Below are 144,179 nucleotides of genomic sequence, written 5' to 3'. Positions count from 1 at the left end.
AGAGCACTTAAGGAAGTAGCTCTAGGAATAATGAATGCATCGGTGGTTATCTTCCAGGATTCTAAAGAGTCTGGAATAGTCCCTGCAGAGTGGAGAGTAGCTAATGTCCCCATAATATTCAAAAAAGGTAGTAGAGAGAAATCAGGGAATTAGAGACTGGTGAGCTTAACATTATAGTGGGGAAAATTTTCGAATCCATTGCTAACGATTTTGTAGCAGAGCATTTAGAAGGCAGTGGCAAGATTAGAGAGTCAGCATGCATTTATGAAGGGGAAATCATGCTTGCCGAATCTGTTGGATTTGATGAAGATGGAGCTAGTAGAGTTGACAAGGTAGAGCCTGTTGACATAGTATATTTGGGCTTTCAGTAAGTATTTGACAAAGTTACACGTAAGAGATTAAAGTACAAGATTAAAGCGCATAGGTCTGAAGAGTATTGAGATGGATAGAAAACTGGTTGGTAGAGAAGGAGCAAAAAGTGGGAAATAATAGGTCCTTTTCAAATTGGCAGGCAGTAATTATTCGGGTGCCACAGGGATCGGTGCTGGGACCCCAGCTGTTCACAATATATATTAATAATTTGGATGAGGGAATAAAAAGTAACATCACCAAGTTTGCAGATGATACCAAATGGGTGAGAGGGTGAACTATGACAAGGATGCAGAGATCTTTCAGCATGATGTTGCCTGGTCTGGAGCGAAGGTCTTATGAGGAAAGGCTGAGGGGCTTGTATCTGTTTTCACTGGCGAGAAGAAGGCTAAGAGGTGATTTAACAGAGACATACAAGATGATCAGAGGATTAGGTAGGGTGGACAGTGAGAGTCTTTTTCATGGGATGATGACGTCAGCTTGTACGAGGGGGCATAGCTGCAAATTGAGCGGTGATAGATTTAAGACAGATGTCAGAGTCAGGTTCTTTACTCAGAGAGTGGTAAGGGTGTGGAATGCCCTGCCTACCAATGTAGTTAACTCAGCCACATGAGGGGCATTTAAACAGTCCTTGGATAAGCATATGGATGATGATGGGATAGTGTATGGTGATGGGCTTAGATTAGTTCACAGGTTGGCTCAACATTGAGGGCCGAAAGGCCTGTTCTGCACTCTACTGTTCTATGTTCTATGATCTGGACAGTTTGGCTGAGTAGGCAGATCAGTGGCCGATGTAGTATAGTTTATATAATTGTGAGGTTTCTCACTTCAGAAGCAAAAACAAGAAAGCAGATTACTACCTGAATGGCTGTAAATTGGGAAAGGGGAGTGTGCAGCAGGACCTGGGTGTCCTTGTGCACCAGTCGCTGAAGGTAAGCATGCAGATGCAGCAGGTGGTCAAGAAAGCAAATGGTATGTGGCCTTCATTGTGAGGAATTTCGACTACAGCAGCAAGGATGTGTTGTTGCAGTTGTACAGGGCCTTGGTGAGGCCATGCCATTGTGTGCAATTTTAGTCTTCTTTTCTGAGGAAAGGTGCTCATGTTCTCAAGTGAATGCAGCAAAAGTTTACCAGACTGATACCAGGGATGGCAGGTCTGACATATCAGGAAGAATTGACTAGGTTGGGATTGTTTTCGCTCGTGTTCAGATGAATGAGAGGGGCATCTCATAGAGACTCATAAAATTCTAACTGGACACGACAGATGCAGGAAGGATGTTCCCGATGGTAGGTCTATCCAGAACCAGGGGTCACAGTTTGAGGATTCAGGGTCGACAATTTAGGATGGAAGTAAGGAGACATTTCATCACCCAAAGAGTGGTGAGTCTGTGGAATTCATTACCATAGAAAATAGTTGATGTCAAAACATTGAATGAGGCCACTAGATATAGCACTTGGGGTGTATGAGATCCAAAGTCATGGGGAGAAAGCTGGATTAGGCTGTTGAGTTGGATGATCAGCCGTGATCGTGATGAATAGCAGAGCAGGCTTGAATCGCCAAAAGGCTTCCTCCTGCTCCTGTCTTCTATGTTTCTACATGCAAGTATTTAACAGTCTTTGCCCTGTTTTCACTGCACTGCTTCATTCATTCATTCCCATCCAAACTGTTTAAATTCACTCATTATTTTATAATGCAGAAGGAAATTTAAATTCTAGCTGTCTTGCCATATGATAATTAATGTCTAGAACTGACAAGATAAAAAATCATTGGTGTTTAACCTTCATTAAAATCGACAGAGGCACTACACATTAAAACCTCAAATGGTACCAGTGCCAGTGAAAGCCTGTTAGATCTGCAAAAAGCAATTGTTTTTGCTGCTGTTGTTTTTTCCATGCATTTATTTTGATAATGTCAGTTCACAACATGAAGTTTTAAGCGAAAAATTCAACCTTAGTGTGTTATATTAAATGGGAGAAAAATTGCTTGTACAAGTAACATGATTATGGAAATTAAGTGGCTGCAATAAAAGCATTCAAATGAAAAACAAAAATTGTCTTGGGTCTAAACCTGTCATGGAATAATGTGAAAGAAGTAGCCAATGCTTCGAGAAAAGTAAATGTGCTCTTAAAGTCATATGCTCAATTATATCCATAAACAGTAAGAAAGCCTATTTTATGTTGATTGATAGCATAATTAACACCTTGTACATTACATGCAGTAATACATGCATTATCTAAAATTTATTAAACATGAATACCGTTCAGCTACATTTAAACTGTTTATTTTGTTCCCTATGACTGTAAACAAAATTGCTTCTGAAATGTATTCTATATTAATTTCCACTCTGGCCAATAATTTGGATAAGAATACAGGGAGCATGGTTAGTAAATTGTGGATGGCATCACAATTGGTGGGATAGCACTATATAACTCTACAGAGGCCAGTCACCAAGTCATCCTTTATTTACTCATGGAAAATCCTTGACACTGGTCCAGCTTCCTCAGAGCCAGTTCTTAGAGTGAACAGAACTTCTAAAACTCCTCTTTTTATCTGCCAGCCAGGGCTCCTGAATTGGACCAGATTAACTGCTCCAATCAGGGAACTCATATTTTATGAGGTCCACCAGGCTCATCTTGATACATTCATAACAGAATAAGGTTATCTAGTGTTACAAAGGGATCTTGGTCAATTGGACCAATGGGCTGTGGAATGGCAGGTAGAGTTTAATTTGGATAAATGCAAAGTGTTGCATTTTTGTAAATGAACAAGTGCAGGACTGACATTCCCTGGTGAGTAGTGAAATCTAGGAGTTCAGGTACTTGGTTCCTTGGAAGTGGCATCACAGGTAGACATGCAAGTCACCCCAGTATAGGAAGGATATTATTAAGTTGGAGAGCATGCAGACAAAAAATTACCAGGTTGTTACTGGGACTGGAGCATTTGTGTTATGAGGAAAGGCTGGATAGGCTGGGACATTTTTCACTGGAGCATAAGAGGTTGTGGGGTGACCTTATAGAGGTTTATAAAATCATGAGGGGCAGAGATAGGGTGAATAGCCAAGGTGTTTTCCCTAGGATATGGGATTTCAAAACTAAAGGGCATAGGTTTAACGTGACAGGTGAAAGATTTAAAAGGGCCCTGAAGGGCAACTTTTTCACACAGAGCGTAGTTTGTACGTGGAATGAACTGCCAGAAGAAGGGGTGTATACCGGTCTAGTTACAATGTTTAAAAGACAGTTAGACAGATACATGAAAAGGCAAGGTTGAGAGAAATGTGGGCCAAATGCAAATAAATTGAACTAGCTTGGTTTAGGAAACCTGTTTGGCATTGATGTGTTCAACCAAAGGGTCTATTTCTGTACTGTATAACTCTATGACTCAACATGCCTTTACAAACAGGTGCACAGACAGAAACATTTCTCCCGAGGAGATCCACACAGTTATCTTCAAATTCTAATTATATTTTAATGTTAATATTATGAATTGTGTGGCATTGTTCACTGGATATTTGATAACAATATCATCTGAGCAGATAATTAGACTTTCCACGTATTTAGTGCTTTCCAAAGGGAGGCTGTACAAACACTTGGTTGGCTGAATCCTCACATTCATTTGCCGTTTTTCAATGAAAGGGAGCAGGCAGGGTAGAAGTCAGGATTGGAATCACTCTTATTTTTAAACAGTGCAGTATTGTCAATTGTCAGACTGCACTAGTAAAGTAGCTCGTTTAAGCATAAGTGGTGTTCTTTGAAATCAAGACAGTTCCCAGGTGATATACCTGTCAATTATGGTTTTCAAACCAAATTAACCCTCTGTAAAAGACTTGGTGTTATGCTATTTTAAGATTGGTGTTCTGGGGCACTCTTGATTATTACCCACTCATCGAATAACACAGCATTTACCTCGCAATGCAGGAATGGAACTCATTTCGACCTAAATTCCTCATATCGTGAAGTCAATGGCCAGTTGTGAGGAGGTGTTCAGGCTGACGAAAAGGCAGAAATGTATGACTAATCAGTGCTGGCAGACTTGAAGTAGCTTTAACTCATATAACTTCAGCAGACCAATTTTTAGCTCTCCCAACCTCCATCTAAATCCTAATGATTTTAGTGTGGTGTTGCAATGTGAAGAAGCATGCATTCCATCTTTGTAAAGCAGCAACTTCCAGATTCCTCAGCACTTTGTGTTACTCATATGATAGATTTCTGTAATTGTTAGCTACCTGGCTGACTGAAACAAAATTATGCAAAATTTTTTTTTTCTTTTTGCAAAGTTTTGATAGTATTATATCAAACAATGACAATGAATGAAAATCACAACCAGTGTATACGGTTAACTAATATTTCATTATAAAAGAGATACAGGCCATTAAAAGCCTTAAACTGCAATTTGGGATTGTATCTGCTCGTGAACTTTTGGTCTGGAGCAGGGTCAATGAGAACTGACCGAACTTCTGTCAGGTAGTAGCTATTGCTGACTGTATTAAACTTCAGAAATCCTAAAAAATAACATCGCTATCCAAGTTTCATCTAGACATTTTCTGTATTCTGATCTGAGATCGCAAAACATAAGGCTGCAGCAGTATGTCTGGTCAGCTGTTCAGAGACAATGATTAAATTAAAAGCAATGACACTACATAAGCTTTCCACTTTCTCCTAGCTACAGATTTCGGTTAGGGACTAATTCCTCACTGTTTCTTCTCGTGAATACAGATTGTTCCACCAAATGCTTCACTCTTGGTAACTCCAAGCATGCTTACTCCACATGAGGGTGGCCTTCATCACTTTGAAAGAATTAATGAGAACAGTAAGAGGAGGTACTGTGATCATGCTCATCTGGGATCTATGATTCTGTTTACTGCTCATTGGCAGTCAGTGGAGAACCACTGCAACATGGAATGAATTAAGTTTGGACCAGCTGTTTGCACTGAGCTTATAAGAAAGCTAGTGACTGGTGGATCAATTTCCTGTCTTATGCCCCATTTCATAGTTGACCTCCCAATCCTTTCTTTAGCTTCAACCTCTGATCTTTGCTCATCTTTCAAAAAATACTTACCAACTGCTTCCTTTCCTGATTCATTCATTATTTTAAATTGTGGGGCAACTTTTAGTAATTAGCATGAAATTGAATGAATGATTACAAATTTTGGCAGGTTCCAAAACAAGCAAGTAATCCACATCATCAGGGAGCATCAAGTTCAGGAAGATAGCAATTTTGCCTTCTGTAGGTGAAATGATTTTAACATTGAGTACTCAGAGGTATGAGTGTTAACAAGGGGGCGAAACTGGCAGTCCTTCCATTAATGGTGTATCTTCAAACTGGACAGATTTTAAACACACTTGCAGATTTAGTTATGTTGTTGCTGTGGAAAAGTTAACTGACTTTGTTTGAAGCCTATTAGAGTATACAGTCATACAGCACAGAGAGAGGCTCTCTAGCGTGTTGTGCCAGCCATCAAGCTTCTTTCTGCTCTAGTCTCATCTCCCGGCACTTGGCTTATAACCTTACTGAGGCACTTCCTAACATTCTTAAATATTGTAATGGTTCCTGCCTTTACCATCCTTTCAAACAGTGTGCAGATGCTCACTACCCTCCAATGAAAAAAAAAACTTCATGAGCTCTCCTTTAACCCTCCCTGCCCCTTATGTTAATTCTATATGTCTCCTATTGACCCCCCTACTAATGGACAATGTTTCTTCCTGGCTAACTTATCTATACACCTTAAAAATTTCAAGTATTTCAAACAAGTTCCTCTCTGCTCCTTCTCTGCTGTAAGGGAAATAAAAACCCAGCATGTCAGCCTCAGGAGGCATGCAGTTAGAAACATAATACATTGTAAACTAGATGTCTTCTATTTTTCAACTTAAAGTTTTTGCAAATCTTCTGTAGTTCTCATTGATGTTTTACACGTTAGTTCCTGAGAGAGGGTCTGACCTGCTGGGTTTCTTCATCCACAACGATTTTGATTATATGAAGCTACTTCCAAACTTTCTGAATACATTATAAGAATGAACAACAATCTAAACCAAATTATTCTCAGTGCCTAAATATTCAGGGATGAAACTGGAGGAGAGCACATTTGGTCTTCCATGGACTCAACAATCTGGGGGCGGGGGGATGTAATCCGAGCTGCCAATTATCTACCAATCACTTTGCACTACTGATGTGAACCAATTTCCCTTTGATTCCTTTAATGGGAATTGGCATCTTTTGTCACTTTGTTGCCGAAAAGACTCTCAGAAATGTTGGCTTTAACCCGGGGCTCAATTGGAAACTTGCATGAGCGAACAATTGGATGTTTCTGAACCAGAAAGAATGCACAACATGAAAGGCATAAAAAGTTGTTTTCTTAAAATGAAAGAAACAATGGGTTAGGAACTCTTCTGAACACAAGTCTTTGTGGGATAATGAGCCTGGAGACACCAAAGGATGGTTAGATGATGTCAAATCTGATGAGAAATGCAAAGGTGAAACATCAAATGAGCAGAAGCAAAAATAATTTGTTACACCTATATGTTGATGAACATACAGAATTAGCTATGAATACAGCACTATAGCCAGTTGAACTAATCAATGAAAGGAGAAAATTGTGAAACAATTAATATAGTTAAGAGTTGCTTTCAGATGAGGTTAAATTGGTCTCACTGTAATTGTTAAATCACATGGTTCATGATCTGAGTCCCACTCTAGGACTGAAGTGCAAGATTAAAGGCTGATAATCGCCTTGTTCTGCACTGTTGGAAATGCATCTTATCGAGGAGATATTAAAATAAGGTGCCATTTGCCTGTTTGGATGGGAGTCAAGCTCCCATAGTACTATTTCAAAGAAGAGTTGGGTGTTTATCCCTGGTGTCCTGACTAATATTTATCCCACAATGAACATTAAAAAATTGGTTATCTGTTCATTATCATGCTGCCATTTGTGAGAATTTGCTGCATGCAAAATAAAACTGCTGTGTTTCTTATAGTACAAAAGTGACTATCCTTCAAAACTGTTTCACATTTGTGTAGTGCTTTGAGACTTCCAGTTGTCATGAAAAGTGCTAATAAAAAGGCAAGATGTCTTAGAGCAGCTGGTTCTGAAGCAGCTAGAATGACGCATTTAAGGAAGTTAAAAGCTTACTGTAATTATGCACCAAGTTAATGATCACAATACATTCAATTTGCTCTCAAATATTCTCACCACCATCATGACTGCAACATCTATAACACTCAGATAAGGTAGACATAAGTTTTAAGTCTGTGCACGTAAATAAAGTACACTTTCAAGAAATCTGCTCATTTATCCATATTTTAACCTTGACCTTCTTTGCCACTGATAATGCATGACAGTTGCCTGACCATCCCTGCTGATCATTGTGATTTGAGAGACCACATCTGTTACCCCGATCAGTTTGAGATTCCACATACACAGGATCAGTTTGCTCTCTAAACAGACTTCAACCTTGAATTAATGGTAACACTTTCACCTCTGAGTTAGAAGGTTTTGGGTGCACATTCCATATTAGAGACATGATCACATAATATAGGCTGATGTTACAGCTCCAAGACAATACTGCACTTTTGGATGTGCAAACTTTTGAGAGAGAAATTAAACCAGTACTTTCAGATGAACATAGCATGACCCTGTTCAAAGATGAGTAAGAGAGCTCTCTTGATGACGTGGCAAATATTTATTCCACAATCAAATTGGTTATCTAGTCATTACCTTCTTGTTGTATGTAGAGCTTTGATGCATCTGTGTTTTTTCGTTCCAAAATTGTTTGTTTCATATTATACACACAAACCTTTCTCTTTTTTTCTCATCTCCACAACACAACCCACTCCAGCCCACTTTGTGGAATAGTGGGAAGATATCGGAAGGATTAGTAGGCTGATTATCAACCTGGTGAACAGCGCCATAAGCTTTCCTCCTGGGGCTGACAAGTTCTGAAGTGGGACCTTAACATGTATCTGCTGGCTCAAAGGCTGGTCCATAACTCATTCACTCACAAGGATGAAGGGTCTAGGCCCGAAACATCAGCTTTTGTGCTCCTGAGATGCTGCTTGGCCTGCTGTGTTCATCCAGCCTCACATTTTATTATCTTGGATTCTCCAGCATCTGCAGTTCCCATTGTCACTCACAAGGCCTCCTAGATTGCAAAGGTGCAATTGAAAAGTACTTTCCTGGCAATAAAGTCCTGTGGGGTATTTGAAGAATGTTGTATGTTTATTTCTTCTTGTTGATTTTGTTGGCCATCCAAATGTGGGGATTTGCACATGCTGTGAATTTATACCTCCCATTCCCCCACACCCCCTGAGTTTCCCTCTTTTCTTTCACGAGATTACACATTGAACAATTGTTGCTTCCCAATAGAAAAGTCCAAATACCATTTATTTTGTCAACTGCTGCAAATAATAGTTCACTAAAATCAATATCCAGAGTGGGAAATATTCAGCATTAATTGCTTTAATGAATCATTATTTTTCTCACTTCCCATCAACATCCATTAATTATATTTTACGTAGGTAGGAATCCTTAAAACAAGTCAAAGTATGAAGATAAAGTCTATTTAAGCTTTTCAATCTTACATTCCATTCTTTAGCCATATCTACTTTATTAGCTAAAATTAGTAACAACAGAAAAAATGAATCTAATGTGCACAGATTTTTAGATAATATAATAAAGCACTGGTTTATTTGTGAGAAAGAATTAGAAAATTTTGCATATAGAAACCTTTTATGCGTCTTAGCACTTATTTGACCTTTAAACCATCAAGTACGATGATTCTTTATTGTCAGAAAAATCATCAAATCTCTTCAATATGCCCTGCTTCTGATGTGTAGTTATCTTCAATCTGTCTTGGCATACCGAGCTACTTGCTGTGATCTGACATACTTAATCAATATCATAACTAACAGAATGAATAGATTCAAAGTGTTGCTGTCACTTCTAGGTCAGTCATCTGCGCTATCTGTTACCCAGTTATGAAGGACCTAATGAAAGAACTGTAAGTTATGGATGAAAAAGACAATATCCACTTGTGAAAGCATTTAATTTGTCACCTATATCTTAATTTTACTTCTTTATTTTACTTTGTTTAATTATGTATGACTTCTGTCATTGACATCGGCACCGTGGCGGGACATTTTATTAAAATTATTACTGTAATTTTCATGTGGAAGCACGCAAGACAATAAATTTCAATTCAATTCTATTCAATATCTTGTCATTAGCAGTTAGAAATTTGTCTTCTTTCACCATGAACATTATAACTGGAATCTTGTAATATAATTGCTCGTACAGAGTGAATCTTGTTTGGCTGTGATAGGGTTCCATGATATTTCAGTCCAAGCTTTCACTGCAAAACAGTGGGGCTAAGATCTAGTTGACCAACAATACAGTGTAAGGCTATTTGAGCATTTGCTATCCTTTCAAATTTGTATTGATACTGGTATTTAATATCCATTCCTGCAAAGAATATTACTTTCTCAATAAAATTGTTTCTATACTTCTATCCATTTAACATCACCAGTTGACAACCCACTACTACTATGTGATTATGTGCATTCCAGGTGCCACATATTTCCTTATTTACCAAATTAACAAAACCATTGAAATAAATTAGAGTAAAATGAGCTTAAATAGTATATGACCCTTGTTCCTCTTGTAAAACTGAAAATTGCTTGGCTGTTTTTCTAACCTCATTAAAGTTCATTCAAATTTTCTAGAACTACGATGCAATAAGAGCAACAGAAAGTTGTTTTAAGCTATCTTATAATCAGCCAGAAGACAGATTTTGTTACTAAGTGCTTTGATGAAGTCAGTCCCTTGGATTCTTTTCCGCCCAACAGTCAAAGGAAAAAGGCTGCTGTGAAACTGTGCTCAGGAGATAGGTAGACAGGTGTCAAAAAAGACAGATATAGACTGCAGAAATCATTGAACAAGACAAGAGGAACAGAACCAATATACCCAGTGATGTGTATCAGGAAAATTCTTCACTGTTTCTGGCTTGATGCCAGCTGATAACTTCACCAACAAAACAGCCAAAGTCAAAACAGGTCAGCCAGTAACTGTGGAGGGAATAAAGAAGATAATGTTTCAGTTGTTTATCTTTTAGGATCAATTTTCCTACGCTATAGCTTTAGCACCATAGTGGGAAGTGAAATAAAATGGTTTACAGACCTCACACAAGTTTCTACCTTCAGCAGCAATGAGAATAATCTTTCTCTCCTACCTTAACAATAGAGAAAGTATTAATCTGATCAATGAAATAAGATGTTTCACTATCCTCCTGTCTGAAATAATATTCCTTCGAGGCCATATGGCTGTGCAGCATCTCAAAGGTTCCTGTCTAAGTCAAGTACATGTCAATCCTTTAAGTCTTCAAATGGATATGTTATTGCATTGTTGCTCATGGTGAAGGTTACAGTCACCAGCTTCTAAATGTAATGTGGTAGAGGAAAACCACTTGCTGGTCTGAAAGTCTCTTGTGGATAACTTCGTATGGATTATTGCACGTCAACAGCTAGTTACAGGTTACATTGATATGATAGGCATTGTTATGGAAATTTTGATGGACACCAGATGTTAGGTCCCACTCCTCAGAGATCCTAAGGTATTCAGTCTGTAAGTCTATGTGACATCTTCATAGTAGATGGTGCAAATGGTGATCCTCAGTATTAATCATCTCAGATCCTTAGCAGCATCTCTCCCCAGGGCTTTTTCTCATTATTAAGCATGTATGTATATGCACATAATTACTTTTATCATTACCACATGCCCATTCCATTTCCTGACTTTGAAAATGAAGGTTTCACCATTCTCCAGCATGCGGTCTTTTTGAACTTAATGGATTGGGAGCTAATGAGTGGATTCTCAGATCCCATCAAATTGGAAGACCTTAATCTCTTTTCTCTTCACTTTTTTTTGCTTACGCCCTGCCATAAATTGAGTGAGCTGTTTGAAATCACATCCTGGATATCCTTTCAATAGTTGTTCCTCAACTTTATTCAGTTCAAGTCCTTGGAGAAGATTGAGGTAAAGATTGTCTTCTTACCTATGACTCTCCTGAAACGTGAGAATTGTGATTATGTAGTACTTATAGACGTTCTATGATTTGGCACCAGCGCTACTGGACAGTTACTTGCAGCATACTTTTGATCTTAAATGCAATGCCCCCATCTAGATCACATACTTGACTGTCAGCTACAAACAGTGTTTTCTTAACATGGAACATTTCTGATGATATATTGACTTTTGGCCCAAGGCTAACTTGAATTTTGTTTGAATGTCATTCAAATAAATATCAATTGACAAAACCGAAGGTCCATATCACTTTATTGCCCATGGAAGAAATTAGATTTTTCTTCTATTGTGGACTGTGTTATCTCAATTACTTCTTTGTATGGATTGCCACTTTATTTTTATTTTTAAAAAAAAACTGTGTTACATTCCTGTGCATTTTCTAAGAAAGAACTGTTATGTGACAAGGCTTTCTCTTTTAGGATCCTGTGAGACTTGCTTGTCCCAAAAGTGTTGACAATGACTTTCTGTGGCTGATTGCTTTCTTAATCACTGTGCCAGCTTATCACAATATGTTGTTTGTGGCTTACGAACTTAAGAAATGAATTAAGCTGTTGACTGCCTGTGCCAAATTTCATCTTCTTCTCTTAGCTTGCTTCTGGACTGGTGCTTCATTCAGCACCTGAAAGATATCCTGTAGAGTCAGGTGTTCCTTCAATTGCAATAAATCTGACAATGGTTCACCAAAAATTCCTATAGCTAGGCTGCCCTGACAAATCATGGCAGGAGTCACGATAGTCGCATTTTCCCAACAATCTGTAGAGAACATGAATTAAATCATCTATGGATTCCCCTGAATACTGAACTTTTAATTAAAGTCTTATTCCTTTGATAACTTTATTCGTTCTCGGGTGGAAGTAAATGTAAAAGGCTTTCAATGCTTTTTCAAAAGTATCTGATTCTATTTTTACCTCTTGGCAACATCTAACATCATCATCTGTGCTCTTAATTGTTTTTAAATGCATATTTACTTGTTCAACTTCTGATTTATTATCTAATTCAGAGCCTATCCTGTATCTCATAAATTATTTTCTCCAGGATGTACAATCTGTATTCTATTTGTCTCATCTCTGAAACAATGCTTTCTTGGCAATATGGTTGGATATTTGACTTGCTAAAAAGGTTTTGATTTTACAGTAAATAGTTGCTACTGATTGTGGTTGTACTGAAGGAAGGGGGTTCTGGGTTTTGTGTCTAAAGTTGAGTTCTCATGCTTGTTGCAGCTAAATTTGAGGATTCTAACACTGTAGCTAAAATGAAAGATTCCACCCGTCAAGGATAGAATATAGGACTCCTGTTATTGTCAGGAAAAATGTTTTATTTGCGTCTCTCTGTATAAAGACTGCTATTTGCAGCATTAATAAATCTTTCTGCTTCTATCCTATTCCTCACTTCAAATGAACTATTCCTTCAGCTACCTCATGATACCATCATTGTCTGCTTAGGAGTTACTAATTGTCCTCCACGGAATTGGCAACTCTTACAAGGCCTGAAATGCATTTAATGTTCACTGAAATGATCCTGAGGATAGCCACAAGGCTTTCTACCATAGGGTTCATAAATTTTCAGCTCCTGCTTGCTGTCGACTCCACCCAATGAGCCAGTGACCTCAGAACCTCACTGTCCAAATGTCGTGTCAACTAAAATCCATGCCTATCTCTACCAAGTTGTAAGGACACGCCAGCTCAGGAAACTGTTTGAGTAACTGCTCATGATGAAGATTGCTGGAACATCCTCTTTAATTGTAAGAAACTACAAGTCCTGCTTTGTATAATGTGGGAGAGGAAAACCATTTTCTGGACTAACTAGAAAAAAGATAACAAGATATAACTTATTACATGGTGACAATTAGTTACAGACTACATAGATATGGTGGCCATTGTTAAAGGGATTTGAGGGGCACCATGGAATTATAGAACCCCTACAGTGCAGAAGAGGCCATTCATCCCATCAAATCTGTGCTGACCTTATGAAGAGCATCCCACCTGGACCCACCCTATCCCCATAACCCCTCATTTACCATCTCAAACCCTCCTAGTGTGCACAACCCTGGATGCTATGGGGCAATTTAGCATGGCCAATTCACCGAACCTGCACTTCTTTGGATTGTGGGAGGGAACCAGAGCACCTGGAGGAAACCCACACAAACATGGGACAAAGTGTAAACTTTACATAGTTACGCAAGGCTGGAATGGAACCTACCCTCCCCCCACCCCAGTACTGTGAGGCAGCAGATGTTGGATTTCTTCTATGAGATTCAAGCTGATTTGCTAATATGTCCATGCAACATGATTACAGGAAGTGTCATTTATGGCACAACTCAATATGAACCTTTTCAGACCCATCCAGACTCATTGATAACTTAAGTTACCATGGCCATGCAATGAAATGTTTAAGGCCATGCACATAAATTATTAAGCTCGGCACAAGAGCAGAAGATAATTAGAGTGACTACTGATTTGAGGAGCTAATAATTCCTGAGCCAGGGTGACAGTACACTCAGAAATATCAGCCAGACACCATTAGTGGCGTTGTTAGTGGCGAAGCAGCTACAGATGGGTGTATTTCTCCAACTGTTTAGGCCTCTTCTTCCATTGTGAGAGGCTTTGAATCATGATCATCTTCTTTGAACTAACCCTGTGACAATGCTGTGGCTTTTAGAGGTGTGTTTTCTCCTCTTTTTTAAGAGATCGCTGATAGGTAGCAAGCAGTCTATGACAAGATAAACATCTTGTGAGGCCTTGGGTTTCTTTTCTAAGTTGGAACAATACAAGCAGCCTGAATGGGTGTGTAGCCACGCTCTCGCAGATCCAGGATTTTTAGTCAGCTTTCAGTAGTTATTGATGGGATCTTAGCAGGTTTGGAAGGCAGGGAATCTCTCCTGGCTGCTACACCCTCTCCCTCCCTTCTGCTCTCAGCCCCTTACTGCCTAGTCCTTGCCCACAAAATATCCCATGCAGCATTGAAATATTTCTCCTAGCAACAATGAAGGGTTCCCACTTAGTGTTGGGGATTCCATCAGGAACACATCCTGCATAACTAAGAGATTGTTCAAACTGCAGATGATGGAGTCAGAGATAACACAGTGCAGAGCTGGAGGAGTACAGCAGGCCCGGCATCAACTAGTGAACCCTGGCCCAGAGAAATGGATCAGTATATCACTGATGGTTGGCGTGACAGACGCGAGCTTCCCCTTGAGGTGTGGTGCCACATCAACATCCAATTTGTCATGGTTTGGATTAAATGAGACTGAACGCTAACATTGCATATAAGACACCTGATAACTCAACAAACAACTAAAAAAAAACTCTCAATGAGGTTTGTGGTGATGGGAAAAACATTTAATTCCTCCTCTTTCAGGTACACGCAATATTTGAGTTACCCACTATTTGAAGCACAAATCCCAGTGTTTGGCTTGACATTATTGATCAGCCTCCTAGGGTGATAATTTTCACTGTCACTTTATCTGTAAAGTTGTTCTGTTTACCAATAGCCCTTGAAATTTTGATGCAACTATCCTAATTGGATGTACTTTGCACAATGCTTTGTAACTACATCGGGCAATTCATTACTGTTGCAATTTTGGTTTTTTTTTATGATTGCTCTGGACTACCCTCAGCTACTTAACTCAAGGCGATGGGGTAGCTTGCCATCCCGATAAATTCCTTTGTTTCGAACATAGATGTCAAACCATCACAACTCATGGAGTAGCCGTGGTTGAGTTACTGAAATCTTCCTGTCGGATGTTCTGGGAGAACTTTTGCTTTAAACATCTGCTTTGCTGTTGCTTGACTTTTTTCTTCTCAGTAATAACACAGTTGGTTTCTACAGAAATTCCTCATAAATTAATAACACATAGAAAACTCCAGATAAATATTGGTGATTGTACATGCAGGTAAACATGATTTCTTACAAGTTAAAAAAAAGGCCAGCAGTTTTGGATCTCTACCCAGTTAGGGCCTTTAAGTTATTGACATGTCTAAAAGTCAACATCTGTGTCACACAATTCCATTCAAATGATTTTTGAAATAACATATCTGTTCAGGGAGATTAAAAAAGTAGTTTTGCCAAGTTTAAGAAAATGAATGAAGATCATATGCAATGAAGGTTTTATCTATGTATCTATGTATATAATATATATTTAATAATGCTAAATATGATTATTAAATGAGAAATCTGTGACTTAATGAAGAATATATGCAAAAAAATCACTGAGCAAATCCTTGAATTCCCAAAATTTCTTAGCAGTTGACTAATTTTTAAAAGTATTGGATTGCTGAATCCCCTGTAAGATTTTAATGACAGAATCTTGCCAGTAATTTCTGCAGATTTTACTCATTTTGGTTTGCAGACTAATTTTTGTTGCTAATTTATGATTTCACAAACACAAGCAGTTTGCAGGTGCTGCACACTTTTAGTACATGACCCTGTTACTGAGACAAAAGCAAAACAAAACTGTTGATGCTGGAAATCTAAAAGAAAAACAGAAAACCCTGAAGAAACTCAGTAGATTTTGCAACACCTGTTCTCAGAGACGCAGAAATAAAGTCCGGAGTCATGTATGATTCAACTTCAGAATTTTATTTCTGAACATTGGGCTACAATTCTGGAGAAGAGTGGTATCAGACTTGAAATTTTAACTCTGTTTCTCTCTCTATAGATGCTGTCAGACCTACTGAGTTTCTCCAGCATTCTATAATCTTGCTACTGATTCCTGGAAAATATTAACTGTCGTCCGAGCAATTAGGGAGGGACAGTAAACATTAATCTAGCCAGTGATGCCCTTCTCCTACTAATGATATATTTTTTAATTTACAAAACTACCTCACAAGGTTGAAAAGTTTGATTGTAATATAAAACTGTAAATTGAAATTACAACCAGACATGCACTGTGGGATTCTATTCACGGGCATCACAAATTCAAGGCAATTTGTAAGAGGGGAACTGAGAGTCTGGAGTAAAAATAATGCAGCAAGTTAAAGGATTTTAGAAGAGAATTTTATGAGGGCAGGAAAGTGGAGCTCAGTTTTCAATCTGGGATCAAGAATTCATTGTCCAGAAAATTTCTGGGCCCATATGCACGCTACATCATTAACAAGATATAACTTTCAATAGAAAGTGCTCCAATGGATCTGTGGATTAGGCTGGTGGCTAATTACTAGTGTGGAGAGTGCTCTCACAGTGGGACTTGATAATCGAGCGTGACTTGAAGCAGAAATAGACAGCCATAACTGGGGACTTTCCTCTGCTTATAAACAGGGAGCAATAATGCGTTCAGAGGGCCAGGGCTGGCTTGGACAGGCAGATAGCATGGATGACCCTCTACTTCCTGAGCCTTTAACATATGCTTGCTCTGGCAGAAGAGGTGAACTTTTCCCTCCACCCAGAAGAAGAAATTTACTAAGGGAGCCTGAGAGGACATGGTTAGAAGTGGCCATGGACAACAGCAGCTGGGTAGTCATCAGGGTAGTGCACTACTGTTGATAAATAAATTACTACAATCTGGACTCATAAGTGGCAAGCAACACCTAGGTGACAGATCTTCAGCCCTGTTAACATCTACACACACATGAGCTGAGCAGACTGCGTCCCAGTTGGTTTCCATTATGTTACTAGAACAAGGGTCCAGTTGCATCACTGAAATGTCAGTAACTTTCAAAGATGAGGTGAAATTGATCAGAGTGTTTCTCTGCAGAATGGGGCTTTAAAAAAAATCCATTAAGAGGATGTGGTCATGTCTAGCTGGACCAGCATATCCTGGCCATTCCTAAGTGCCCTGGGGTGGGCTGCCCTTCTTAATCCTCTGCAGTCATTGATGATTGGTTAGCCACAGTGCTGAAAGGAAGGGAACATTTCATGAGGAAGTTAAGCTGGAACAGGAGATGAGGAAGGTTAATCTCATATATCTGTCTTGCTTCACCTTTTGGAGGTGGATACAAAAGTACGGTAAGTGGTAGATTTGCAGCACCTGTTCCAGTGGCCTTTTCTTTTAGAGGTGTTGTTCGACTGTAAGAACTGCAGGCTCATTCTCTGGTGCTCATTTTTAATGATGTTGCGTCTGGACCCAATGGGAGCAATAACAAACAGGTCACAAACGATAATCATGTTGTTAGTGTGCTTCTGCAATAGAAGTAATAGCTTCGCTTAGTTAAGCACTGTGATCACTTGCCTGTTTTTGGGAGCCATCAAGTTTCATGAACTCTCTGATTAGTTGGACCAGTGATCTTATCAGCCAAATGGCCATAACTTCTTAAGTTCATAAAAAAGGAAACAACTCTTATGACCTCCTAAAGTCTCAAAAGACATTAAAACTGATGAAGTGGGTTTTTTTCAAAACTTAATTGACTGCTGGAACGTAGGAAAGATGACTGCTAAACAAACTCTCACAAATCGAGATAAGCTGACAACCAAATAATATGTTCTTGACGAATTGATCAAGTGAATCAAACAAGCAGTTTAAAACATATTTTTCACACCTTATTTGAACATGATAGTTAGTGACTATTTTGTCCTCTCAAACTAAACTGTAAAAACACTGTAAAATACTACAGATTTAAATGTTAAGAGTATAGTTTCTTTAACACATTACAGACAACAATAGATAAGTAATGAAATTGGAAATACTGGCAATATTTGATGGGCCTGGCAACATTTACATAAGAACATAAGAACTAGGAGCAGGAGTAGGCCATTGGCCCCTCAAGCCTGCCCCACCATTTAATTAGATCATGGTTGATCTTTCTGAAACTCAGCTCCACTACCCCCCCACTCACCATAACCCTTAATTCTTTTACTGTTCAAAAATTTATCTAGCCTTGCCTTAAACACACTCAGTGAGGTAGGTTCAACCGCTTCACTGGGCAGGGAATTACACAGATTCACCACCCTTTGGGTGAAGAAGTTCCTCTTGACCTCAGTCCTACATCTGCTTCCCTTTATTTTGAGGTGATGCCCTCGAGTCCTAGTTTCACCTGCTAGCGGAAACAACCTCCCTGCCTCCACCTTATATATTCCTTTCATAATCTTATATGTTTCTATGAGATCTCCCCTCATTCTTTTGAATTCCAGTGAGTATAATCCCAATCTACTCAGTCTCTCCTTACAATCCAACCGTCTCAACTCTGGAATCAACTGAGTGAATCTCCTCTGCACCCCCTCCAGTGCTAGTAAAGCTCTTCTCAAGTAAGGAGACCAAAATTGCACATAGTACTCCAGGTGTGGCCTCACCAGGACCCTATACAGCTGCAACATGTTTTTAAACTCCATCCCTCTAGCAATGGCAGGCAAAATTCAATTTGCCTTTTTAATTACCTGCTGTACCTGTAATCCTGCTTTTAGTGATTCATGCACAAGGACATCCGAGTCCCTCTGCACAACAGTGTGCTGCAATTTTTTACCATTTAAAACATTGTCCATTTTGCTGTTATTCGTAACAAAATGGATGACCTCACACTTATCAACAGTGTACTCCATCTGTCAGACCTATGCCCACTCACTTAGGACTATCTATATCCCTCTTCAGACTGTCAGCGTCTTCTGCACACTTTGCTCTACCGCTCATCTTAGTGTCATCTATGAATTTTGACACACCACACTTAGTCCCCAACTCCAAATCATCTATGTAAATTGTAAACAATTGTGGTCCCAATACTGATCCCTGAGGCACACCACTAGCCACTGATCGCCAACCAGACAAAAAACACCCATTTACCCCTAGTCTTTGCTTTTTACTGGCCAACCAATCCTCTACCCATGCCAATATATTACTTGTAATACTGAGCAACTTTATCTTATGTAGCAGCCTTTGGTGTGGCACCTTGTCAAATGCCTTCTGGAAATCCAGATGCATCACATCCACAGGTTCCCCATCGCCCACCATGTAAATAATGTCCTCAAAGAATTCCGCCAAATTAGTTAAACATGCCCTACCCTTCATGAACCCATGCTGGGTGTTCCCAATGGGACAATTTATATCCAGATGTCTTGCTATTTCTTTCTTAATGATAAATTCAAGCATTTTCCCCACTACTGAAGTTAAGCTAACTGGCCCATAGTTACTTGCTTTTAGTTTACTTCCTTTTTTAAACAGTGGTGTCACGTTGGCTGTTTTCCAATCTGTGGGAACTGCCCCAGAGCCCAGTGAATTTTGGTGACTAATTACTCGTGCATTTGCTCTTTTCCCCATCACCTCTTTTAGTACCCTGGAATGCATTTCATTTGTAGAGAAAGAAACAGAATTCGTGTTCCAGGCCAATGGTCTTTCATGGATGTGGATTAGGAAAATTGCAGTGTCTTGTGTGCATTTGATAGTATGGGGTCTGTATTGATCTGTTAACGTTTGCTGTGGATTTGTGCCTAACGTTAGGTCATTTACTCTGTATCCACCAAAGCACGGTACAAATTTTATTTTAATTCAGTCTGTGATAACTGACAAAAGTACTGAAACCTGGAAATCAAAAAAAAACAAAGTGACCTCTGTGCAGATTCTGCTCAACTTGCTAAGTATTTCTAGCACTTTTTGTTTTTAGTTTCCTTGTTACATAAATAAAAAAAAGGCCTCTTCGCCAACAGGTCACAAAGAGATGAAGCCCATTCCACGCCTGAGGAAACAATCTCGTTTGACTCTTTAGCTTGAGGGAGAGCTGCATTATCCATAATGTAGCCAGTATTATTTCCCATCTAAGTGCACAGAGAATTGGGCAGAATCTATTGTGAGGGTACAAAATTCTCTACCAAATGTTCCCATGTTCACTCTTCTGGTTTTTCCTTTATGTGCAACGATAATTAAGGAAAATTTGCCCTACATTTCAAAAAAATTGCTTAGATAGCAAAAAACGCCTTGGTCTCTTGTTGGAATAGTGGGTTACACAGCCTCCATGACTTTATTATTTGTTCTCTGTAAAACAATTATCTCTGACACCCTTAAAATAATGGGTACATGGTAGTTCATTACTGCAGCTATTTTAAGCAATATAGCTTTCACCCATATATGCTTCAAGAAAAAAAATATATACATTAGAAGCATAGAGTTTCTAATTCACCCAGATTATCAGGGAATTTCTACAGAAATGGAAAATTAATTTCTTAATCTTCTGGTACTCAATGCCTAACTTGAGATACTTAGTGCATGGACATTATAGCAGGGCTAAGAAATATTTTAAAAAGGTGCTGTGAACTACTATTTGTAGTGCTTGCAATAAGATCAGCCAGGTCGACCTCAAAGACTGACTTCCCTAATTAGGGTTGGTAATCTGGTTCAATCTTGCCTGACAGATATAAAAAACAATGTCAGAGGTTCTGTTCCCTCTGAGAGCTGGGTCTGAGGAAGCTGGATCAGTGCCAATGGAAAATGTGTATTCCTGGCACCCCAAGAGTCCAACTTGGGCTACACAGTTGACAAGACTGGATTATATTCATTGGAAGATAAAGTGAGGCTGATCAAAGGTGCCCCAGCTCCTACATCTGTCCTGGAGCTTAGGTCTTTCCTTGGGCTAGTGAACTATTACTGACTGTTCATGCATAACGTTGCTGCCATCCTGGCACCTTTGTATCAACTTTTAAAAGACATGGACAGCCTTAGAAATGTTCATGTAGCCAAGCTATATCTTTCGCGGAAGTGAAGAAACAGCTACAAACTTCTAAGATGTTGGCACACTATGATCTCAAATGAGGCCTGGTGTTGACATGTGATGCCTCCGTGTGCAACATCAGGGCATGTTAGCTTATAGGTAGACAACTAGAGAGGAAAATCCAAAAGTGCATGTATTCAGAGCTTTGGATAATGCCTATATTCACAGAATCAGAGTGGAAGAGATGTGATGATTATAACAAGGTCGGCCAGGCAATCCTCAGAGAATATGAATTCCCTGATTGGGGCTGTTAATCTGGTCTGATCAATCAGATAATAACAGAAGTTTCAGAGATTCCACTCACTCTGAGGAAGTTGGATCAGTGTCAATGACTCTGCATGTGTAAATAAAGGGTGACTTGGTGATGGGACACCAGCCTCTTTGGAGCTGTTTCACTGTTGAAATCCAGCCTTATAGTGATAACATATTCAAGTGAGTAATGTGCACACAGCTAGGTAGAGGGCACAGTTAGCTCAGTTGGCTGACTGCTTCCAGTGCAAAATTACACTAACAGTGCCATTTCAATTCCCACCCTGGCTGAATTCATCATGAAGGCCCTGCAACATTCGCCCTGCCTTCTCAACTTCACCCCTCACCTGGGACATGGTGACCCTCAGGTTCAACTCACCCGTGAGCCATTTCTCTCCATGGGAGGTTAGATCTGTGGTCCATTGGGACTGTGGTGACTTGACTTTTAACTTACAAATTACTATATCTGGGAAGCCTTTGCAAGAGCCTTTTGCTAAGATCAAAAGTAAAATGAGGGCAGTTTATTCTAGATATGGAATTGGATTCTATAAGACTTGAAAGAAAGTAGCTAACAATTGGGTTCCTGAAATAACTCCAAAAGACCATGAATCCGTCACCAACTCATCCTTTATTTGCACATGTTTAATACATGACACTTACCCAGCACTTCCACATCTATTTGAGGTTGTGTATAATAGTGTTCAAGAGATATAACTTTCACTGGGAACTTCTAGTCAATCCAGGAGATTCAGCAACTTGATACTCCAAGGATATCAAGTGTATCTTGAGAGTTTGGCCCCACACTGTCTGATCTACCAGTCAGTACCACTTTAACAGAGATTGCACACTTAGTGGCAAAATACAACTTCGATTTATTTACATAATCCTTCCCCCACACATCTGCCATGCCTTTTGAACAACTTTGCAATCTAAAATTGGCATTTTATTTCCATCTTTTCTTTGAACCAAGTGTAACTTCAGTAATAAGCTGTATCTCTGACTAAGATAAGACTGTGATAACAAAGTGTAGAGCCGGATGAACACAGCAGGCCAAGCAGCATCATAGGAGCAGGAAGGCTGACGTTTCCGGCCAAGACCCTTTATCAGAAATGGGGAAGGGGAGGGGGGTTCTGAAATAAATAGGGAGAGGGGGAAGGTGGATAGAAGATGGATAGAGGAGAAGTTAGGTGGAGAGGAGACAAACAGGTCAAAGAGGCTGGGATGGAGCGAGTAAAGGTGAGTGTAGGTGGGGAGGTGGGGAGGAGACTGTCACAGGTTAAAAGTAAAACAGAGAAATGTGTATAATTTATGCTAGTACATTGAAAGGCTACAAAAGTAAAGTCTAAAAATATATTAAGAACTTTGTAGGTAAATCAATGATCCCCCTTATTTGCCAGTGCCCGTTGAGAATTTCACTACAACTGATTGTCTAAGGCATAAATTATGAATGAAATGTTCCCAACATTGAAATGGACTTCACCATGTTTTCCAATCAATTTCACCACTAATTTCAACATCATACACGTCGCTCAATGCCCTTTAAGGTTCTACCAATATAAAAGGAGATATTTGAGCCTATCATGTCCATGCCAATGCTCTCGACAAGCAACGCAGTTCAGAATACTGTCTTTTACCCACACCCACAAAAATCTCCTCAGGGTAATTCAGCTGTTTAATTCAGGCTCCCAACATGAGTATTGTTCAATATACCAAGAAAACAAATGAAACAAGCCCATCTAATGTGCTGACTGAATCGATTGTGGCATCAGTAATAGACCCAATCAAAGGAAGATGTGCATGAAATGTCGGTATTTAATTGTTTAAATCTTGAGTTCACACTAATGAAGCAGTGTTACATGCTTCACCCTGCCCCCAGTGGCAAACCTGGAAGCTTTCAGCCCATGAAACTAAGGAATCTGCTGTTGTAAATGAGGTCAGCCTCTTGGACTTCTGAGAATATGAATTCTTTGATTGGGCTTTTAAGCTGATCCAATGAGGCCAGCGCTGACAGATAAAAAGAGGAGTGTCAGAAATTTTGGCATTCTGAGAACTGACTCTTACAGGGCAGGACTAACGTCAAGGGCTCTTCCTGTGTAAATGTCACTAGGTGATAGGAGACCAACCTTCACAAAGTTATTTCATCTGTAGTGCAACAGTGATTCAGAAGTGTAGTTCATTCCAGTCTGGCTTGGCCCTGCTAGTGAGCTCACTACCCGCTTACAAGGCTTCTTCACAACTTTGAATCTTGCTCACAGTTACCAATCATACATTTTATAAACAATGAGTGGAATGGATTATGTTCCTCAGAAATAGGAATCTGTTTGAAGATAGAGTATCTCATCAACTTTGATTCATTTTAATGTGTTAAATTTCCCTTTTTCTTTTCCCAATGATAGGTTCAATGAGGGCTGAAGTGAACCATCTGCCTTTGAAACTCTGCCAGATTGTTTTCAGAAGCCACCAGGAGATCAATATTCTAAAGGCATTAGCAGCTCTCATTGAGGCTGAGCTACTATTTATAAGGGCTCATGTCATTGAATTACTGTTGCAAGCAATACTTTCTGATGTGATGATATCAATGGTGAGACATTTAGAAAAATATGGTGAGAATAAAAAATATCAGAACCTCATAGTTGAGAAAGAAGTTTGTAACTTCTTCCTCAAACCATAAGTGGCATCTTTTAAATCTTGTTGCTGAGCAGTGACTGCTTTATTTCTATGTTAATACATCTCATTATCATCCCAACTCATCTTATTTACACACCATTTCCAATTCTCCTCTTCTCCCCAGAGAGCCCAGAAAGTACAAATTCTCAACATCTGAACCAGAGCTAGTACACGGCGACGGGCAAAGAAGGACATGAATTCAACTGGGACAACACATCCATAACAGCACGAGCCATACAGAGACATGCCGGGGAATTCCTGGAGGCCTGGCATTCCAACTGGGACACCATCAACAAAAGCATTGAACTGGGCCCGATGTACAAACCGCTGAAAGACAGAGCCAGAAGTGATGCCAATAACCGCAGCAAACCGAGGCATATAAATAACAAGCGGGATAGTACACCGACACTTCACTGGAGGCACACTGACAGTATTACCAGGCAGGGTGATGAAACATCTGCAACCATACACACCGGCTCGGTGAGCAAGTCTACACCAAAAGGAGCTTGCTTATTAAATCCTGGTTTGTGCAGCGTTGCTTGGCATTTTGTATCAGATCATTCACCATCAGGTTTCACAAAACACCATCTGCATGTTGGAGGTCGAGCAAAGTGCTCAATTGGCAGAGCGACGAATCAATAACACAGCAGGAAGTAATTCCAGCAGAGGGTAAACAGAAGTCATTCAGTGGATGCCTGGTAGGTGGTAGATCTTTCACCGCAATGCAAAGGAGATATCAGAGGGGTGCAGTCTTTTTTCTTAATCCAGATTATTAGACCAAGGCATAGCGAGAGATATTAAATATTTAATTCAGTACATAGTTTCCTGCTTCCAGCACAGAATGTTCATTAGGATGGCATTAATCAAAGTTGAAGTTCACCCTGTGTTTTACTTGCAAGAACAACTTGAACCACAGTTGAGTTGAAACTTCTTATTATTCTTGTCCTATGTGTTAGAAGTGAATTTGTGCTTCAGCCTGTAGAGCTTTGACCTTGTTCGAAAGTTCACGCAGGCTTGGAAAGATGAGTGAACCAATTGTTAAAGGCTGAATGGAATCTCATGGGAAGGATGATGCGACCCTAGCTTTGCAGAAACACATCAGGTGGTTTAAATTGTTATCATAGCTCTCATAATATTATTGCTGCCATCTGAGATCTCAGAAATAATGCTCCAATCCGTGTCATCATTTTTTGGAGTACTTAAAAGAGCAACCTTTTGTGTAAAATATCAAATCAACAGAACTGCACTCGTAAAACCTGGCAAATCTGTTGTTATCACAAAAGTGGTGTTGAATTTAGAATTGCACTCTGCTACATTTGATGTGGACATGAATTGTGCACTGACTAAATCTTCAGAGTGACATTCAGGAACAAGAGGATATGAAAATGCTTTGATGCAGAGAGCTTCTCACAGACCCAACCCAGCAACTCCTGACCTTTAGTCTCTCAGCTCTGCGACAGAGTGCTGTAAAGCAATTAAAATGATGATTTTTGCTCCTGAGTAGGAAGTTAGGGAATAGAGAAACTGATCAATGAAGTTTATTTTTCATTGAATGCTTCCGCTTTTATGTCCTGCTTCATGTGTATTTATGGGCATATTTCTTCATATCCTTGCTCAGATGCCATTTAAGTATGGCTGGAACAATGCAACAATATGTGTTGGGATAATGAAAATAATCAATGCAGATGGAGGATACAGATTTTAGTTCAATAACAAGAGGTGGATAATTCAGTAACTCGATCTTATACATGTTTGTAATTTGTGATTAAATTTGCTGGCAACTTCGTTGTGTTGAAATACAGAGGGAATGACTATAAGTAGTGACATGTGCAGTTGAACAAAATAGAGGTGCAGCTGCTCAGAGCAGCAACCATGATGCCCCTAATCGCTACTATGCTGAAAAGATCCCCAGACTCGATGCTGTTGCATATTTCTTCCTTCGTCTTCAGATCCTAGCTTTCACGGAAATGTACAGTACCCTCTAGGGACTGCTGTTGGTGAGGAATAGAGTTGAGGGAGAAAACACCCTTTTTATGGCACTAACTGCTGCATGATAAGCTTACAGTCTCGGGGAAAGCTACAGAGCATGTGTAAAAAACGCTGTACAACATTGATGTCAGATCTCTTGGAACTCAAAGGTATGTCTATACGGCAATAAAAGTACGCTTAAAAAGAGCTGCTGCTTTTCACTCACAAGAGAGTAGATCTCATGCTGTTGCATAAAGATTGGCATTAGTCAGTCAATGAATGAGTGAATGGTTATTTCTATTGGGAGTGTAAGAAGGCTGAGTGGCTCCTGCAGGTGGATGGATGTATATTAGTGAATAGGTGAGTATAGGTAAATGGGAAGGCGGATGAAGTTAATGGATGGGTAAATAGATAAATAAGTGAGGTAGGCGGACGAGCAGGGCAAGTGGACAAGATAGGCCGGTGGATGTCATAACTCAAGGTGCCTAATTGGAAAGAAATATCATTTATTGTAGAACACCAAAATAGAGCCACTACTCATGGCATACATAGGACAGGCCCAGCTCGGCCAGACAGTTCTGCAGCTCCATCTCTGTGACTACTTTATTTTCTTCTTAAGGCCTAAATTGCTTCACTTGCTATTAGTTATTTCTAAACATCTGCCTAGAACAGGTAAGACTTTATCTGGGCCTTCTGGAGGAGCTGCTTTTTCTTTTATATACTGAAGTGCTATCGCACAACTTATTTGTGTAGCCTGTTAATTGGCTTTGCTCATTACCAAATCACTGTAAGCTTTTTTTTGTTTTTTGACCAATTACTGTCACCAACAAACAACCCAATTGACAGATCTGCTTTCTTCTTTGTTTTTCCCTATAGACCGAGAAGCCCTATTGTGCACAACTAAGTGACTTATCCACCAACAAGATCACTGTGACTTTTTTTTTAGATTAGATTCCGTACAGTGTTGAAACAGGCCCTTCGGCCCAACAAGTCCACACCGCCCCTTGAAGCATCTCACCCAGACCCATCCCCCTATAACCCACACACCCCTAAACACTGCAGGCAATTTAGCATAGCCAATCCACCCAGCTTGCACGTCTTTGGACTGTGGGAGGAAACCGGAGCAACCGAAGAAAATCGATGCAGACATGGGGAGAATGTGCAAACTCCACACAGACAGTTGCCCGAGGCTGGAATCGAACCTGGGTCCCTGGTGCTGTGAGGCTGCAGTGCTAACCACTGAGCCACCGTGCTGCCCAAAAACCTTTTTTCAACTATGAAGTACCATTAACAATCACCCACGTGGCAAATTAAACATTTATAAGCAAAGTTCATTATGGGATCAGATCTGCTTTATCTTAAACATAGAACACAGAACATAGCACATAGAACAGTACAGCACAGAACAGGCCCTTCAGCCCACGATGTTGTGCCAACCATTTCACAACTCTGTGTGTAAAGAACCCGCCTCTGACATCCCCTCTATACTTTCCTCCAACCAGCTTAAAACTATGACCCCTCACGTTAGCCATTTCTGCCCTGGGAAATAGTCTCTGGCTATCAACTCTATCTAAGCCACTCATTATCTTGTATACCTCAATTAGGTCCCCTCTCCTCCTCCTTTTCTCCAATGAAAAAAGTCCGAGCTCAGTCAACCTCTCTTCATAAGATAAGCCCTCCAGTCCAGGCAGCATCCTGGTAAACCTCCTGTGAACCCTCTCCAAGGCATCCACATCTTTCCTATAATCGGGCGACCAGAACTGGATGCAGTATTCCAAGTGCGGTCGAACGAAAGTTTTATAGAGCTGCAACAAGATCTCACGACTCTTAAACTCAATCCCCCTGCTAACGAAAGCCAAAACACCATATGCTTTTTTAACAACCCTGTCCACTTGGGTGGCCATTTTAAGGGATCTATGTATCTGCACACCAAAATCCCTCTGTTCCTCCACACTGCCAAGAATCCTATCCTTAATCCTGTACTCAGCTTTCAAATTCGACCTTCCAAAATGCATCACCTCGCATTTATCCAGGTTGAACTCCATCTGCCACCTCTCAGCCCATCTCTGCATCCTGTCAATGTCCCGCTGCAGCCTACAACAGCTGTCTCTACTGTCAATGACACCTCCAACCTTCGTGTTGTCTGCAAACTTGCTGACCCATCCTTCAATCCCCTCATCCATGTCATTAATAAAAATTACAAACAGTAGAGGCCCAAGGACAGACCCCTGTGGAACACCACTCACCACTGACTTCCAGGCAGAATATTTTCCTTCACTAGCACTCGCTGTCTTCTGTTGGCCAGCCAATTCTGTATCCAGACAGCTAAGTTCCCCTGTAACCCATTCCTCCTGACCTTCTGAATGAGCCTACCATGGGGAACCTTATCAAATGCCTTACTGAAGTCCATATACACCACATCCACAGCTCGACCCTCATCAACTTTTCTAGTCACATCCTCAAAGAACTCGATAAGATTTGTGAGGCATGACCTGCCCCTCACAAAGTATGCTTTTTTCCCCCTACTCAGACATGTTATGACATAGCTCTGGAGCAGGAGGATTTCAACAAAGGCCTTCTGGCCCAGATCTGCTTTATGCATTTCCCTAATCAAGCTGTTCAAAAATGTTATTACATACCTCTGGAGCTGTTGGGACTTGAACCCAGTCTTCCCGGCCTGAAGGTAGGGATACACACACTGCACCACAAGGGCGATTATAAATCAGCAATTTTTCCCTTTCTTTTCCTACCCAAACGTATTATTACACATAACTGAATGATCTTCCCACCAGTAAAATCACCAAGACATTTTTTGTGATTTTTTTTTCTTACAGTACTAACCACCAGAAAAAAAATCTCCTAAAGTAATCAATTTGATATTTACATGCAATGCCCATTAAGGGCAATACAACAGTGGATTTGTTTTATAATTTTGAACCTTCTTTTTTATTTTACCTATTTAACTTATCAACCTGTTTTGAGATGTTATTAGCTCTCTGGACCAGATGGGACTTGAAGTCGGACCTATGGCTCCCTAGGGTAGGAACACTACCATTGAGCCACAAAAGGGCACTATAGATTTTATTTACTACTTAACCTATTTTTGTAATCAACCTGTTCTACTACATTATTACACACCTCTGAAGCAATGGGATCTGGCCTCAGGCTTCTCAGTCCAGTGGTTGGGGCACTACCACTGCTCTACACGTGGGACCAATGGATCTGCTGTATATAAGCCTCAGGTGGTGAGTTCTGGCTGTGCTGGCCATCGACGGTTTCCAAGCGAACTCCTACTCAATGAACTCCCTGTGATTAATTTGAGATTCTCCATGGACCTTGACAAGTTCATAAGTGGGCACAATGGTTGAGGTTGATGAGTGGGTAAGTGATTAGGTAGGTAAAGGTGGATGAGGTGAGGTTGGCCTGTGGGTGGTCAGATCAAGGGCTAGTTGGCTTGGCTTTAGAGGGGTACTCAGGCCTGTTTGGAGAATAGTCGGGAGGGGTAATCAAGTTGGTGAGATGGTCAGAATAGGGGAACTTCAGTTCGGGAAAGATAGTTGGAAGTCTCTGACCCTGCCTGAGTTGAAGATATTTGCAGATGGTCCCGAGGAAGCATAAAATTCCTGGATGATTTTCATATGCATCCTCACATCAGAAATTCCATAGTGTCATTGCACACCTTCAATCATAAGTCCAGTCTTTGACAATTTGGACGTTGAACGATTTGGACCATTACTAAATACAATAAATTCATCTCAAATTCTATAATTGCTCTGCACTGATCTGTGTTCACACACATTTGAATTGGTACACAAACACACGCAGGCACTAAACTGTGTGAAATATTCAATGAGATAAATTGTGGAATTTTTCAGAACTTTAGCAGGATAATGATAGGCATCTGGAGGATATAGACAGATTGATCGAGTAGGCATATATATGGCAGGTTAAATTTGGTGCAAATAAGAGTGGAAGTGATGCATTTTAGTAAGAAGAACAAAGGGAGGCATTACAAATTCAGCAGTAGAATTCTAAAGGGAGTGCAGCAACAGAAAGCCCTAGCAGTATATTGGACAAATTGCTGAAATTGACAGGGCCAGGTCAGTGAGCAGTTAATGAACCATTTAACAGTGTTTCCCAAAATAAAGTCCATCATGACATTTTAACATTTGAAAATTAATATGGCCACAAACAGCAGCAACATCAAAACAACAATAAAGCACACATTACCATTCAACACATAACTGTCAAATATTGAGCATTATCAATCATAGTAACATATCTATATGATGTTTTTGAAGGGTCTTTTTTTAGTTTTATGCATTCATGTAGCTTCAGTCAAGTTCTCTGTATTTCCCCAGTTCCTGAAGATTCAATGAAGCCACTGCACTCTCCTTACCTCACACTGAAACCAGTCTCCCTCCACACTCCTACACAGTAATGAGGCCCCCTACCTTACAAATATCAGTCCTCTTCCTCCCCCCATACAAAAACACCTACCACAACCCCGCTACACCCCATTTTCAGTTTTGTTGCCACCGCCTAAAGAGTCAGCAGCTCAGGGCGTTGAGTCTTAACAAGATAAACACAAGACACAATTAATTTTGAGGATGTGCAACCTCTCAGTTTTTCTCAGGCTAATGATGCTTTTCTGCGTCCGATTGCACTAAGTTAGTGCACAAGCACATGGAGCCTAATGGTTCTTGTACTTAAAGCTAAAGGAAGCTTTGGTCCCACCATTCATCAGTTGCTGGTTGTTGGAATTGATCTAATGAGTGCAGTCTTGTTCCTTCATTATCACCACTGCTGAAGCAGAGGACTGGGAGTTTGTGACCTCAACTGTTATCTATTGGGTACTATAGATATCTGGAGGAGGTTGTGGAACTGCTGCCACATGAGATGTAAATCGAGACATAGAACACAAAAGCAAGCAAAAAACAAAAGAACTGCGGATGCTGTAAATCAGGAACAAAAACAAAGTTGCTTGAAAAGCTCAGCAGGCCTGGCAGCATCTGTGACGGAAAAAAAAAGTTAAAATTTCGGGTCCGGCGACCCATTCTCAGAACTGAAACAAGAACAAAAGCAAGCAAGGTGTAGAGCTGAATGAACACAGCAGGCCAAGCAGCATCAGAGGAGCAGGAAAGCTAACATTTCAGGTCTGGACTCTTCTTCAGAACCAAAAGCAAGGAAGATGTGTTTATTTTTTACTATAAAGCACGCAGTTAGCTTGAGCATGAATATTGTGTCTTATTCTGGGTGTCACACTTAAAGATGACTTTTTCGGATGTTGAGGGATTTTAGTTACATGGATAGGTGGAGAAACTGGAGTTTCTTTACTTAGAAAATAAGAAGTTGAGAGGAAATTTGAAAGGTGTGTTCAAAATCTTGATGGGCTTGGAAAAGTTAGGTACAGAATTATCATTTTAATGGTGGCAGTGTTAAGAAACAGAAGAGGCTGTATCAATGCAATGGGCAAAAGAAAAATGGGCAAATTTTGTTTTGAGCAGAATGGGTAGAATGCAGAGTGCCGATGGGCTTGTCAGGAACATGTAAATGCAGGGCTACTTGTGTTCCAAACAGCAAAAGTAGCACAGTATAGACGACACTAAATGATTCCACAATCCTACAGTCTTGCCACATTCAGCTTGAATGGTGATAAACAATGAAACAACTCACTGAGAAGGAGTTTCCATTAAAATCCCCATTCCAAATGATTTGGCAACTCAATGTATCAACAGAAAAGACAAGTCTAAAGCATTTGCAACAAACATCAGCCATTAATGCTGAGTGGATGCTTCATTTTGGCCTTTTCCTGAGATCTCCAGAATTCCCAACTTCCCACATGTCAGTCTTCAACCAATTCAATTCACTCCATATGATGTCAAAAAATGGCAAAAGGAAGCAGATACCATAAACTTATGGGTCTCGGCAATATTCCAGCAATGGTACTAATGACTTGCACTCCACCCAAATGAAGCTATTCCAAAGTAGTCGCAATATTGACATCAACTTAGCAATGTCAAAAATTTCCCAAGCTTTTCCTGTGCACAAAAGACAGGACAAACCCAATCTGGCTAATCACTGCTTCTTAAGCTTGTTCTTGATGGCCAGCAAAGTGTTGAAAAATGTTCCTGACAGTGTTGACAAGCAGCACTTACTTCACAATAACTTTGTCACGGATGCTTAGTTTTGAACCTATCTAGGCCTTTCAGCTCCTGACCTCATTACAGCCTAAGTCCAAGCATGAATGTAAAAGTTGAACTCCGGAAGTGAGGGAAGAGTGACTGCCCTTGACATCAAGACAGCATTGACCGTGTGTGCCATCAAGGAGCCCTGGCCAAAATGGAGTCAATGGAAATCAGGGAAAAATATTCTACGAGTTGGAATTATCTCGAGTGCAAAGCAAAGTAGCTGTGATTGTTGAAAGTCAGTTATCTCAATCCCAGATTGAGTTCCTCAAACAGGAGTTGCTCAGAGTCGTGACCTAGACACAACCATCTTCAACTGCTTCATCATTAGCTTTGCATCCTTTATAACATCAGACTCAGAGTTGTGTGTTGATGATTGTACTATATTCAACCCCATCCATAACTCCTCAGACACCGAAATGCTCCAATGCTCCTATTCCACATGCAAGTATTCAGACTTGGGGTGATAAGTAGCAAATGGTGTTTGTGACAACCAAATGCCACAATATGTCCATCTCCATCAAGAGAGAATCAAATCATCGTGCCTCTCAATTGCATTGCCGTTACTGCATCCCCCGTTACCAACGGCCTGGGGGTTACCATTGAACAGAAACTGAGCTTGACCAGCCATATAAATATTGCAGCTATACGAGCAAATCAGAGTTTTGGAGTTTTGCTGTGGCTACCTCAACACCTGACTCTCAAAGTCTGCCCAGCATTAAAACATACAGTCAGAAGTGTGTTGGAGTATTCTCCTTTTGTCAGAATACATGCAACTCCAACAACACTCAAAAACTCAATTTTATCAAGGTCAAAACAACGACTTTACTGACACCCCCATCAGCCGTTTTAAACATTCACTCCCTCCACCAGTGGTGCATACCATCTAGCTAAAAAGTGCATTGGAGGAGCAATTCATGAGAAAAAAAACAGACTGTGCCTTCTAAATCTGCAACCTCTAGCAATTAGAAGGACAAGGGCAGCAATTGCATGAGAATGCCAGCAGTTGCAAGTTTCCCTCCAATACACACATCATTCTGACTTGGAATGAAGTTGCTGTTAACATTGGCAGCAGCTGTTCAAGATAGTAACATCTTGCCACCCTCTCGAGGGCAATTAGCAATGGTCAATAAATGCTGACCTAGCTAACAGTGCCCACATACAAGGAATAAGCAAATTAAAAATAAATTATTAGAACCTGGAATGCAATGAAGACAAATTTAATTGTCTGCCTCAAATAGGAATTGTGTTAGCACCGGAACAGATAAAGCTGATTCGGTCGTTGAGAAAAGGCGTGAGACCAGAAGAATTTCACTGGAAGAGAAAGCATTAAGTGTAACAACAAACCCCAACAAACAGCGACTTATGTGGGATAGATTAACAGATCTATTTTCTTCTCTGATTGATCTTCTAGCAGCAAGATTTAAAAAGTCTCAATATGTACACTGACAGAGCCAGTATAGTTTGTCCAAGATAATAAAGTATGGAGCTGGTTGAACACAGCAGGCCAAGCAGCATCTCAGGAGCACAAAAGCTGACGTTTCGGGCCTAGACCCTTCATCAGAGAGGGGGATGGGGAGAGGGTTCTGGAATAAATAGGGAGAGATGGGGAGGCAGACCGAAGATGGAGAGAAAAGAAGATAGGTGGAGAGGAGAGTATAGGTGGGGAGGTAGGGAGGGGGGACAGATCAGTCCAGGGAAGACGGACAGGTCAAGGAGGTGGGATGAGGTTAGTAGGTAGGAAATGGAGGTGCAGCTTGAGGTAGGAGGAAGGGATGGGTGAGAGGAAGAACAGGTTAGGGAGGCAGAGACAGGCTGGGCTGGCTTTGGGATGCAGTGGGTGGAGGGGAAGAGTTGGGCTGGTTTAGGGATGTAGTTGGGGGAGGGGATGAGCTGGGCTGGTTTTGGGATGCAGCAGGGGAAGTGGAGATTTTGAAGCTGGTGAAGTCCACATTGATACCATTGGGCTGCAGGGTTCCCAAGCGGAATATGAGTTGCTGTTCCTGCAACCTTCAGGTGGAATCATTGTGGCACTGCAGGAGGCCCATGATGGACATGTTGTCGAAAGAATGGGAGGGGGAGTTAAAATGGGTCGCGACTGGGAGGTGCAGTTGTTTATTGCGAACCGAGCGGAGGTGTTCTGCAAAGCGATTCTGCAAAACACCTCCACTCGGTTTGCAATAAACAACTGCACCTCCCAATAGCAAACCATTTTAACTCCCCCTCCCATTCCTCAGACAACATGTCCATCCTGGGCCTCCTGCAGTGCCACAATGATGCCACCCGAAGGTTGCAAGAACAGCAACTCATATTCCGCTTGGGAACCCTGCAGCCCAATGGTATCAATGTGGACTTCACAAGCTTCAAAATCTCCCCTTCCCCCACCACATCCCAAAACCAGCCCAGTTCTTCCCCTCCCCCCACTGCATCACGCAACCAGCCCAGCTCGTCCCATCCCCCCACAGCATCCCAAAACCAGCCCAGCCTGTCTCCGCTTCCCTAACCCGTTCTTCCTCTCACCCATCCCTTCCTTCCACCCCAAGCCGCACCTCCATTTCCTACATACTACCTCATCCCACCTCCTTGATCTGTCCGTCTTCCCTGGACTGATCTGTCCCCCCTCCCTACCTCCCCACCTATACTCTCCTCTCCACCTATCTTCTTCTCTCTCCATCTTTGGTCCGCCTCCCCCTCCCCTATTTATTCCAGAACCCTCTCCCCATACCCCCTCTCTGATGAAGGGTCTAGGCCCGAAACGTCAGCTTTTGTGCTCCTGAGATGCTGCTGGGCCTGCTGTGTTCATCCAGCTCCACACTTTGTTATCTTGGATTCTCCAGCATCTGCAGATCCCATTATCATTAATTCTCAACAAAGTTGTTTCTGCTTCTCATCAATGAAATTTAAGGATTGTCAGCTTGCGAAGAAACATTTCCATATGCCATGAGACAAATGTCAATCTACTTGGAAAACCATTGATTGGAACTATAAAAAAAGCAACAACCTTCTTTCTTTCACAAATGTTTGTGATAAAGTATATGAAAGTATAAACGAAGAAACCTGCTTCATAAAGACAGCAATTGCAAAGCAAAGTCATTTCAAGCGCAAAGTGTTCACTCTGTTACTCTGTCCACAGTTGCTGCTAGACCTTCTGAGTTGTTCCAGCACTTTCTATTTTTTTTTTCACATTCCAGTATCCGCAGTGATTTGCTTTAATGATAATGACGGCATCTTACCCAGTAGCAGCTGTTAGGGACTGAGAGAAAACTATTAAACGCAAGTGCAGATAGATAGGAGACAACACGGTGCAGAGCTGGATGAACACAGCAGGCCAAGCAGCATCAGAGGAGCAGGAAAGCTGATGTTTTGTGCCTAGGTCCTTCTTTAGAAAATTCTAGGCCCGAAACGTTCGCTTTCCTGCTCCTCTGATGCTGCTTGCCCTGCTGTGTTCATCCAGTTCTGCACCTTGTTATCTCAGATTCTCCAGCATCTGCAGTTCCTACTATCTCTGCAAATAGATAGGACCAAGTTTCAATGCGTATTGTTACAGTGATAGTTAATAGTTGCTTGTCTTCTTTCGTTACCACACCACAAGGTTAGCTTTGGAAAGGAACACATTTTGGTTTTGAACTGAAGTTATGGTTTCTGGAGAAACTCTACATGTCTGGGAGCATCTCGGGAGAGTAAGAAAAGTCAATGCTTTGGCATGGTGGGTCAACGGTTGGCACAGCTACCACACAGCACTAGCGGCCAGGGTTCGATTCCGCCCTTGGGCGACTGCCTATGTGGAGTTTGTACATTTTTCCCCGTGTCTTTGTTGGGTTTCCTTCTGCATTGTTCAAGTTTCCTCCCACAATCCAAAGATGTACAGATTAGGTAGATTGACCATGCTAAATTGCCCGCAGTGTCCAGGGATATGCAGATTAGCCATGGGAAATGCAGGGCTACAGGGATGGGATGCATATGGATGGCATGCTCTTTGGAGCATCAGCAAGGATACTCAGGGGCAATCGGCCTGCATTCACACAAATAGCAATTCTATGAAAAATTATATTTTATATGCATAAGTAATGGTATTGGTACCACGTGGTTAAAAATTGCTTGGAGTCTAGAAATGGGCATCAACTGAGGCACCTGAGACTGGCCAAAATTGGGCTCCATGATGATATTATACAGGTTAAGCCTCTGACTGACATGTCTGCTGGATGTAAAGCCTGCTTTATGTGACTGCCAGGCATCTGAAACATAACCCACCTCTGGGTCAGAATCTTTCAACTGTTCTTTGTGGCACAGAGCTTTCATCCTTGAAAGTGAGCATTCAAAGACAAGACTATTCGAGCACTTACTTTTTTGAAGACAATGTCATTTAAGGAAGCTAAATAAAAACATTTGATTAAATATTGAAGGCATTGTCATGTGTCTCATATATTGTGAAATATCCATTATAGAAATGTATAAATAAATCAGCTATTGTAATGTGTCATATTACTGAAAAAAATTGCTTTGTTACAAATGCTGATTTCACATTGTATATAATTTAGAGTTATGAAGAAATTCAACTGTGTTTAGTTTTATAGACCATTGTTAAATCATGTCATTATGTTCTATCACTGACCTGACGCATTGCTGTTATAAATTCTTGAATACATTTTCTGAATAAAGATTTTACAATGTACTAGGCATAAACAATTTGCATGCAATTATTGTGAATATGAGAAGAGTACTTTTGGATTGGGAGGCAGGAAGTTAAAATTTGGTGTTTGTAAAATGCTAGGGAGGAAGGCATTACACAGTCCCTTTAAAAGATGATGTGATTTTTCTTTACAAAGAGATTTAAAATGGATATCTATGAACAACAGCTTGAAAGTTTGCAAGTGCACAGACAGCACCAGAATTGAAACATTTATAAGAAAAAACCATACAGTTAGTAGGCCAAGCAGCAGTTTTGCAGAGATAACAGGCTTTTGAATGTGGTCAAGCAATTTGAACCAGACACTTAGATACTAAAAATCAATACATTTAAATCTGATGGTTTTGACAACATAGGACAAATCTTATTGTAAAAAAATATTGATTTTTCATCAAGGGTTTCAAAGCTGGAGGAATTTAGAAGAAGACCAGAGAGCTAATTGCCATCTGCTGGAGCTAAAAGGCCTTAGCACTGAAAAGAGAATCACTGGTTTTCACATTGTCCTCTATGTCTTAGAGAAAGTACTGTTTAAATATCAAATGGCACATTGTTAACATTCCTGACAGTAGAATTGACAGAGAAGGCACAGAACATGCCTGAAAAAACATAACATGGGTGTAATTTCAAGAGACTAAATTCAATTTTTTTATATATATAAGTGAGACTTATACTTTCTGAAACAGCGTACCATTAGAATCTTGCTTTATTCAGGAATAGTTAGTAGTTAGAAAGGACTTAATCAGTTTGTTAGAAGTTTAGTTAATTTGTTCACTGTTAGAGTTAGGGTCAATAAATTGTTACTTATTGATTTTAAAGTGACTGCCAGGGATTTATTTTATTTAACCACTAGAAGTTGCTGAAAGGCAGGTTACACCACTTTTCAAATTCATTTTACAAACTACAGTGCGAGGTGCTCCTCTTTGGGTGTTTCGGTATTAGTTCTCGGAGAACGAGGTGTCAATCTTCATTTGATAACAGATTGGTTGTTCATGCCTGGGACCTGGACAGATTTGAATAGATTTAGGGTATGAAAGGTCCCAACAGATTTAAACAGGCTTGGGAACAGTTGTCCTAGATCTTTAAATAAAACTTACACGAGAAAGTAGAAAATCTGTTTAATTTCAGTTGCTTCTTGCTGGTTAAATAGAAAGTGGAGAAATAGCTCTTAATATTGATAAAGATGCCCTGGGGGTAGAAAATACTTCCCAAATTTGCTTAGAAAGTTTAGAAAGGCAAAAAAAAATTGACACCTGCAGAACTAGCAACAGGCTAAAATTGAGTTTAATTAGAGATAATGAGAAAGCTGAAATTTAAATGATGTTAGCCAAGCATTTAGGTACATCAGTGGAGTTAGAAAAAAAACTGAATTGCAAATGAGGCAATTGGAGTAAGAAGGGAAAGAAAGGGAATGGACATTCTTAGTTGAAGAAAAAGAAAGGGAAAGAAAAGACCTAGCAGAACAAAAAAGAAAAGCACAGAATTCCCCTGGCAGAATAAAAATAGAAAGAAAGAGAGTTTAAATTATGGATAAAATCAGAGGAAAGAGAAAAAGAAAAGATAGTCATGGAGAAGAGAAAGAAAGAGAAAGAAGCTTCCTGGCTGAGAAAAAAGAAAACAAGAGAGAAGAAAAGGAGAAAGAGAAAGAGTTTGAACTTCAGAAGTTGACAACTAGACAGGAAAGCTAACTTAAAAGGATTGAGATGGCAATGGAGGATAGCCTGAGTGAGGACCTTAGAGGTATTGAGCAAACCCATCACAGCCAAAGGTCTGGTAGGGATATAAACTAATATGTCAAAACATTACCAAAATTCGATGAAAGAGATGTAAAAACTTTTTTTTCCATTTCCTTTGAGAAATTGGCGAAACAGATGAACTGGCCAGAATCTGTGCTCGTAATGTTAATTCAGACCAAATTGGCAGGCAGGGCTGGTGAGATGTTTGCTGTGCTTTCAGAGGAGGTGTCAGGAGAACGTGAAGAATTAAAACAGCCTACTTTGCGTACCTACGAATTGGGTCCAGAAACATACAGACAATGGTTCAGAAATGCCTGCAAGGAACCAGGCCAGACTTATTTTGAGATTGAAAGAATTTAACTAAGCACCTTCAATAGGTGGATGAGATCATTAAAGACAGAAAAGACATATGATGCTCTTAGAGATATTATTCTGCTGGAGGAGTTGAAAAAATCATTTCCAGAAGTGATAAGCACTCGTGTTAAGGGGCAGAAATTTAAGACAGCGAGAAGAGCTGCAGAGATGACAGATGATTACATGTTAGTACATAAATCAAAATTAAGTTTCCAATAGCTATTTCACCCTGTGAGGGATGGAAATTGGGAAAGAAGCAGATCCTTCAATAAAAAAACAGCAAAAAGGGATCATCGTGGGAACAGTTTGACACGTGAAAAAAGAAACCCACAAAATCTGTGCTGGTCGATGAAGTGAGGCATTAGGAAAAAGAATGTGGTTAAAGAGGCTAAACCATTGGGATTAGTTGAGGTAATGAAGGAAATTCCAAGAACAGTTGAGTTGCTGTAGGAGAATATATAGTTTAGACCTGGATGGTAAAATAGTGCGTGCTCTCCTCAAAGACTTCAACTGTATGGGTAAGATTTACACAGGTAGAACAGGGGGAGTAGGTAAAGAAGATAAAATATTGAGAGATGTGGGGAGCTAATCTGTCTCTGATAGTAAGAGATGAAAATGTTTGTGCAACTTTTGAAACATTGCCTGAGAGAATGGTAATCTGTGAAATAAATAAATAAAGGAGTAGTGATAAGGCGAGAAAGTCCAATCAAGACTCGTGAAGTGACAGTGGGCGTGATGGAAAAATTGGCTATTCCACGAATACAGTTTGTTTTTGGAAATGATTTAACTGGTTCACAGGTGGAACTGATGCCCATTGTAGTATAAAAGCCGAAATAAAACCACGGAACTGAGGAGTTATAAGAAAATACCCTGGAATTGTTCCAGACTGTGTCTCACAACCATAAGTTAAAACAAGAAGGAAAAACAAAAGATAAAGATGAAGAAGTTGAGGTCCAGTTCGCTGATGCTATGTTTGATTAAATAGTAAAGGAGAAACCTAAGCAGGTAAAGGATTAGTCAGAGGTGTGCAATTCTGAAAGAACAACAAAAAGATGAGATGATAAGGGGTTTATGTCATGAAGCTAACTTGGAAAATGACTCAGAGTATTTTCAAAGCTGCTATTACCTTCAGGATAAAATGCTTATGGAGACCCTGACAGGCTAGTGCAGATGAGAAGTGGGTGCAAGTTCACCAGATTGTGTTGCCAGTAGCATAGTCAGGATGTGTTATAGGTAACACACAAATTACCTGTGGGAGGTCATCTAGAAATGAGGAAGTTTCAGGTTAAGATACAGAAGCATTTCTATTGGCCTGAATTACATACAGATGTAGGAGAATGGTAGGAAAGCCATAGGCAGTAATAAAACCAGCGACTTCGATGCCAATTTCCACACTTGAAGAACCTTTCATGTGAGGTATGATTGATTGTGTATATCCCCTCCCTAAGACCAAAAGTGGGAACCAGTATTTGCTACCCATAATGGATGTGTCTAGCAGGCTTCCAGAGGCAATTCTATTATGAATAGCAAGACAAAAAAGCTTGTGGAAGAGTTGCTGGCTTTCCTTACACATTATGGACTACCCAGGGAGATTCGGTCAGACCAAGGGTCCAATTTTACTGCCAAATTATTTAAGGGAGTCCTGGATTGTTTCGGCATCAAACACTTTAAATCAAGTGCATGCCATCCTGAATCTCAGGGAACATTAAACAGGTGGCATCAGACCTGAAGCCAACGCTGAGGGATTATTGCCAGGATTACCCAAATGATTGGGATAAAGATATCCCTTTGAGATGATTTGCTGTTAGAGATGCTCCAAATGAATCAACTTAGTTGACACCATCTGAATTGATATTTGGATACCAAGTAAGATGGCCTTTAAGATTACTTAAGGAAAGATTGGTAGTCAGATTTCTCACAGTTAGATTATACATTTGAGGTGAGAGAAAGATTAAACAGAGCAAGTGAATTAGCTGGGCAACATTTGAAGGTGCCACAGCACCCAATGAAGCAAGAAGCAGATAAGAAATCTAAAACTTGCACATTTGTCCATGGGGATATTGGTGCTGTTACCACTGGTTGGAGATCCCTGCAAAGCAAGGGTTAGTGTTCCTTATCAGATTAAGAAGAATTTAAGTAAGGTGAATTATCTTGTAAAGGTGCCAGATGCAAAAAAAAATCAGCTATGTCATGTGTACATGCTAAAATCTTACTGTGACAGGGAAAGGGATAAGGACAAACATGTGTTAGTTACTGCCACTCAGAGTGAGGAGTCAAACCCAGAACATTTGGATTTTAATGTGCCTCAGAATAAATTGAATAATGAGGAAGTCCTTAAAGAATGTGGTAGGGTAGTGAGTTATCTGTCTTGGGCACGTGGATCTGAATTGAGAGACTTGTTACACTGCCATGAGCACCTATGTAGAAATTAAATGGGGAAGACTAATGCCACAGTACATGAGGTTGATGTAGGGATGCTATTCTGATAAAACAACATCCCTACATCGTCTCAAAGTAGTGCAGGTTCAGAAGAAGTGGAAGCAATGCTCCAAGAAGGCATCATAAGATGAGACAAGTGAGTAGGTTTCACTGATTGTGTTGGTTCCCAAACCTGATTATACTCCATGGTTGAATGTAGATTTTCAGAAAATCAACACTGTGACCAAATCTGACATACACAATTCCAAGGCTGGAGGATTGTGTTGAAAGGGTAGAACAAGCCACTTGCATCACAAAGTTGGACTAACTTCGTGGTTACTGCAAGTACCTTTGTCAGAGACAGCAAATGAAGTTTCTGCTTTTGTAACCCCAAACGGGCTGCATCAATTTAAAGTAATGGTCTTTGGAATGACAAAAACACATTAGCCACTTTTCAAAAGCTTATCAACAGAGTTGATGCTGGACTGACTAATTGTGCTGTTTACACAGATAACTTAATGATCTTTAGCCATTCATGGAAAGATCATATGAAGCCTTTGGCAAAGGTCTTTGAAAGACTAAGGACGGCAAAGTTAGTCATAAAATTGGCACAAACAGCATTTGCAAAGTCAGAAGTGACATTCTTAGGGCGTAACCTTGGATATGAACATATGACACCAAGGCACATGAAGGTGAAGCCCATTGAGGAATTTCCAAGACTATCCTCAATGAAGGAAGTGCTGCAATTTTTAGGATTGAGCAGATTCTACAGGAAATTTGTAACAAAACAGTTGTAGCGTAGTGGCACCGCTGGTGGATTTGTGAGAAAAGAACACAAAATTTTGATGGACTGAAAAACACCAGGATGCATTTGAGAAATTAAAAGCAGTATTAATTGCCCCACTCGTTTTAGCCATGCCAAATCTTTAGAAACACTTCAATGTAGTCATTGATGCAAGCGATGATGGAACGGCATTGTTCCTGGAGGATGATTGTGGCATTGAAAAGATAATCAGTTATTTTTCAAAAAAGCTCAATATCCACCAGAAAAAATAAATCAACAATTGGAAAAGAGTTATTGAGTTTGGCAATGGCCTTACACCATTTTCATATTTATGTTGCAAACAATGCATTGGAGATCGTTGTATATACTGATCACAATTCTTTTACATTTCTGGAAAGACTTAAGGATAAGAGCTCCATATTATTTTGTTGGAGTGTCCTGTTACAAGTTTTTAGTTTATAGATTGTACATGTTTTGGGACATGAAAATATTGTCACGGATGCTTTATTATGAATTTAAAAAGAAATGTTTATATAAGGTAGAAATGGTAGTGTTCAATGTTATATGTAAATAGAATATGTATAAAATGTGTAACTCTCGATTAATGAGTTATGGACCGAGTAATACAGTACAGTTAAGGTTTCAAAAGAATAAAACAAAGACATCATTTCATAATGATGGTTTTTTTTACAGGGGTGGTATTGTGAAGTTGGGTATAGTAGTCATGGATTGGAGGTAGGAAGTTAGAATTTTGTGCTTGTAAAATTCTAGGGAAGAAAGCATTGTGTGGTTCCTTTGAAAGATGATGTGCTTTTTCTATGCTTAGAGATATGAAATAGATGCCCGTGTGCAGCAGCTTGAAAGTTTACAAGTATACAGACAACACCCAAATTGAAACACTTGTACTGAAAGGCCATACAGTTAGCAGGCCAAGCAGCAGTTTTTACTAAGACAATAGGCTTTCAACTTTAGCCAATTAATTTGAACCAGGCAATTAGATACCTAAAACCAATTAAATTTAATTATGATGGCTTTGGCAACATAGGACCAATAATATTGTAAGAAACATTGATATGTCATCAAAGGTATAAAAGAAGTTGGCAGTTAGAAAAAGACAAGGCAGCCAACTGCCATCTGCCAGAGCTAACTGCCCTCAGCTCTCAAGAGAGAATTGTTGGCTCTTCTATGTCTTAGAGGTAGCACCATCCAAATATCAAAGGTATCAATGACACATCTAGGTAACATTCCTGACAGAAGAATCGACGGAAAACGCACAGAACATTCCAGAAGACACATAATATGGCTGTCACTTTGAGAGACTATTCTTTTTATATATAAGTGGGACTTATTTTATTGGTAAAGCATACCAATAGAATCTTGCCTTATTCAGGAGTAATTAGTAATTAAAAAGGATTTATTTGGTTTAGCAGTTTAGCTAATTTGTTCACTTGTTAGAGTTAGATAAATAAATTGTTATATGTTGACTTTAAAGTGAGTGTCAGGGATGCATTTTATTTAACCACTAGGAGTTACACCACTTTTCACACTCCTTTTAAAAGTTGTAGGGTGCAGTGCTCCTCTTTGGATGTTTCTATTTCAGGTCTCGGGGGGTGGAGTGATGAAGTAAACCTCCACTTTATAACACAATATTGAATGAAAAATAGCCATTATTTAATATTCTGCATTGATACTTGAGTAAAGCACGTCTGCATTGTTATGTCCTGACAGGCTGCTCTTAGCATTTATTAAAAAAAAGTAGTAATTGTTTTAATACTGTGAAATTTTACTCCTCCTACATATAATAATGCCCCATTTGAGTTCCAGAACTCCTACCCTGTTTTCACTTCCTTTATGGTTCCACCATATATTATCTTGCTTTCAGTTTTAATTCTTTCAACAGTTTTAAGGAAAGGAACAAGGTGAAAATTGCATTAGCAGAGACTGGTCAAATCTTGGAGCAGTATTGTTGGGAATAGTATGTAGGAATAGTATGTTAGATGTAATTTGTTCAGCTAATGTATCGTCATGTTGAGGTTGCACTGGATGTTGGTGAGACCTCTTCTGGACTACTGTGCCCAGTTCTGGTCAAAGTGTAATAAGAATGTTGATGTCAAGCTGGAGATGGCTCAGAAAAAAAAACAGGATGTTGCTGGGTGAGTGATAATGGGAACTGCAGATGCTGGAGAATCCAAGATAATGAAATGTGAGGCTGGATGAACACAGCAGGCCCAGCAAGCCCTCTGATGAAGGGTCTCGGCCCGAAACGTCAGCTTTTGTGCTCCTGAGATGCTGCTGGGCCTGCTGTGTTCATCCAGCCTCACATTTCATTATCCAGGATGTTGCTGGGAACGGAGGGCTTGAATTATAAGGAGACACTGCATAGGCTGCAACTCTTTTCACTGGAGCATAGCAGGTTAAGGGAGCGGGCTTGTAGAGGTATATAAAACTATGATGGTTATAGGTAGGGAATGGGAGATGTTGTTTCCCTCGCATAGAGGATTTCAAGACTAGGGGCATATTTTTAAGCTGAGAGGAGAAAGATTTTAAAAAGACATTTAAAAAAAACATTTTTATAGAGAGAGGTTCATGTGTGGAATGAATTTCCAGTGGTGGATATGGGTACTGTTACCACATTTAAATGACCTCTGGATATGTACATAAATGAGAAATTTTTGGAGGAATATAGTCAAAGCACAGGCAGGCAGGGCTAGTTTAGTTTGGGACTCTGTTCGGCATGGACTGGTTGAACTGAAGGGTCTGTTTCTGTCTTATATTGCTCTATGGCTCTCTGTGTTTGAACAACAATTAAATTGTGTGTTCGTAAGGCAGTTAGGTTGGTATTCTGGAATGATTTTGTCAAATGGGCTGAAGGGCTTCTTTTATCTGAATTTACTATTCAATATTACAAAGACATGAAATAATGAGAATAAGTCTGGCACTACAATCATTTCAGCTTTCCATTCATGCCTACTATTTTGGTAAAATCAGTGCACATAGTGAAACTTGGTCCTATATATTTCAATACACAAATGAAATGCTTGATAGTCAATTGGATTAATGTATTTTAATTTAGAGCTGCATGTCAGTTGGTTTGATTTTTATCATTAAATATTAAAGGAAGGTTCTCAATTAAATCTCTACTTGTTCAAACTATGTTTTAAAAATAATTCCACTGGGATGCAAAACACATGTACTGTTTAATTGAAAAGAAACTGCCTTGCACGTTCTGTGTGAAGAGACTGTATCTCCTAACTGACCCACATGATGTTGTAGTTATTGTTTACTAAATGCTGTGCATGCTGTATCCAAAAGCTAACCTGTCATCAGCAATGTACAGGTAGCCTATTTTTCACACTGTTGAAAATACTTACCAAATGGTGAATATTCAAATTAGTAATGATGCAGACATCGGAGAATATAAAATAGAGAGTAGGAAAATTTATATTTAATGCAAGACAAAAGAATATTTAATTCTTTTTATTGATATAGGATTAACAATTCTTAAAACAAAATGCAGTCTTAGTAATTGGTATAATGTGAAGCTTTTTATTCCTAAAATTCAATCAGTAAGTTATTAATTATGGTGAAGTTTACTGTATTTTATTTGAAGGAGAGACTTCATTTCCACAGAAATTCACATATAGCACATGAAAGAAGCAGACAGTGCAAAGATAAAACTGAGGAGGGCATCATACAGAAATGTAAGATATATGGCCACAACATTGTGGATCACCAGTGCGAATGCAGAAATGACATAGAGGATCAGGACAGTGCCCAACGTTCACAATATTTTTGACCTTCTAGTTACAACCAGAAGCTAGAAAATCAGGAGCTTCATGGACTAGTCGTATGATTTCTGGCTCCAAAGCTTTGCTTTAGCAGGTATTGTCAGACAACTATTATGTCTTAGTCTCAAAATTATGCATGGTTGAAAAAGTACAAGGCTATGCTGAAAGAATAAAGAGACCATTCAGGCCTTTGAACTTGCTGTCTTATTCAACACAATCATGACTGATCTGCTGCCTAAATTCTCCTCTCATTTCTACTCCCTATTTCCCTTGATTATCTGAGAGAACAAAAATTGATCTAACTCAACCTTAAGTATATACTATTACTGAACATTCACAATCATTTGCAGTTTGAAACTTAACTCTCTTTTTGAATGCCAGTGTTAATATTGCTACTGTCCAACTGGTTAGGCGGTGCGGTGGCTCAGTGGTTCGCACTGCAGCCTCACAGCGCCAGCGGCCCGGGTTTGATCCCAGCCTCGGGTAACTGTCTGTGCGGAGTTTGCACATTCTCCCTCTGTCTGTGTGGGTTTCCTCCCACAGTCCAAAGCTGTGCAGGCTGGGTGGATTGGCCATGCTAAATTGCCCGTAGTGTTCAGGGGTGTGTGGGTTATAGGGGGATAGGTCTGGGTGGGATGCTCCAAGGGGCAGCGTGGACTTGTTTGGCCGAAGGGGCTGTTTCCACACTGTAGGGAATCTAATCTAATCACTCTGAGATAACAAAATGTGGAGCTGGATGAACACAGCAGGCCAAGCAGCATCTCAGGAGCACAAAAGCTGATGTTTCGGGCCTAGACCCTTCATCAGAGAGGGGGATGGGGAGAGGGAACTGGAATCAATAGGGAGAGAGGGGGAGGCTGACCGAAGATGGGGAGAAAAGAAGATAGGTAGAGAGGAGAGTATAGGTGAGGAGGTAGGGAGGGGATAGGTCAGTCCAGGGAAGGCGGACAGGTCAAGGAGGCGGGATGATGTGGTAGGTAGGAAATGGAGGTGCGGCTTGAGGTGGGAGGAACGGATGGGTGAGAGGAAGAACAGGTTAGGGAGGCAGAGACAGGCTGGACTGGTTTTGGGATGCAGTGGGGGAAGGGGAGATTTTGAAGCTTGTGAAGTCCTTCCCCCACTGCATCACTCGCTGAACCTGTGTGAACTCATAAGGTTGCTGATGGTGGTCCAGAATTGGTTCTGCACCTTCATTGATGCAAATCAAGTAGCAGACTTCACTTCAAATTTGCCCCAGTTGAGATGTTCAGCTGGCATTCAGTTAGGGCATACAATGTATGGGGAGAGGTGAGGGACAAACGTGAGTGAGTAAAAGAAAGGGAAACAGCTCCCTGCTATGTGTAAACTAGAAACGTAAAAATCCAAAGAACTGCAGATGCTGGAAATGAGAAACAGAATCAGAAATTGCTGGAGAATTTCAGCAGGTTTAGCAGCATCTGTGGAGAGGAAGCAGATCTGACGTTTTGGGTCCAGTGACCCTTTCTCAGAGCTGTTCTGAAGAACCAAATACAAACCGAGAGAAAAGTGGTTGCTGTGAATCAGAAACAAAAGTAGAAATTGCTGCAAAAGCTCAGCAGGTCTGGCAGCATCTGAGAAGAGAAATCAGAGTCAATGTTTTGAGTTGAGTGAGGACCTGCTCTGAGGAAGAGTCACTTGACCTGAAATGTTAGGTCTGACTTCTCTCTGCTGATGCCACCAGGCCTGCTGAGTTTTTCCAGCAATTTCTATTTTTGTCCTGAAGAACTATTCTGCTTTAAACATTCACCTTGCTTTCTCACCACAGACACTGCAAGATCTGCTGAGTTTTTCTAAAAATTCCTGTTATTGTAAGTTGAAAAATAATCCTGCTTCATGACACAAAGATAGGTGGAAGTGTGTGCCATGAAGGAGATCCAAAGCAGCTTCAAGAGAATTAGGAAAGTTAGTATGATTCAGTGGATAGTCAAGAACATGGAAGATGGAATGAAATGTAGAAAATAAATGTGAGGTTACCCCTTTGGGTAGGAAAAATAAATGTGTAAACAGCCAGACCATACAGTGGCTCAATCATTGTAGAGGAGAGACAACTGGTGATGTTTAACCACATTTCAGACAAGGGGAGAGGTTGAGAAGGAAAGCCCTTCATGGTTACTTCAGCTGTTAGGGGGTTTGAATTCACACTGTTGGCATCTGTGTGCATCACAAAACAGCGATCTCGCCAACTAAGCTAACCAGGCCCAATAGATGTGTAGAGCACTTTTTAAATGGTAAGAATTTGGAAATTTTAAATGTACAGAGAATTGGGTGTTCATGGGCACCAAAGGTTAACATACAAGAGCAGCAGGCTATTTGGAAGATTAGTGGTGTGTTAGTCTTTATTGCAAAACAATTGGTGTACAGATGTAATGAAGTTGTGCTTCAATTGCATGGTTAGGCTGCATCTGGAGTGTGGTATGCAATTGTCATCCTCTTACTTTAGAAAGGGTATCATTGCCAATTGGTCAACAGTTCACCATACTTGTTCCTGGGATGGTCAGAATATCCTATGAGGAGAGATTGGGGAAACAGGTTCGCTATTTCCTCGACTTTCAAAGAATGAAAGGTGATCTAATTGAAACTTAAACTTGCAAAATATTTCAAGAGAAAAACAAATTAGTTGCAGGTAAGGTGTTCACCCTGACTGCAGAGTACAAACTCAGTATCACAACTGAAATATCAGGAGGTAGCCATTTAGGAACAAGATGAAATTTTTTTATTTACTCCGAGTGTTGTAAACCTTAATTGATTTTTTTTACCCTCAAAGGCTGTTTAAGGTAGAGGTTGACAGTTTTCTAAATACCAGTGACATAGAGGGGTAGTGAATGAAATAAGAATGACTTGAATGATCAGTTGTGATTGCAAAGAATGGACTGAATGGCCTGTTCCTGCCCCAGTGTTCTCCTGGCTCCATGGCAAGATATATGCTAAGATCTCCAAATTTTCCTTCAACGGGTTGTCATTTAAGGAGCAGTAAACTCTAAATTTTTGCAACAGAGGGTGACTAGTTTTAACGAATTTCTGGACTGAAGGCAGTTTGATGGTCATTTCAAACGTGTTCCGAAGCTGTCTACATATCAAACTTTTAATAACCGCTGCTGTAACTATTGTGACAGCCTTTAAGGGAAGGAAAAATACTTGACTGTTGTGTATATACTTCATATTTAATAAATTTTGCATGCTTAAGTTTGAAGGATCTGTCAATGGATTTTTTTTTGAAAAGGTCATTGAAAAGACACTTTGGATTTATTTTTAAATAAGGAATTTCTTGGAAAAGACGTGTTTTCAGATAATTGCTAGCTTTGGTTGTTTGGACTTATTTCAGACCTGATTTTTATGACAGGTTCTAGTGTTGTGCTTTTCTCTCAATTATATCTTTATTCCTTGCTTCTGCCTTTAGTTGTAACTTCAAGTTGTCCACCAATTCTAATCATCAAGCCTTGTTTATTTTTCAAATTACTGAGAGATAAATAAACGCAGAAGTGTTGCCAAAGACATTTTCATCTAAAACTGCACAAGAAACATAGTCTTACATTTTATCCTCTTTCAATCATTATTGTCTCATTTTTAATCAGACACTGACTGCATCAGGAATCATGCAGAAAGCTCCCAATTTTATGCAATTGGGTGGAAGAAATGCACTGACCAATGCACCACTAGTCAACGGTTGCAACATAAATTAAAAATATTCTATGCAATTTCCAATGTGGCCAGTTGTATGCCTTTTCTCTAGCAGTGTTCATGTTTGGGTTGGGCAGTTGAGGAAAGTCTGCTCAAGAACACAGAACTCAGCTTGATACTCCATTCTCTGAACCATCACTGTTATGTGTTAAGGATAAAATCCCACTAGTTTCCATAAGTGTGTGAAAAAGAACTTCATTGTCTATTTCCTGGACAGGTTTTGTCTCCTAGGGCCATAGATTGACAAACTTCATAACATTATATCTTATTTCTTTGCCTTCACAAATTACCACTGTTTGCCAGAAAGCGGTTTTTTTCCAAAGTGAATCTTTGCAGAGGGAAATCCATTATTTCCCTTTTCCTTGAAGTGTTTTGTATGTTTGTGCTTGTGTTTTGGCTTATTAAAAGGTAAGTTTTTATATTTTCATATCACAAATTGCGTTTGTTAGCCAATTCTGCATCTTGATTTAATGAGTTTTGTCTCATCATACATTAAAATTTTGTGCATGATAAAGGAAGTTAGTTGATGGATCTTTTCTTTCAAAGTCAAATACAGAGAAGGCTTTTGATTGACTAATGGAGAGACACTTATTACTTGACTCCTATTTTTCTCCTTTTTTTGAGGAACTGTAAGTCAGGGTTAGGGTTAATTGAATGTTGAACAGCCGTGTGTCTTAAAAGGCAAAGAACAATGCAGATATTTGCTATTGGTGACTGGCCTGGAAAACAATGCAACCTAATTACTCATGGAAGCAACACTGTGGACTGTGTGACGCTGAGTGTTGCCATGCCCTGGGCTATTAGCTGGTGAGTTAGTCAGTCAAAGGACAACCAGTTTTGACAGATAATGACAGAGAGTATTGATTATAATAAGAAAAATAGAGAGAAGAACTATTCTGACTGGATTGGGCAGGTGCAGGGCAATTTTGGAAGCTTTACTATCGAGGTTTGTATTCTGTTAAAGGATTGTTGAATGTTCTGAGAAAAGGATCCTAGTCTGTCAGAAATAGGTAAATTCTTCTGAAAGTCTACAAAGCAGTTCACATTGACCAGTAACAGACATGCAGATAGATGGCCCTATGCCTGTGAACAATTCATTATCCAAGGGTTGCATGAAAGGTAGGCATTCATCATTTGAAACTGTTTAATTAAACTGGAAAATTACAATTTTATTTCTTTTTAAGATAATAAAATGTGAGGCTGGATGAACACAGCAGGCCAAGCAGCATCTCAGGAGCACAAAAGCTGACGTTTCGGGCCTAGACCCTTCATCAGAGAGGGGGATGGGGAGAGGGAACTGGAATAAATAGGGAGAGAGGGGGAGGCGGACCGAAGATGGAGAGTAAAGAAGATAGGTGAGTTGCAATGGGAGAGAGATTTCTTTTTAATTTGTCCCTTAACTGTGTCTGTCTGTACCTAGGTAGGGGATATGATCAAAGAATGGATTTGAACCATGGCTTGTCATAAGATTACCCTGCTGTTTAGCTTTGTCCTGCTAAAGTTACAGTAGTAATAAAAATTGCAGATTTTCTTTCTTGTTTAAGTTACAAATTTGATGTCCAAGATCTGTTATTCCAAAGTCTGTTTAGGAATAATTGAACAATTTTGAGGGTCATTGAATTTTCACTCTGATGAAAACCTAGTGATAGTGAGGCTGATTTGTTATGACTTACTATCTCTGTGTCAAAGAATACAAAGAGTATAAAAAAAAGTACATCACAGCTCAGCTCACCAAGACTGTGCTGATACATGACACTCTCCTAAATACAAAACCTTTTTCCTTTTTCTGATCCCTATCTCTCTATTCCCTGCCTATGCTTATATCTGTATTCACGCCACTAAACATTGCCATTGTATCTACCTCCACTGCCTCCTCTAGCAATGCATTCAAGGTACTTTACTACGCTCTGAATAAAATAAAACTTACCTCTCACATTTCCTTTAAACTAACCCTCTTCTATCTTAAACCTAAGTATCCCAGTAAGTGACATACCCTGAGAAAAATGACTATGACTATCCATTCCACCTATGCCTCTCCTAGTTTTGTAGATTTCTAACAAATCGCCCCTCATCCTTCAATGTTCAAGTGAAAACAAGTCGAGCTTCTCCAACTTTTCCTCATAGCCAATTTCCTTTGTACAAGTCAAAATCCTGGTAAACCCTTTCTGTACCCTGTCCAAATCCTCTGCTTCCTTCTCTTAGTATGGTGACCAGAAGTGCAAGTGAAATTCCAAATGTGGCCTAACTAAAGTTCTTTATAACTGCAACATTTGTTGATTATGTTGTAACATAATATTAAGATTTTGATAGAATATTTTCATTTCCATTGATTAGTAAACAAGACCAGTAGTGCACAGCTCCCATTCCAGGTTTACTGTAAAATTAAGGGAATTGTTGCAGAATAACAAATGCAGATATGTCCTCAGAAGATAGGTGGTAAAGATTTGAATAAAAAAGACAAAACATGAGGCTTTTTTTGCATTCTTAGATCGAAACGTCTTTGGCAGCTGATAAGAAGCCGAAGAATGATCCTTAAGTGATTTGAAAATGAAATCAAGTCTACTCTGTTAATGTGGACAGACAAGTTGATGGTTAATGTTATGAACTGGCCTATAATTCAAACCTTTTCTCGAGTTGGCTTACTCTTATGACGCAATTTGGCAGGAGTGAAGAAATAGCTTCTTCAGTCATGACAGTTAAGCCAAGGTGAGAGCAAGAAGATAGAGTAGTTACACAGAAAGGATCCAGGACATTTTCTTTCAAGTGACCCAGATAATGGCTGAACAAAGTTCACTATTAAATGTTGAATTAGCATAATATTTTCAGATATTCAGTTAGTGGAAATTTTCTTTGGGAATTTGGATAATCCAGAGGAAGAGTTTGGCTAATATTCTTTGATCAAGGCACAGAAAGTTGACCCTAAAGTTAAGTAGCCCAATTGACTCAAACTGATACTGAAGCTGAGAATATTCAGAATATTGGAATGGTAAAGATGGGACTCTTACGGCAGAGTGGAGATCTCTTCACAGACATGTCGACAAAGATCAGTTAGTGGTACTGCCCAGATATCATTCAAAAATGTGAAGGATAGTCCATGAAATTCATATGGAAGACATATAGGAATACTGATGACATATCAGTCAACATTTTTACTGGACAGGTTCATGACGCAGTTCTGAAAAATGTTCCATACATGTCAGATGATGGGAAAACTACAATGTACAATCAAATTAGCACCTTTAGTTCCTGTAATGGTTTTTGAGAAACCATTTACCAGCATGTTACTAGACAGTGTTGGACACCTGCCAAAAATCAAAGCAGGGCTTTTTACTTTTATGGATATATGACTACTGGATTCTAAGAGGCTATTTCCTTGAGAACAATAACTGCTTAACTGATGGTAACAAATTTAACCCAGTCCTTGACGTGATATAGATTTCCATGAAGATCCAGTCTAATTAAGGTCAGGAAGGAAGATCCTGAGGAAGCAATATCCAAAAGTATAAATGTTTTCATCACAATCTGCTGGAAATTGTAGGGTAAATCCATAGGCGTCATTGGGATAGATAGGTCAGTGCAGGAAAAGGAAACCTGATTCTGAGTACAATAAACTAACTTACAGTTTTAATTTAAACTGTCTGAAACTTAAGGAAGTTATAAGTAGACTTTACATAACACAGTTAAACTGGTCAGCATATCACTCACAAATGCAAGGAGCTCTAGAAAGATACTATCAAACTCTCAAAACAATGATCAGAGCACACTGTCATGAATATCTTTGCTCTTGAGATAAAGGGGTGAAATTTCTTTTGCTTATTACACGAGGTTTACTGATGAGCCCACTTGTTTCAGTCCATTGGAATTAATTAGAGGGCTGAGAGGAGAGGCCTCCTGAAACTAAGGTTTTTACGAAAGTGAAAACGTCCTCTTTGTTAGGCAATGTATCTGTTTTCAGTGAGCAGCTCACAGGGGCCTCTAAATCAGATCAAGAGCACCTTAGGTCATCATAAATAATGATGACACAATGGAGAAACAAGCATGTCAAAGCTCCAAGATTTCAATAAGGGGACATGGTGTTAATATTACTTGTATAGTAATGCAGTTTTATAACATGGAAGGAAGTACTTTGGCCCATAGTGTCCACATCAATCACCAAACAACTATCTAATTTAACCCCATTTTCTCAGACTTGGCCTGTAGCTTTGTATGTAGTAGCACTTCAAATTATCATTTAAATAATTTTTCAAAGTTTGGCCATTGTCACCCAAATAACCCTTTCAAGCACTGAGTTTCAGATACCTACTACCTTGAAAACATTCTTCCTTGAATCCTATAAAATCTCTTGCTTTTTACCTTAAATCTGTACTCCCTGGTTATCGACCCTCTGCATATCAACCCAATCCATAATCTACTTAACTTTATACAATTAAAACAAGTTGCAAATGCCATAGCTGCTGTTAACATTACAGATATGCCTTGTTATGATGTTTTTGTTGCAAATCAAATGCATATTAATAAGAGTGTAATAGTCCTTGCAGTCAAGATATGTCTCCCTGTTAATGCATCGTCCTTTCAAGGCTGGGTGAGTGTAATTGTTGATTTGCTGAACTATTAAGAATTCATCCACAGACTTGTTTTTCTTTCTTCTCTCTAGATAGAGAGAATGCTGAAGTACCTCTTTGTTACAGGATGTCGAGGCCATAACTTCGTCTGTGATATGCCAATACATGGTGGACTCAGATACCGTGATGGTATTGCTTTCGAAGGTTTATTTTGTCCTGGCTTTATGATAAAAAGATGTTAAGACACAGGTATCATATGGCCTGCTTCAAGCCAATAAAATAAACAGCTTGTTGTTCCTTGCTATTTTTTAAAAGTTGCAACAATAGAAGCAGCCTGACTGGGTGAGATCAAGCTCCCACAGAACCAGGCTTTTAGGTTCAGAGGTAATGGGAACTGCAGATGCTGGAGAATCCGAGACAACAAAGTATGGAACTGGATGAACACAGCAGGCCAAGCAGCATCTTAGGAGCACAAAAGCTGATGCTTCGGGCCTGGACCCTTCATCAGAAAAGGTTTTAGGTTTGTTATCATTTGTTGTCCGAGTTTGGAACCTGCACTGCATTTCTTCCTACTACAGCAAAACATTTGAGTTTTCTCTGTCTTTTTGACTTTTCTCTTCATATTATTTCCTCCTGTACTGGAGAATTGCATTTGAGGAAGTCTATTTTATTAAATTTGCTTTTGCCAAGTGTGTGTTTGTGAGGTGTCACTATCTTGGGACAGTTGCTGTTTAGTGGTTAAATAATCTATCATTCTGTTAAATTTTCTAGGTGCTACATTATTCTAATCCTTCCTTCTTTTGTTTGTATTTTAACTAAAGTGTATGCATAAAAGTGTATTTTGCTTAAAATCTGGTATTTTGCCCAATAAAATTCCATTGGAAGATAAGGCCTTACAATTCCAATGTAAGAGTAAGAAAAAGGTTTGGGTCTAGGCTACCATTTTAATATATTTTGAGACGGTCCAATATGTTCCAATGTGCTGGTAGCCTCAGCTAGAAGGTTCTGCCTGTGTGAAATAGAAGGCAATAGTGATCTTCATGCCATCTAGCAGCACTGTCCTAACATTGCTGTGCTGGACTGGCAGATGAGGTGGAATGTTAATTCACAGCTGTCATTATGAAACATGGCCTCTTCAGGCACAGTTCCTGGGCTATGGTGAAGGAAAATGTTACTCCCTAAATAACATGGGTGGATAAGACTTTTATTTAGGGCTCTCTTCCTCCCATGAACTTGGTGCATTCTGTTCTATCTCTGCGTTCTAGTCCATGTGCCCCAATTGTACTCCTATTTAAGAGGGACTGCAGTGATAGCCCTCATGAGTGCTCAGAAACTGAGTGCTCATTAGCCCTCTGAACTCTGTAGAAAAGACCAGCACCACTCCCTTTATTTCAGGATTATAACAACAGCAGTAAACATATCCAACACCAAAATAAAGTTAAAAGTACCGCACCTTAAGTGGAGCTGGGGAAAAGTAGGGGCAGGGCTTTGAGTTTCCCTTGATGATGTGCCAAAGAAAGACTTGCATTTATATAGCACTTTTCACAACTATCAAATGCTTTAAAGCACTTTGTAAGCCAACTAAATATTTTTTGAGGCGTAGTCACTGTTGTAGTGTAGTACGCATTGAAACAATATCTGCTACTGGCTTGCAAAAACATGAATTTGATAATGGCCAGATAATTGATATTTTTTGTTGTGTTGCTGGATGAAGGATAAATACTGGCACAGGATGTCAGTGATATCTCCCCTGATTTTCTTTGGGATTTAGGATCTTTTATACTCCACAAACCAGACAGGCAGATCTCTGTTTGACTTCTCCTCCCTCTACTGCACTGGAGCTTCAAACCTTAATACTAGTTATCACCCAGGAGTGGATCTTTTATCTGGAGCCTTACAATTTCGAGTCAAATGTGGTACCACCTGAGCCACAATTAAATTGGCTTGTTGAAATTACAATATTTAAGATAGGACGTTAACTGAACCATCGAGAACCATAATGACAGACCTCCCAGCAAATTGTTGTTTGGTTGCTTGCACTCAACACCCTACTAACAAGATACACTGTGAAATGTTAATACTGAGAACATTTGACCTCCATTTTCATCTCTCCAGCTTTTTGTGGCACCAACACTATATGCCATGGAATTGACTTCTAGGTGTGAATCCCATAGGTTTGAGAATTTAAATTCAATGTTTAAATATCTGGCAATAAATAACTGCATCAGTAAAAGTGGTTTGAATTCAGCAATGGTATTTTATTTATGAAACATATTCACAGCTCAGATGCTGAGTTAGATTGCTGTAAAAACTTACCTCGTTCGGCAATACCCTTTAAGGAATGAAAGCTGCCAGTCTATCAAGTCTGGCCTACATGTGGTCCAGTCTCACAGCACTATGGCTGAATCCCAACAGCTCAGTGGCCTATCAAATAACTCAGCTGTGCCACTTGCTCAAGTGACTAGGGATTGGCATTAAATGCCAACCTTGCCAATGACACCAACATCCTGAGAATGAATTTAAAAACATGACATTGTTGAACTATCATAGACAAACAAAATGAAGCCTCCTACCAGGGTTTTAGCAAGTGCATTAAAAGTAGCTTACATAGGAATTTCTACTTCCAGAAAACCTTCTGACTTGCCACATGATTTATTGAATAAAAAGGTATACAATTGTCTGAAATATGGAGACCAGTGGCTTTTAAGCAAATGTTCGGAAATAATTTTTACTGAAACTTGCTTTACATCCTACAGACTAGGTGACTTCCTGCATCATTGTCATTTGACGTTTCCTTATAATCAAGGCCTCCTTAAGGTCTTTATAAAATTATAATGTAGCAATTTGTAGAAATGTACAGCTGCATTGATCAGGAACTTCTCACATAAACATTGCTAAATAGGAAAAGTTCAGTAGAAGGATAAATAAAAAAATGTCTTTGGAAATGTGAGAGCTTAAAATAAATGAGGGACCTTTAGTCTGATCTCTTCTTGATGGATGATAGAATTTAGTTCACCTTTTATTCCTCAACCTCAGACCTGCATGTTTTTGTTATAAATAGTAGACCATTGTATTTCAAGACTTGTCCTCAGCTTCAAAACAGGATATGTTTCAAGGCTGTTTGGCTGATATGTTAGACTTTCTCCAAAGCTAACTAAAATAAACTGACATTAACACTGACGCACTTAAACAAAATCAAACACTTGAGACCATCATTATTGTAATTTTGAAACATTTGCAGCATCCCGACATCATTCACACTATTTTATGTGCCTCAAGACTAGTGCTATTTCTGATTATGTATCAGTTACGTTAATTAGAAGAGAGACATATAGGCAATATTGAAAGGAGACGCATTTTGTGATTCAAATGATTTTGAGCAGAATTCGTTTGGTACATTGCTTACTAAAACAGAAAAAGAACAACCACAGAAAAGACCCATTTTTAGTGGCTTGCAGTGGGACTGCAGTTACAATGTATAAGCAGCACGATAGTTTCTGGCCTGACACTAGAGCAAAGTAAACTGAATATTTTCAGCTTAGCTGCACTGAATTCTGTCAGTTTAGATTTATTTAGATTTTTATATTTATTTAGAGGGATAATTTTAACTTCAGAACCATAAGAGGCAATCTTAGATCAGCTGTCCGTTACAACTCTCTCTTGATTTTAATCTTCATTAAAAATTGTAAAAAGCTAAAACCAAGTAAGATGGATAACAGGCAGATGAATCAATACCGTCCATTTTACATAACCGCACAATCGGATTCACTCTCTTCAAACCTGTGTGTTTAGAGTCATTGTGAGGGTGTACTGCTTCTTGTTGATGTTAAGCTTGTAGGACATAGATAGATATGAAAGTCCCATGCTGAGGGTCTAACCAAAGTAATAAGCAATCCTAAACTGAATAAGCTAATTAAGGTAGACAGATCATAACAAATTGCTTGACCATGATTATCACCTGGTTCATGTGACTTCTGATAAGATCCACACAGATAGTCACCTGAGGCTGGGATCAAACCCAGGTCCCTGGTGCTGTGAGTCAGTAATGCTCACCATTGAATCATCGTAATGCATAGCTGCCAAGATCAGAATGTTCTGTCTACTACACTTCTCTTTAAAATGTAGGGTTTCTCAGTGTTTGTTCCAGTTTTAATCTAGAAGATTCACACTGCTAATTGAGAACCAACTTCAGCTACGGCATTACTTACAAAGCAGGCTTTACAATATGATAGGGTGTCAGATTGGCATGGATAGACTAAGTTCAGACAGCCAAAAGCATTTCATGATAGCTATCCTCTTGGGGACATGATTCATTTGCACAACACTTGCTCAATTGCCCTGAATGTCCGACTCAACAGCATTGCGACAGTAACGTCAACATGTGTGCGGTTTGCAAGAATCCAATCAGGAAGTCAGCTCACTGAAACCTTTCTCCGATGCAGTTAGGGATGGCAAATAATGGCCTGCCTTGTCAGTGATTTCCATGATTTGAGAATGACCCAAAACATAGGAAGTTGACTCAAGCAAATCAGGGATGAAGAGAAGGTTTGGACATCAGCCATTTCAGAATGCAAGAAAAATGCCATAGGGCACGGTTTCAAAGCCAGATAAGCAAATTCAGGAGGTCTCTCACAGGAACAGGAGTAAGCCATTCAGCCCCTTGAGCCTACTTTAATATTCAATGAGATCATGGTGGATACCCCTCACTTTGGCCCATGTCTCTCATTACCTTTTCTTAATAAAGCTTTAACTAACTCAGATTTATAATTAATGACTAATCCAGCATCAACCACCCTTTGAATGTAAAAGTGTTACATAATGTCTCTCCTGAATGCTCTGGACCTCATTCTCCAACTATAGCTCCTCGTTCTCGACCCCCCCAGCATATGGAAAAACTTTATTTTTATCTACCCTGTTTTTTCCTGTTACTATTCCTCTTGACTCTCAAAGAATAATTCTAAAGGTGAAGCATTAAGCTGAAATGATTGCATATTTTAAGCAGAAGGCTGATGTCTGATTATTTCTTTAACAAAGGAGAGCAGGAAGGGAAGGTTTTGAAAGACCATTTGAGAAGCCAGTTGAAGTTATTTAATTAGATGAAAACGATCTTTACAATACTACCACTGTGATTCATTGTGACACATGTAAAGGGTATTTTTAGTAAGACCATGCAATGAAAAGATCAATTAAATGGGACAAATTAGATATCTGTCATATTCCCTGAGAGAAATCACATCACTTCAAGAATCAAATCTCTCTGATCTGCTCTGCAGTCTCTCAATCGATTTCATTAAAGTCATTTATTTTGTCCAGGAATATCTCTGATTAGTAATTATAAATGAGGAGTATGACTGTGGTTGGAGGTTAGGCAATCGATTTTACCATTGATTAATCTTCTCTAATTATGATATATCATTGAGCTAATCAGTGTGTAAAGGCAGGCTGTCACCATTTTCTATGTGCTTTTGAAAACAAAGATGGAAATCCATCTTTGGTCCGCCTCCCCCTCTCTCCCTATTTATTCCAGTTCCCTCTCCCCATCCCCCTCTCTGATGAAGGGTCTAGGCCTGAAACGTCAGCTTTTGCGCTCCTGAGATGCTGCTTGGCCTGCTGTGTTCATCCAGCTCCACACTTTGTTATCTTGGATTCTCCAGCATCTGCAGTTCCCATCCCTTTCTGACAGGTATGTCGGGCCAATATGTCATGAGTTTCAGTTAGAACACACTTTAGATAGCTACTTCCCAAAATTTGGCATTCGATGGCATTAAAAGACTAAACTTTCCAGTAGTATGTTACACAATAGCATAAGAACTAGGAGCAGGTGTAGGCCATCTGGCCTCTCGAGCCTGCTCTGCCATTTAATAAGGTCATGGCTGATCCTTTTGAGATTCAGCTCCACTTACCCGCCCATTCACCATAACCCTTAATTCCTCTACTGTTCAGAAATTTATCTAGCCTTGCCTTAAAAAATTTCAGCAAGGTAGCTTCAACAGTTTCACTGGGCAGGGAATTACAGAGATTCACAACCCCTTGGGTGAAGATATTCCTCCTGACCTCAGTCCTACATCTGCTTCCCTTTATTTTGAGGTGATGACCTCTAGACCTAGTTTCATCTGCTAGCAGAAACAACCTCCCTGCCTCCACCTTATCTAATTCCTTCATAATCTTATGTGTTTCTATAAGATCTCCCTTCATTCTTCTGAATTCCAATGAGCACAATCCCAGCCTACTCAGCCTCCCCTGATAATCCCACCCTCTCAACTCTGGAATCAACTGAGTGAATCTCCTCTGCACCCCCTCCAGTGCTAGTATATCTCTTCTCATGTAGGAAGACCAAAATTGCACACAATTCCTGACATAAAGATATGTCCATCAAGAAACCATATGGGAAGCTGATGGTTTTATGTCCAGCAGAAAGCCATCAGCTGTCAGCATGTAATTCTTTGCTACACATTCATGATAAAAGAGGCTTCACACCAATAACCCACAGATGATAAATTTAACTTGCAATGTATTTTCACTTGAGGAGGCCATACTTGTGCTCAAGAGTGTTGATGTCTGGCATTGGAGTTAAAGTGGACTGTTGAGAAAAAAACAACACAATCTTTTTGTTAAATGTCATAAACAAGGTCTACACATTCTTAAGAATGAAGTGTCCAATGTGAACTATGCCTTATTGACCAGAAATAATTTTATTAAACTTGGTGAGAAAAATCCATCATGCACCACAATTACAATAAACTATAAGCAATCATCCTGTCTTTGGATGAAGCCAAGTTGAAAAGCAAGAAGCAACACTGTTTTCCTTCTTTAAAATTAAATAATCACATCTACTTTAAGCAAATGTACTGTTACAAATTATGGTTATGGCATAAGTTTTGTAACAAATTCTAATTTGTCTTGATAATAAACACTGAGCGTCTTTTTATATATATGTATATATAATCAATATAAAATCCTAGAAATCACATGATTCCCATTGTGGGCTTCTAGTACCACAATCAGTCTGTATTTTATCTCAGGAAGAAATTGCAAAGGATCTTTGAAATTGATTGTACAGTCCCAAGAATAAACAGAAACATCTAGGCAATTGTTACAACTCATCAAAAACCTGACAGAAATGAGAGCCATCCAAACTAACAGATGAGACGGTTAAAATAATAACCCAAACTGAAAGGCAATGAATGTAAAATACAAACTAAAAGAATTGTGGAAATCTGGAAATCTGAGATAAAAATAGAAATTTCTGGAAAAGCAGGCCAGGGAGCATCCGTGGAGTCAATGAATGTCTCCAGATGTAGACTAACCCTATTTGGTACCCAATAACTAACACAGAAGCAAATTAAACAGTTTTGAAAAAAGCACTGCAACTAATTTTTGAACTGTATAGATGTCCGGGACTGTGAACAATCATTGTGTGTACAGGTGTGCGGGAAATTCTTCTCAACATTATGAGAGAAACACATAATGCCGAAATTGCTTCCCACAGAAGGACAAGGGAAGGTATCCAAGGTGGACAAACAGGAGGCTGGAAGAACACAGCAAGCCAGGCAGTACCTGGAGGAAAGGAGCAGTCAATGTTTCTGGCATTACCCTTCCTCAGGACTGGATCTGGGGATAGGAGGAGCTGCAGTTAAAGAGGGATGGGGATAGGGGCATCAGAATGGTGGTGATAGGTGGAGCAGATTTAGTTCATGGTGTGGTCAAAGAGCTGAAGGGTCGAAGAGATATCCAAGGCTGTTTTGTTGAATGAGGCTCCCTCCCCAAACCAAAAAAAAACAATTTCAGGCAGAACGTAATTTTTAACTCCTTTCATCTTTGCCTTTGTGTTCATTTTCTTGGAAGAAGGAGCCCTTTTCCCACTCAACAGACCCTTCCACTCATCTCTAAATCTTCCCCTCCATCTGGACTCCTAACTTTGGCCCCTTACCTGCTCTTGGCCTTCTGATTGAGGACTGATGATGTAACATTGTCAGCCTGAATTTCTCTGCTCTTCTCACAGGCTTGAACCTGTCTCCTTCTGAAATGCTGCACTGCATTCTTTCAGGACAGCCTCTGACTTGGTTTTCAAACCCACTGACAAGGGTGATGTAGTTGTCACCTGGAGTATACAAACCTGTACTTTTCAGTGGTTGAGCACTACCTCTCAGATACTTCTTATCTTCTCTGGACCATGGTTGTACAACTGGACAATAAGCCCAAGGACTTGTTTCAAGGACTGTCACTGACCTCACCTCTTCTGGAGATCTTTCTTCCGAAACTTCTCATCTGAGAGCCTACTAACCCTGAACAGTCCCCTGTTTCTCCCCTCCTCCTAACTGCCCAAACTGCTTCCTCCTCGTTGTGAAGATGGGAGGCCTCTACACTTCAATGCGCCACCAAGATGGTCTAAGAGATCTCGTCTTGGAACAGAGACTGATCACTCCCTATCCAAAATCATTTTCCTCCATCTGGTTGAGTTTGTTCCCATATTTAAAAATTTCACTATTAACATTGATCAATTTTCCAAATGAAATGTGTGGCTATGGATACAACCATGACCCTAGTTATGCTTGTCTTCTTCTGTGATATGTGCAATATTTCTTGTTCTAGTCCTATATGGAGTTCTTCTACAACTTATCCTCCAATTTGTCAATTACTGAATTTGTGCCATTTCTTGCTCTTGTTCCAAACTGGAAACAAAATAATCAACTTTCCTTCCAACTGCCATCCTTGTCTCACCTTTACCTTGTCCATCTCCCACTCTTCACTTCACTTCTTTGAGTCTTGTTCTATATTTCTGGGAACAGGCTGCCCGTCAATATCCTTTCCAAACCCACTTGCTCCCATAGTCACATTAACTACACTTCCTCAAACACTGATTGCTGTAAGGACTGATTCTCATTCTCCCAGTTTCTCCACTTCCATTGTATCTGTTCTGACACTACTATTTTCCACAATGGCTCTCCCAAAAAAGTCTTCTTTTCCTTCCCTCTTTGGCACTGACCTCTGTCAAAAGCATTTCTGACATTACTATCCTCAATTGCCACTTCTCTTTTCCAGGATCATGCTGGGGATCTCATTGTCCTCACTTTCTATCCTGCATGCCTCCACATTCAAAGGACCATTCTCTATCGCTTTTGCCAGATCCAGTGTAATGTAACCAGCAGACATATCTTCCCCATCGCTGTGGTCAACGTTCCACAGGGAGCAGTCGTCCCAGAATACTCCTGTCTACTCAAATATGACCTCCAGCCACTTATTAGTCATCATTCCCTCCTTGCAAACTCAGCCAACACCAAAAAAAAGTCATCTTATGCACTCGCAGAAGGTTTAGCATAATCCCATTCCCCTCCTTCCTCCAAGCTATCTATACATTGAAATTCTACTTCCAGGTGAAGAGGCAATTTATTTGTAATTCTTTCAATCAAATAAGCTGAATCTGCTGCTCATAGTGTGGTCCTCTTTATCCTAGGGAAACTTAACACAGATTGGATAGCCATTTTGCAGAAATCTGCTCAGTCGTCATTGCTGACTTTCTCGTCATTTGCCATTGCATTACCCCATCCTGCAATTATGCTCAAATTCCTGTCCCAACTTTCTGCAGTGTTCTGGTGAAGCTCAATGCAAACTGTGGAATAGCAGCTCATCCCCTGTTTCAGCATGTTACAGCCACCTGGGCACAACATTAACTCAGACCATGAACACTGTCCCCATTTTGACGTTTCTTCCCCTCTCACCCAATATCTATTTCGTTTTGTAGCTTTGCTTCTGTTCAGAGTTCATCTTTATTCTATTATTATTTATTTTATTCTATTACTAACCTCGAGATTTTTGCTTCATTTTCTCTGCAACTGATACGACTCACATTGTCATTTGTTCTGCAACATATTTGATCTCCAATCTCCCTTAACTTTTCTCTGTCCTGTCATTCTAATCCAGTCTCTCCTCCCCACTTTCAATGGCATAAACCCAAAGCTTTTCCACCTCTCCTTAGTTTTGGGAAGAGGTATTATCTGCAAAATGGTAACTGCGTTTCTCTCCCCATAGATGCTACCAGATTTGTTTTGCTTCCATTTTACCAAAAAAAAGCCACAAACTGTTAGGCTGTAAACGCAAAATGAAAGACGCTTCATCAGTCACAGGACTTAAATAACAATCAGTACGGTGGCTGCTGGAGATCTGAAACAGAAGGAGAAACAGAAATTGCTGGTGAAACTCAACGGGTCTGGTAGCATCAGATTCAAAACATTAGCTCTGCTTTGCTCCCACAGACGCTGCCAAGCCTGCTGACTTTCTCCAATAATTCCTGCTTTGATTTTAGTCACGGGACTAGTTCTTTTTAATCTGTGAGAATAATCTTTAACTTTTCAACTGAAGAAGCTATTCTCACTGCTGAGCCTCATTTCAAATTTTCTTCCCCTTCCATTTGGAAAGAGAATCTTTTGCAAACTATCCTTAACTCATTTTCTTACTTAAATCTTTGTATCCCTATTTCAGCTTATAATGTCTTTATTTTTTTATTTTAAAAATGTTACAGAAATTGTTGTGCAATAAACTAAAATTTTAAAGGACAAAGGCTGTCAGTTAATTTTAAATTGAAAAACTTGAAGACTAAATAGGAGCAGAAAGGAGCATGTATAAATTCTTATTTCAGGGACTACACTGGAGACACATCTGGTGTATAATTGTTTCAAAAAAATGAGTGGCTTTTGAAGCTAAGATAAAAATAATCATGTGTAAAAGCAAGCCTTTGGCACAAACCTATACTTGTTAAAAGATTCATGCCTCTCCTAATTATTTTAATTTCGCTTGTTGCTCCCAAAAGTGAATGGTGAAGCTTGTTGTTTCTAATGCTAAAATAGTTGTTGACCATAACATTCTGCTGCAGTTAATATTGTTAAATATCCTCAGAATCTGTGACTTTTATGTGATTTTTTTTGTCAAGTGCCATAGACATAAAAATTATGTCTGACTTGTCCTCTGCTGTTGTGAAATATTGGAAGTATATCACGAACCTTATTGAAGTGGGGAACCCATGCTTTCATCCACACTTCAGCTCTGCAGATATAAGGGAGCAGAACAGATTTTAGCGTTAATTCACAGATTCCAGATTGTGGTAACAGCCTCATCTCAACATTCTCAGAATCTGGTAGCCGCCTTTAGGCCAACCAACATATTGACCTTTGGCGCTATGGATCCAATTCATTATGATGCTGATGGCTGGAGTCCATTTCTCTGGATGGCAAAAGCAGCAGTTGGCATTTGGGCACAGAGTACAATGCCTGTGGAATATGGGAGGTGAGATAAGATGTTTCAAAGCACTGATTGTGTCACATTTGCAGACCAGAGACCGGGTGCCAATTGACAATAGTTACATGTACCATAGCCTTCCAATCCAACAAGACCATCTGTGGGCTTCCATGGTCTAGATCTCTGGTGGCACTAAGACGGGATACTGTAATAGGTAATAGAAGCATACTTATAGGCACAGAGAAAAGCATAAAGTCAAAAAAGGCAAAAGCAGCCATTCGAACTTAGCCATTGTTGCATTAAAGTAGACTGTGCATTGAAAAGATGTTTTGTTATTCATTCTTTCAGGAAAAAGAACACTTATTTGATGCTGGGTGAAATTTTAACTCAGTTGAAAACCAAATCACCTATGTAGCATTAAGATTTGGCCCATTCACTCAGATGACCAACACAGATATCACAGCAATGAGAGCTGATGTTCGGTCCAGTGGGTGGTTGATTGAGGCGGTGTCCTTTTATTACATGTCATGGATAAAAAGATGCAATGCCAAAGGTGAACACAAGCAAAGGAGAATTCTGAGATTAGCTGCTTGCAGCAGTGATCGGAGGCCTGTGTTTGGATCATCTAATGGTTTACTTCATGTGGTCTTGGATATCAACAGCAGAAGAAGGCTGCCTAGGGTAGTGAAATTTACATTAGCAGCTTTCTTCATTATTGCATAATAAGAAATTACCATAGAAAAGGAACTAGATGCTTTATTGCAATATCTTTGCTAGAACTTTGTAAAATCAAATAATATGAATACACAGGAAAATTAAGAAGTGCATGTCATGTTTGTCATGATTCTATACAACCAACAGTATAATTTTCTGGCCTCCCCACGCTTGCACTGCCAATTTTCACACACATCCGTTGGCAAAGCCCTCGTGCCACTGTTCATTAAGTTATTTGAGGGTTTACTCAGATTCCATGCTGCATTTAACTATTCTGTCATAAAATTTCTAAATAAATTTTAGGATTTCCGAGTTGACATGAATGTCAACATACATTGACTTCATATTTTTGTTCAGTTATAGAAACATATGCAATTGGTCTGAGTGTTAATATTAACTTAATTTATATATAATAAAGATAACTTATACATGAAGATAAGAATTTTAAGGACCATTGAGTACCAGTTTTCATAGAAAGCCAAGCAGTTGGAGTTTAGCCAAAGTACATCGTTTTAAAAATACAAGGTAGGATAAACAAAAAGTAGCCCTGATTACAAATAACAACGCACTTATCTTTGGCTATGGACTTGGCCCATTTTGAGATAAAGACAACCATTATGTCTATGCCATAAAAAAGACATCCACTGTGTCTTGTTGAAGCAATCCTGGGCAGCCGAGACACTCTGTACATTAAACGAAGAATACTCTAGGGGATTAAGAGAAGATGCAATTGCAGGGTTTCAAGATTGGTGGCGGGGGTCATGTTTGGAAATGGAAGAAAGAGCTTAAGCAACAGTTTTCCACCTTATTTCCTCCAGACCAGAGAAACACCACTGTTACTCTTGGCCGCAGAAAAATAATTATAACACTTATCTTCATTAATTTCTTTACTCTGACCACCAAATCAGACTGGGTGAAGCATCTACAGTGCTCAGCTCAGTAGGCTGTTAAATTTGTAGTAGAGAATTAATGTATATAATATGACCCAAATTTGCATTGACTAATAATGATACTGCTTCATTCAGCCAGATCTCAGCTGTCTAGGGGGTGGGTATGAAATGTGTGGGCATCGAATAGCAAATGCATGGCAGTAATTTGAACTTGGCTGCTGCCCCATTTTTGCTGGGTGAAGAGATTTAATATCAGTCTTTACGTGTCCTCCAGCTATAACGTGGGTCTGGACATATGTTTCAATCTAGTCTCATTAAATCTTTCATTCGTTTGTGATGTTCTACAGCTGCATCACAAAGTGCACGGCATTGGCTAATCCAAGCATACATTTTTTGAAGATTTTTGACATTTCTTCACCCTCCACTATTCAAATCTACTCATCCACCCAAACCCATTGGCTGCCATAAAACAGGGACAGGCGACAATTCCTCTCTAAGGAGTCGGATCTGTTGTTGAAACCTTTGAAGGAGGCCTCCTGTCTTCATTTTAACAAAGTAGGCATTATTTTACTGCCATCGCCTATCCTCACTGGGATATGCATGCCAGATAATAGAATGACATAATTACTTTGACAGCATGGCTTGTGAGCTAGAGGTTATTTTCAGATTCCTGAAAATGATGCCATTCACAACCTTCAGAATTATCCCCCAGAAATCCTTGTCATTGCTTTCTTCCCAACGCCCCTTGCGACCGCTATTGTTCTGCATTCACATAAACAATTACCACTTGGAATCAGGAATGCAGAGGACAATTTATCTTTTTGCTGAAGCTAAGTGTCACGGTGGGTCTGACAAATGGGATGGACTTCCATTCAGATGAAGAGCTGTCTTTTTAACCCATTTACATTCTGCAAAGTGCGTTACCTGTGTATTTGTGGGGAATTTTTACTTGCAAGCTGTCAGGAAGCTTCGGCACACACTCAGATGCTCTGCGCTCCATCGGCTGGGAGCTATATTTAAAAGGATAGCAGTTCATTTTCGGACCCTCCGCACCATTGAAGGAGGTTACATCCTGGTGTCACCTAAACTCTAGATACAGTAGAGAAGAGGCAACAGTGAAATTAAGTGATCACTCACTTGAGCTGATCCTACGGCTTGTCTATTGGCACCAGGGTATCCGGTTCAACAGGGACGGTCACAAGATGCAGCCATCTGAGTGGAGGTAGACTGAGATGACCAACATGTACTTAAGCTGGATGCAGTGTCACACAAAGATGAATGATCTGTTGCAGTCTGACAGAATTGCTATCACTGTCCACTAACTTTTTTAATGTGGAGGTGCCAGTGTTGGGCTGGGGTGGGCAACGTCAAAAATCACACAATGTCAGGTTTACTCTTACAGGTTCATTTGAAACCACAAGCTTTCAGAGTGCTGCTTCTTCATCAGATGATGAAAGCTACTAATTCTTTGCTTCCTCCATAACTGTGATCGATAATGATTGGGGTTAAATTTAAGGCTTGTGTTATTGGTGGGGGGAGGTTTCAAGAAAATTGCAATTATCAGGGAGGTAGTACTGTGTAAACCAAGATGGAACTGTGAGTTGACAAGTCCCCAGGTTGCAATGGACTCCAGCCGAGACCCTTAAAGAAGTAACTAATGAGATAGTTGATACATTGGTTTTAACATTCCAAACCGCATTGGATTCTGGGAAGGTCGCTTTGGATACAAAAATAGTCACGTAACACCTTTACTCATAAATTGAATTGCTTTATTGTCATTTTTTTATTTTAACAAATGAATAGTGAAAAATTTAAAATGTCATCACGTTCTAACACCGGTTTGAGCTCCAAAAGGAATTGAGATATAACTGAAATGTAACTAAAAAGAGGGCCCTTCCTTCCTTCCTGTACTCTGCATGACATGGGGGAAAAGTCTTCATAATGGGCTTCCAGCCCACCAACGCCCTCTAGGGGCATCACACCAGGCCTACCATGCCACTGGCGATGCAACAGCTGCTCCCATTGATTTGCCAGAAATACTGTGTTAGGCCTGTAGCATTGCTGCAATGTATGTCTCACATCCCGATTCTAATGCCGACCATAAACTTCTCCACTGACCACAGGGACTGGCCTGCTGTCACTGCCATCTTGAAAGCCATTGCCACTGCCTCAAGTCCTGCACAGGTGAGCCTAGCTACGTTGAAGCCACTATGCACTGATACCATCTCTTGCCACTGGGCCCATACTCCTTGCTGTCCTGCGCTCACTAAGGGCTCAGTCTTTTATGTGCTGGGCCTGGTGCCCTCCACCATGTTGGGCTTGCTCTCTAGGGGATTCTACTCTTGCCACACCACTGCTGCATGTGCCCAGGGGGGTTGGGCCTGCTCTTGCCCAGCCAAAGATGCTGAAAAGACTTTTAAAGACAGAAAAGGAAAGGGAGTAAAAAAAAGGGAAAAGATTAAGAAGAAGACAAAGAAAGTCAACAAAACCAGATGAGCCCCCTGGCCAGGAGCTCAGGGGAGGAAGGCAGAAAGCAGGAAGTGACAGGCCAGTTAGCTTCACGTTAGTCAGAGGGAAAGCATTTAAAGGTATTTTTAAAGACATTACAACAGAGAATTTGGTTAAGTTGAAGACAATCAGGCAGAGTCAACATAGAGTTAGCAAAGCAAAATTAAGTTTAATTAATTTATTATAGTTCTTCAAAGAAGTAACTTGTGCTATAGATAAAGAAGGACTAGTGGATGTGCTGTATTTAGATTTCTAGAAGGCATTTGATAAGGTGCCACATAAAAGTTTGCTGTGGAAGGTATGTGAAGGGGCGTTGTATGGCAAGATAGGAGAACATTATGAGTGGAGAAGAAACAAAAAAGTCAGTGATGCACTTAGTTCCAGTCCTGATTACCGAAATTGTTTTACTTCGGGTTCTCTTGAACATCTTTCCTTTCAGTGTCTCTGAAGATGGTTTTCCCCTTTTCTCCTTTCAAAAAGAAAATCTACAGGGAGAGAGAGTCACTAACTGCTTGGAATGCTCTTATACTTCTTCATTCATTGAAAAGCTGGAGACGCGGTCAAGGGCGTTCTCGACCACTGCGGGAGGAAGTTGCGGCCCTTGAAGAACTTGGACATGTGGGATGTGCAGGAGTGGAATGCCTCATCCTTGGAGCAGATGCAGTGGAGGCAGGGGAATTTGGAATAGGGGATGGAATTTTTGCAGGCGGGTGGGTAGGAGGACATGTATTTTAGGTAGCTGTGGGAGTCAGTGGGCTTGAAATAGACATCAGTTTCTAGCTGGTTGCCTGAGATGGAGACTGAGAGGTCCAGAAAGGTGAGGGATGTGTTGGAGATGGCCCAGGTGAACTTGGGTACCCGAATGGGCCCAAGCTATGCCGGCCTCTTTGTAGGTTACGTGGAACAGTCCCTCTTCCTCACCTATACAGGCCCCAAACCCCACCTCTTCCTCCGTTACATTGATGACTGTATCGGCTCCACCTCTTGCTCCCCAGAGGAGCTCGAACAGTTCATCCACTTCACCAACACCTTTCACCTCAACCTCAAGTTCACCTGGGCCATCTCCAACACATCCCTCACCTTCCTAGACCTCTCAGTCTCCATCTCAGGCAACCAACTAGAAACTGATGTCCATTTCAAGCCCACCAACTCCCACAGCTACCTAGAATATACCTCCTCCCACACACCCTCCTGCAAAAATTCCATCCCCTATTCCCAATTCCTCTGCCTCCACCGCATCTGCTCCCAGGATGAGACATTCCACTCCCGCACACCCCAGATGCCCAAGTTCTTCAAGGAAAGGACCGCAACTTTTCCCCCGCAGTGGTCGAGAATGCCCTTGACCGTGTCTCCCGCATTTCCCGCAACACATCCCTCACACCCCGCCCCCGCCACAACCGCCCAAAGAGGATCCACCTCGTTCTCACATACCACCCCACCAACCTCCGGATACAATGCATCATCCTCCGACACTTCTGCCATCTACAATCCAACCCCACCACCCAGGCCATTTTTCCATCCCAACCCTTGTCTGCCTTCCGGAGAGACCACTCTCTCCATGACTCCCTTGTTCGCTCCACACTGCCCTCCAACCCCACCACACCTGGCACCTTTCCCTGCAACCGCAGGAAGTGCTACACTTGCCCCCACACCTCCTCCCTTCCCCATCCCAGGCCCCAAGATGACTTTCTATATTAAGCAGATGTTCACCTGCACATCTGCCAATAAGGTATACTGTATCCATTGTACCCGGTGTGGCTTCCTCTATACTGGGGAAACCAAACGGAGACTTGGGGACCGATTTGCAGAACTCCTCCGCTCAGTTCGTATTAAACAACTGCACCTCCCAGTCGCGAGCCATTTTACTTCCCCCTCCCATTCCTCAGACGACATGTCCATCATGGGCCTCCTGCAGAGCCACAATGATGCCACCCAAAGGTTGCAAGAACAGCAACTCATGTTCTGCTTGGGAACCCTGCAGCCCAATGGTATCAATGTGGACTTTTTAAGCTTCAAAATCTCCCCTTCCCCCACTGCATCACAAAACCAGCCCAGCTCATCCCCTGCCCCCACTGCATCCCAAAACCAATCCAGCTTGTCTCTGCCTCCCTAACCTGTTCTTCCTCTCACCCATCCCTTCCTCCCACCCCAAGCCGCACCTCCATTTCCTACCTACTAACCTCATCCCACCTCCTTGACCTGTCTGTCTTCCCTGGACTGACCTATCCCCTCCCTACCTCCCCACCTATACTCTCCTCTCCACCTATCTTCTTTTCTCTCCATCTTCGGTCCGCCTCCCCCTCTCCCCCTATTTATTCCAGAACCCTCTCACCATCCCCCTCTCTGATGAAGGGTCTAGGCCCGAAACGTCAGCTTTTGTGCTCCTGAGATGCTGCTGGGCCTGCTGTGTTCATCCAGCCCCACACTGTGTTTGCTTTTATCTCAAGTCTGCTTTAAACCTTTTGCCTTTCACCGTGAAACTGTGCCCCATTGTTATTGGCCCTTCAACTAAAGGGAACAACTGTGTTCCATCCACACGCCTTCATAACTAACCTATTAATCTGTCTGAATTAAGAAATTAACTCTCATCTGAATTCTAAATGGCATCCTGAGACATTGGCTCCCTTTCCTAGAATCTCCAGGCTGGCAAGTCACTCTCCCAGTCATCACTCTATCCAGCCCGATCAGAATTTTATATTTTTAATTAAGATCTCCTCCAAATCTTCTGAACTCTAATGAATTGGAGCCCAGTCAGCCGAACCTCTCCTCTTAAGACAAACATTCTATTCCAGCCATCCGTCTGGTGAACCTTCACCAAATTCTCATTATGGCAGGCAAATCTTTTGTTAGGTGAGGAGACCAAAACTAAACACAATAGTCCAGGTGAGTTGTGCAACTGCATTAAGTTTTCTTTGTTCTTGTACTCAAATATCTTCTCAATGAGGGCCAGTATAGCATCTTCCATCCTCATCTGCATGCATGTTTTCAGTTAAATTCAGCATCCAATTTCCTTTGTACATCAATGTTTCCCAATCAATCCCATTTAAGTAATACTCTACTCTTCTTCTTTCCCAGCCAAATTGGATAACTTCATCTTTATCCACATTACAATGCACTTATTTGACGACTCACTCAACTTTGAAGACACATTGAAACCTCTTTGCTCCCTCATCAGCACTCACAACTCTGCTCAGTTTTGTGCCATTAGCAGTCTTGGAGCTATTTCATCTGATTCCTTCATTTCAATCACTGAACATAGTCTGAATCAGCAGGACCAAAACACATATCTCCATGTTGCGCACAAGCCACCTCGTATTCCTGTTCTCTGTTTCCTGTCTGCTAAACAATTATTATTGGGGAACAAAAGGAAATGAGCCATGTGAACTCTGCATGGGGATGTAAGGAATCTGGCATTACAAGCAGGGAAAATCTGTTCGAGAATTACGAGTGCACTGTTGGTGATTTTCCATTCAATGACTGCTTCTGTGTCTAATATCACTCTAGAGTCATAGGTCAGAAAATATCACAGATCCTGTAGTGCTAAACCCAGTAAATATTGAGAAAATGTTAGCAATACACAACAGGTCTGGCAGTGTCTGTGGAGAGGGCAACAGAGAGAACATTTCAGGTCAGTCGTTTTGTCTTTATTTCTGATGAAAAGTCATAACCTGAAGCAATAGTTCAGTTTCTTTAAGCCACAGCTTCATTGCTGACAGTAATATCTCGTTAAAAACAAACTAAAGAGTGAAAGGCAATTACTATGTACTTGTAATGCTGTATTACAGGTTAGTGCATTACTTGGCAACTAAACGTTAATGTATAGCGTGTTGACAAATAATCTGCATCAACAAATTTAAGAGGGGAGGTTGACATAAATATACATCCGTACGTTCGGCTAAAATAATGTACCAAACAGACCAGGCCAAACCTGACTGCTTCCAATTCAATAAACCTAACCTGGGGTATTCCATGTAATTGTTCAGGGATAAGCTGTCTGTCTGCAAAAATGCTGTAGCAACTTCCAAAGCCATTTTGACAAACTAATGCAGAACAAACATGATCTATTTCCTTTTATCCACTTCCAGTTATTTAAAAAGTGCTGTCCTTGAGCTTAAGATGGAATCCTTACTTTGATGTATGGTCAATGATGGAGACATGCACTGCCGCACTAATCCCACCGCTCCATGGATCATAACATAACTTAAAACTTTTCTTCAGATGCCAGTAAGACAAATTAAATACCAGAACTATATTTGCTTTTAGACATCAAGATTTAGCAAGCAGCATTCTTAATAAATACAGTATTGATTTATTATAAAACAAAATTTATTCAACAAAAATTCATTAACTTGTTAACAAAGAAAAATAGAAATGTAAATGCTTAACCCTCTACAAGTCTTCAAAACACATCCTTTTTTCTTTTCCACTGTTGAGATTGGCTTTCTGAAAACAAAATGTTGACGACTGGATTATTCTTGAACTGAAATAAGTAAGTCCAGGAAGTTCCAAATTTTGTTGCTTTGAGGTTCTGGAATGTATGCTCAAGTTACGAGTCACACATGGTTCTCCCTGAGGTGTTTCTGGCACACCTTGCTCAAGGAACACATCCTGTGATATTCCTTCAGCCACTGCAGGATTCCGAAGTTCTGACCTGCTCTCGTAGTCACACTATTTATTTTGCAAGTCCAATTCAGTTTTGGATCGATGATAACCTTCAAAATATTGAAAGTGGGATTCAGTATGGTAATGCCACTGAATGTTAAGTGGAGAAAATTGGATTTTGTCTTGTTGGGGATAACCATTTCTAAACATTCATGTGCCCTGCACATTAATTACCAATTACTATCCCAAGCCTAAATATATTTCGGGTCTTGCTGCAATAGGACCTGGACAGCTTCAGTATGTAACTGTGATGAATTTCTTCAGTGTTGCAAATTGTCCTGAATATTGTGCAATCATCCGTGAACATCCCACTTCTGACCTTAAAATGGCCGTAATGAAGCAGTTGAACATGGTTTGGCCTAGGACACGACCATGAGGAACTTCTACAGAGATCTTCTGGAGCTGAGATGACTGACCTCCAACAACTGCAGCCAATTTTGTGCTATGCATGTCTCCAGCCAGTGGTGAGTTTTCCCCCTGATATTTATTAATTACTCTTCAATCAAGGGATCCTTGATGACACAGTTTGTCAAATACAGCCTTGAGGTCAAGGGTAGTCATTGTCATGTCACGTTTGGAATTGAGCTCTGTAGTCCATGTTTAAGCAAAAGTCGAGATGAGACTGAGTGGTCCTGGCAGACCCAAACAAGAGGGTCAATGAGCAGCTTATTGGTTAACAGATATTGCTTGCTAGCACTGTTGATGACCCCTTCCATCAATTTACTGATTTTCAAAGGTAGACTGCTGGGACAGTAAGTGATCAGTTTGGATTTGTCCTGCTTTTTGTGGACAGATTAACCCTGGGCCATTTTCCACACTGTCGAGTGGATGCCAGTATTGAAGATGTATTGGAGATAATGGGAACTCCAGATGCTGGAGCATCCAAGATAACAAAGTGTGGAGCTGGATGAACACAGCAGGCCAAGCAGCATCTCAGGGGCACAAAAGCTGACGTTTCGGGCCTAGACCCTTCATCAAAGAACAAAGAAAAGATCAAAGAAAATTACAGCACAGGAACAGGACCTTCGGCCGTCCAAGCCTGCGCCGATCAAGATCCTCTGTCTAACCTGTCATCTATTTTCTAACGGTCTGTGTCCATTTGCTCCCTGCCCATCCATGTACCTGTCCAAATATATCTTAAAAGACGCTAACGTGTCTGTGTCTACCATCTCTGTTAGCAGTGTGTTCAAAGCACCCACCAACCTGTGTGTAAAGAACTTTCCACGCATGTCTCCCCTAAACTTTCCTCCTCTTACTTTGAACTCATGACCCCTAGTAATTGAGTCCCCCACTCTGGGAAAAAGCTTTTTGCTATCCACCCTGTCTATACCCCTCATGATTTTGTAGCCTCAATTAGGTTCCCCCTCAATCTCCGTCTTTCTAATGAAAATAATCCTAATCTACTCAACCTCTCTTCATAGCTAGCACCCTCCATACCAGGCAACATCCTGGTGAACCTCCTCTGCACCATCTCCAAAGCATCCACATCTTTTTGGTAATGTGGCGACCAGAACTGCACGCAGTACTTCAAATGTGGCCGAACCAAAGCCCTATACAACTGCAACATGACCTGCCAACTCGTGTACTCAACACCCCGCCCAATGAAGGAAAGCATGCCATATGCCTTTTTGACCACCCTATTGACCTGCATTGCCACCTTCAGGGAACAATGGACCTGAACACCCAGATCTCTGTTCATCAATTTTCCCTAGGACTTTTCCATTTACTGTATAGCTCGCCCTTGAATTTGATCTTCCAAAATGCATCACCTCGCATTTGCCCGGATTGAACTCCATCTGCCATTTATCTGCCCAACTCTCCAGTCTATCTATATTCTGCTGTAATCTCTGACAGTCCCCTTCACTATCTGCTACTCCACCAATTTTAGTGTCATCTGCAAACTTACTGATCAGACCACCTACACCTTCCTCCAAATCATTTACATATATCACAAACAACAGTGGTCCCAGCACAGATCCCTGTGGAACACCACTGGTCACAGGTCTCCAATTTGAGAAACTCCCTTCTACTAGTACTCTCTGTCTCCTGTTGCCTAGCCAGGTTTTTTATCCATCTAGCTAGCACACCCTGGACCCTATGTGACTTCACTTTCTCCATCAGCCTGCCATGGGGAACCTTATCAAACACCTTACTGAAGTCCATGTATATGACATCTACAGCCTTTCTCTCATCAACCAACTTTGCCACGTCCTCAAAGAATTCTATTAAGTTGGTAAGACATGACCTTCCCTGCACAAAACCATGTTGCCTATCACTGATAACGATGAAGGGTCTAGGCCTGAAACGTCAGCTTTAGTGCTTCTAAGATGCTGCTTCGCCTGCTGTGTTCATGTAGCTCCACACTTTGTCATCTTGCAGCTGTATTGGGATAGCTTCTCTAGAGACACAGCAAATTCTGGTGTACAAGTATTATTGCTGGAAGAATTCCTTTTTAGTGTCCAGTTACTTTGCCATATCTTGAAATTGCATGGAGTGAATCAAATTAAATGATAATCAGCATCTGTGATGAGTAGGAGGAGGCTGTGATCCATTCAGAAATTCTGGTTAAAGATTCTTGAAAATACTTTGGCGGTATGTTTTGCTGTGATATGCTGGGCTCCCCAGTGAGTGAAGACGTGTTTACTTTTCCTCTGATCATTCCTCATCTATACTCTCTCCCCAAGCTGTGGTCCTGATGACTGTTGTGTTCTGTACATCTTGTAATTTCTCGCCTAATTGTCTCTTTGCTCTTCTTCCAGATATTTCACTCTGTTATGGTCATTCTCAATTATATTTGGCAGAGCTAATTCACAGAGATGCTACTTGTGCTTTCAATCTCCTACACATCAATAAGTCTGACGGTGATCATTCATTCTGTACTTGTAATCATCTTTATTTTAATAGTACAAGAGTTTCATTCCTTTTCTATAATGTATTGATTGTATAAACTCCTCACTTTACTTCTCCATATGGTGTACTGATGGCATGGTCAAAATCATATTCACATGCAAATTGCTTGCACTGCCAGCTGCAGATCATTGTTTAAGTCCACAATATTTGGAATGCCATGTGTTTAAAAGATTATGGTGAGTGATTCTATCACTGCTTCTGCTGTGAATCTTCCGTAGCCTGTTTTACTTCAATCCACCTGCAAATGTCATCCTTGACAATACTGAAGTTCTAGCCTTTGAACGCCAATAAAATCATTTGCGCCTGGGCCCGTGGTCTTGATGAAAAAGATGATGTCATTACTGTTGTTTTGCTACCATTGGCTGCTGATTACTCACAAAATCATATTGTTGATTCTTTTTTTCCGAACATTTGAAATTCCTAACTACCACAGCCACTGTTATGTTTTTGCAATAAAATTTGCAATGGTCAACTTGTCATGATGAAGTTTGTGAAAAAAATTCAAATCTGAGTACTTTTGGTATTACTAACCTATAATTGGAAACAAGTGATATACATGACTTTGCTTGTGAAAATACTGACATGGCATGGCATTACTTCCATAGTGCCAGCCTTCCAACCAATATTTCTCTTTCTTGGAGACACCCTGTAGCTAATTGTTGAGCTTGTTGGATTTCTTAACATTTTCTCTCTGTAGGCTGTAATATTTTTTGACTTCTAACATGAAGGCTTCAACCTGCTATAAGGCTTTTATGCCCGTTTTCTCTGTAGCCTTAAAAGTATGCCAATTGGCATCTGGTATTTTTTAGACTGTATTCAAAATGTTGACTAACCCACAATGTTGAACCTCTGGCCACAGCTTAGCTACTTTATTTGTAGTCAAAAGAGTGTTCAATGTCTTATAATCTGTTTCTATTTTAAACAATAGGTGTTCTTTATTCATTTGTGGGATGTGGGTTTTGCGAACTGGCCAGCCTTTCTTGCTCATCCCTACTTGCCCTTGAGAAGGTTGTGGTGAGCTGCCTTCTTGAACCACTGCAGTTCTCCAGCTCTGGGTTGGCCTACAATATTATTAGAGGCGGAATTCCTGGATTTTGATGCAGCAATAGTACAGGAATGGCAATATGTTTCAAAGTCAGGATGGTGAGTGAATTGGGAGAGAACTTGGAGATATATCTCCATATATCTGCTGCCCTTGTCCTTCTAGAAGGAAGTGGTTGTGGGTTTGGAAAGTGCTGTCTGAGGATCTTTGGTGAATTTCTGCAGTGCATCTTATAGGTCGTGCACACGCTGCTACTGAGAGTCGGCGCTGGGGGGAATGAATGTCTGTGGAACCCTTTACATCATCTCAAAATTTGTGAATTCCCACATTTTTCCAAAAACCTCCTTTTTAATTGTCACATTTCCATCTCTGGGTGATCTAGAAGCATCATAAACCAGACTGTGCTTTCTATCTTGCTGTGCTTGAAAGAATACTGGTTCCAATCCTGTTGAAGATACTTCAGCTGCTGTTATGGTCAGTAAACGTGGATCAGAATGCATTAGAAATTGTTTGATTTTGTCCAACACTCTATCCAACATGCCAGCTGAACGAGATCAGCCACTTAAATGCTGTGGCTACAAGGGCAGGTCAAAGACTATGAATTCTGTGACAGATAACTCACTTCCTCAACCTATTCTCTACCTTCAAGGTATAAGTCAGGAGTATGATGAAATATGCTCCACTTAACTGGAAAAGTGCAGCTCCAATAAGACTCAAGAAGTTTGATACCATACAGGGCAAAACAGTCCACATTTTTGGAACCCCAACCATAACATTCAAGATTCACTACCTTCACCACTGACTCACAGTGGAAGTAGTTGTGTATAATCAACAGGTTGCACTGCAGTAACTCACCCAGCTCCTTCCAACAACATGGCCAATGCTATCCAGAAGCAAAACAGCAAGAGATGCATGAGAAATCTCCCACTAGCACATTCCCTCCTAAGACATTAATCATCTTAATTTGAGAATATTGCAAAGTTCCTTTAATGTGTCTGTTCCCTCTCTATAGATGCATCTAGGCCACGTGGACTGCAGCAGTTCGAGAAGCAGCTCACCACCCCCTCTTCTTAAAGTCAATTAGAGTAAGGTAATAAATACAGCCTAGTCAGCAAAGCCCACATCTTCTGAAGGAATAATAAATACAGCTGCTGAGATTGTATTGGATTGAAACCGGATAAAGGGATAGCATGAAGCTATCACAAGCATTGATAAAATTGAACAATAAACCAGTCAAGCTCTTTTTTTCTCGGAAGAAGTGGAACAGCAGAGTTAAACAATCACCCAGGACAGAACCATGAGATTGAGGGGAGAGTGAAACCAGCCCCAGAAGAGGATAATTGATTAAAATTTCAGTAGGACCCTGTGGAGGTTTTAGTAGGAAGGTATCCATGAGGGTGGTAAAGAATTTGGGAAGGTGTAGATTTATGTGACACTTGCAGAATGGCCATGATAATCATTTATGGTGATACGATAACATCAAATGTTGCATGATTATTTAGAGGCACCCGGAATGATGCAAAAACTCTACTAGAGCCAAGGAAAGAATGTGTATATTTACTGTCCTAGAGATTAAGAGCTTTAAGGAAAAGAGTTTGGGTGAAAGGAACAATGTATAGGAGAGAGAGTAAAGCTGAGTAGGCTCTATGCATGTGTTAAAATATCTGGCCTTACTCTTTATTCCATTCTTGGAATCACTCCTTAATTTGTTCTCAGCCTCATTATTAAACCCAACCATACCGTTATACAGCACTCTTGGCCTTACTCTTTACCGGCTCCTCTGACTTGGTGTTTATCCCATCTTAGTCTCACTTTTTACCTCCACCCTCAGACTCAGACTTCACCCCGTCTCCCAGCCTCAGTCCTTACCCCTACTCCTGGCTTCAATCTTTATCTGTCTCTTGGCCTCGTGCTATATTCCCTTCTTGACCTCATTCGATACATCTCTAGCAACCTTATTCTTTATTCTATTGTTGGCCTTACTCTTTATTCCCCTCTTGGCCACAGTCTTTAGCACTGTCTAAGCCTTGGTCCCTATCCTGCTCTTTGCTTTGCTCTTTGTGCCTCTACCTTGGTCTTTATCCCACTCTCGGCTTTGGGCTTTATTCACATTCTTGGCTCCAGTCTCAGTTCTATTCTAGGACTTGTTGTTTATCCCACTCTCAGTTTCAATCTTTATCACAATCTCGACCTTGTTCTTTCTTCTAGTCTTGGTTTCAGCCTTTATTTCGCTCTCAGTCTTGCCCTTAATCTGTATCCCAATCTCATGCATTGCATTTGTGCTGAAATAAATAATTGGAGAATGCGTTGTGTGGGCACATCTCATTATACATAAATGGTGCCTACGTTCAGTCTAATGAATGGGGAGTATTTTGGAACACAGCAGCATGAAAACAGCCACTCATCACTGAATTCAGCTGGGTACAGAGGCTTATACCTTCAGTATTTTGGAGAACAGAGCCCAGTGTTTACAGGTGATATAAATATTTGGAACCATATTACATGTTGAAGAGGATAGTGTGAAATTTCTAAAGGCGTTGAGTATTTGGTGGCATGGATGAATGTGTGACAGGTGAAGTTCAATTTAAACAAATGTAAAGTCATTAATTTCTGGAGGAAAATCATGAAGAGGCAATGCAAAATAAAGTGTACCACTCTAAAAAATGTGCTGGAACAGAGGCACTGACTATAAATCATTGAAGGAGAGACAGTGGTTAATAAAGCATATTCTATTCAAGATGTAATGCTTTTATGAATCGTGTACAGCAGTAAAGAGGCTATCTGAAACAAAAACAGATATTGCTGTTGAAACTCAGCAGTTCTGGCAGCATCTGTGGGAAAGAAGTTAATGTGTCAAGTCCAGTAAATCTCAATCAAATCCTAACTCAAAACATTAACTCTGCTTTCTTCTCACAGATGTTGCCAGATCCACTGAATTTCACCAGCAATTTCGGTGTTTGTTTCACACCTCCAGCGTCCAAAGTTCTGTTTTATTCTATTTAAAAGGCTACAGTGAACGTGTATGAAGCTTACATTTTATCCAGTTCTGCATGCCACCTTTTACAAACAATGTGAAGGCATTGGTTTCAATGCAGAAAGCATTCACAAGAATGTTTCTTGGAGTGAAGAACTTCAGATATGCAGATAGTTTTGTGCGATTAGAAAGCTGTGAGATGAGATTTGAGAGGGATATTCAAAGTTATGAGGAACCTGAATAGCATAAATAGGGAGAAAACGTCCCCACGCATGAGGGGATCAAGAATGAGAGAGGATAAATTCAAATTATTTGGTAAAAGAATTAAACATGACGTGAGAATAAGCATTTTTAAAAATTCAGTGAGTGGTTCATGTCAAGAAATTTATTGTCTAAGGAGGCAGATTCAACTTTAAAATTCAAAGGGTGTTTAGACTATGAACTGAAAGAGAAGAATGTGTGAGGTTGTGCAGAGAAGGCAGGAGAATTGGATGAGGTGTTGTTGATTCAGAGAACTGATGCAGATATACTGGGCCAAATAGATGACTTCTATTTTTATTAACTCTGTGATTCCTTGATGCCAGTCTGGACTGAGCTGGGTTTTGATGGCAGCATGTTAGACCAATGTGTTAAACATTCTACAGTCTCAGAGCCGAGGCCTCTTATAACTGGGATGACAGTGCCATTACATGTTCTTCAAGGTCTATTGAAATTAATTGATAGATTTCAGTCCAATATTGACTTCATGAGCAACATTGTAACTTTGGTTCTTGCCTTGTTATTTTTCTGAACTTGCTTTTCCCTAAACCTAAAACACTAGTTATTTTTTGTTTTTGGCAGTAATCATTACATGCATTTTTCAATCTGTTCCTTCTTTGGAAGATTTGAGCGAACAGTACTTTTGAGAAACCATCTTTTGTTTGATGATAGCAGAAATAAAGGATTTAAAGTAGATGTGGTTGAATAACTAACCGATGAGAGTGCATTTAATAAATTTGCATTCAACCAGACTACCACTTCACCAAATCTAAGACGAAATATCTCCTCACTCTATATTTGCAGATAATTTAAGTACACTGGTTTTCATTTTGCATCTCTTCAGTCTTTCAGAAGTAGTTACTTCCTTCTTTTATTTTCAGTGAACAGCTGTGGTACTCTGATTGGGGTTGGCCCCACTCATGTCAGCTTTCCCATTTCTGCACTTCCATTTTCTTTCAAACAGCATCTTCATCTTGCTACAGTATGAAAGGACTATGTTGAAGCATTATGTTATCCATATCGCACCAGAGAGTTTTAAGGGCCATATGATTAAGCAGAACATTAGGAACAAGTTCCTGCTCTGAATCATTGCTCGAGTGATAGATGGTAGCAAGACTCCATTAGACACAGAGATAGTTGCACTCAAAGCAGGCAGAGCTTTGCTGTTTGATTTTGCACAAAAACGACATTTTCCACTGACACTATTTGTTTTAACCTATTTCCAACCTGCAACATTCTAGTTTTTGTTTGGTTGAAAGAGTTTTAAAAATAGTTCTTTGCTTGAAGCACTGGAGAAATTATTAAATACAATGTCTTATTTATGGACATGCTGCATCAGGAGTATTTTACTGTCTTTTACTTCATTTCACTCTTAGCTGCAGCCCATTTGTGCAAACTAAGAATGGGAGGGGGAATCAGAGGTTCACCTGCATATCTGCCAATGTGGTATACTGCATCCACTGTACCCGGTGCGGCTTCCTCTACATTGGGGAAACCAAGCGGAGGCTTGGAGACCGCTTTGCAGAACACCTCCGCTCAGTTCGCAACAAACAACTGCACCTCCCAGTCGCAAACCATTTCCACTCCCCCTCCCATTCTCTAGATGACATGTCCATCATGGGCCTCCTGCACTGCCACAATGATGCCACCCGAAGGTTGCAGGAACAGCAACTCATATTCCGCCTTGGAACCCTGCAGCCTAATGGTATCAATGTGGACTTCACCAGTTTCAAAATTTCCCCTTCCCCTACTGCATCCCTAAACCAGCCCAGTTCGTCCCCTCCCCCCACTGCACCACACAACCAGCCCAGCTCTTCCCCCCCACCCACTGCATCCCAAAACCAGTCCAACCCGTCTCTGCCTCCCTAACCGGTTCTTCCTCTCACCCATCCCTTCCTCCCACCCCAAGCCGCACCCCCATCTACCTACTAACCTCATCCCACCTCCTTGACCTGTCCGTCTTCCCTGGACTGACCTATCCCCTCGCTACCTCCCCACCTATACTCTCTCCACCTATCTTCTTTACTCTCCATCTTCGGTCCGCCTCCCCCTCTCTCCCTATTTATTCCAGTTCCCTCTCCCCATCCCCCTCTCTGATGAAGGGTCTAGGCCCGAAACGTCAGCTTTTGTGCTCCTGAGATGCTGCTTGGCCTGCTGTGTTCATCCAGCCTCACATTTTGTTGTCTTGGATTCTCCAGCATCTGCAGTTCCCATTATCTCAGGTTGTTTCCACTAACAGGTGAAGCCAGAAAGAGGGGGGCGTAGCCTCAAAATAAGGGGGCACACATTCAGGACTGAGTTGAGGATGAACTTCTTCACCCAAAGGGTTGTGAATCTGTGGAATTCCCTGCCCAGTGAAGCAGTTGAGGCTGCCTCATTGAATGTTTTTAAGGCAAAGATAGATTGATTTTTGAACAATAAAGGTATTAAAGATTATGGTGAGAGGGTGGTAAGTGGAGCAGGGTCCATGAAAAGATCAGCCATGATCTTATTGAATGGTGGAGCAGGCTCAATAGCCAGGTGGCCTACTCCTGCTCCTAATTCTTATGGATTGCCGTTTGAGTTTGCTTCCAACATTTCACCACATAGGATTGATCGTTCAACATTAGCCTTTGCAATTCTCTCCATAAAACATTTTGCTTTGTTGTAAGCCTTCTTGCATTAAAGATCATTCCAAAATCCATGTCTCATGTTTCTCTGGTCTCCCCCTCTCAACACCCCACCCAATTCCTGAGCTTCTTATTGAGAAATTTCCTGAGGGTTTGAAGATCTCTTATATGAGGAGTGCTAAATAAATCCAAGCTAATGTAATGCTGAGGGGCAGAGTAGGAAATCACCCTGCATCCATCCAATAATTTTTCAAAATTGTTTTTGAGTTTTTCTAAAGACAACACTATCTCCATTAGACTAAATTAACATTGAGGTGAGCAGTACATAGGTATCAAGCAGACATTCGCTGCAAATATCATAGCACAAAGCCTCCCGTATAATTGTTATTTGCATCTACATTGTTCTGTACAATTACCAGTCTGAAATATGTGCATACAACTTCTACATCAACCCAGGTTTTCCATTCTTGATGAATGACGAGTTCTTGGGTTAATGTTTTCACTTTAATGTTGCTTGGTAAAATTTTATTTCAGAATTAGGTCACTTTAGTTGTGTTTGAATTTGCAAAGCTAAAGTATTAAGGCTGCTTTCCAAAATTAACTAAAGCTCTTCATTTAATCTGAAACGAGTGTGAAAAGTAATCACCCATGGAACATCAAGAGTAATGGAATCGTTAGCAAGCACTGATATTAAATTGCATGTTTATTTGATGTAATACTTGTTATGACTCTTTTTGACTCCTCCCCATTTTTCATTATTCAGAAAACAATTAAAGCATTCTTTCAAAAGAAGCAGGTGGTTTGTCTGCAACACAGGTCCGCTATGTTATTATTTCTGTATCCTTGACAACAATGTCATTTGGGTCACAATATTCTTTTGAATTCATTCTTTTTACTACATATTGTTAAAATGAAAAGGAAGTCTGCTGTCTAGTTAACCAGTACTTATTTACAGTACATATCACATGCATGAAGGCATTTTGATAATTGGTATTATTCTCATATATTAGACAGTTTTTTACAGTAAATGATCAGTGTTCAAAATCCAGATCCACATGTGGAAACACTAGGGAGCTGGAAGTTCTCTGAGAAGGAGTACTCTACGTCTACAATTGCTTCTGTTGTAGACTGTGTGGTGTTTCATATTGAGAATAGTGCAAACACTGGTAACCCCAGAATACAATGGTGTTCCCACGTATATGAGAGCCTGCTGAAGTGATGCTGTCTTGAAGTCACTGATTCCACGATCTTTTTGTAAATTTGGATCAGGCAGGTCCATTCACCACAGTCACTTGGCTCTCATCAAGGGATAAGTGTTTAGTTCAATGATGGCTCAGAGCTAATATTATTTAAAGGACCAGGTACACAGCCTGCAGGCAAGTTAACTTAGGATATCTTCTGTTGTTGTCTGGAAATATTTGTGAAGTTTGGTTTTTGGAGTGATTATGGTAAGATCCCGGATTTGGCAAGGATGGGGTGCTCCAGCCTCTAAGGGAAGACACTGGAGTTCGTGATCTGCTTCAACACATTTGTGACTGCAATTGTGTTGCCCCTGAATCAGCAACATAAATTGCAGATAAAACAAAAGCTGAGGAGAGGGTAAATTCAGCACAATGCACTCTGTTAATTTGGAGAAGGAGTTCTTCATGCTCCTTGATAGGATAGGCCAGCTTAAGCACTCAGTATCTCAGTAAGGATCCTCAACAGTGCTCTCCTGTATTTTGTATCACTGAGGTCCTACTTTGAGGCTCCTGAATCAGATCCTTTTTGACATCATCCTCTGATGAACAGACATAGGCATTATCCTTTACCCTGGCCTGCTTGCAGCCCACATGCTGATCTCCAATTCATACTCTCTAAATTAGATGCCATGTCAACAACTGAGCTGGTGATGTGAGTACTGACCCAAATAACAGGACCTCTTCCTTAGCAATGTTGATAGACTGGCAATGGTACTGAAGTATCTGAAAGCAGGAATTCAGAAAAGTTAAGATCAGTGTGTGTGCATTTGGGCGTGAGATGATGAATGAAGGAAAGGGGATCAGATTCACATTAATCAAGGTTTTCTTGTCATGCCACATGGAACCTTGAGAGTAATTTTGGAGCTTAGAAGGGGCATAAAGCACAAACACATAATCATCATCAATGGGCTCTGTGACAAAAAATGACACAGACTATTTCTCAACTGATACTGCAATCTGGAGAACCATCTCCTTCATGTGGAGAACCAGCTCATCCATGTAGGGAACAATCTCCTTCAGGTGGAGAACCATCTCCTGTGTAAGGGGTGCTATTTCATACAGACATTCTGCCGTGTTTCCAGTGGGACATGATGACATGCGGTAGAAAGCAGCAGATAGGAAAATTGAGGCAGAGGGACCCTGAAACACCTGATTCCTAATGGAGATAGTTCTCCATATTGTGGAGTCAGGTGACTTAGTGTCTCTGTCATCTGACGTCACAAATCCATTGATGGTGATGAATGGGAGTAAGCGTGAATGAAAATACGAGTCATGGTTGGTGATCGCAGAAAGAGATCACAGGTTGTTTATTGCAGAATAGAATATAATAGAATAGAATAGTACTTTGTTGTCATTTGTATTTGTGAAAATACAGTGAAAAGTGCATAAACTGAGATAATCTGGCACCATTTTAATTTCCAAAATTACAAAAAGAAATAATTGACTCAAAGTTAATACAAAGTTCATCTTTGTTCCCTCTGTGGCTCTTGGGTTTCTGAAGTGGCTGTGAGATGCCAGCACCAAATCCAATCCTGACGCTAACAAAGCAAGGATTTCTGCACCAGACTAACTCTGCCGCCACTGCCGGAACCAACACTGAAACTGCCACATCACTGCTATAACCGGAAGGAACTGACCGAAACCAAACAAGCTGCCAACGCTGAATGTGTTGCTATTCTAGTCACTGCTGAAGCTGCCACATGGCCACTGTAGCCATGAAGAATGAACTGGAACCACCACGCTGTCATAGCTGCCACTGAAACAGCTGTATCAACATCAGGAGGAAAGGACCAGCCCAACCAAGTCATCGACAATGAAGCATTCGCTCCAGCCCACGGCCACCATGGCTATGACGAATGGACATCCAACTCCACCATGCCGCTACCACCATGCAGGTTCTTGCAATTGCCTTCCTCCACCATAGCTGTAGAAAAGAAGACAAAGTGGATAAAAAAAATGAAGAGTTTTTTTTCCAAAAGTATATTGAAGAATGCAACCAGCCAGGTGAGCAAGTGCATCTGGGTTCAAGAGCCCAAAGACTTCATACTTTGTTGACTCCTTGCTGAAGCATTTTGTCAAAGATTTGGAACGAGAGTAAAACATGAAAAAAACACACAAATTCCCACACCCATCATCCTACCCTACATTCACACCGTGAGGTTATGCTGCAGCTCTATAAAACTCTGGTTAGACACACTTGAAATATTGTGTTCAGTTCTGGTCACCTCATTATAGGCAGGATGTGGAAGCTTTAGAGAGAGTGCAGAGGAGATTTACCAGGATGGTGCCTGGACTGGAGGGCAGAGCTTATGAAGAAAGGTTGAGGGAGCTAGAGCATTTCTCATGGGAGCGAAGAAGAATGAGAGGTGACTTGATAGAGATTTACAAGATGATGAGAGACATAGATAGAGTGGATAGTCAGAGACCTTTTCACAGGAAATGACAATTACAAGGGGGCATAATTTTAAGGTGATTGCAGAAAGTTAGAGGCGAGATGTCAGAGGTAGGTTCTTTACACAGAGATTGGTTGGGCGTGTGGAATGCACTGCCAGCAGTGGTAGTGGAGTCAGATACTTTAGAGACTTTTAAGCAGCTCTTGGATAGGCACATGAAGGGTAGTAAAATGTAGGGTATGCAGGATAGATTGATCTTAGTCAGATAATAGGTTGGCACAACATCATGGGCTGAAGGGCCTGTACTGTGCTGTACTGTTTTATGTTATATGTTCTATGTAAATATGGAAACTAAAACTGTAAACAGTATTGCAGATGAGATCTCAGTAATGCCATGTACAGCTGTGGTTAAAGGCTCCTATTTTTAATGCCACTTCACTAACATTGAATGAGTACATCCTATTTATTTTCCTAATCATGAGCTCTACCTAAATGTGTGATTCATGTACCCAATCTCTCAGTACAATGAAGCATTGCAACCTCCCTCTCTATCTTATCATTTAAACAGTAGACTGCTTTTCTATTATTCCTGCCAAAATGATCAAGTTCAGATTCATCCCTGTTATCCATCATCGAAGAGTCATTTGCTCACTCCAACTGTTTTGCAGACACTCAGTTTTGCCTTCATAACTTACTATCCTGACTATCTTAATGTCATCAGCAAATTTATTTCCTCCCTTAACCTTTTGCCCTTGACACCTTTTTCCTTTCTTCAAAAACATCCTGAGCGAGCCCCATTTGCCAGCATTTAGCCCACAGCCCTCTGAGCCCTTCTTATTCATATACTTATCCAGGTGCCTTTTATACGTTGTAGCTGTAGCCCTTTCCACCACCTCCGGTAGCAGCTAATTCCATACAGCCACCACCCTCTGCATGAACAAGTTAAACCTCAGATCCTTTTAAAATCTTTCCTCTCTCACCTTAAGCCTGTGCCCTTTAGTTTTGGATCCTCCCCCAGGAAATAGATCTTGGTTATTTCCCCCAATCCATGCTCCTCATGATTTCATAGACATCTACAAGGTGACCCCTCAGTTTCCGTTATTCTAGGGAAAAAATCCCAGCCCTTTCAGCCACTACCTATAACCCAAACTCTCCAGTCCTGGCAACATCATCGTAAATCTTTTCTGCACCCTCTCAAGTTTAGCAACATCCTTCCTGCTCAACATTTTGTGATATCTCTTTACCAATGACAAAGATGGCGACAAATCTTATCTTCTGTAATATTTTCGCATTCTCAGGGCATCCTACAGCACATTACCGCTAAAAGCTACCTCACTGTTTTCACACGAGCCAACATATTCACAACATTTCCATCGAGAATGATGAATCAAAACTGATTTGTTTGTTGGCGTTATTGAGGAATAATTATTGGGAAAACTCCTCTGCTTCTTTTTGAATTGTGACGTGGGTTTTTTTTTCTGTACTCAAGGGACGAATAAAGGGCAGAGTTGAAGAGACAACTGGAGGCAATTTTAACCTAATCTCTTAGCTGCACAAGAAAGTGATAGGATCAGCTGCAGTGTTGGAATCACATACCGCCTGATTTTACCCTCTACTGAAGTTAGTAGCAAGTATGAATTGAGCAGGATGTTCAACTGATACCTATTGATCTCATCTTCCTCTTCTTTTTTTGGCCCATGGTTATTTCCCTAAAAATATGCCACACGCGATGGTTTGATCACTCTATGTTCCTTTCTACTGGCTTCACCACAAAACAGAAATAAACTTATCACTGATTCTACTTCCCAAACCAAACAAAACTGATTACGCACTCGTGCTTTCAAACTGTTCATGGATTTCCTGCCTCGAAAGCATGAGTTCCACTTAACATGTGTTGTCAACTCGTGAGAATTCAAAAGAGACAAAATAAATGAACTGTAATCAAGGTAGAAAGAACTTAAGAACAATGTTTAGTTTTCAGGTATAACAATTACTGACAGCCCAAACAGTTTGTTCTTTCTTTGAAATATGGAGCACACTAAAACTTCAATGTTTAGTCTTTATGTTAAATTCTTTTGAACCACAAAGCTTCTGTAATCTTCATATAAACTTACACAAACCCCGAATTCCAATCCATCATTTTAAATGCAATAAATCTTTATGAGTTTACTTTAATATATGTGCATTGAAACAGAAACATCTTTTTCTATCTGTTTCTCATTTCTATAGAATAAAAAGCTCTCAAATTGTTTTTATGAAGATAAACAAAAATGTCTTCATTCCAAGTTTCTGCAGATGTTCTGAGGCTAGAACAAATCCTTAACTCTCTAATCTCAGTAAGGATCTATTACAGTGCTAAATGAATACAGGACTAATCCAAATTTACCTATATCATAGAGCTCCTGTCACTGTGGTTTCATGCTGAAGATAATATGGCTTACTGGAATATAAGTAACTTAATTTGCTGTTGGGCTTCATCATCTCTCTCTGTCTCTTACTGTTTTTCATGTCTCTTATGGAAAAGAAACACAAGCATCACATTTACACACATCCACGTGTTGTTTCAAACAAAATGTAAGCAACGTGAAGTCCAAAATGAACATAGTCACTATCAAATGGATTTCTATCGTAGCTGTGAAATTACAAAGAATTACTGCTCTTTTTATATGTACTTGGATTAAAACGCAGTCCAACTCAAATGAAATGTTAAACACAACAGAAGTTGGGGTGGCATGGTGGCTCAGTTGTGGTCGGCTCGGTGGTTAGCACTGCTGACACACAGCGCCAGGAACCTAGGTTTGCTTCCACCCTCAGGCGACTGTTTGTGTGGAGTTTGCACATTCTCTCTGTGTCTGTGCGGGTTTCCTCTGGGTGCTCCGGTTTCTTCCCGCAGTCCAAAGATTGGCAGGTGAGGTGGATTGGCAATGTTTAAATTGCCCATAGTGTTCAGGGATGTGTAGATTAGGTGGGTTATAGTGGGTTGGGTCTTGGTGGGATGCTCTGAGGGCCAGTGTGGACTAGTTGCGCTAGAGGGTCTATTTCCACACTGTAGGGATGCTATGAAATTGCTGGAAAAGCTTGGTAACATTTGTGGAGAGAAATAGAATCAATATTTCAGGTAAAATGACCCTTCCTCAGAACTCAAATGAAATTTTTTTTTGTCCAACCAGCGTATAATGTAATGGTTGTGAACCTCTTAATGTTTGTGTAACATTGGCTCCATCCATTCTCATTGATGTTCACATAGTCTGTGGGTGGAGACACGGAGTTTGTCTCCAATCCTAGGAAGGGACAGGCCAGTGGCAACAAATTGCCTCGAACTACCATTTTCCATGACCACATCTAAGTGAATTTGAAGGCAAATACCGCAAGGTACAGGGAGCGAACATCTGCTATAATACTATATGGAGGTAGCAGGGTGGATCTAGACTCCTACCTCAAGGAGAAGAAATCTAGATGCATCAGAATAAATGAAAGAAGTTCAAGCAAGAGAGTTTACCACTTTAAATAAGTTATTACTTTAAGAAGACACTGGTCAGTGACCACAATGCAATTACCAACACTGAGTTGCAAGTGATGTAGAAGCAGCGAAAGCAAGCTTAGCAGTCCAAAGAAAAAGCATCATTCAGAAGCTGGTAAGAAGTCTTGCCCCAAGAGAGTGGGCTAAAAAAAAGAGTAAAACCCCAGTCACACTTTGAAACTAGAAAGGCCTTAGGAAATGAATACCTGTAGGGAGCAACTGACAGTCCAGGCGGTAAAGGTGGAGATTCCAAATAACTTAATTATTAACTTCATGAAAAATGGCAAAACAACCAGAAATAGAAGGCAAGGGAGTGCGAAAGAGAGTTCATAACTCCCACAATGCTGCTGTCAGGGTCAGCCTACTTCAGGCACAGCTGCATGAAACAATGCAAAGGCAAAAATGAAATTGAGACTTCATAATTCAGGAATTACTCAAGCTGAAAATTAAAGAAATCTAGTGCCAGTCTAGCAAGATTAAAAAGGGCATAGTCTTAGAAGTGCATAGCACAGAAACAGCCCATTTGGTCCAACCCGTCCAGGCCTACCAGATATCCAAATCAACCTAGTCCCATTTGCCAACATTTGGCCCGTATCCTAAAAACCCTTCCTATTCACATAACTGTTCAGATGTTTTTTAAATGTTGTGATTGTACCAGCACACACCACTTCCTCTGGTAGCTCATTCCCTACGTGTACACTCTCTGCATGAAAAAGTTGCCCCTTAGCTCCCTTATAAATCTTTCCTTCTCACAGTTAACCTATGTCCTCCAATTCTGGACACTTCCATCCATGCGAAAAGACCTTGTCTATTCACCGCATCCATGATCTTATAAACCCTCAGCCTCTGACATTCCAGGGAAAATAGCTCCAGCTTATTCAGCCTCTCCCTATAGCTCAAACTCTCCAACCCTGGCAACATCCTTGTAAATCTTTTCTGAATCCTTTCAAGTTTCACAACATCCTTCCTATTGCAGGGAGACCAGAATTGCACACTGTATTCCAAAAGTGGTCTAACCAAAGTCCTGTACAGCCACAACACGACCTTCCAATTCCGATATTCAATGCACTGATCAACAAAGGTAAGCGTACCAAACAACTTCTTCACTATCCTATCTACATGTGAGTCCACTTTCAAGGAACTACAAACCTGAACTCCAAGGTCTCTTTGTCCAGCGTCACTACCCAGGACCTTACCATAGAGTGGAGAAGTCCTGCCCTGACAGGAAAAGCTAAAAATCTAAAATGCCTGGTGCTTGGTAATTACACCACAATTTTGAAAGGAAGATTTAAAAGGTTGTAGCCAAAGTACCTTATTTTAGAAAAAAATGTAGAAGGAAATGGTTCATAGCTTTAGAATGATGAGTGAATGGTGATTTATTATCACTTGCATTTTATCGTGAATAATACAGTAACATACATTGAAAAGTTTCTGTTATTGGCGCAATCTGGCACATTTCGAATAGTTTATGAATAAAAAGGTATAACTGAAAGAGAGCTAGTAGAAGCTGCCGATGCTGGAGTCAGAGATAACACAGTGTGGAGCTGGAAGAACACAGAAGGCCAGGTAGCACCAGAGGAGCAGGAAAACTGATATTTCAGATCGGGATCCTTCTGCAAAATGACTGAAATTCCTAACTGAAGGAGGGTCTATCTTTATTCCATCACCTCCGCTCTGAGACCTGAGCCAGCTCACCAATGGGACATGCACTGAAGCCCCTCCTCCACTGCCTTGCTGCCGCCCGTGCTGTACCCACCAAAGTTTAGAGTTAATGGGAACTGCAGATGCTGGAGAATCCAAGATAATAAAGTGTGAAGCTGGATGAACACAGCAGGCCAAGCAGCATCTCAGGAGCACAAAAGCTGACGTTTCGGGCCTAGACCCTTCATCAGAGTTAGCCCGCTTTAGCCGCCATCCCTTCATTGCCAGGCCTACCTCGCCAAGTCCGGTGTCGCGTCTCCTACTGGACCCACACTTCCTCCGTAACTGGGCCTACTACAACCAGAGTCCCTGGCTCCACTGTCAGGCTAGGCCACTGTCACCTCACTAAGAGTGCCCTTCTGGCCGCCCTCCTCCGTAATGTCACCTTCTCCGCTGCCACCGAAAGGAAGAAGATGAAGAAAAATAAAAAGAAAGAAGACAAAAATTGGTAAGGGAAAGGAGGGAAGAAGTGGACAGTCTGAAGCAGATGGGTCCAGCAGGCCAATCACTGCTTACCCTGCTGATGCCGCCATTTTGGAAACTGTAAAATATCAGAAAATGTCCCTTTTAATGAACGAAAAGAAAATAAAAGAACTGCAGATGCTGGAAATCTGCAGCAAAAACAAAAATTCTGGGAGATCTCAGCCAGTCTGGCAATATCTGTTCAGAGAAATCAGAGTTAATGTTTCAGGTCCATTGACCCTTCTTCAGAACTTTCTACTGTTTTATTTTATGAATGTTTTCATAGGCATATGGATTCAATATTCAGTGCTTAAGTAGCTTTGGACTTAAAATGACATTTTAAGTGGCGACTTGTAATCTTTCCACTGTATTCACGAGAGTACATGCGACAACAAACCTAAATCGTTTTGTGCTCCTGAGATGCTGCTGGGCCTGCTGTGTTCATACAGCTTCACATTTTATTATCTTGGATTCTCCAGCATCTGCAGTTCCCATTATCTCTCTCAATTCAAACCAGTTCAATTCAATTCAAACCAGTTCAATTCAATTCAAATCAGTTCAATCCAATTCAGTTGCCATGGATCTGGTCAGGCACGAAGAGGAGCTGCTCATGGAATCAGTCAGGGGTCCAGAGCCAATGCTGATGTTGGTCTTTTGATGGTTATTTACTGAGTGGTAGTTGTTCTGGGAATAGTGTAAGATACAGCTGGGAGAGCACCATGGGTGCTGTGGGGCATAGTTACTGAGACATGTTTGGTAAGAAAATATGAGGAAACTCAATGGGTCTGGTGATGAAAATCACTCCAATCATTGCAATGCAACTCAGAGTTAGCCACAAAAGGCATAATATCCACCTGCAGCGATTAACGTTAAAAAAGGGTTGCCTTTCCATAATTGCTAACATTTTTAAGTGATCAAATGCACAGGCAAGGTGTACACATCAGGATATCATGTAAAAAAAATTTTGCCTAGCGAGTGTTGGTTGAGAGGGCGGTGTTGGCTAAGACAGTGGGACAACTTTCTACTTTTCTCTCATTTATACCATCGTTACTTTCAAACCTACTCCTCCATCCTGAACCACAAACAGCACGGCCAGTTCCTTCTTTAATATTTTGCTGCATTTAGATAGGAATGCAACTCACAAACTTCTGATTTAGAAGGAAAAATATACCTTTGTAGATGTATGGGGCACGAACTGCGCACTTTGGTCAGCTCTGTTTTGCCTCCTTTGAGTCAATTAGAAGACATAAAAGGGAATGATCTGTCTTTGTCCGCCAGCCTGAGTGCACTGGGGTCAAATGGCAGTTTAGAATAAATCAGTCAGCCTATTCTTTCAATGGCTTTGTTGTACTTTCTCCCACTTCAAGATTTTCTAATGTGAGGTGACTGCAACTTTTTGCATGTACTCAACTCGATGCTGGCACAGTCCACATGCAACTAATAGTGAGAAACATGGCAAGACACAGTTAGTGCCAATAGTGGCAAAGTGATGCTGGACTCAAAGAACACTATCTAGTATTAGTAAATAAATAATATAATCAATTACATTTTTTGTCCGTGAAATTTATTTTAAAATGATATAATGTGTCTCTGCTCAGCTGTCTGTCACCCTGACTATCATGACACTCATGACTTGCAGCAACAAACTTGTATCCCCTCTCCACCCTAAACTTGACACATGTAGGCATTTGCAAAACAAAAAGCATTTAAAATGCTTGATCCCTTCAGCCAAATGAGTGCATTTGGAACCCACCACAACCTCAAAAGTGTTGCAACTCATTTGGCTGAATCTGATGTGGAAAACCCAAATTTTAAGAAGTTTTTAAAAAAAAAATTATAGCTCGACTCATGACATTAACATTCATCTGCAGGCTCCACAGAAAACCTAAAGTAAGAGCTAATCCACTTTCAAAGCAAAAGGAAAACGAGGAATTTACAGAGTAAGTGAAGGTTGTGGGTTCAAGTACCATATCACAGACTTGAGTACAATATTAAGGCAGACACTTCAGTGCAGTGCTGAGATATTTCTACAATTTGAGGTACCACCTTTTCAAAGATACATTAATCCAAGGCTCGACCTGTTTTATCAAGAGGATGCACATAACTTCACGGCACTGTTGTCTGCTCGAATCTCTGAAGTGAGACTTGAACTGATAATTCTCTGGCTACAAGATGAGAGGGCGACTTTGCACTGGTAATTATTCAAATTTAAAAGTGTTCGAATAATATTTAGGAGCTGAAAGAGGAATGGAACTTTTTTTGGAAAAATAGTCATTAGGCCAAATATATCTTGTTCTTAAAAACAATTTGTGAGGAAAATACAAAATGGATCCACGAACAACTTAACACATGCATGTGGCTTTTGTTTTCCTTTCAGATGTGGCATGTATATCTTCAGTAAACCACTTTTTAATTAAATGTATATGTAAAAAGCAAATACACATGTACACTCAAAGCCCTTGAAATTCTTTCTAAAGCTTTTTGCCAATTTTCCTCAAGTAATGAAAAAGAAAATGCTGGAAATACTAAACAGATCTGGTTTGAAGGAGAGGTTAGATAGGTTGGAGCATAAGAGATTGAGGGGTGACCTTACAGAGGTTTATCAAATAGAGAGGTATAGATAAAGTTAATGGCAGATCTCTTTTCCCAAGGATGGAGGATTCATGACAAGAGCATCTGCAGTCCCATTATCGCTGATCTCATGACAAGAGGGCATGTTTTTAAGTTGAGAGGGGAAAGATATAAAAGTGACATGAAGGGCAATATTTTACGCAGAGTGTGGCTTGTGGTTGGAATGAACTTCCAGAAGAAGTGGTGGATGCAGGCACAATTACAATGTTTAAAGGACATTAAAAGACAACCAGAAGGGCATTTGGGCTGAGGAGTGGCAGATGGAGTTTAATTTATATAAATGTAAATGTATTTTGGATGGACAAATCTGTGCAGGACTTGTACACTTAATGGTAAGGTCCTGGGGAGCGTTGCTGAACAGAGACCTTGAGGTGCATTTTCATTGTCCCTTGAAAGCGGAGTCCCAGGTAGACAACGTGGTGAAGAAGGCATTTGATATGCTTGCCTTTATTGCTCATTTTATTGAGTATTGGAGTTGGGAGGTCAGACTGCAGATGTACAGGATATTGGTTAGGCCACTTTTGGAATATGGCTTTCAATTCTGGTCTCCCTGCTATGGGAAAGATTTTGTGAAACTTGAAAGGGTTCAGAAAAACATTTTCAAGGATTTTGCCAACATTGGAGGGTTTGAGCCAAAGTAAGAGGCTGAATAGGCTGGGGCTGTTTTCCCTGGAGCATCGGAAGCTGAGGGGTGACCTTATAAAAGTTTATAAAATCATGAGGGATATGGCTACTTTCAAGGTCTTTTCCCCAGGTAGGAGAGTCCAAAACCAGAGGACATAGGTTTAAGGTGAGAGGGGAAAGATGTAAGAGAGATCCAAGGGGTAACATTTACACGCAGAGGGTGGTGCGTGTACGGAATGACCTGCCAGAGGAAGTGATGGAGACTGGTATAATTACAAAATGTAAAATAAATCTGAAGGGTATATGAATAGAAAGGGTTTAGAGGGATGTAGGCCAAATGCTGACAAATGGGACTAGATTAATTTAGCATATCTGTTTGGGCAACATGACGAGTTGGACCAAAGGATGTGTTTCTGTTCTGTGCATTCCCATGGCTCTGACATTTAGATAATTACATAAAAAAGAAAGATATTTAAGGAATATGGGCCAAGGACAGGTAGGTGGGGCAAGTTCAGTTTGGGACTATGGTCGGCATTGACTGGTTGGCCTGAAGGGTCTGTTTCTCTGCAGTGTGACTCTGTAACCTGATGGGCTGAATGGTCTGTTTCCAAAATGTAAGGATTTATGAAAATTAAGACTGATACACAGGAAAGAAAGTTGGTCCAGAGACATAAGGCTCAATCTTTCTCTAGTTTTACTCAGCATCATTTTAGACAAGTTTTATGGAAGGTTTTCAAGTTTTGTTTTGCACAATCATTCCAAAATTGCCTTATTAATGACTTACAACACCACCTTGGCGTCCATTTATCCAATGCTGGCCAGATAATTTTCAACTTGGAGCTTGGATAGCTTGTGGGAGCAGTGAAGCGGGATTTCTGACATAGTTGCAGCAATCCTAAGGACTGTGTCATACACTTAAAGGGATATTTAAATTTACATTTGGAAGGACACACTGGATGTAAGTTCTAAAGTAAATTTGTCATGGAATCTAATGACAGAGAACTACATGTATTGCTGTTTCTGAACTACAGCAACTGTACTCCAGGAAAGGTGCTTGAGAAAATGTGATGGAGATCAGCAATCTGCTGTTGATGACATAGACCACATGAACAAATATATCTAAGAGGATCTCATGTACCAAAAAACAAGCCTCAAAAATATTAAGGCTAATGTTTTCACATAATATAGTGCCCATATAATTAGAAGAGGAACTTATGTGTGTGACAATGATTTTTTTTCTCAACTTATTGCACATTGACTGCAGCTGCATGAACAGCATACAACGCTTCCATTGCTTAGCATTCAGGACCATACTATAGCAGAGTGCGCTAATTATAACTGGAAATGCTTCACAGTTATTGATAAGATGTGTCCTGAATAAATTTCCTATCACAATGTAGCTACCTGGTTTACTTATGACAGGTCAGAGACACAAAAATACTGTTTAGGAGTCTCAGCAAACACTCTTCATACTTCCAACATTTCAATATTATTACCCTTTTTGGATGACACATTAGGATATAATCTAAGCTGAAAGAATGGCAAAAGAAATATGCGCCAAATTTTAGCCCTGAAGTGCCCTCAAGCAGTGAACAGAAACAATCGCAATGAGAATTTTTTGGAGTGAAGATGAAAGACACTGAAGGTCCCAGATAATGAATGGTATATTTTCCCCTTTAGAAAGTCATGGGATAAAGTTGTCTTGGGCAGATCATCTAGTTTGGCAATGCACTGTGATGCTTATTCAAAGCTATTTTGCTCTCCTGCAGCTACCTGTGGGGAACATGCAAACAACATTGATTTCAAATATTTTCTCGGATATTTAATAAAGTTGATATATGCATATTTCCAGCAATTTGTGAGCACCAACTGTTCTCCTTGAGAACGTTCTAATGAGCCACCTTATCGAAGCACTGCAGTCTGTATTGTAAGTTCATCCGCAATGGAGAAAAGCAGGATTGTTTGAGTTAAAACAGTTCGCTAAATCGTTTTTTGAAAGACACAAAAAAAATGCATGTCCAATTAGCACCTTTTTCAACTCCCTTAAAGATACTGTTGAATATGAAGGTAAAAGGCATGTCAATGGATGATGTAGCTTGATATTATTTGGTATTAGAATCATAGCAATGTACAGCGCAAAACAGACCTTTTCGTCCACTCATCCATGCCGACCAGATATCCTAATTCAATTCAGTCCCATTCACCAGCATTTGGCCCATATATCTCTAAACCCTCACTATTTATACCCATCCAGATGCCTTTTAAATGCCTTAAATGTGCCCACCTCCATCACTTACTCTGGAAACTCATTCCATACAGGTAACATCTTCTGGGGGAAAAGTTGCCCCTTAGGTCCCTTTTAAATCATTTCCCTCTCACCTGAAATGTATGCCCTCTAGTTTTGGACTGCCCTTCTATAAGACCACCCCTCAGCCTCTAATGCTCCAGGGAAAATAGCCCCAGCCTATTCAGCTTCTCTCTCTACCTCAACACCTCCAACCTTGATATTGTTATATCTTGGCCACAATAATACTCATATAAAATCAATTATTATCTCTTTAATCTTTGATAAATGCCTGGGCAGGGGTAGAATGACAAAACCAAAATTTGTAGCATATCCAAACAAGTTTGATCAAAGTTTGTTATTTACGAAAGCTGTAGAATCCCTATAGTATAGGAACAGGCCATTCAGCCCAAAGCATCCACACCAAGCCCTGAAGAGAGTCCCAACCAAATCCATTCCCCACTGCCCGATAACCCTGCATTTCCCATGGCTAATCTACCTAGCCTGCACATCCCTGAACATGATGGGTAATTTAGCATGACCAATCCACCCAACTTGCACATATTTGCGGGAGGAAACCAGAGCACCTAACAGAAACCCACACAGACATGGGGAGAATGTGCAAACTCCACACAGGCAATCGCCCGAGGCTGGGATTGAACCCAGGCACCTGGTGCTGTGAGGTAGCAGTGCTAATCTCTGAGCCCCTGTGCCACAACACTGACATTCCCAATGACATTTATCATGCACATTGTTCAGCTAATTTTATCGTACAATTGACTTTTTAAACACCTGCAATTAATTATTCCTGAAATATGAAGCAAATGAAATGCATCCTTGTTCTAATTGGATTGAACTTGGAAAGCAAAACAGAAGGGTAATGAATAATTTGACAAATGTCAATTTGTGGAATCATTCCCACTGATATCTTGCCACATTTTTAACAGTCGCTTCAGTCCTTTTATTTTCAATTTTGTTACTCCAAGTCGATTAGTAAGAATATAACGGTAATGAATTGAACTCTTTAGAATTTGAAAAAATAACCTAGATTAATGGATATATTTCAATAATCCTGCCAGTGTTCTACCAGGTAGAATCATCTCCTCCTTCAGGATCGTTTTGGATTTCATAATTGTTTTGGGTCAGAGTGTAATAATGGCTTTGAGACTGATAACTCATCTCATTAACTCTACTAAATGTTTTGGCAGAGGTTGCATGTCTTAGCCGAATCAAGTCACATACTGATGTAATTGTTCTTCTAAATCATTAGCAGTATTCTATCAGAAATGTTTCCTAATTTAGTGCTTATCCTAATAAGTTAATAAACATACTTGAGAACAAAATATTCTTATTAACTTTCCATATTAATCTGTTTACTAAATCATCTAAAGCTCACAGGTGAATAGATTGGTGTTCCAGAGCTGTAGATCATCTCACTCTGAGATAATCCGACATTTTTGAAGGAGTGTTGCTAATGCAAAGTTATCAACACATAATTACATACAAATATGGGAACAGATCTTGTCAAAAATAAATTATAATACAGTGAACAGAGAGCTGCAGCTTACCATGTCACACATTGTTACCGTAAACATATTCCAGCTCTCCCTTTATCTGTTTTCATCTTGTGGATAATTGTATTTTCTTTGTTAGTCTTCAAGTGTCCCAGAACAAATTCTCATTGAATCACAGAATCCCTACTGTGTGGAAGCAAGCCTATTATCCCATCAAGTCGATACTGGGGCATGCCATCTCAACCCCATCCCTATGCCCTGCACTTCCCATAGCCAATCCACCTAACCTGTGCAGCTTTGAACTGTAGGAGAAAACCAGAACACCCATAGGAAGCCCATACTGACACGGAGAGAATATACAAGCTCCACACTGACCCTCCTAAGCGCATCCCACCCAGACCTAACCCTATTCCTGTAACCCTGCATTTTCCATGACTAATCCACCTAGCCCGCAATGCTTTGGATTGAGATAACAAAGTGTGGAGCTGGATGAACACAGCAGTCCAAGCAGCATCTTAGGAGTACAAATGCTGACATTTCGGGCCTAGACTAGGATTCTCCAGCGTCTGCAATTCCCATTATCTCTAATACATCTTTGGACTGTTTGGTTTCTTTTTTTTTCTTTAATTTGACTTCTTCTGATTATTAACTGTGTGTTAAATTCAATTCTGGTTGTTTCGCCATGATTTTCACGATGGATTATGCATCGATGCTTTAATTTAAAATGTTGTCTCACTCCACACGAGCCATTCCATGTCTGGTACTTTTCAAATAACTGATCACACTGAGGCCTTTCCTTCGGTACAAGGTGACCATACATTCCCGCACGGTAGCAGCTGCTCAAAACAAGTCATGTCTGCACACTCACACAGGTATCTCATTATCATGCGATCGTTGTCACCCAGTGCAAGTCATTCTTGGAATTTTATGTGGCCTTGTTAAACATGAAAGAATCAGGGAGGGCCCTGTTATGATCCATACTAGCTGCCTCTGCATGGTTGCAGTCATGTGGGTAATGGCCAGAATATCAATTGTAGTTCTCTTCCAAAGTCGAAAGGAAATGATATAAATGGCTCCAATCAATGGCTATTTTTTTTAAGCCTCATTTCCAGCTTCCTGACTTTCATGAGTGCTGTGGGCTTAGGGTACAGAATTCCCAACATGAGTGACATGATCTGAATTTTTATTCTGCTTTTGTTGTGTTAATGCCTTCACAAAATTTCTTGGAACCTCTCACTTCAACCAGATTCAACATGAAAGGGTCCATCTGCTGAAGCACATGACGGTAAAGTATCACCGAGTTGAACTGATTGTTTAGGGTCAGTTTAGTTCAGTTGGTTGAAAAGCTGGTTTTTGAAGCAGAGCAAGGCAAACAGCATGAGTTCACTTTCTGCACTGGCTGAGGATACCTGGAAGGATGTCTTTCTCAAAGTCTCCCCTCACCTAAGATGTGGTGACCCTATCGTAGGCCCATAGCCTGGTTAAGTCTATGATAACTTACCCACTACCTTTCAGTTTTACCAAAATCATATATAGATGGACTGAAAACAAAAATAATGCTGGAAATCACAATGAGTCAGGCAGCTTCCATGGAAAGAGAGCAAGCTAACATTTCGAGCCCAGATGACTTTTCATCAGAGCTGATGGGAAATGTTGGGCGGGGGCAGCATTTATGCTATAATGGGGGAGGGGTTGGAGTGCTGGGGGGGAGAAAGGGTGTAGATAGCATTCCTTCATATACACTTGGAGCAATTAATCTCATCCACAATGCTACGTGATGCCTTATGTAGCAGAAATGTGCGCACACTCACACAGTTTTGGGCCATTACATGGATCTCTAATTTCCATTTTTGTGATGCATATTCCCTAGCTCTATCTACTATCTACGTGGAGACAACCCTATGGGTGTCATATCAGTCATGGTGTTTACATAACTTTGACCAACAGGACAATATTCATTTCGTACTTTTCAAACAAAAATCACACATTTCTAAGTGATCCTAGTTGTTATTACAGTAGTAATTTTAAACTCCCATCTGATTGAATTACCTGGCACCTTTCATTGATTAAAATGGTATTGAAATAGAAAAATAGACTGACTTAAGATTGCTGCAGTGATCATCAGATAGTTATCAATAAACAAGGCACTTAACCTCTTTCAGAAACACTTCTACTGTTTTTTTTAGTGATAATGGGAACTGCAGATGCTGGAGAACCCAAGATAATAAAATGTGAGGCTGGATGAACACAGCAGGCCAAGCAGCATCCCAGGAGCACAAAAGCTGAGGTTTCGGGCCTAGACCCTTCATCAGAGAAGGGGATGGGGTGAGGGTTCTGGAATAAATAGGGAGAGAGGGAGAGGCGGACCGAAGATGGAGAGAAAAGAAGATAGGTGGAGAGGAGAGCTGCGGCTTGGAGTGGGAGGAAGGGATGGGTGAGACCTCCCCACCTATACTCTCCTCTCCACCTATCTTCTTTTCTCTCCATCTTCGGTCTGCCTCCCCCTCTCTCCCTATTTATTCCAGAACCCTGACCCCATCCCCCACTCTGATGAAGGGTCTAGGCCCGAAACCTCAGCTTTTGTGCTCCTGGGACGCTGCTTGGCCTGCTGTGTTCATCCAGCCTCACATTTTATTATCTTGGATTCTCCAGCATCTGCAGTTCCCATTATCACTGATACAATTTTAACCTCACTGCGAAGCCTCTTCCAGGGATGCCTAACCTGAAGAAGTTACCCTCCTCCCTCCGGACCAACCTCAGGGAATCTCTCTCCTATTGCAACTCTCCTGTAATCTCTTCAGCCTTGAAACTGCTCCTCCCTAACCTGTTCTTCCTCTCACCCATCCCTTCCTCCCACCCCAAGCCGCACCTCCATCTCCTACCTACTAACCTCATCCCACCTCCTTGACCTGTCCGTCTTCCCTGGACTGACCTATCCCCTCCCTACCTCCCCACCTATACTCTCCTCTCCACCTATCTTCTTTTCTCTCCATCTTCGGTCCGCCTCCCCCTCACTCCCTATTTATTCCAGAACCCTCACCCCATCCCCCTCTCTGATGAAGGGTCTAGGCCCAAAACATCAGCTTTTGTGCTCCTGGGATGCTGCTTGGCCTGCTGTGTTCATCCAGCCTCACATTTTAATACCAGAGATAATGGGAACTACAGATGCTGGAGAATTCCAAGATAATAAAATGTGAGGCTGGATGAACACAGCAGGCCAAGCAGCATCTCAGGAGCACACCAGCTTCACATTTTATTATCTCACATTTTAATATACTGTTTTTTTTAAATTGGCAATTAATTTGTCTGCTTTCAGCACTAGACATAAGCACACTGCCTGATTTCCTGTTGTTGAATTATGAATATGAAATTTGTTCCAATTGGATATAAGTCAACGTTTCATATTAACATTGACTCCTGAATTCTGGTGAACCAAGATGCACATTGTATCGAATATGTGCCTTAATAGTGGAGCACAGCAAAATGAATAACTGAGAGGAAGTTGAACATTGTGTAAAGAAAAAGAATACAAGAAATAGGAGCAGGAGAAGATCATACAGTCTGTCTAATCTGCTCTATCAAACAATATGGTCATTGCTGATCTTGGCTTCCAACTCGAATTTCTCACCCATTCCCCATATCCCTTGATTCCCTCTGATACCAGACCTCTACCCTTTTGAGTTGGAAACATTTTTCTATTTAAAATGCATGAATTTTGTTTTAACTTCATCATTTCAAAGAAGATACATTCACAGGACATCTAATTCACTACTCTTTCATTTGAAAATATATGCCCATCATTTTTTTTTCTTTTTTCTTACTTCTTTGCCAGCTCCTTGAGATTAACGACTTGTTGCTTCCCATTTGGGTTGATGCCTTTAGCCATGTTGCTGTTTGCCTGTGTTCTCCTGTGAACAGCTTCCATGCTGTGCTGGATTAGGGACCTTGGCATGTGCTGAAGGGAAATACTTGAAGAAAGTTAGGGAAAAAAGCTAGAATGTGATTGATATCGATCAAATATTCGATATGTTTAAGGCTTTTCCGATGAAGGATCTCGGCCCGAAATGTCAACTTTTGTGCTCCTGAGATGTTGCTTGGCCTGCCGTGTTTACCCAGCTCCACACTTTATTATCTCTGATTCTCCAGCATCTGCAGTTCCCATTATCACTGATAGGGTTAATAGTAGTTGTCTTTTCCCTAGGATTGGGGCTTTCAACACCAGGGGCATGTTTTTAAGATGGCAGGAAAGAGATTTAAAACATACACAAGGGGCAATTTTTTTGCATAGATGGTAGTTTGCATGTGGAATGAACTTCCTGAGGAAGTGGTGGATGTGGGTACAATTACAATGTATAAAAGACAGTTGGATAAGTACATGGATAGGAAAGAGTTATAGGGATATGGACCAGAAGCGGGCAGGTGGGACTTGTTTAGCTTGGGATTATGTTCGATATGGACTAGTTGGAATGAACGGTCTGTTTCTGTGCTGTATGGCTCTGTGATTCTATATGATGAATCTGCACAGAGCAAACACTTGTCTTAGTTAATGAAATGGCAATGGATACAGTTTATATTTCCCGTCAGGCATAATTAGTAAGAGTCTTGGGTGCCATGTAGAACACATTTCTTCCCATGGAATGTTGGTGTAACACTCCAGTCTCTACCTCAGATTGTGTGTGACATCATCAGATTGAGTAAGAATAATGCAAATTCAACATGAACTCTTTCAGGATTTTTTATTCAATCTGTTAAGACACACTTTGCCTGCAACGGTAGTAGATTCGTCAACTTTAGATACATTTAAGTCGTCATTGGATAAGCATATGGACGTACATGGAATAGTGTAGGTTAGATGGGCTTGAGATCGGTATGACAGGTCGGCACAACATCGAGGGCTGAAGGGCCTGTACTGTGCTGTAATGTTCTATGTTCTATGTTCTATTATGTCATACCTCGGAGTAGGTAGGACTCAAAACTAGGTCTCCTTACCCAGAGAGAGGGTCAATATAATTGTGTCACAAGAGCCCTACCACACAATGGCATGCTCTCTTTAAGGACTTCCTTTTTTTCTCATGAACTTGTTCAGAGATGCTAATACACAGAGAAACTGGGCCTTCATGTCCACAGGTACAACAGCCTTATATGACATTTATATAATAAATAGGAGTAGGAGAATTCCAAACAGCACACTAAGCCATACAATGAAATTATCATCGACCTGATCTTGTCCTCAAATTACTTCCCTATTTATCTGCCATAATCCCTGACTCCTCCCAAACTCCAAACTCTGTCTACCTTAATCTGCAACGTACACGGTTCTTTGATATAGAGATTTCGAAAGATTACCATTTGATAGAAGAAGTTCCTTTCCATGTCCACATTAGATCATTAATGCTTATGCTGAAACAATGATGTGGAAATGCTGGTGTTGGACTGGAGTGGACAAAGTCAGAAGTCACATGACACCAGTTCATGGAATAACATAATAAAATGTGAGGCTGGATGAACACAGCAGGCCAAGCAGCATCTCACTGAGATGCTGCTTGGCCTGCTGTGTTCATCCAGCCTCACATTTTATTATCTTGGAATCTCCAGCATCTGCAGTTCCCATTATCTCTGATACCATGGAATAACATGTTTATTTGAAATCACAAGATTTCGGAGTGCTGTTCCTTCATCAGGTGAAGTTAGCTGAAACTATGCAAGACTGATTCTAGATTCCCCCACAAAGGAAAAAAATAAGCCAGGATTTTATGTGCGAAGCAGAGTTACTGTCTGGAAGAAAATGACACTGGCATTTCCAACGCATCTCTTGCTTGCCAGTTAATTAACTGCCAGGAGGTGGAGGGAGGGAGGGTAACAGATACTCACCTATTTGGTGGATATTCTTTGGTATTTAGATGAGGAGTCACAATCTGGTGAAAGCACCAGACATTCACCTGACTAGTCGTTGGAAGTTCTGTCACAACCAATGATACTCAGAGAAGAGTGAGATGCCAGGTCATTGCTGAGTCTCAGCCAGATGATGGTCCACTGAGACTGCTAGGAAGGTGGCCAATGTTGGAAGTTCAGCATGTGCTATGCGAAGATCAAGTGTTCCAGAAACTATTTGCACCCTGATCCTGGAGTGGTGCATGGGCCATCCAGATCATAACTGGAGCCATTTTGATTTTATCTGCACACATGACCTCCTCCACTGAGAGGCTGGACATCTTCATACTGACCGGGGTCTGCAGATAAGCCAGTGGATGCCAGAGATAAGGGTGGATCTGCATACCATTTCCTTGGCCATGACCTCAGTAGAGCAGGGGGCAGGTGAGGGGTGAAGAAGTTACCAGGCATCTCTACCAGCAACTTATCCAGCTTGGGTCAGCTGGGAGGGGCAAATTTGCACGGGAGCAGGAGAAACTGTCCTCCACATTTAGGAGCTTCACCTCAGGACACTCCACCTATGGACAGTGGCTCTTCACCCCTCTTTCAGAGTCTCAGTTTGCTGTGATGGCAGAGGAAACCTCTGCAAGCTGAGGCCTTTAAACCCTCAGACAGCCAGAGAGTAGCCACCAAGATCACCTGAGGCCATTGGACAGGATGATCGACAGCCTGTAATTCAAAGAGGGCTCGAAGGAGCACAGGCCAGAGATAGGGCTGTAACCTTGTTGCACCAAATCTCTGGCACACAGTCACCATTAACAGCTCCTGACAGCAAGTGCTGGGAGTGTATCTTACCTTTCAAAATATTACCCCTAGAATACAGTGCAAATGAAATTTGATGTCATACTTCAGGCTCTTTACTCCAGAAGGATAAAAGATAACAAAGTGTGGAGCTGGATGAACACAGCAGGCCAAGCCTGATGAAGGGTCTAGGCCCGAAACGCCAGCTTTTGTGCTCCTGAGATGCTGCTTGGCCTGCTGTGTTCATCCAGCTCCACACTTTGTTATCTTGGATTCTCCTGCATCTGCAGTTCCCATTGTCTCTGACTCCAGAAGGACACTGATATAAAATGAGAAATTTTTGAAGGATAGTAAGCCATTATTCCAGAACTTCATTCTTCCCTCATGCCTAGCCTTCTTTTTTTCTCCCACAGCCGATCCTCAATTCTGTTTTATCAGAAGCCTGAAGTGTGTTGCCCTGGAGCAGTTACCATTCACCTCCTCGAAACAATTAGATGGCAGCTAATATTTACCACAAAGCCATTTGCTAACTCTTGTCCCATATCCTTTGATGCCCTTACAGAGCAAATAAAAACATCAATTTTATGTCTGCTGGCTCTGGACTCCCCCATCAAAGGAAACAGTTATCAATGAAATTCTCTGCTGAATTATTTTAAATCCGTCAATTAGATCACCCCTCAGTCCTCTGTACTTGAATGAATACCAAGTAAGTTTCTTCTTCCTTCTGTACAATTCTGTTTCTAAAGTGTTATTCCCGCTGCTGCACATTATTTTACATGCTATCATGGAGAAAAAATGTGCAACGTACTAGAATTATAACTTTTTCTGCTGTTCATTCAGAATAATACATTCATGTAATCTCAGGCTGAGTAGGTTCTTTGCTCATACATTTGCATAAGGCAGTAACGTTGAGAGGAAACCATTTGTCTTGCTGTAAGATGTTCATAACATATCATTACACTTTAAATGTTCCTCTTTTGAAATTCGCTCAGGTACAATACAAAATAGCTTTAAGTATAGTTATCTGAAGTCAAGTTAGTGTAGTAAAGCTTGTCTTACAGATGTCTTATGAAGCAACTGAAACCAATGTTTGTAAATGTCAGAATATACTGTTACTTAAGCTAATTGCTTCTCACCCCGACAATTGGCTCAAATGATGTTATTAATCTCAAGTTGGTGATCATTTTCTTTTGGGTGAAGAATCTATTGGGCATTATTAACCTGTTGCAAACAGTCCTCAAAGTGTCCTTCCAGTTCAGATTGTAAAATTCAATCTATGGCAAGGAGCAAAGTTAAATGATTGACAAATACCTGCCCTTAAATTAGAAGTTTAAGGTTTTAGATCAGATCCCTTCGCTTATCTGGTTTATGGTAATAGGAACATGTTTAATTTTCTGAATTTCTCTCCTGAGTGCAGTAATCAAAAATGTGGATTCACACAGTGTTCCATTCATTTTCAAAGTAAATGTGCTTCAATCAGAGATTTCCGTAAACCAATTCAAACCTGTGCATAACTCATAACATTTAGTTGGCAATCAGAGGCATTAACAGAGCAGTAATGAAGTCAAAAAATCACACAATACCAGATTTTGCCCAACGGGTTTATTTGAAATTGCAAGCTTTCGGAGTGTGGCCCCTTCATCAGGCACCTCCACATCAGAGCAGAAATAAGTTAGAACTCCCAGTCATAGGCACAAATGAGGACCATGGCATATATAGAAGAGGCTGAGCCTAGATTCTTGGATGATGTCAGAGATAAAGGAGAAGAAAGAGTAAATATTGCAGATAGTTACCTACTTATGATGGAATAGATAGGAATGGAGACGGTCTGAAGCAGCCTAACCAGCCTTTGCACCAAGTGTAGAGACATACATTTTCTGCCAGTAAAAACCATCATAAAGTCTATGTTTTTCAGGCGCCTGACACATACCTTCTTAAATTTGCTAAAAATTAACATTCCACACCAATTTTTGAGCCGATAGGTAAGCAGATGACTAAATAAGACAGTATTATGAGGAAAATTTCTGAAAAAGAAGTTGAAATTGCTGGAAAAGCTCAGTAGGTTTGGCAGCATTTGTGGAGAGAAATCAGAGTTAGTATTTCAGGTCGAGTGACCTTTCCTCAGAACTAAATTTCTGATGTGTTTTACACAGCAAAGTATGAAAACATTAAAAGCATGTACTGGTATGACCTAAGCAAGACAACCTTCTATCCATTGACTGCATCTGCACTTCCAGCTACATCAGAAAGGCAGCCAACATCATCAAAGACACCTCCCACACAAATTATAAGATCCACCAGCCTCTTCCACTAGGTCGAAGATACAAAAGCTTAAACACCCTTACCAATAGATACAAGAACAACTTCTTCCCTGTTGTTATTATACTTTGAATGGACTTCTCAAATTTCAAATCTGATTTTGAGCTTGCTTTTTGTGCACCTTCTTTGCAGCTGCAAATTTGTGTTCCTCGCTCTGTTCAGTCACCCTATGATCTTTGTATGGGCTGACCTGCCTGTACTGCACACAAACAAATTTTTTTCACTGTACCTAGGTAAATTTGACAATAATAAATAGAATCTAACTGGAGTTCTGTGCTCATTAGCTCTTCCCCCTTCAGCAGCAGATGGGTGAGAAGGCAACTGCTGCTTTTATTGGTGTTATTCTTGCTGTTCTTGGACGTGTTAATGCTCCTGACACTGTTTCTCCTGTTACTCACCAGAGGCCTAAGCTAAAACAGCATTAGCAGTTGCTCTACACCAGGGAATGGGTGGCATGTGGAAAATACAGACTAAAGAGAAAAGAAAACTCCAAGATAGTCAAAATAACCTCATGAATCTTGAAACTCATTGCCAAGCAGTGAAAGCAACTTTTCAGAAGATTCGGGGGAGGTAGTGGCATTGTGGTGATATAACTAGACCCGTAATTGAAAGGCCAAATACAATGCAGAATGTCTGAAGAAGGGTCTAGGCCTGAAATGTCAGCCTTTCTGCTCCTCTGATGCTGCTTGGCCTGCTGTGTTCATCCAGCTTTACATCTTGTTATCTCAGATTCTCCACCATCTCCTGTTCCTACTATTTCTGAAAGGGTTTAAGTTTAGTTACTAAAATCCAGAATTGAAAGACAGCTTTATTATTGGTGGTCAAAAAGCTATCATTGCCTGTCATAAAAACCCATTTAGTTTATTGATCCCCTTGAGGTAAAAGAATCTGTTGCCCCTACATAGTCTGGAGCACATAAAATTCAAGGCCCACAACAATCTAGGCAAATCTGGACTGTCGTATGGAATGACCTATAAGTCATTTAAGCTGGATCAACCAGCATAACAATTGTCAGTAACACCCACAATCTAAGGGAGATGATTAAAAAACAGTCATGTGAGCCAAAATCTTTTATTTCTATGAAGAAGAACCAACCAAATTCAAGAGTTTTCCAGGATGTCAATCTCCGTCCTCACTAATCCCTGTTGGGCTTTGTCTTGTCAACGTTTGTGAATTTTACACAATCTGGGAGAAATGCACACTGGCAGTTAAAGCCAGAATGCAGGGTTGAGTTCTCAGTCTATTGGCTTTTTGCAAATTGAATTGCTGACAAGTCAGTCCCATACAGATTTCCCAAATGCTTAGATACATGTTCCCATTAAAAAAAAGAGGCCAGCAGTTTCTTGCCATTTTTTTGCTCACACCAACACTTGACAAACTCTACTCTCGCCCCTCCCACATTTTATATGTTAAAATTTTCCCAGTGTTTTCCACATGCGTGCAAAAGACATCAGAATAAGATCATCACCAAGGATCCTGAGAGGCTAGTCAGAAGAGACTTCCTGACAAAGAGTGGTGCAAATAAGGAGCTAGCTACCTTGGGGAATAATTAAGGCAAATAGAGTTCAGGTGTGGTTTAAAGAAAAGTAGATAAGCATATGAGTAAACAAAAAAGAATGGAGAGCTACATTGAGATAACAAGGTGTAGAGCTGGATGAACACAGCAGGCCAAGCAGCATCTGAGGAGCAGGGAGACTGATATTTCAGGCCAAGACCCTTCTTCAGAAAAAAATACATTGAGAGCTACATTGATATAGTTCAGTTTGGAAGGACTGGGGGAGGCCTGACTCTAGCAGAGATGCTGACATGCACTGATTGGGCCAAACAGCCTATTTCTGTGCTATTTGCTTGCATAATTCTATGTAAATCAACCATAGTTTGGGTGTATTGGATTGGAAACTTGGCTGCAAGATACCACGCTCAGTACTACTGGATATTTTCCACTTATAAACTCAAACCTGTTCTACTGTAGTTGACTTACAACCTAATTCAATACAGCCAATTTTGGTGCAAATCTCTTAAAACATTTTCTTAACAAAATCTGACAATCTTAGATTTACAATTGGCTCAGCAGAAGAGAGTTTCAACCTTTCACCACCCATTTATATATATAGAAATGTTTCTTAATTTCTTTGCTGAAAGTCCTGAAACTAATTTTTGACTGCCCTCTCGCCTCTCACTTGTCAACTAACAGAAATAGTTTCTGTTTATCTTTACCATCTGTTCTGCATAATATGTTGAAAACTTCAATTAAATCACTCCTTACTCTTTAAATTCTAGGGACTATAACCCCAGTTTGTGCTATCTCTCATCTTAATTTAAACCATAACTGTGCTATGACTTCTAACTCTTAGTATTCTAATGCCATAGATGTAGTGATCAGCATTCTATTAACTATTTTGAGTGTTTCATTTGTGCCTGTTCATGAAATATCTGTGTCTATGAATCATTGATTTTCTTTGGTCCTGCACTGCTTCGGCTTTTTCAACTTTGGGGAAATACAATGAAATTCCCATTTTGGGTTCAAAGTGGTTGAGCTCACAATTTCCTACATTGAAGTCAATTTGCCTCCAGTTACTTAACATATTAATATTGCTTTGTAATTTTATGCTTCCAACTGTACTACCTAAAATGCTAAATATCTTTGTCTCATCAGCAAGCATGGGCATCTGAATCTCAGTGCCTGCAACTAAGTCATTAATAAATACAAATAGGATTATTTAATACAAGAAAAGAAGCACTCAGACAAAAAAAACTTCAAGTTAGGCATGTTGAGATAGCATAATTTATCTCACATTTCCTCACAATGTTCGAAAGCCTTTTCTCAATTAATTATTTTTATTGTTATTTGAATGAATGTATAAACTAGTTTATTTAAGAAAGATTAAATCTGCAGATAAAAGAAGCTGATGTGAACACACAAACATCTCAGACGATAATTCTGTACTGTGCAAAATCCAGGCTTATATTTTAATTAATTCCACCAATGCTTGTGCGACTTAAATTTAATTGTAACATTTTTATCATGTTTGATATTTATGAGGAGTATTGATTTAAATGTCATCTTTTTGAAAAGCTTTTGTAAAGACAATCTTACCCCTTGATTAAGACCATAAGGCCATAAGACAAAGGAGTGGAAGTAAGGCCATTGGGCCCATCAAGTCCACTCCGCCATTTAAATCATGGCTGATGGGCATTTCAACACCACTTCCCTGCACTATCCCCGTAGCCCTTGATTCCTTGTGAGATCAAGAATTTGTCGATCTCTGCCTTGAAGGCATCCAACGTGCCGGCCTCCACTGCACTCTGTGGCAATGAATTCCACAAGACCACCACTCTCTGGCTGAAGAAATGTCGCCTCATTTCAGTTTTAAATTTACCCCCTCTAATTTTAAGGCTGTGCCCAAGGGTCCTAGTCTCCCCGCCTAACGGAAACAACTTCCTAGCGTCCACCCCTTCTAAGCCATACATTATCTTGTAAGTTTCTATTAGATCTCCCCTCAACCTTCTAAACTCTAATGAGCACAATCCCAGGATCCTTAGCCATTCATCATACGTTAAACCTACCATTCCAGGGATCATCCGTGTGAATCTCCGCTGGACACGCTCCAGGGCTAATATGTCCTTCCTGAGGTGTGGGGCCCAAAATTGGACATTAAGTAAGCTAAAACAAAAATCTAGACCCTGGAACCATTCTGGTCAATCTCCTCTGTGCTCTCTCAAGCGCTTTCAATTCATTTCTTCCAGCATGCTGCTGAGAGTGGATATAGTACTCTATTTGGGACTGAACCAGAGATTTCCAGAGGTTCAGCATAACTTGGTATCAGAAAATGTCCATACTCTCTGATACTGCACAATGGTTTAAGCCTGCATTTGTGATAGAGTGAATACTTCATGCAGGGTGAGAATGTAGATGTGTGCAATATTTTGATACAATGACAGACAGATCACCTATGCTTTGTATGTCGTTCCTAAGCCGCATTGTTCTTCTTTAAGCACAATAGCATGCAGGAGTTCACATTTCCTTTGTTTGCTGGCTGCAGAAGAAATTCGAGATAATTCAATATACTGTGAACTAATCTTCGTTGAAAAAACTCCATACCTAGGCAACGTTCCCTATCATTTTTGTTCCAGTTGTATAGGTCTCTGAGGTCCATATGTGACAATGAATTCTGGAACATGAAGCCAATATGGTGCTCAATGTGCCATGCATGGAAGCTTGGAGTGCCCGTGCATGGCCATAAAAAGATTCATGCTACCACACAGCAAAATGGCCCAGAACATGAAGATGGTTCTTCAACAACAATATCAAGCAACAAAAGGGGATTCACACAATAGAATGAAATGTACATAATATAGTGTTGGGGTGGAGGTTGGGGTGGACACTGCATGCATGCCGTACGGTATCCAAAGAGTTTAAAAGGACATCAGTGGGATATGAAGTGGTACTGATACAAACACCTTTCCTAGCATCAGCATGATGTTATGGAGGTGTCAGTATTGGCCAGGGGTGGGCAAAGCCAGAAGTCACATGACACCAGTTTATAGTCCAACTGATTTACTCTGTTGGACTCTAACCTGTCATTGTGTGACTTCTGACTTTAACATCAGCGTAGCTATTGTCAAGGAAAAATTTGAGTTCATGTGCAACTTATAATCAAGGCTGAAGCTCAGAATATTATGGAGGAGTTTCCCATAAACCTTAATCCTATTAAAAGTATCCAAGAGGATCTAATTCCCTTGAATCTTCAAATTCTTCTATCGTAAATGACAGTGAAATTTTCTTTTTTAGCTGGAGGTACCAAGGTATCTGCAGAGAAGCATTCTCAAGCTGAAAAGACTCTTGAAGTGATGCCATGTGTAGTATCTCCATAGCCAGTTGTTGTGACATTCATTGGTAAAAATGACATAGAACACAAACTTGGAAGATAAAGAGAATTAGTGTATGGAATAGGGTGAGCTTCAGATTGCTGGGGCACTAGTGGATGGATTCCAGTTGCTTTTGACAAATGACTAGAAATCATACTGGTGCAAACTAATGAACATTTATTAACTATTTACACTATTATCAGAGACATGGTTGAGCTGAACTCCATTAGTGACATCCTCCCTAAGGTTATTGATGATCTGACATCACCGATGATGGACTCTAGCTGTTAGACGTATTATTTTTAACCCTTGTGCCATACCTCGCTCCAAGCCTTTCATTCTAACTTTAAATATTTAGATCTTCATCCTGTTCTAATTTCCTACAAGCCCCCCAACTCTTTTTTGTGCTTCATGTCCAATCAAGAGCCTTGCTTCTGAAGCCCAGATCTGCCTGGGGCTACTAGCAAATGTCAGGAGACAGCACCTTCTGGGTCTTAGAGATCATCACTGGAGGACCAGCCCATGAAACCATGAGGGACTAAAAGACCAAGAAGATAAGTATTTTGGAAACGATTGCAGGGTAAATGGTATAGTTGGAAGCATGCTAGGGGTCAGAGGCAGGGGCAGAGATGATGTTCAATGGCTTTCTTGTGTCCTTCTGCCCTTAATTTCCTCCAGACTGAGCAAATTAATGTTCCCTCCAACTCAACAAAGTGACCCTGGATTCCCCAGAGGAAACCAGCCATTTTACTTATGGTAATTGCGTCAGTGGTGACTTGAGGTCACCAAATGGCTGATAAGTAACTTCTTAAGCATATTATTTAATTATAGATAATTGAAGAAGTTCCTGGCGACTTTCCAAGCCAGAACGTAATCGCTGAATTGACAAGAAGGGGTGAGTATTTCCTGGAAGAAAACTTGCCTGTGTATTTACACTTCTTGCCATCTTTATCACCACCTCCATGGAGGGGAAAGTTGGAGCCTGCATTTCTATGCTTTGCTGTTCCCTCCTGTCCTGATCCCTGTCCACAGGAACACAGTTCAGAGTGCACTCCCTCAAGGTCTTATCACATTCAGGCTTATCTATCAACAAGTCCCTGTTTGAGGGTATCACACATTCCCCTTGCACTACCTCCCTCTTCCTGGATGGTGACCCACATACTAATATATCCTCTCATTACTTATCATATGATCCAGGAAACTCATCCTCTCTGATGCCCCACAGTGACTCCATCTGCCCCTCAGATTTGGAAAACCTGACTTTTGAGTTGGAGCAGCTGGAGACACTTCGTACATTACTGAAAGCCCAAGACACGTGACGTATTTTGAAGTTTCCAAATGGCATAGAAATTGTAAGCAATTGATCTCCATGATGTGACAAAGTTCTCTGTCCGTCTTTAACATTCTGATTATTGCTCCACTTAAAATGTTAGTTTTCATCAAAACATCTGGACATAAAATGTGCTAATAATGATATCTTTTGTTTTCTGCTCTATCTTGTATAAAGCTATGTTTCTGAAAGGGTTAACGCCAGGGAGTGGATTAAATTCCAGCCAATTTGATGTGTCATCAGGAACCTGGTCGAGAAAAGCAGAATGCTTTAGAATTATGTAGAAAGAAGACATCTATCCCATGTATCTCCCACTACTCTTTGTAACAGCATCTAACACACTAACATCTATCCAATTTCTATAATGCAATAAACTGCATTTTGATTAAGATAAGGCATTTTTCTTTGTAAGGCTCATTAGATTCACTGTAAACCAAACAGGTCCCTCGACCCAATCAAGCAAACAGGCTGGTGCCAGCAAGCTAACCAAACTGCAAGCTGGTAGGAGTTGACAGAGAACATTGTGAATCACATTGCAGATTAGAGTTCAGTTTAGCTTCACTATACATAACGTGTGACTGGTGGGCACCATTGCTTAAGACAGCAACGTAACAGTAAAGAAAATACTTGTGGATCCAGTAGCATAACTGGACATTTACAACTTTAAAGATTTTTTAAGGCTTGAAGAATTACTCATACTTGTGAAAATGTCAAAGTAAGGGTGAACTATGAGCTAGTCATAGCCGCTAATTACAGATTCCAATGGGAACTGAGGATCTGTAGGAGCAGTCCTCATTAAAAGTTCATCCAGGAAGTGACCAGGCATCAGAGCTCCATCAGTCATGTAAACCTTCTCTGCTGGACACGGCAAACCTTTAAATTAATGGCCTAGAACCCTGCTGAGGGGGTTAAAGATTAAAAGATGATAACTACAACTCAAACGGAGCACTATTGTTATAAGCAGTAGACACCATGAAGTGCAACGACAGAAAGGAAATCAAAAGCTTTAGAGATAATTTTGCAGCACTGATAACATCACAATTAATGTGACAAAAGTATATTTTAAAAGCCTAAACAGAATCCGTTCAGTTTATTAGTTGTAATAAATCCAAAGACACATGTGTTGAGCCAATATAAAGAATGGAGAGAATAGCAAATACTATTAGTCAGTGTCAAAGGCACAAGCAGGACTAAAACAAAAACATTCCTATTTCTTTAGGCCTGTAGGTCACTTCCAGAAGATATATAGAAATAGAACACAGTAACAGGGCAGCAGACCAATCAAGAATGTGCGACCATTTACCCACAATTGTACTGAAGACTAGCCAGACCAAAATCCAATCAGTTGGCTAAGAACACATACTTTTAGCTGCAACAGCATTTTATAATCGTAGATGACCCAATCATGTATGAAAAAGTCTAGTTTAGCTATTTTCCCTTCAGGTGGATACTTGGAAATGACTTAGTACGCACCTACGGCTGGACTAACAGTGTGGCCGATAATGTCTCAGACTCCAGCATCGACAGTTCTTACTATCTCTCAGTGTGGTAGGTAGGGCTATCAAGAGAGTTTGAAGATGGCATAGCTCATGGTGCAATCTGTGATTAGGCAATGTTACCAGGACTGGAAAATATTCCTAACTTGATCGAAGAAAATCCAGATGACAGAAGTCATCATAATTTGCAATTAGATGCAGACAAGGAGAAAAAGAATAAACAGCACAAACAACTCAAGCTCTAAAACAGTTCATGCACCAATGATACAATAGCAGATTTGAATTTGATGGCAGATGACAACGCAAATTCAAGGAGAATATTTCAATTATTTATATTCTCAAAAAGTTTACAGAACCAAAGGTACAGCAAAGTTGGAAGCAATCCTCAAGAACTCTGAGGACGTGAACAAAAATTGCTGGAGAAACTCAACAGATCTGACAGCATCTGACGAGAAGAAGCAAAGTTAATGCTTTGAGTCCAGTGACCTTTCTTCAGAACTGAAACCTGCTTTCTCTCCACAAATGCTGCCAGACCTGCTGAGTTTCTCCAGCAATTTCTATTTTTGTTTCTGATCTTTGGCATCAGCAATTCCTTGTCTTGTCTGAGGATGTGAACATGATGGCTTGCCAGTAAGACAATGGCAGAGGATGATAAAGATGTTTACCCAAGCTGGAGGTTAAATTAAAGAGTTTACACATTTCAGCACATGTGTTTCAGACTGGGAATAAAAATTGACTGCCATAGATTGATTTGTGCCAAATACAACTCCAGATTTTGCAAAGATAAAAGAAAAATATTAGTTTCAAATGAACTGCCATTGCAGGAAATTCATGAGATGAAAGATCATCCAGAAGATGTTATTGAACAAATGCTTGATTCAACAAGGAAGAGTTCCTCTGTGAAAACATATCAGGAGTTCAAGGATATTCAAGGTAATGCAATGACCGCATAGCTTTGCAAGAACAGTTTCCTTGGTGAAGGATATCAAAAATATAAATGGCCCTCCAAGACAGAGAGACTTTACAATACCTCAGCGTATTGACTATGAGTTAAATGATTTTTTGTTAATTATTTATTTTTCTGTGAGCAACAGTATTTTGTAACATGTATACTATGTATGTTGAGAATATTTACATGTTTACTTTTAAACATTGACTCGGTGCATAAAAGGACACTGCTGTGCACTAGCTGGTCCAAAATTCAATACAGAGAAACATTTGCAACAGTGAACGTGTGCATATGACTCCAATTATTCCAGCGTTTCCACAGATCATCATTAAAAGCTTGCAGCTTCCTGTTTAAAAAGAATCATTATCCTTACCCCTCCTATTATTTCGAACAGAGAGTCAAATCAAGACCAGATTTTGGCAGATGAATACTTTCTCCGTACCAAGTAGACATTTTGTATAGCAATGGTGGTTAGCAGCGAACACTTCCGATTCATGTATGGCATACTAATTGGCTGCACATCACAGAAATAATACCTTGTGGCTTTTAACAGCATTCGGCTCGTTCATTGCTTAGAGTAGAGAAGTGCAGTTGTAATGACAGGAATTTCAAACACTGTATTATTATTCTATTTTAAATTTGCCAAAGCTATGACCCAAAAGTGCTAAAAGCACCTAATTTTCAAACATGTGGCGAAGGCACTAAATTGTCAAACTACATAATGTGTAAGACCACAACTAGAGAGTCAAATAAAGGCCCTCCTGTACCCTCAGTCACAGTTATTTTAGATTGGTCTCATGCCAGATTGAATGGCAGTGAATTTCACTGCATGCTGCATATTGTAATAGTTCACATCAGTGTGTGCAAGCTAGGTTGAAAATTGTTGAAAAGAGAAATTAAATGTAACACAATTTTGGATTGATAGTAATAGGTTGCTGTTAGATGTTGACATGCAGTGTTGAATATTAGCTTTGCAATGCACTGAGAGCTGAGTGAACAAGTGTAGGGGTTAGACAGGTGGGCACTGGGGACCCTTTTAAAGCTGAATTCTTTTAGGATTCTGTATTTAGTGTGTCCTATGTAGTAAGCCCTCAAGTAATGGTGCTCCAGTAGCCTTTTACAAATGTGAACAAATCTATCATTAATGGAAATGAAAGGACACAGGAATCATTAGATCTTCAAAGTAATGAAGTTCTGTTAGGATGATGCCAAAGATTTATTGGGCGCTGTGCTTTTTTGTTTTTAATTCAGTGTTTGAGTGAATGGGATATTTTGGTTTTTGGAGGAATAACATCTAACCCTAAAATGGAGGTGGACAAGTGAACCATGGTCATTCCTGACGCCATGAGCAAAAGCCTGCGGTTATTGGCCAAATGGGTTCAGACAGGCGATTGACAGTAAGTATGGCAACCCCAGAATGAAGTACACCCACGTGGGTAGGTGAGAAGAGAGTTAGAGAGAGGAGGGTCCAGGGTTATTAGTCGCCCCCTTTTTGGGAGAGGAACCAGGAGTTCAGATGAATAACAAGGGCTATCAGGCAGTATAGTGACACAATGGTTAGTACTGCTGCCTCACAGTGAGAAGGACTCGGCCCAATCCAAGCCCCGGGTGACTGTGTGGAATTTGTACACTCTCTTTGTGTCTGCATGGTTTCTGCCAGGGACTCTAATTCCCTCCCACGGTCTAAATATGCACAGGTTAGGTGGATTGTCCAGGCTAAATTTGGGGTTACGGCGATAGGGTGGGTCTGGGAGAGATGATCTTCAGAGGATCAATGTGGGCCAAATTACCTCTATCTGCACTTTTGGGATTCTATGACTGTTACCAACGGTTGCAAAACATTAGGGATGAACATCCGTGATAATGGGAACTGCAGATGCTGGAGAATCCAAGATAATAAAATGTGAGGCTGGATGAACACAGCAGGCCAAGCAGCATCTCAGGAGCACAAAAGCTGACGTTTCAGGCCTAAACCCTTCATCAGAGAGGGGGATGGGGAGAGGGTTCTGGAATAAATAGGGAGAGAGTGGGAGGCGGACCGAAGATGGAGAGAAAAGAAGATAGGTGGAGAGGAGAGTATAGGTGGGGAGGTAGGGAGGGGATAGGTCAGTCCAAGGAAGACGGACAGGTCAAGGAGGTAGGATGAGGTTAGTAGGCAGGAGATGGAGGTGCAGCTTTGGGTGGGAGGAAGGGATGGGTGAGAGGAAGAACAGGTTAGGGAGGCAGAGACAGGCTGGACTGGTTTTGGGATGCAGTGGGTGGGGGGGAGGAGCTGGGCTGGTTGTGTGGTGCAGTGGGGGGGGAGGGGATGAACTGGGCTGGTTTAGGGACGCAGTAGGGGAAGTGGAGATTTTGAAGCTGGTGAAGTCCACATTGATACCATATGGCTGCAGGGTTCCCAAGCGGAATATGAGTTGCTGTTCCTGCAACCTTCGGGTGGCATCATTGTGGCACTGCAGGAGGCCCATGATGGACATGTCATCTAGAGAATGGGAGGGGGAGTGGAAATGGTTTGCGACTGGGAGGTGCAGTTGTTTGTTGCGAACTGAGCGGAGGTGTTCTGCAAAGCGGTCCCCGGTTCGCCCCTCCCCTCACTGCACCACACAACCAGCCCAGCTCTTCCCCCCCACCCACTGCATCCCAAAACCAGTCCAACCTGTCTCTGCCTCCCTAACCTGTTCTTCCTCTCACCCATCCCTTCCTCCCACCCCAAGCCGCACCCCCATCTACCTACTAACCTCATCCCACCTCCTTGACCTGTCCGTCTTCCCTGGACTGACCTATCCCCTCCCTACCTCCCCACCTATACTCTCTCCACCTATCTTCTTTACTCTCCATCTTCGGTCCGCCTCCCCCTCTCTCCCTATTTATTCCAGAACCCTCCCCCCATCCCCCTCTCTGATGAAGGGTCTAGGCCCGAAACATCAGCTTTTGTGCTCCTGAGATGCTGCTTGGCCTGCTGTGTTCATCCAGCTCCACACTTTGTTAACAGGGATGAACATCCCACTGATCCAAGCTGTAGTTGTGAACTGCCTCTGTTTCTTCATTTCACAGAACAACGCTGGGATCAGTGGAGTGTGATTTTGCTTATGGATTATCTATTTCATTTCTTTGTCTCATTGAATAATCCATTGCATCTGAACTGCTCGTTCTTAACAAACTCAATAACCTATCTGAAAACTGCTTACCAATAATCGGATATATTCAACAATTGTGATCAGGAATCCCCAAAATCTACCAGAGCTCAGAGGTTTCTGGCACAGGAAATGGGACAATAAGCGCAGCATGCTTTTCAACACTCATCCAGCTGCATTTCTACATAATTTCTGGACCTTCAATTTATTTAGTATCATTCACCATGACAACAACCCATAATAGGGGATTTCAACTGTGGTACTCTCATATTTAAAGGAACAACCAAATTGGCATTTCGATCAAGTTTGAAGATACAAGCACAAGTGAATTGACAGAATGGAATCTTAATGGATCACCTAAGCCGACTTTCAGTCCAGCACTATCCCTGCAAGAAGAATTTCTCATGGATATTCAAAAAAATTGTTTTGCGGAGCTGCTAAGTCTCCTATCTTTGTGCACTCAGCAAAGATAATCACAGCCTTCGTTGAAATAACTCCAGGAAAGCCATCACCAAGTCATCCTTTATTTATTCATGCATTGCAGATGACATTGACCCAGCTAGCTCAGAGCCAGTTCCCAGAGTGAAGAGAAGCACAGAACAAAGATAGCAAGAACTGCAGATTCTGCAGTCAGAGATAGCACAGTGAGGAGCTGGAAGAGCACAGCAGGCCAGGCAGCATCAGAGGAGCCGAAAAGTTGACATTTTGGGTCAGGACCCTTCTTTCTGAACAACAATATTAACTTTCCTGTTCTTTTGATGCTGCCTGGCCTGCTGTGTTCTTCTAGAGCCCCTGACACTCCTACTTTTACCTGTCAGTTAGGACTCCCTGGAAGGACCAGAGTATGAACCCCAGTCAGGGCACTGTTATTATACAAGATCCACCTGGCCTAGTGGTGTTATCACTGGATTATTAATCCAGAGAACCTGGTAATGTTTTGAGGACCTGAGTTCAAATCCTGTCATAGCAGATGGTAGAATTTGAATTCAATAAAATTCTGAGAATTAGGTATCTAACGGTGACCATAAATCCATTGTTGATTGTCAGAAAAACCCATCTGGTTCACTAATGCCCTGTAGGGAAGGAAACCGTCATCCTTACCTGATCAGGATTACAGGTGACTCCTGACCCACAGCAATGCAGTTGACTCTTATTGCCCCTCACAATTAGGGATCCCAATTAGGGATAGGCAGTAAATGCTGGCCGAGCTAGAGTTTCCCTCATCCTGTGAATGAATAATAAAATAAAAATCAGGCAGCAACAGGGCATATAATCCTTACTTGTGTTGAATTGATGACAGTGGTGAATAAAGTACGATAAAGCAAAGTATGGTAATTTAAAATATTCTAACTTTGATGGTTCTTATTGGAATTCTTTTCTTTTCATTGTACAATATTCTTCAAGTTTATAAAATGGTCTTCCCAGTTGATAAATATTCAGTGGGTTTCTTCAGGTTGAAAAATTAGATTTCCAGTTAATCTTTTTGAACGCTATAAAGGGACAAAGAGTGAAATGTTACCATTTACTGATAATGAAATCAAAATGTTGTCATTGTACATAATTTCAGCTTTCATTTCAGTGCAGTACTGAGAAACTGTTTCAGCGTCAGAGGTGTCTTATAGATAAAATAAGTCTCCATTTGAATAAATGTACATGACTCTAACCCATCACCTGAGGAAAAGTTTGATGTGTTTCAATTGCCTATGTCCAATCTGGTTGCCTTAAACATCACAGCAAAAAAAAAATTATGATCACAAAAGCTGATTGCTAAGCATACATATTTTGATGCTGTTGATATTATTTTGGTCCAAAATGATGTACTTTTAGAATGTGCACACTACCTGTGTGGGCTATAGTTCATATCTAGCTTATTCTTTGGAAACATGCCAAGTTCGAGGGGAGGTGATGACCTAGTGATGGACTATTAATTCAGAGACCAAGATAATGTTCTGGGGATCCAGGTTGAACTCCCGCCATAGCAGATGGTGTAATTTGAATTCAATAAAAATATCTGGAAATAAGAAACTAATGATGACCATGGATCCATTGCAGAGTGTCAGGGAAAAATCCATCTAGTTTACTAATATCCTTTAGGGAAGAAAAATGCCATCCTTACATGGTTTGGCCTACATGTGACTCCAGATCCACAGCAATGTGGTTGACTCTGAGCTGCCCTCTGGTCAATTAGGGATGGGCAATAAATGCTGCCACATAAAAGTTGCCAGATTGTGATGTCCGTCAGCTTAGAACAAACACTAACAGTTTGATTCTCAGGCTAAGGCCAAAAATCAGGTCATTCATTTGGAATTGTGCAGCATGGTGGCTCAGTGATCAGCAACGCTGCCTCACAGCGCCAGTGACCTACGTTCGAATCCACCCTTGGGCAACTGTCTCTGTGGAAGCTTCACAGCCTCCTCGAGTCTGTGTGGGTTTCCTCCCACAGCCCAAAAGTATGCTGGTTATGTGGATTGGCCTTGCTAAACTGACCCATAGTGTCCAGGGGTGTGTAAATTAGGTGGATTACACATGGGAAATACAAGGTTACAGGGAAAGTGTCGGGCGATTGGTCTGAGTTGGATGCTCTGGATGGAGGGCAGTGTGGATTTGTTGGGCTGAATGGCCTGTTTCCACACTATAGGGATTCTATGAGGTCCTGAATTATGTTTAGCTCCAAAGCAGAGTTAACTATTGCACTTACACATTAGAAAGAAGGATTTCCAAGCTCTGCACAACAGTGCAGGGTTAGTGCTTGAAAAGGCATTCTGAGGTTGTGGATTTGGAAGGTGTAGTGAGAGGCTTGCTGAGTTACTGTGCTGCCTCTCACGCAGAATGTGAGTACAGCGGTGGTAGAGAGAGTGATAGTTTGAGGCACTCTTAATTTGTGTCTTGCAGACAGTAGAAAATGTCGTAGAACTGCCTGTGTGAGGAAATATAGCAATTAAATTGTGAAAGACTCTGTATGAACTGAAGTTGTTCAGGCAATTACAAGACACTATCCTCTGTTATTTTAGTCAGATTATTTCACTGAGGTTTTAGTCCCTGTCTCTTTGAATGGAATTGCCGACTCTCAGTGGAGAATTGCAGGCAGGCTACTGGTGCACACAAGCTCTGAGGAGTTCCTGTCTCCACGTTCTGACCGAGGAGGTCTCAGGTCAGCCTTCACAGCCCACTGTCAATTAAGACTTTAAGTGCCCAATCACAGATTAATTAAGAGCCTTATAGCATCACCACCAATATTAATCTAGCTACAGTCAGGCCTGCTACCATGCAATGGACATATCTGCTGAAAATGACCAGCCAGCTCCTCAGCCCCAGGGGTCTAAAGTAGGCAGGTCCTTTCATCTAAAGCACCCAGTGTGATCCTTCTGTCCTTGCTGCTGAACTCCCTCCCCACCTCCTCCCACCCTCCATATTACTTATCTGTGTCTGGACTTGCACCTTCATTCTGATGCTTGTCCTCCCAACAGTAACTGTCTGCCCAGTTGGGTACTGGGCACAAGAGCTGAAGACCTCTGATTTGCCACCAGCTCATGATGTGTCATTTATCTTGATTGCAGCAAAAGACCAGCTACCAGCCTCATCACTCACCAATTGGATTGTGGTTTGATGGGCCTTCATGAAAAGGGACAGCTCAGGAGTCTCACTATGCCTCCAGCTGACAGTAAGGCCATGACACCTCAGTAAGGGCTTTCTCCCATTCTGCCATTCTTGCTTTTGCGCCCTTTCTCATTCCAAGTGGACATTTCGTCTTATACCCTTCAAGCCTGAGCATGAGCACAAGGCTCCAGAGATAATAAGAACTGCCGATGCTGGAGTCAGAGATAACAAAGCGTGGAGCTGGAGGAACACACCTGGCCAGGCAACATTAGAGGAGCAGGGAGGTTAACGTTTTGGGTCAGGAACCTTCTTCAGAAATGACAGAAGGCTCCAGGCATTTTTGATTTCAGATCTGGGTATATCTAATGATATTCAACTCCTCGTTGCTACACAATCCTCATTTGAATCCCCCTTTCTAGTCTTCTGAATGAAGATTACAAAGCAACGTGCTTTGGTACTCCCAAGCAAGATTATTGCTGTCATTGATTGCCACTTGTTAAATCAACTCATCATTTTCACTATCCTAACGAAAATGATTCACAATTCTCGAACCAACAATTCTTCTCTGTAGCACTTGCAAATATGTATAGTTCCGGTGTAATGCTAGTAATTCTGACCATGCATTGATCGAAAATCCACGCCCATAAGAGCTGCTATGGAAATTTTCCCTATCATTAGCTTTAATTAAACATGCAGCGTTGATTCAATATGCAGTTCAACATTATTAAAATAAAACATTTTAAATAATCAGCATGTATTAATGACAACCTACTAAACATCTATCATATCCACACATTTGGATAGACAGCTAAATTAATTAAAATTAAATTTACATATAAAATTGGAGTATCAACATTTCTAATCATACATACGTATAAATCTTTTATAATGTTAATTCACTTTCAAGGCCTAAATTGAAATTAAATTTTGATGAATGTACTTTAAAGGAGCAGTGTCTTAAACAACATTTGACAAGCTTCTCTTTTGTCTCAGGAGTGAAATACTCTGCAGGAACATGAAAGTGAAGCCTTGTAAACATTGACTGATTGACAGAGGGCGGCCATCATTAATGCTGCGCTTGCCCAGTTACAAACATTTTCTGAAATGCAGTGCAGGAGTAGGACCTTGAGTCAATTTTTGTTCCCATAAATCAAATCCACTTCTGTTTTTGCCCCGCTTGAGGCCAGATTAGTCAACATCAACAAATGACCAAACCTGCAGTCTTATAATGTCCAAAATGTTGGAGATGTGACTATTGCGACAGTTCAAATCAGTACATGGATATTTTGTTATGATTTATGCCATTTCCTTATGTTTCAAGAGTAAAATGTGCTTATATATACACCGTACCTTTCACGATTTTGACATATTTTGTTACCACTTCCAAGCGAGGCCCGAAATGTCAGCTTTTGTGCTCCTAAGATGCTGCTGGCCTGTTGTGTTCATCCAGCTCCACACTTTGTTATCAAGCATAGTCACTGTTGTGTTGTAGGAAATGTAACAGCCAACATGCACACAAACTCCCATAAACCACAAAGTGATTATGATGGAGCAAGTTATTGCAGATGCTAGAATCTGTACTGAAAATAGAACGTGCTGGAAGTCACAGAGGGTCAGGCAGAATCTTTCATCAGAGCTGACATGAAGCGTAGAGGGGGATAGCATTTATGCTATGGTGTGGAGTTAGTGGAACAACTGGAGGGAATCTCATCTTAAGACGTGGTACTTTACAATGTTTTGGGCTTAATATTGAGTGCATTACCTTCAGGTTGTGTAATTTTGTGTGTCATTTAAAATGGAATTAAACTTTAAGTCTGCTGCCATTCTCTCAGTTTGCTTTATACATGCAACCACTATAACCCATTGATGTATGGTCTCAGGACTTAACAATGATACAAAACAAAATTAATGCAGGTGCTGGAAATCTGAAACAATAACATCTAGTGGTAACGTTGAATGAATATTATGAATAAAAAGCTTTGGCTATGACAATAATCGGGACAACAACTATGTTGTTGAGTTGTTTGGTTATCGATCAGCTTGGATCAGGCAGCATAAATATCTCATGGGTTCTGTCAGGCATATAGAAATTATGGAAATATGCCATCTAATAAATTTGCATTATTTGGCTGGTAAAAATATGGAAAGCACAGGTTTCCTCCTGGACCCTAAAATCAAATGTTGCGATATGGACAGCTGAATGTTTAAATGTGAATGCAAGCACTTAATGGGTCAGTCAAGTGCAGGTTCATTGTTTAAGCTTCTGCACCAAAAGCTAGAAGGAGCTTGCAATATATTCTCTGCCTTTACCCTTGCAGCACACTCTGATAGTGAGAGACCACCAACAACAACGTAAAAAAAGACAAGGTAAAGACTTGATAACAAAGTGTGAAGCTGGATGAACACAGCAGGCCAAGCAGCATCTCAGGAGCACAAAAGCTAACGTTTCGGGCCTAGACCCTTCATCAGAGAGGTAAAGACTTGTCCAGGGTTTGAGTTCAACTTTGAAACAATCCGTACTGTTTGTAATATGTTGGAAGTCATCACATTGGAAGGTGCTGACATTCAATTCAAATTTGATGGGTCCTGGCCTGAACCATCAGCTTTCCTGCCCCTCTGATGCTGCCTGGCCTGCTGTGCTCCTTCAGCTCCACAGTGTGTTATCTCTGACTTCAGCATCAGCAGTTCTTACTGTCTCAAGTTTGGTGTGAGGTTTATCTTTGGCTGTTATTCACAATGCTTTGAGACTTAAAATTACATTTAAGTTTTGTTCATCCCTGACATTTTTCAAACATTCTTTCCCTGCCTATCTTGTAAAGGCAGGCTTTCATTTATACCCTCTCCCATCAGCACCAGAATCAAAAGGAGCGTTAGCTGCCATTTCCACCACCACCAGAGACATATCACCCATGCCTCCTCAGTCAGCATTCCACAGAGACTGCTCCCTCCAAGCTACCTCAGCCCACTCCTCCTCCATTCCCAATAATTTCCCACAACCCACGGCATCTTTCGACATAATTGACATTTACCTCTTCCCACCTCACCATCCGAGGCTCCAGATACACTTTCCAAAAAGCAAGCTGCATTTCACTTAATCTAGTCTACACTATTCACTGCTCATTATGTGGTCTCCTCCACAGTGGAAGACAAAGCAAAAGGTGCGTGACATAAGAACACCTGTGCTCTGTCCACAAAGAATATCCTGAGTTTCCAGTTGCCTGCCAGTTCAGCACACCACCATGTTCCCTGGACAACATCTCTGTCCCAAACTTGCTGCAGTGCTCCAGAGAAACTCAGCACAAGCTGGAAAAATAACACGTCATTTTCCACTTGGGGGCCCTGCTGCCTTCTGAACTCAATTTTGATTTCAATAGTTTAAGGGTCTGAGCACTTACTTCCATGCCATTAATACCCTCCACATCCCAAAATTCATCATCACACAAGCTGCTTTCAGCACAGCCAATCCCTTTGCCTGCCTAATTGCTGTTCCTTCTCTCTGTGCTCCATCTGCACATATCACATACTCCGTTATAACGCCGTCCCCCTACAATCCCTGTCTTCTGCATGTGTACATCTTTTCCCTCCCTAATACTAGTTCTGAAGAAGAGTCAGTGGACCCAAAATTTTGACTCTACATTTTCTACCACAGATGCTGCTGAAATTCTCCAGCAATTTCTGTTTGTGTTGCAGATTTCCAGCATCCACAATTTAAGGTTTTGTTTCACTGATATGATATTTTCCCAAGATCTGATATTGCAAAGTACCATAAAGCCAATCAAATACTTTTCAAGTGCAGTTGCTGTTGTGACTATGTAAACAAAAGAGAGAAATGAACCAGCAAACAAATAGTTTGTTAACTATTTAATGGGTTAAAATTCAAACTCGATGTAATCTATACAGTGGCATTGTAATTCTTATCGAGAAAGTGTCTTTATATCATCTATGCCTATAACACTTCAATACGTCATAGCTCATTTCAAGATTGGAAATACAAGCAATGAGGCAAAAATAACGTAGCAAGAATTTTCTGTTAATTTACCAGGCTTGCTACACGTTCACTAGAATCTGGGGAAGTGAAACACACAACAGATAATGTGGAAACTGATGAAAAAGATCTTAAGTCAGTTTTCCCATTTTCATTGGATATAAGTCTAGTCAGAATGGGTCACTGCCCATTAAATAGCACACCGGATTTTCATCAAAATTAATAGGCAGGTAAAAGAAGAAAAGTACCCCCCAGAATAAAAATAATAACAAATCCTTTTTTTCTCAGCCAATGAAGAAGCAGCACAGGCACCGCTGCTGAAAGAACCCAAGACTAGACACATTGTACAAGCTGCAGGAGAGCGCAAAAGAAAACATGTGGCTGTAGTGAGTGAATGATGAAGGACTTGAACATTGCAGAGTGGCCATAGAAATTTATCATATGGTATGCAATGAAAGCAAACCACATGTATCTAATGTTGTTTTGCCAGTCAATCTCTATCAGTCCCCTTTGAACCACACCAGACTTTGTTTAAGATTCAATCTGCCTGGAGGTGTAGAAGGTCCCTATAATGTTCAAAATCAGTTTAAGGAAGGATCCTTCTTGCCAAACCAAATCTGACTAGTCCCATCTTACTGTACTATGATTCTGCCATAGCAAAGAGGTTTATAAATGAACTGTTTTGATGCATCATTATTAAGTCATTGAAGGTTAGGACCATTCAAGACTAATCATTGGGTTTCTTGCATTTCATTGACAAGCCACTGTGGTTTTCAAATTGCAATGCAACATTTGTTTCACAACAGCTCATGTTCATAAAAGTTGCTGTTTTAACTATATCAGTGGGAATACTATTCTGTAAGATCACAAAACAGCCGACTGAGATTAATTCATTGTTTCAGTGCTTCCATTGAAGTTTCACTTGGTTGGATAAAGGCTATAAATGCTATAAGTTTGGATAAAGGCTATAAATGCAGTAGGTGTCTCTAGGCCTGGAGGCTTAGGGTTCAAGCCCCACCTGCTCCAGTGGTGTGTAATAATACCTTTGACCATGTTGGTTGAAAAATAACTAAAAACACTGTAGCACCAACTCTTTACCTCTGAGTCATAATTGTAGAGTAATAATATTGGTGAATTTGCCCTGAAATTTGTAAACTATGTTCAATTAATGCAATTAGACTCAAGATAAAATACCAAATGTAAGGAGTTTATACACTTGAAAGCTGGTTGATGTCTTCAATGAGTAAAAATTCAAATCAAATTTAGAAGGCTTTATTGATTGAATGTAACCTTTTTAGCAACTCCTCCAATCCCTCCAGACTTCTCCCTTTTGTTTATCCTTGCACTAAAAGGAGCACATCTGCTCTGCCAATCAATGAGTGATGTGTATTTCAAATTATTTTTATCTTTTCTTTGCTCTACATCATTTGACATGCTTTCCTATCAAACACTCTTAATTGTGTTGCAGTACAGAGCTTGAGCATTGCTGAAAAAGATACATTTTATCAAAGCTTTTTGTTTTGTATTCATCCAGTCAGGCAAGCTACTGTGAAGGGGAATCATATTTTACACTGTATGGGAAGGATGTGCCGATTGCTTGGCCAGTGGAATCTGGTAAGTAAACCCCAGTCTTTAATATCTCTATGCCTAAAGGAGGGAATGTTATGGTTCTCCATTAGACATTTTGTGGAAAACCTGTTCCTGCTTTCAATCCTAAACACCCCTTAGATTGTTGGGTCCTAAATTGTATGTTTGGATATTTAAATTGCAATTTCTAGAAATTTCTGGAATTTATCTGCAAGAAAGTGAGATTGGCTGCATTTTACCAAGAAGAGGGCATCAATGTTGGAGTCTCTGCAACATTTCTTTATGCCCCTCTTGACTCCATTGGCAGCCCCTGGGTGTTCAATAGATTCTGTTCTTGAGTCCATTCACAAGTTAAATTGTACACAAGTCAGAACACAATGCAGGACAATAAAATATTGTAAGTACAGGAAGTGTTAGATCTTCAAACTTATATCCCTGTATGGGATCGTATTTGTTAAGTACGAATATTGGTAAGTCAGATATTCATTAATCAGGGACCTCTTGGTAAAAACAAAACTATAGCAGCTGCATTCCAGATAAATCTAATACTTAAATTAATCATTAATTATCAGGTCTCTGAACAGCTTGAGACTGGAGGTGGATCTGTACAAATTCCAAGTTGGAAAAATATGATGCCTGAGCAACTTCGGTATGCTTGTTTAGAGTTTGGATTACCCCACAAGTGATTTGCAAGCTTGGAAGCAAACAGGCTAAATATCTGAAAAATTTCATAAAGAGGTTGGCGACGTATTCTTTAAGTTCTTGGAACAAAGTTAGGTGATAAATATCAAGGGTTGAATATTAGGCAAGACCTGGCAGGAATAGAAAGGCAGTGAAGTAATATGGGAACAAATAAAAAGTAAATACGTAATGTTCTTAAGAAAATAAGTGTTGGAGGTATATTGCAGACAATACATAAATGTTACACGTAACTTAGTAATGTCCCAAAATTGCTTTTGTCAAGATACACAGTTTTACACATCCACAACTCAGAAAGAAAATGACTCAAAGATCAATATGTGAGGTTGTGTGCCTGATCCTGCTTCTTTCTTTATGATGACAAAGGTTGCCAAGACTATTAGGCCTGAGTGTAGGGACAGCTTGGCCGGGATAGGATTTTCTTCCTTGGAACACAGGAGGATGTGGGAGTCACTTTTTTGAGGTGTATAAAATGATGCGGGGCACAGATAGGATGAATGCAGGGATGGGTAATTGAAAATATGAGGTCATATATTGAAGGTCAGAGGAGAAAAATTTAAGAAGGGCCTGAGGGGCAACTTCTTCATGCAGAAAGTATTGCACGTGTGGAATGGGTTGCCGGAGGTAGTGGTTAAGGCAGGTATAATAGCAGCATTTAAAAAATATTTGGGTAGATACATTAATGGGAAGGGGTGAGAGGGATATGGACCAAATCTGGAAATTGGAACTCACTGAGTGGGCACCATGGTCATGGACCAATTTGGGCCTAAGGGCCTGTTTCCGTGCAAAAAAAGAAACAAAAAGGCATTTCATAAGCTAGCTTTGAGGCTCAGTTCGTCACAGAATGCCTCTCTATGAAAGAATGTATGTTTCAAAATAGTTGACAACAACTCAGTTCTGGGAATAAAGGAGCCACAAAGGAGCTTGGCCAAAATATGGGGAGATTCTATTGAAAGCCATGGTATATGTGTGTAGCTAAATAAACAAACTAGGAAGTGAAAGCAAAAGGAAAAAGTTTGAGTTTGTTAATGTATTATTTGGGGCAAGATTTCACTCTGAATAGAGTCAAGCAATTTCTCGATATTGTTTCAGGTTTATTAGTGTTCAATTCATTTCTTCATGATTGTTGGAATATCAGTTTGATATCAATGCTCTATAATAGGTTTATACTTCTTGCAAATTCTGTCATTAGTGACTTCATAAAAGAAAATCAAATACCACACAGGGACAACTGCACATGCAATTTCACCTCCAAGTCACACTCCATCTCAAGCTGCATATATATTGCTGTTCCTTCATTGTTGTTGTCAAAATCCTGGAACCTCTGTTCAAATAGTGCTGTAAGTGTACTGTCATATATCTGCTGAAAGTTTAAGTGTGTGGATTGCTACCTCTTTCTGAAGGACAATTTAAATTGAGCAACAATGCCGGCCTTATTCAAATTACCTGAATGAAAAAAAATACACAATAAAGGACAACTTAATGACCTTTGATTCAAACATAAAGGAAACTGTTTTTTTGACAATACCTCATATATGCTGTGTTTTAGATTAACATCAATCAAGTTTAAATAGGCTCTCCTCTGATGAAGTTAATGCTGTAGCAAAGTTGGATAGAGTGCTTGTGGATTGGGAGGTAGGAAGTCAGAATTTGGTGTTTGTAAAATACTGTTGCAGCGGGGGGTGGGGTGTGGAGGTGTGGAGGGGGGGGCGCGGGCGGAAGCATTGCATGGTCCCTTGAAAAGATAGTATGCTTTTTCTATGCTTGTCTGAATGAATGTCTGTGAGCAGCTTGAAAGTTTGCAAATATACAGAGTGCACCCGAATTGAAACATTTTTTATCGAAAGGCTATACAGTTATCAGGCCAAGCAGCTGTTTTATTTTGTTAACAAGACAACAAGTTTTTGAATTTAGCCAATTGATATGAACTAGGAGCTTAGAAACCAAAATCTAATTACATCTCTGATGAAGGGTCTAGGCCTGAAATGTCAGCTTTTGTGCTCCTGAGATGCTTCTGGGCCTGCTGTGTTCATCCAGCCTCACATTTCATTATTACATTTAATTCTGATGTTTTTGACAACATAAGACCAATCCTGTTGTACAAAATTGATACATCATCAGGCGATAAAAGGAAACAGCAAATGGACAGAGATGGGAGAACTAACTGCCATCTGCCAGAGTTAACAGCTCGCAGGTCTCCAGAATGGCACATATAGTGCAACTACCTAATATTCCTGACAAAAGAATTGACAGAGAAGACATTCCTGACAGGACATTCGATGGAGAAGGCACAGGACATTCGGGAGACAAGCAACCTGGCTGTAATTATGACAGACTAAATTCTAATTTTTATTTTGTTTTATATCATTGGGATTTGTACTTTGTTTGAACAGCATTCCATTAAACTCTTGTTTTGTTCAGGAATCATTAGTAGTTAGAAGAGTTTTATTCACGTAGTTAATTTATTCACTGGTAAAGTCAGATAAATAAATTGTTACTTGTTAATTGTAAATTGCGTGTCACAGATTTGTTTAATTTAACCACTAGGAGATTGCTGAAAGGCAAGTCAGACCACTTTTCACACTCCTTTTACAGATTATAGGGCTAGATACTCCTCTTTGCCTGTTTTGGTTTTAGATCTCCGAGGGGGGGGGCATCAATCTCAGTTTTAAAATGAACTTTATTAATTTAAAACAAGGAACTGCAGATGATGCAGATCTGAAACAAAAGCAGGAAAAGAAATTGCTGGCAAAACTCAGCAGGTCTGGCAGCATCTATGAGAAGAAAGCAGAGTATGAATCTGGTGACTCTTCATCTGATAGGGGTCAGGAAAGACTTGTGGGAATTTTCTTTACTGATGGTGGGTGGTCAGGTAGACTTATTAGTGTAACATTAAACCCAATTATCCCTGAGCCTACTGCGATTTAATCTTGGCTCTGGAGTGGCATAATATTCACAAGTGCCTCTCATGTACCTCAAAGTCTACCCAACAAATTGGGTTTGCCTGTGGCCTACTGGAAGTGATCCTCATTAACTGGCACCAATTAAAATTAAAAGGCCTAATATCTGGAAGCTACTGTGGTGGGGAGGCCAGCTGATTTCGTCCCTTACCTTTGTAAGTAATTTCTTTACTTAATTTTCAACAGGATCAGTTCCCTACAGCCCCCATCCCCACACACTCCACTCTCTCCAGCCATCTAGCAATAATTCCAAGTAAAGGCCTCAGAGTATTATGAGTGGAATCACAGGGAGCAATGCCTGCAATAAAGAACTACAGTCTCTGATGGTCAATCACAGGGACAGGTCTCCACCTATTTGGAGCCTCATCCACTGTTATATCATTTAGTTCTCCTAAATTAAACACGATCGCACTTTGGACTTAAAATGCTGGAGTTTGACTATGTTTCTGACTGCTCTGTATGGAGCTTGTGGGCTGGTTTTCTGATATATGGTTAGTTGGCACTTCACTGCAGTATCAATAAATGTGGCACCTCAAAATATATACCAATTAGTTCCTTTCCCTTTTCAAATAAAGTAGTAACAAAATAACAATCCGCTTTCTTTTAAAAAAATGTGGTCTACTGTATCAATATAACATATGCAAACATTAACATTTTTTTTCTGAATAAAAAGATTAACAATTGACTTCTTTAAATAAACTGAATGTCTTAAGAGTTTTATAGCTTGCTTTCTTTACACAGAAACAAAATATTATTCACATCAAAAATAAACTGTGGATGCACGAAATCTGAAATAAAAACAAAAAAAAATTTAGAGAAACTCAACAGTTCTGACTGTACCTGTGGAGAGACACAGGCTTAATTATTTCGAGTTCAATATGATTCTCCTTCAGAGCTTCACACAGATAACAATTAACTCTACAGTTTCTTTCTTCAAAGATGCTATGAAGTTGGCTGTTAGCTAATTGAAGCTCTGAAGAAGAATCATATCAAGCTCAAAACAATTAATCGTGCATCTCTCCACAGGTGCTGCCCATATTCACTGAGTTTCTCTAGCGCCTTCAGTGTTTTTTTAATGTTAAGCAGGTATTGCTAAGATGGTAGGATATTGTGCCACAATGTTGTGAAAATGGCATTCATCACTCGCATGAGTGAATTAGTGCGCTGTACAGACCACATTGCTCCTTGTGTTTTAGGAGGCATACTTGGCATTGCTATGGTTATGTCAATTGCTGATGCTGTTGGTGATGCTGTACCACCCTTTGGTGGTGCTGGGTCTGTCATTCCACTGGTTGGTGATGTTCCTGGTTTTATCGATGATGCATTCCAGGTTTCCAGCTCAGGTATAAGTTTGAACACGGTAGAGTGCTTATTTGCTTCAAGTTTTGGTCTGACCTCATTCTCCAAGATGTCAGGCACCATCAATGGGCAGTGGCCACTTTCACCCTCCATCCACCAAAGTGGGATTCAGCAACCTATCAACCTCACCACATCATCATGGTCAACCACAGACGACAAGAGGAAAAGGTTTCAACGTTTCAGTAGAATATGTAGGAGCTGACTGACATCGTATAATACAATGTTTCCGTTGTGTCATTCTAAGGGATACAACCATGTCACCCATCCACAAGCATGCATCACATGGTGCTCATCTCGCTGAATTGATTGATCAAGTAGAACCCACTACGTTCAATTTCCAAGTCAATGTCCACGTGTTCTGAGGAAGGATCACTGGACCTGAGACGTTAACTTGGCTTGCTGAAAGAAGACAGAGGGTGGTAGTTGATGGGAAATGTTCATCCTGGAGACCAGTTACTAGTGGTGTACCGCAAGGGTCGGTATTGGGTCCACTGCTGTTTGTCATTTTTATAAATGACCTGGATGATGGCGTAGAAGGATGGGTTAGTAAATTTGCAGACGACACTAAGGTCGGTGGAGTTGTGGATGGTGACAAAGGATGCTGTAGGTTGCAGAGAGACATAGATAAGCTGCAGAGCTGGGCTGAGAGGTGGCAAATGGAGCTTAATGCGGACAAGTGTGAGGTGATGCACTTTGGTAGGAGTAACCGGAAGGCAAAGTACATGGCTAATGGTAAGATTCTTGGTAGTGTAGGTGAGCAGAGAGATCTTGGTGTCCATGTACACAGATCCTTGAAAGTTGCCACCCAGGTTGACAGGGCTGTTAAGAAGGCATACAGTGTTTTAGCTTTTATTAATAGAGGGATCAAGTTCCGGAACCAAGAGGTTATGCTGCAGCTGTACAAAACTCTGGTGCAGCCGCACTTGGAGTATTGCATACAGTTCTGGTCACCGCATTATAAGAAAAATGTGGAAACTTTGGAAAGGGTGCAGAGGAAATTTACTAGGATGTTGCCTGGTATGGAGGGAATGTCTTACAAGGAAAGGCTGAGGGACTTGAGGCTGTTTTCATTAGAGAGAAGAAGGTTGAGAGATGACTTAATTGAAACATATAAAATAATCAGAGGGTTAGATAGGGTGTATAGGGAGATCCTTTTCCCTAGGATGGTGATGGCGAGCACGAGGGGGCATAGCTTTAAATTGAGGGGCGAAAGATCTAGGACAGATGTCAGAGGTGGTTTCTTTACTCAGAGAGTAATAAGGGAATGGAACGCTTTACCTGCAACAGTAGTAGAGATGCCAACTTTAGGTACATTTAATTCATCATTGGATAAGCATATGGACGTACATGGAATAGTGTAGGTTAGATGGGCTTGAGATCGGTATGACAGGTCGGCACAACATCGAGGGCCGAAGGGCCTGTACTGTGCTATAATGTTCTATGTTCTACGTACTATGTTAACTCTTCTTTCTTTCCACAGATGCTGCCAGAACTGTTGCATTTTTCCAAGCAATTTCTCTTTTTGTTTCCAAATCATCTGCGATCATCGTTACTGTAACTTAGAGGTATTTTCCAGTTATCCTCTAAGCTACCATGAGACCTATATTCTTGATACCTCTCAAGTTCCTGCTTCACTCAAAGAACTGAAAGCTGGGACTGTTATAAGACAAAAGCTCACTCTTGTACCAAAACATCATGAAGCAGATTATAGGGCTCTTCAGGATGAGGCTGTGATGCTTGGGTTGGCACCTAGCAGCACATTTCAGATAACGCATTTTGTACAACTTTGACATACAATGTTCTACACAAGTGAAGTAGGCAAAGAATTGATTTTATGGACGCTATATAGTTGGGAGAGAAGCAGAAGTCTTCCAATGAAGAAGATAAAGGCATTTGCTGAAAGCAGTGTTACTTTCAGCATGATGGAGCAGTGCCATGTCGGACAGGACATAACTGAAAACCACTGCCAAGATATTTGTGCTGGGTGTTGACATCATTCTGTGAATGTAGATTTTTTTCATGTGGTTGCAGATGGAATCAGCCCCCTGTTTAACTTCCAAAGCATATGGAGATTATTTACAGACTCAGTGTTCTGAAGAACGGTCTCAAAACATTAACTCTGGCTTTCTCTCTAAAGAGGCTGCTTTACATGCTGAGTTTCTCGAGTAATTTCTGTTTTAACTTTTTTGTTTATTTGTTCTGTATTCACTATTCCTGCCCTGCAATAATAGCTCCCTTGAACAAATATTCACACGCTCCGCAATATCTGCTGCTCCCATACTCAAGGGTGACAAAATGGTCTTTTCTGCTGGGTGTTAGAGAAACAGTCATAATCATTCAGATAGAGTTTTTTACACTATGTGATGCTAAAGAAAATTAGTTCTTGAGGCTTCATTACTGATCATGTATCACTGAGTTTGCAATCAGTTCTAATTCGGCAATTATGGGAGACTTTAAATCTTTTGACACACCCATCATAATTTACCCTCTGAACATTATCCAACCCAAACTCACCCCCCATTTTATCTCCATAACTGCACATTTCCCATAGCTAATACACCTAACCTGCACATTGGGGGGCAATTTAACACGGCCAATCCATCTAACTCGCACATCTTTGGACAGTGGGAAGAAACTAGCGCACCCAGTGGAATCCTGCACAGACACAGGGAGAATGTGCAAATGTCCCACAGACAGCTTCCTGAAGGTGGAATTGACCCGAGTCCCTCGCGCTGGAAGGCAGCTGTGCTCACCATTGAGCCACTGCGCTACCCAAATGCTTGGGGGATACCTGATTGACTAGCGTCTGACTTACAAGCACATATAGTTAGGCATCATAATTTTAATTATCCAAAATACAAACATTTCCTATCGTTACAAGCAACAGCTTTATATTGTCTTGCACTGTGTTTCAACTGGCATAAAAATTGACTTATAAATGGACTCAAGGCCCAGACTCATTTGCAATCCGGGGACTGCCTGTGTGCTAAAAAAAGGCCATAAGGGAAATGAAGAGTTGCTTGAAATTGCTAGAAAAAAAAGCAAACAATCACTTTCAGAGAAAGAAAATGTCAATATTTCTGCCATTCAATCACAGCCGAAAAGCTGCAGTGATATGTTCTGCAGAGCAAAGTGGAGAAAGAGGGACCGATTTAGGCGTAGTGTCAAAGAGTGATTGAAATAGAGCCGCAGTAGATGGCACAAAATAAACGTGTGTGACATGTCATGACAGTACCGGTCTGGGTAGGAGTAGCTACAAGCAGTTACAGTGCAGCAGCTAATAGTTGGCTGTGTACATGTGATTTCCTGAGATGGACCACCTGTGGTGGACTCACTGCTGGGAATATGGCACTACTTCCTTAAACAGCAAATCAAACACTACTTGCCATTGCTTTGCATAGTGTAGTGTAGTACCTGAATCAAACTGAACTGGGTCTAAAAACAAATTTGTATGGCATGGTGCTTTTGTCGTGCTGCAGGACCCATTCTGATATAATATGATGCTTCAATTAAGGCAGAAACAGAACTTGGGAGAAACTAATTTGCCCATTTAAATGAGGACAGCAATTAACAGCTAGCTTGAAGATTTTTTTAAAAATTACAGATGTTTCATTAATGCAACTACATTGTATATTTATACCTACCCCACTATCTTAGGCATCCAAATGAGAGACAACGGGAGGCCTTTATTAAATTGCCATCATATTTATTTTCATTATTTAGTAAACAAATGGGTAATGCTATATTGGACTATCTGCCATAAACTTTTATAATTTTAAGTCGTTTACTGCCATTGCAGTAACTATTGTTATAAAAATGACCATAAAACGCTATCATTCAATTATAATAACCAGCTGTAATGTTTCAGAAATTTGTAAATACGGTACCATAATTTACCACTTAACTAGCTCATACATGTTTGAAAGCATCATGTTTAATGCATTATTATTTTGCAATGAAAAATTTGAAAAGGATCATAGTTTCATGCCCATCCACCATGTTAAGTATATGTTTAAAAAACAAGATACACGTAAGGTGGACCCGTATCGGTGATGCGGGATGTATTGAGGTTTATCACCTCGCTGCACAATATTTCACATTCTGCAAGCTAGGAACTGGCCCTCCTACTGCGGTGCTGGACTGGTATTCCATTGAAAAGTAAACTTACAAGTCTATCCAAATTTGTCATGTGGGAATCTTTTAAAGGCCAATTGATTTAGAATTCAAGATCTACAGGTTCCTGCACGGCTGCCTCACAGTCCCAGGGACTTAGGTTTGATTCCACCCTGTGGAGTTTGCACACTCTCACTATATCTGTGTGGATTTTCTTTGGGTGCTCCAGTTTCCACCCACCAATATGAGCAGGTTAGGTAGATTGGCCATGCTAAATCAACCATAGCGTCCAGGGATGTGCAGGCTAAGTGGATTAGCTGTGGGAAATGCAGGAGTACAGTAGAGGGGTGGGTTGGGTGGGATGCTCACAGAAGGTCATATGGACTCTAAGTGCCAGATGGCCTGCTTCCATGCTGTAGTGATTCTATAATTGACTTGGTAACATTGAGAGAACCAATCATGTGCCAACAATGACTACAGTCATAACACAGAATGTATTTATTGTAATTTCTCTGCAATGTTTTTCGTCATGGCTGCAATAACAACCGAAGAATTCCATTTATTAGTGTTGCCACGGGAACCAGTCTACTCTGAAGAACATGTTTGTTCTGATTGATGAAAACTTCAGGGAACGTGCCAGTTTTTTTTTGCTCTAAGAGGTGTACAAAATGGCAACCAAAAAGCAATAATAGCCATGGAAAAGAATAATTTGAAGCAACACCAAACATGATTATTTGATTAACCAATTAATTTCTACACTCACAGTATAGCTAATTTAATAACAAGTCAATCCAACACAAGGAAGCATTTGGTTGAATATCTACATCGCGAGTGTGATGTGAGCAATGGTGACAAATTTGGGCAAATATGTCGGGAATGTGAAAATCATGATGCCGAGAAAATGAACAGTAATTTCCCCCTTAAGTCCTAAATGGCAACTTAGCTTCTCACTATTGAGTAGACACTAGCATTTTTCCTTGCATATGCAAGTCATTAATAGCCCAGCTTGCCCCATTTTTTTATACCACTCCCAATTCTCCTTTCCTTCCTCAAGAAACTAAACAGCACAAACTCCTGACACACACACACACACACACACACACACACACACACACACACACACACACACACACACTCACTCACACATGTCAAAGCTGGTATCTGGCTGCTGTAGGGCGCCAGCTATTTGTCCTGGCCATGATCCAACTATGTCTCAACACAGTGTCGCAGCATGCTGTGTGATCATCAAGCTCTTTGACCTTCACCCATATAAGTCAGCATTGACATGTTCCCCAGCTCTTAGCGCAAATCACATAACTCTTTAGCCCTTCAATATTTTACTTTGGAGTTTGGGGACACACATGACATGTATGCTACTGCCAGGTTGTTTTGAGTGCAGGACACATGTATCTACAAAGGTTGCAGCTTAGTTTGTTTTCTTAGCATTCACTCCTTGCACTTACTTGGAAACTAGTTTCTTTGTGGCACTCATCGCTTTTCAGTAATTCCTGGTCTTTAGTGTTTTGTTGTAGTCACCAAGCCTATAGGACTTGCATTGCTTATCATTCCAATGGCAGCCTGTCATGGTGGGGAGCACCCAAAAGACAAGATGGTGGACATGTCATTATGCCAAGTCAATATGATACTTGCAGCTAATGCCATCAATTTATGGAGCAAACACGCTGCATATGCTTCTAGCAAATAGCCATGTGTAACAGTCAAAAGGGAGCAATTGTTTGTGTGGTTAAGGCAGACTCGAGATAGTTAGGAAATGCAGACCCAGTTAGGCAAGATGTTTGCGTATTTCTGTCTAGTAATGTTAGCATGGTCAATCAGGTGCTCTGTCCCTCCAGTGTCCAAGCATCCACATTCTTGTAATCCAGGGGGATTGGGCCCAAGTTAATCCTGCAGGTCAAGTGTAACTAGTCAAGGAATTAAATGCAGGTTAGTCAGGAGCCATCAGTCTGCAGGCTGGGTCAAATTTTCCCGCAACGACACAAAGGGAGGGATGATAATGCTGGAAGTGGATGGAAGAGCAGTTGCAGAAGCAAGCGAGGTGACGAGGTGTTCCCAATGCAGCGGGCATGAAATGTTCGTAGTTTGGGAGGATGTGGTGGATGAGAGCTCTTGAGTGGACATGAGGCATTTAATACTAAAGGCTGGATGTTCTTCAGAAGGTTGGTGTAACCTCAATGGGCTGAATGGCCTCTTTCTACAAGTAGGGGTTCTATGAAGCCAAGGCTCCAGTGGTGTGAAAGCTGGATTATCCCTATGATAGTGAGCACTTCCACCTCTTGGATCACATAATTCCTTGAGAGGCTCGGTCAAGAGCCTGGTGGCATTATAACAAGGTGAAAAATGAAAATTCCATTTTAAAAAGCAAGGCAAGCCATGGCAGCCTGACTTGTCAAACCACTAACTGCAAATGGGAAAATTCAGCCTTAATATTGATTGAGCTCCCATCATTTGACATTAGCAACTATAGAACTACATTGGAAATATCGAGTTATGAACTACAATAAGTACGCCTTCCCTTTCAAATGAACAACGTATGCAGGGTTTGTTAAATGATTTGAATGTTATATTTTATAGCTTACAGAATAGACAGATTGACGGGAGGGGGTATTAGCATTCTTCAGGCTCCTTATGATATATGTTTCCATTGCTAGTCTAGCTGTGATTTTTTACAAATTAATACCATTCTTCCAAGAGATGGGAGCTAAGGCAGTACTTTGGAAAACAAATAAACATCTGCTTATCATGTGGGAAGCTTTATGTAAAGGATATGCTTTGAGCCTCCTTTTCAAACAAAACCCGTGTCGAATCTGATGTGAGTTTCTGAAACAAATTTTGCTGAAACTGATAGAAAATATTTATTCAGGATTAACTATTTGTCCTATCTCATACAATCTTAAAGCTTATTCAAAGACAAACTATATATTCTTTGTGACTTGTAATATTTAACATGGTCTAACATTAACAGAGGAATGAGTATGAACTGACCCACAAAGACATATTAATGGGCTGTTTAAAACATTGTCAAAACCATTTCTTCAAGGTCAGAGGTGGTGTTTTACATTGATTTAATTTTTAATATTTAATGCAATCTGTTTTAATTAACTCTTTGGGATATTTGGTATTCCTCATCTAAATTGGCTAGGAATCAATATGTGTAATAGTCTTTATTGTTTTGGTGGTGAATAGCTTGAAGCTTCCTGGAAAGTTTTGGTGTAACTGTGATATGAGTATAGAGTTGCACCATGTTTTTTTCTACAGAGAAATCCACTGGAATGTTGATTTTACAATAACACTCTAGTTGCATGTTTCCTTATTGATTTCACTAACTGCCAAGTTCTATTTGCCAAAACCCCACTTATTTAATTATCAAATATTTGTCTCTCACAAAAACACAAATGCGAGGTTTCTCCTTCATGGCAATTCTGATCCGCAGTAAATTTATGCCAGAATTGTCAAACCTTTGATTCCTTAGGATGTCAAAAAATGTTACATTAAAAAAATACTTCCACATTTGCATTCTGCTGAAGAAAAGTCTATTTTATGGAAACTTTTTATCTAGCACTCATCAGGATGAAATGCAAAAGCACCAGTTCATGAAGAAAACCAAGATTTATACTGCCTGAGAGTAGAATACTGATTGGTTGGCAATTGGGCTCTGATTGGAAGAGATGTTGCCGTAGAGAATGTACCTATTAATGCTGATTGACAGTTAACATCCGGAGTAGCTTGAATTTTAAGGTAGGCAGATTTCCATTTGCAACAAACAGGACCCTGTGTATTAATGTATTTAGTTTCTAGTACAAGCAAATGTGCAACACTGTGGGTCAGACTCACAATCACATGTAAGTTTCAGCAACAAATGAAGCTAAGTTTTCACTCTGCCACTACACTGTACCAACATGAGTAGTGTTTGCCACTACCAGGATGCTACCATTGAACCAAAAAAAACAGTTTTCCTATTACAGAAATGAGTGATGTAGTACACGAATTTAAGTGCCGGTGAGATGCCAGAGTGTACATCCCAAACACTGATAGATCATATCAATCAGCATGTCTCTTCAGCTTTTTGCAACAATCTGGATACTGATGAGTATCCAACACACTAAACAGAATCAAACATCAGCTGTGATTCAGGCAATTCGGCAACATTTCCTGGTTATTCCCAACTATTCAAGAGATTACGTTAACACTCATTTGGGATTGTATTGAGCTGCACTTATAGAAACTACACTTTGTAATCCATGCCATCCTCTTCTTTGCAAAGAGAGAGAACATGTGCATTCACTGTGCTTATTTCAACTCAATTAAATGGATGATAGCCATTTTTTGATTCATTTCTTGGGGCATTGTCCTGAGAAACCAGCTTCAACCTCTTGGTTTAAAATGGAGGCAAAACCTGGTAGATAACTGTTAATCTTTCATTACTAAGTGCATTCTCCTTGAAAATACCTCTTCTAAATAGAGTCCATTTGCCAACCAATTAAATCTTTTTTCCTCATGCTGTAAAAATGCTGATTTTCCCCTTGAAGTAGTATTCTTGAATAGAGCAAAATGAAAAGTTTCCATAAAACATACTTTTTTCTTCAGAAATGATGTAATTTTGCTTCCTTAAGCAGGTCAGGTTAAATTTCAGCTTGGTTGTGCTGAGTCTTCTACAGTCTTTTGCCCAAACACTTCCTTTTTGTTGGCTTGACAAAAGAATTTCAAGTGCTAATTATGTCTCACGCAGATTAAATTTCCGTAAACTTTGATTTATTCAGTTCTG

The sequence above is a fragment of the Stegostoma tigrinum genome, chromosome 6, assembly GCF_030684315.1.
Source record: "Stegostoma tigrinum isolate sSteTig4 chromosome 6, sSteTig4.hap1, whole genome shotgun sequence".
Taxonomy (NCBI): Eukaryota; Metazoa; Chordata; class Chondrichthyes; order Orectolobiformes; family Stegostomatidae; genus Stegostoma; species Stegostoma tigrinum.
Note: the sequence above shows the minus strand (reverse complement) of the source record.